Below are 144179 nucleotides of genomic sequence, written 5' to 3' on the forward strand. Positions count from 1 at the left end.
ACCACAACACGTGTCTAGTGACGGCTCTACACACAGCACAAAGCGACACTTCAGTCCTCCCATGCTTTGCTCCTCCCTCCAGAACAGTTCCAGCCAGGTCACATCACTCACGTTCCTTCTCAGCACAAGGAACATGACCGGAGACTGGAGTGCAGGGGTGTCCCTCTTTCAAATTTTGAAATATTGGGAGGTATGTGACAGGCTCATCAGGCATCATTTACAACCATGACATACTGACATTCATTCACAGACAATCATTATGATTGTTTGTGAATGAATGTCAATATGTCATGTATAGTTTGTAGGAGTCATGGCATGACAACACAGTACAGTGTGTGTGTGTATATACAGTATATATATATATATATATTATATATATCATATCCAAAACCAGGTAGCGAGCACTCAAAACAAACACAGCAGCCGGGGTGTAACTTCAAATTTCAATAGTATATAGTTCAAATAGGAAGGCACTCTCCGTTATTATAGTACACTTTTTAAGTAATGCAGTGTAACGTTTTTCGGGGTCTCCCCGTCCTTCCTGATTTGAAATATATATATATATACGATATATATTATAGTAGATAGATAGATAGATAGATAGATAGATAGATAGATAGTAGATATATATATATGCTGTATTAGGCTACAATGTGTGATTTGGTAAAAATTTTGGGATGGTGGTGTGCCGCAGGATTTTTTAATGTAAAAAAAGTGTGCCACGGCAAAAAAAAGGTTGAAAATCACTGATTTAGAAGGAACCAAATATGGGCTTGTTATTCGAGTAGACAGAGCTAGGCACAGTCATTTGTTAGAAAAAGTGCTTGTAACGTCTGCAGTATGCAGTTCCAATACTCCCAAATTGGGAAATGAAAACTTAAATAGACACTGAACCCAAATTTTTTCTGTCATGATTTAGATAGAGCAGCAATTTAAGCAACGTTCTAATTTACACCTATTATCATATTTTTCTTCGTTCTCTTGCTATCTTTATTTGAAAAGAAGGCATCTAAGCTTTTTTTTTTTGGTTCAGCCCTCAGGACAGCACTTTTTTTATTGGGTAGATGAATTTACTCCACCATCAGCAAGGACAACCCAGGTTGTTCACCAAAAATAGGGCTGGCATCTAAACTTACATTCTTGCATTTCAAATAAAGATACTAAGAGAATAAAGAAAATTTGATAATAGGAGTAAATTAGAATAGGGTTGCTTAAAATGTCATGGCTCTATCTCAATCACAAAAGAATAAATTTGGGTTCTGTGTCCCTTTAAAGGGACAGGAAACCCCAAAAATGTAATCATGATTTGGACAGAACATACAATTGTAAACAACTTTCAATTGCATTACTGGCAGCTAGCTGTACACATCTAGTCAGCCAATCACAAGAGACAAGTATATAGCAGGCAACCAATCACCAGCTAGCTCCCACTAGTCTAGGATATGTGCGTATTAATTTACAACAATGGATACCAAGAGAACAAAGCACTTTTGAAAATCAAAGTGATATTAAAAGTTTCTTAAAATGACAGCTCTATTTGATCCTTGCAAGTTTCATTTATATTTTCCTATCCCTTTAAAGTACAGGAAGGATAAATAATACGAGCAAAACAAATAATGAAAGTATTGTCTTACTTACCACAATTAAACTTTTTTATATAACAGTTTCAAGGTGTTTAATGTCCGTTTAAAAGCCCTACTGCGTCCTCAAGCATTAGCCTGAAGAAGATATCTTTATCTATTCTGTAATCTATTAATGACTCCTGCAAATGCCTTAGTATTAGCTCTATGGCAATTGGCAATACATCTTGTGATAAACTTTAAACATGCTCTATTATTGCACATGAGATCATTCAGCTGAATAGTAATACTGTTGCCTAATGAGGAGGGTTAAGCAAGTAGATCTCATGGGGAACATGCCTGGTATTTATTTACCCTGAGGTATAATTTACAGCTAGTATGTGTTTTGTTATTCATAAAGCTCTCATAGGGAACAAAGAGTAAGGTTCTGCTTGAGAAATGACTTATTGGTGTACAGTAATTATGTTGGTAATTTATTGAATGCTATGTATATATTATGTCCATTCTCCAAGATGCAATCACTTGGAGAGAGCTCTATTTTCTATGCACACTTAAAGGGACAGTATACTATAAAATAGTTTTTCCCTTTATGTGTTTCCAATACTTTTTTTGCCAGCTGCAGAATATAAAATGTATGAGATTTGCTTTTTTAAGGCTTATTTGTGTATATGAATTAGCTGATTTGTGTTTTGAAGCCACAACCTAATAAAATGGTTGAGCTTGTAGGTATAATCAAGATCTCATTACTTTATCACATTGTGTCCGTATATACCTGCTTCTTTATCTTATGTCTGTCGGTAAACCAATCACTAATACTTAGAGAGAACAATGGAAAATAACATTTTATTACTTTATCTCTTCTATAACCCACTGGGAGTGTAATTTCTTCTACTGGCTATGTTAACACAACATGGCCTCCAGGCCAAAATCTTTAAGGATGGGCTGTGGATAACCACAGGCTACATAAACTATTTAAAATGCCAATATAAAGGGCAATAGAAATACTTCTAACAATTTAATACACTCCAGCAGGTAAGTGGATAATTGGGAACAAATTGAAGGGGAGACATTGTGTTTGAGTAAACTGTCCCTTTAAGAATTAACAGTTGCATCGGTATTAGCAGAACAAAATGTATTAAGTAGGCTGGCACAATATATCCAAGCTCACATGATTAAATTACATCTTTATTCTGTAAGGTTTGCACTTGTTTATACTGGGGTACTGATTTACGATGACATAATATAGGGGCTCATGTTCAAGTTAAAGGGGCAGTGCAACGGTTTGTATGCCAAAAGCATGCAAGTGAAAAGAAAAAAAAAGAGAGGAGATTTAGGTGCACTTTTAAACAAAGTTTAATTTTAATGGTATAAAAAAATTATAAGTTTACATATGGGATGAATGGAATCAATTTAGACAAAATGAAAAGTGCAAACAGGAATTTGTGTCTTTGAAAAGGGCCTGTTTACAAAGCTAAAAGCATGTCAGCCAGCATTTATTTTTTTCTTAAGTGTAAATTCATGCTATTGCTTCCAGCACATTACCCTGATGCCGACGGAGGATAGTATATAGGCAAGCGTCTGACGGTTGCAAATCATTCAGGTTATAATAATTTGCTACCTACAATGTGCTAATTTAATTAGGCTTATTGTTGCTTCACGGCTGTAGGTTTTCTTCACGGGAATTTATATATATATTTAGTTTTTTTTAAATGTAATTTAAATTATTTTTAAGTTTGTACACCTTAACGGGGACGGTAAATTCAAATTAAACTTTAATGATTCAGATAGAGCATGCAGTTTTAAATAACTTTCTAATCTAATCTTCTTGTTCTCCTGGTATTTGTTCTCTTGCGCTGTGCACAACTTGAGCAACATTGTTTTTACAAAGTATACACTATGGGCCAATTTAATAAAAGTGATATTTGCTCTCCACTGTGTAATACAGCGCACGATAATGTGCACTGGTATTACAAGTTTTCAACACATAGGGCTCCTATGGAGAGTCTCGTTCTGATGCAGATGTCCTGCAGCGATGGCAGGAAATATAAATATATATGCTTATATACATATATATTTATGTGTTAATATGTGTACATACACATATTAGCATATATAATAATTATATAAATATATATATATATATATATAAAAAGCATATACATATATATTTACTAGGAACAACACAGTTTCCATTTACCGTAATAGAAAGGCACTTTTCAGTGCCGTTTTTTTTCTAACATCCCCACTGCCACCAAGTTTAATCCCAAAATACTGCCTAGTGCAGTAATTTTATTAAAGAATAAAGATGCTGTCATCTTTATTTTTTTTAATAAACTACACTAGACAGCATTTTGAGGCCATTTGCAGACATCCCAACCTTGCAAAAACTCATGTTCAGGGGAGGTGGCTTCTCCCGCTACTGCGCCGCCACCCCCCTCCTTCCTCCAGTTATATATCAGGGGGTGACAGGGGTGACTCCTGTCAGGGGCCCGATGGGCCAGGGGGGGCCCCATGAGGCAAGAACTAAAAAAAAAAACATTTTATCAACATACATTTTATCAACCACCAGTGTGTACTACAGCAGAGTGCTATTGAGGCATGGGAATGTTATTACAAGGAGTAAAGTATTAGCATATTTGAGAGGATTTCTGAGTGTGCACTAAACCACTATGCACAGTGTGAGACAGACTTGGCTCTTTGTTTGTACAGTGAGTGCCTGAGTCAGACGGCAGATCACTTTCATTTGCCGAGGAGGTAGGACTTACTTAGCTAATGTTTTTATTTCTTTGTGCAATTTCAGTTTGTAACTTATGTGGGGTAGTAGTTGTATGGTGGGGCCAGGGGGTCCATAAAAACACATTTGTTTTTAGCAGCATTGTATTTATGATTATTTGACAATGCTGTAGAAATCTATATTTAAAACTATGCAGAAATGTTTCCTCCTCAATACACAAATGGTAGGTGCCCTTTTGGCATATATGCATTTAAATATATATATATAATATATATATATATATATAGTATAATAATAATATATATATATATATATATAACATTCCAGTTTACTGCCCCTTTATGCAAGGAGCTTTCCAGATGCAAGGAGGTATTTTATCTAAGATTTTTACATCTGCATAGAATGTTATACTCTCAGGACTAAGATTTTTCTCAGGTGTTTGAAATGAGACAGGTTAACTTAAAACTGTTCAGTTTACACTACAGCTGACATAATTTTTGATAATACATACCTACAAGCCTAAGATCCTGCATTTAACCAGATCTAATGGTACGAGTACCACAGCTTATGGTTCCACCAAAACCATATAGAGTACAGCATTTCAAAATCCATAAGTACAGCTGACAGATGGGAACATTTGTACACCATATTTGAAGTGGTGCTCTTGGTGGGGAAAATGGGGAAAAACAAACAAACATATGTCAACCTTTTAAAAGTACTTTTCTTCATCTAGCATCTACCCAGATAATTAATGTACAATTTTGAATTCACAGAATTATTTTTATTTACAAATTATGATTCTTTTAAAAGTGATCTCTTAATTTCCCTGCAATTTTTTTAATCAAGCATGTCACACCACCCTGTTGATTTAGGGGATGCAAGGTGCATACATGTTTTCCTCCTGTGAGTGTTTCTGTGGGTGTCTGTGTTTATGGTCTTTGTGGCTTTGATTTGTGTCTCTATGAGTGTGTATGTATTTTTTTATGTGGGTCTCTCTGTGAGGGTGGGTGTGTATGTCTTTGTGCATTTTCTGTGGATGTCTGTGAGGGTGTGTGCATATATTTTTGAGCTTTTTCTACGGGTGGTCTCTGTGAGGGTGTGTGTATGTTTGTCTTTGTGTATTTTCTCGGGATGCCTCTGTGAGGGTGGGTGTGTATGTCTGTGTTATTCTGTGGATGTCTCTGTGAGGGTGTGTGTTTTCTGTGGGTGTCTCTGTGAGGGTGTGTGATGTCTGTGTGTTTTCTGTGATGTCTCAGTGAGGGTGTGTGTAGTGTATGGGTCTTTCTGTGTTTTGTGGTTGTTTCTGTGTGTATGTCTTTGGTGTGTGTTTTCTGAGCAGTCTCTGTCTGTGTTTCCTTGGGTGTATTTGCAAGGTTTGAGTTTGTGTGGTGTGTCCATTGTCTGTTCCTTTTTATGATATTTTTGACCTTACTACTGATTATTCACATCTTTCTACAGACTTTGAGACTAATGAGACCTTTCTGGAAGTCACCAATCCACCATTTAACCTTTAAATTATTGTTTAGGCAGTTCAGGGCCCTTCCTTTCAGCCACTGCATGCTGTTGTCATCATTTAGTTGGCATCTTCCTTTACAAAAAGATAATCAGAACTCCATATTTTGTTTTCTAAATCTCCTTTGTTTTACAAAACTGTAGTTTACCTCATTACTTGTCAGGTCAACGTAAACAAGTGCTGAGTGTCTGTTTGGTTGTCTGAGTGTGTTTTTTTGCGTGTCTGCTAGAGTGTCTATATGTGAATCCTTATATGTGAGTGTGTGTGTGTGTTTGTTTCAGTGTATGAGTGTGTCTGTGTATGTAACTACATATACAATATTTCCAAGTTTAAATAGACACTTAAGAATAAAGTGCATATACGTTTTAGTCACTTGGTCAAAAATTGCACATGTCAAGAGGGGGGGGGGGCCTGATCAATGGTTCAGTCAGGGGCCCCAAAATTTCTAGTGGCGGCCCTGTGGACACCTTGAAACCCTAAATAAAATAGAGACTTATCATTAAAGTAGCTTCCCACTAAAGTCACATAAAAAAGTAGCTTTATTGCACAACCACATACAACAAACCTATTTTCCAGTGATCGTACGCTTGTTGAATGCTCAAATATTTTAGAATACGAAGTTTAATTATGTGCAGTAAATAAGGTAGTATTTGTGTTTTATTTTATTAAAATCAGTGGGGGCTTTTTGGTTACTGGTGCATGCTTTGAGGGTTCTATAACGCCCCAGCAAATAAAGACATTCCTTAAAGAAACACTTTTCCGGATTTGGGCCACATTAGATCATAGTACTTGGAGTTTCAAGGAGATTGCGTTCCATTTGCTGGCATCAGGGAGCCACTATTACAATCAGGGAGACGCCCTGAACTTCAGGGAGACTTGGGATGTCTGCATTTGGGGCAGATTTATAAAATTATTATCTGATCTGATTCAGTTTTTTCCAACTTTATTTATACCATTTCATTACTCTCCATGAACAAGCACATTTTTCTAAAGCTAATCTTTTATTTTTCATCTGTTAATGTCCATGAAATAGCTAGATTTATACCTGAACAAACAATAATATCTCATAGAAAGTTATTTTCTATGTATTTGTTATACAAAAAAACTGATATATGATATTTCCACATAAATTAATGTGTATTTGTATTTCTATAAATCATGATATGCCTATCTAATGTTTTTTTGTTCTTTAAAATGATTATTAATGCTAGAATTTGTACATATATTTGTGCACATACTTGTATATTTATATGTATTATGTCAGAAATATTTTGCAAACATATTTTTGTTCTAAACAATGTTTTCTTTCATATCTCTGTGTTTATTTGTACCACTATATGTATATACTGTACATTTATTATTATTCTGAGCATGTATAATTGCAAATATAACATGTACTTCGAAACTTTATTAAATTGTATAATCTTTGTAAATCAAAACAATAATATTGCTCCAAATTTGGTGCACTAGTAGATCTAGGGATACAAAATGAAATAAATACATTACTACTTATGGATTATGTTACATCTTTGTCTCTCATTACAAAGCAAGGGGACAATATTATAGCTCCAAATTTGGTGCAAAATATTGCTCCAAACTTGGTATGAAGTATTGCTCCAAACTTGGTGTGAAGTATTGCTCCAAACTCGGCTGCACTAGTAGATATAGAGATAAAAATGAAATAAATACATAACATAATATAGCTAACTTCCTTTTTTTTTTTTTTTTTTTATAAATCTATATGCACCAAGTTTAAGGCAGGTAATACAAGTCCCACTCTCCACTTTTGGCACCAAATTTGACACAATACAACCCACAAACTAGTGGAAGTTTCCACCACTTTTAAATGGGAAATGCATAATTACATGATTTATGATATCAGCCAATCTAAATTAAATATACATTTTATACTATCACTAACTAATCAAATTGCTTGATACTTGTGTCATTGATCACTGTTAGGGTTTTTTCCCTGTTGTGTTTGCCATGTGCTGCTGGCAGCCATTTTACTCACCTCTCTTCCTGACTATGGTGCATTGTGGGGGATGCTGCTCATTTCCTGCACTTCCTTTTATGGCCAGACTGGTATGCATCATCAGTGTGAGACAGGATGCAGTCTCAGAATTGTGATGTCATCACTTATTATTTAAAGGGCCTCTGTTCAGTATGCTTTGCCTTTGTGTTGTCTCAGACCTGTTTGTGAGAGTTCCTGTGTATTACCTGGCTGCCTGACGTCCTTCCTGGTTCCTGATCCCTGGCTTGTTCCTGACTCTGCTGTTTTCCTTGTTGTTGATTCCGGCTCGTCTGACTATTCGCTTTGGCTCCTGACTTGGCTCGTCTGACTACCAGCTCTGGTTTTGACTCCTGGCTTGTTATTTGACTTGTGGACTTTTTATTATTTTTTGCTATTAATGTGATTATTTTGCACTTCTCGTCTCAGTCCTGATTCCTGGCACCCTGACAATCACCAGAACTTGTAAGTGCCATTTGTTACATTGTTACATTGTGTATTATACTTTGAAAGTATGTATATGTGAAATTAGTATTAAAGTTAAACATTGTTGATGACATTAGGACACACAGTGTAATACTTTAGATGATTTTAAAATTTGAATTATGTTTGATTAAATATAATCTTAAGATGATAGCTCAAATGGATAGTTTACCTAACATTAAACTCTCATGATTCAGATACAGCAGAAATTAAAATCACCTCTTTACTGTTTTCATTGTTTTTCTTCCTTCTCTTGAGATTCATTTTCATTAAGAAATGTCATCTTATATGCCAACACTTTTTGCACCAAATTTGATGCAATACTCCTGTTGTATTTATTTGCAAATGGATATTTTAAGAGCTGGGCCAGTTTTCTCTCTGCACCTGTGTAACCCCCTCCTGATTGCAGTCTAGTTTTAAACACCACCTCTACACAGGTGTTTATAAAATGGGCTGGCGTGGTAATGTAGGTAAACTATCCATTTTAGTTATCAGTTTAAGATTATATTGAATCAAACATAATTCGAATTTTAAAATAATTGTCTAAAGTATTACACTGTGTGTCCTAATGTCGATCATCAGTGTTTAACTTTAATACTAATTTCACATATACATACTTTCAAAGTATAATACACAATGTAACAAATGGCACTTACAAGTTCTGATGAGTGATCAATGACACAAGTATCGAGCAATTTGATTTGTTAGTGATAGTATAAAATGTATATTTAAATCAGATTGGCTGATGTCATAAATCATGTGATTATGCATTTCCCAATCAAAAGTTGTGGAAACTTTCACTAGTTTGTGGGTTGTTTATGAGTATTGGTTCAAATTTGGTGCGAAGTGGAGAGTGGGACTTGTATTACATGCCTTAAACATGGTGCAAAATAGATTTATATATAATATATAAAAAAGGAAGTTAGCTATATTATGTTATGTATTTATTTCATTTTTATCTCTATATCTACTAGTGCACCAAGTTTGGAGCAATACGAATACTTTGCACCAAATTTGGAGCAATACTTTGCACCAAATTTGGAGCAATAATATTGTTTGATTTAGAAATATATACAATTTTAATAAAGTTTCTAATTTACTTTATTATCTAATATGCTTCATTGTCTTGTAGCATCAAACATTACCTTTCTGTGTTTCAGACTCCCATTGATTTCTATGGCATTCGCGGCCTCAAGGGTGGTGGTTTGAAACGATAGGTACGCTGCGTCGGAATTGATGCGAGCGTACCTGTTGAATGTTTGATAAATTGGGGAAGAGGGTCAAATAAAGTCAAATGGGAATTCGAAACATCTGGAATGACGCAAGCATCGATCTGCGTTGGACTGAGATCACTGGAGCGTATTTGACGATCTTCGACGCTTTGTTAACTACAGCGGATCAATCTTGCGTCTAATTTGATGCAGAATTTCACAGCGTACTATCAGTTGAAGCTTTTATAAATCTACCCCATAGACTCACACACTGCAGAGTAAGCTTTTTTACTCTTTTTTAATGGTACCGTTTAATATCTGTATGAAACTTGTATCATTTGTTCTGACCTCTCAATTCTGTTCAGAGCATCCAGCTTTTATTCTAATGTTTTTTTATGTAACATTTTCCCTTCACACTAATGTGATATCTCATTTTCATGTTTTTTAGTAAATTGTTTATAATATAATACCTATATGGTTTGTGCTTTTGTTAACTTTCTTTATACAGATTTGTGAGGAGGTTCTGTATATTTTTTAGGAGTAGCAATCTTTTGAGATTTATAGGATTGATATTTCTCTATTTGTTTTGTAACCATCAGCTTCAAACCCAGACATTCAAATGGAAACCCAAACTGTCCGGGTCATTCCCGGACAGGTGGCAACCCTAGCTGAAATGCACTACTTGGAGCTAGCTGCTGATTAGTGGCAAGGCTGCACTATTAAGCAAGCCTGCAGGAGGGAGGGAGGGTCTACTAGCATGGTCACGACAAGACCCACGCTATTCTAACCATACAATCCCTTAACAACCAGCAATGTACAGGGTAAGTCGTGGTCATTAATGGGTTCATAACTTAATTAAAGGGACATTAATATTTAACAACTAATATAATTGTAAATAATATATCTACATATTATTCAAAGACAAGTTGTTGCTTTGAATACATCATTATGTCTGGCATGTATTTACTTTTTAACATCCCTTTAATGTTTATGAAGCCTGTGTTTTCAGCTGTCTTCACAGCTTTTCTACTATTTTAACCCATTACAGGGCTCCACCATCTTGGATTTTAGGTAATGCTCTATATCAGTGATGGCTAACCTTGGCACACCCTGATGTTTGGAACTACATTTCCCATGATGCTCAACCAGACTGCAGATCTCCTAAGCATCATGGGAAATGTAGTTCCAAAACATCTGTGGTGTCAAGGTTAGCCATCACTGCTCTATATTATTCCAAGAGCTTATTTAAAATATATTTTATGTAACCTTGAAACTGTAAAATAGCTTCAGTGTGTATGTAAAATGAAAGAGTTAAATGTTGTATATATGCAGGTGCCCTGTATGAAGATGAAGTGCTAATCTAATTGTCAAATGTAAAGGTTAAAATAAGATAAAGACTTTTAATAGTGATGCAGGCACAGTAGATGGTGATAGTAACATGCGGCCAGATTACGAGTTTTGCGTTAGAGGCTATTGCGGTGCTAACAAGCAGTTTTCTCTCACCGCTCCACTTACCTACAGCGCTGGTATACTGGTTTTTTACAAACCCGGCGTTAAAGGCAAGAAGTGAGCGTGAGCAAAATTGTGCTCCTTACCGCACTCCAATACCAGCGCTGCTTAAGTCAGCGGTGAGCTGGTCGTACGTGCTCGTGCACGATTTTCCCCATAGGAATCAAACGGAGAGCCGGCTGAGAAAAAGTCTAACAACCTGCAAAAAAGCAGCGTAAAACTCAGTAACGTAGCCAGGGCCGCCATCAGGGGGTGACATGGGGTGACTCCTGTCAGGGGCCCAATGGGCCAGGGGGGGCCCCATGAGGCAAGAACTAAAAAAAAAAAAAAAATTTTAATTTTGGCAGCCAGAGTGCTAATTGAGCATGGGAAATGTTATTACAAGGATTAAAGTATTAGCATTTGAGAGGATTTTTGAGTGTCCACTAAACCACTATGCACAGTGTGAGACAGACTTTGTTTGTACAGTGTGTGCCTGAGTCAGATGGCAGATCACTTTTCATTTCGCAGAGGAGGTAGGACTTAGCAAATGTTTTTTTATTTTCTTTGTGCATTTCGATTTTAACTTCAGTGTGGTAGTAGTTCTATGGTGGGCCAGGGGTTCATAAAAACACATTTTTTAGCAGCAGTGTATTTATGATTATTTGACTATGCTGTAGAAATTCTATATTTCAAACCATCAAGAAATGTTTCCTCCTCAATACACAAATGGTAGGTGCTCTTTTGGCAGATATGCATTATATATATATATAAATATATATATATATATATATATATATATATATATATATATATATATATAACATATTCCAGTTCCACTGCCCCTTTATTGCAAGGACTTTCCAGATGCAAGGAGGCATTTTTATCTAAGATTTTTACATCTGCATAAAATGATATATCTCAGACTAAGATTGCTCAGTGTTTGAAATGAGACAGGTTAACTTAAAACTGTTCAGTATACACTACAGCTGACTTAATTTTGAAATACATACAAACAACCTGCATTACCCAGATCTAATGGTATGAGTACCACAGCTTATAGGTTCCACCAAGACCATATAGCATACAGCATTTTCAAAATCCATAGGTACAGCTGACAGATGGGAACATTTGTACACTATATTTGAAGTGGTGCTCTTGGTTGAGGAAAATGGGGAAACAAACAAACAAACAAACAAACAAACAAACATATGTCAACCTTTTAAAAGTACTTTTCTTCATCTAAGCCATCTACCCAGATCATTAATGTACAATTTTGAATTCACAGTTCACAATTATTTTGTTTGCACATTACAAAAATGATCTTTAAAATTGATCTCTTAATTTCTGCAATTGTTTTTATCATGAATGTCACACATTATTGATCATTGTTGATTTATGGGATGCAAGGTGCATAAATGTTTCCTCCTGTGAGTGTTTCTGTTTCTTCCTTTACAAAAAGATAATCAGAACACCATATTTTGTTTTCTAAATCTCCTTTTTTTTTAAAAAACTGTAGTTTACCCCATTACTTGTCAGGTCAATGTAAACAAGTGCTGAGTGTCTGTTTGGGTGTTTGTGTATGAGTGTGTTTCTTTGCGTGTAGAGTATCTATATGTGAATCCTTATGTGTGAGTGTATGTGTGTGTTTCAGTGTATGAGTGTGTCTGTGTGTGTGTATGTTTACAACATGTACTACCTTTACAACATTTCCAAGTTTAAATAGACACTTAAGAATAAAGTGCATATACGTTTTAGTCACTTGGTCAAAAATTGCTCATGTCCAAAGGAGAGGGGGGCCTGATCAATGGTTATTGTCAAGGGCCCCAAAAATTTCTAGTGGCGGCCCTGAACGCAGCCCAAATGATTCCTATGGGGAAACACATTTTATGTTTACACCTAACACGAACCCTGAGTCTAAACACCCCTAATCTTACACTTATTAACCCCTAATATGCCGCCCCTGACATCGCCGACACCTACATTATATTTATTAACCCCTAATCTGCCGCTCCGGACACCGCCGCCACCTACATTATATGTATTAACCCCTAATCTGCTGCCCCCAACATTGTCGACACCTACATTATATTTATTAACCCCTAATCTCCCTCTCCCAATGTCGCCGCAACCTACCTGCACTTATTAACTAGTAAGTGAAGAGAAAAAAAGGCTTGATGCATATATTGAAGCCAATTAATATGGGTGCAGTATACTCACTCCATAAGATGAATCTTATCACACTCAATACCTGGTTTTACTTACCTGTTTTACTTGTTTTAATGTATGCTCTTAAAAAAGACGTGTATTACGTTGAAACGCGTTGAGCAAATAAAACCTGTTGAAAGATTGTCAAGATCTTGTTTTGCTGTGCTGAGCTGGAATCTCCTTATTTATGGAGTAAGATACTACATTTTTTCAATTATACACTGGATACTTTTGTCATTGGGTCTCTATTCATTTATAGTCCACTTTTGGATAAACCTGAAAATTCAGTATTTGACTCCAGGGAACCTGTGGACTCTTGCCATCTGATGCTACGTTCCCTTTCAGCTGTAAAGATTCATCTTATGGAGTGAGTATACTGCACCCATATTAATTGGCTTCAATATATGCATCAAGCCCTTTTTTCTCTTCACTTACTAGAGAAAATCATTCAATAGACCAGCGCCATCTACTACTACTATCTATCTATACACAGTCACAAGGGAGAGACTGCAAGAAAGGCAGCAGTCTGACCTAAAGGAGAGTATCAGTTCTTAGTTCATTTGTACAGAATATTGTGTGTTTTTTTCCATCTTGCTCCTCTGTATATTGTTTTCCTTTTTCTACACTTATTAATCCCTAATCTGCCGCCCCTAACTTCGCCACCACTATACTAAATGTATTAACCCCTAAACTTAAGTCTAACCCTAACACCCCCTAACTTAAATATAATTTAAATAAATCTAATAAAATTCCTATCATGACTAAATTATTCCCTATTTAAAACTAAGGGGGGTAGTTATCAAGCCGTCAACCGCAAATACGCTGGAATTCCGCAGCGTATTTGTGGCGAGGCTGATTCGCCTTAGTTATCAAAGGCTCGAGACCGGCAAAAGTAGAATTTTGTGACGTAAGCTTCGATCCTCCGGACTCAGTCCGACACAGATCGATTCTTATGTCACTCCAGATGTTCCGCACACAAGTGCGGCACAATCTGACTACTTTTGCTAGTTATCAAAAAACTAGCAGGCACGCTCGGCACTTTTCCGGCCCAGCGTACCTGGTTTTCAAACCGCCACCCCTGGAGGCAACGGATCCCATAGAAATCAATGGGAGTCTGACCATAGCGAAAGTACAAGTTCGCTGCTGCCAGACATCCCATTGATTTCTATGGGAGCTGTCTGCACCTAACACCTAACATGTACCCCGAGTCTAAACACCACTAATCTGTCCCCCCTACACCGCCGCAACTAAATAAAGTTATTACCCCCTAAACCGCCGCTTCCCGGAGCCCACTGCAAGCTACTCTATACATATTAACCCCTAAACCGCCACTCCCGGAGCCCACCGAAACTATAATATATGTATTGACCCCTAAAACCGCCGCTCCCTGAACCCGCCGCAACCTATATTAAATGTATTAACCCCTATCCTGCCCCCCCTACACTGTCGCCACCTATAATAAATTTATTAACCCCTATCCTGCCCCCCACTACGCCGCCCGCCACTGTAATAAAATTATTAACCCCTAAACCTAAGTCTAACCCTAACGACCCCCTAACTTAAATATTAATTAAATACATCTAAATAAATTTAACTCTTATTAACTAAATGAATCCTAATTAAAACTAAATACTTACCTGTAAAATAAACCCTAATATATCTACAATATAAATAATAATTATATTCTAGCTATTTTAGGATTTATTTTTATTTTACAGGCAACTTTCAATTTATTTTAACTGGGTACAATAGCTATTAAATAGTTATTAACTATTTAATAGCTTACCTAGCTAAAATAAACTGAAATTTACCTGTAAAATAAATCCTAACCTAAGTTACAATTACACCTAACACTACACTATACTTTAATAAATTATTCCTATTTAAAACTAAATACTTACCTGTAAAATAAACCCTAATATAGCTACAATATAAATTATAATTATATTGTAGCTATCTTAGGATTTATTTTTATTTTACAGGTAACTTTGTATTTATTTTAGCTAGTTAGAATAGTTATTAAATAGTTATTAACTATTTAATAACTACCTAGCTAAAAGAAATACAAAATTACCTGTAAAATAAATCCTAACCTAAGTTACAATTAAACCTAATACTACACTATCATTAAATTAATTAAATAAACTACCTACAAATAACTACAATTAAATACAATACATAAACTAACTAAAGTACAAAAAAAAAAGCTAAGTTACAAAAAATAAAAAAATAAGTTACAAACATTTTACAAATATTACCAACAATTTTAAGCTACTTACACCTAATCTAAGCCCCCTAATAAAATAAACAAAACCCCCCAAAATAAAAAAAAAGCCTACCCTATTCTAAATTAAATAAAGTTCAAAGCTCTTTTACCTTACCAGCCCTTAAAAGGGCCTTTTGTGGGGGCATGCCCCAAAGTTCAGCTCTTTGCCTGTAAAAGAAAAATACAACCCCCCCAACATTAAAACCCACCACCCACATACCCCTAATCTAACCCAACCCCCCTTAAAATAACCTAACACTAATCCCCTGAAGATCATCCTACCTTGAGTCGTCTTCACTCAGCCGAGCCACCGATGGAACTGAAGAGGACATCCGGACCGGCAGAAGTTATCCTCCAAGGGGCGCTGAAGAAATCTTCCATCCGATGAAGTGATCCTCCAAGCGGCGCTGAAGAAATCTTCCATCCGGGCGAGGTCATCTTCCAAGAGGCGCTGAAGAAGTCTTCTATCCAGACGAGGTCATAGTCGAAGCCGGGTCTTGAATCTACATCCCGCCGACGCGGAACATCCTCCTTTCCCGACGAACTACCGACGAATGAAGGCTCCTTTAAGGGACGTCATCCAAGATGGCGTCCCTTCAATTCCGATTGGCTGATAGGATTCTATCAGCCAATCGGAATTAAGGTAGGAAAAATCTGATTGGCTGATGAAATCAGCCAATCAGATTCAAGTTCAATCCGATTGGCTGATCCAATCAGCCAATCAGATTGAGCTCGCATTCTATTGGCTGTTCCGATCAGCCAATAGAGTGCGAGCTCAATCTGATTGGCTGATTGGATCAGCCAATCAGATTGAACTTGAATCTGATTGGCTGATTTCATCAGCCAATCAGATTTTTCCTACCTTAATTCCGATTGGCTGATAGAATCCTATCAGCCAATCGGAATTGAAGGGATGCCATCTTGGATGACGTCCCTTAAAGGAGCCTTCATTCATCGGTAATTCGTCGGGAAGGAGGATGTTCCGCGTCGGCGGGATGAAGATTCAAGACCCGGCTTCGACGATGACCTCGCCCGGATAGAAGACTTCTTCAGCGCCTCTTGGAAGATGACCTCGCCCGGATGGAAGATTTCTTCAGCGCCGCTTGGAGGATCACTTCATCGGATGGAAGATTTCTTCAGCGCCCCATGGAGGATAACTTCTGCCGGTCCGGATGTCCTCTTCAGTTCCATCGGTGGCTCGGCTGAGTGAAGACGACTCAAGGTAGGATGATCTTCAGGGGATTAGTGTTAGGTTATTTTAAGGGGGGTTTGGGTTAGATTAGGGGTATGTGGGTGGTGGGTTTTAATGTTGGGGGGGTTGTATTTTTCTTTTACAGGCAAAAGAGCTGAACTTTGGGGCATGCCCCCACAAAAGGCCCTTTTAAGGGCTGGTAAGGTAAAAGAGCTTGAACTTTATTTAATTTAGAATAGGGTAGGGCTTTTTTTTTATTTTGGGGGGGTTTGTTATTTTATTAGGGGGCTTAGATTAGGTGTAAGTAGCTTAAAATTGTTGTAATATTTGTAAAATGTTTGTAACTTATTTTATTATTTTTGTAACTTAGCTTTTTTTTATTTTTTGTACTTTAGTTAGTTTATGTAATTGTATTTAATTGTAGTTATTTGTAGGTAGTTTATTTAATTAATTTAATGATAGTATAGTATTAGGTTTAATTGTAACTTAGGTTAGGATTTATTTTACAGGTAATTTTGTATTTCTTTTAGCTAGGTAGTTATTAAATAGTTAATAACTATTTAATAACTATTCTAACTAGCTAAAATAAATACAAAGTTACCTGTAAAATAAAAATAAATCCTAAGATAGCTACAATATAATTATAATTTATATTGTAGCTATATTAGGGTTTATTTTACAGGTAAGTATTTAGTTTTAAATAGGAATAATTTATTAAAGTATAGTGTAGTGTTAGGTGTAATTGTAACTTAGGTTAGGATTTATTTTACAGGTAAATTTCAGTTTATTTTAGCTAGGTAAGCTATTAAATAGTTAATAACTATTTAATAGCTATTGTACCTAGTTAAAATAAATTGAAAGTTGCCTGTAAAATAAATATAAATCCTAAGATAGCTAGAATATAATTATTATTTATATTGTAGCTATATTAGGGTTTATTTTACAGGTAAGTATTTAGTTTTAAATAGGATTCATTTAGTTAATAATAGAAATATTATTTAGATTTATTTAATTAATATTTAAGTTAGGGGGGTGTTAGGGTTAGTGTTAGACTTAGGTTTAGGGGTTAATAATTTTCTTACAGTGGCGGCGGTGTAGGGGGAGCAGGATAGGGGTTAATAAATGTATTATAGGTGGCAACGGTGTAGGGGGGGCAGGATAGGGGTTAATAAATTTAATATAGGTTGCGGCGGGTTCAGGGAGCGGCGGTTTAGGGGTTAAACTATTTATTTATTTGCGGCGAGGTGCGGGATCAGCAGGGTAGGGGTTAATAACTTTATTATAGAGGGCGACGGTATAGGGGGGGCAGGATAGGGGTTACTAGGTATACTGTAGGTGGCAGCGGTGTCCGGGAGCGGCGGTTTAGGGGTTAATACATTTATAAGACTTGCGGCGGGGTCTAGGAGCGGCGGTTTAGGGGTTAATACATTTATAAGACTTGCGGCAGGGTCTAGGAGCAGCGGTTTAGGGGTTAATACATTTATAACACTTGCTGCAGGGTCTAGGAGCGGCGGTTTAGGGGTTAGTAACTTTATTTAGTTGCGGGGGGCTCCGGGGGCGCCGGTATAGGGGTTAGAGCAGTGTAGTTTAGTGTGAGTGCTTAGTGACAGGCTAGCAAGAAAGCTGTCAACAGCCGAAGAGCAGCGAGATAGGATGAGTGATAACTCTCACAGTCCGCTGCTCATCGCCCCGCAGCTTTTTGACAGCTTTTTTTGATAACTTAGGCGTATTTTTTCAGGTCCGCGGCGGCGAAGGTAGGCGAGCTTAGGCGGGCGTATTGGGCCGGCGAAGGCAGGAAAGTTGACACGATGATAACTACCCCCCTAAATACTTACCTATAAAATAATTGTATCTAGCTTAGGGTTTATTTTTATTTTACAGGCAAGTTTGCATTTATTTTAACTAGGTAGAATAGTTACTAAATAGTTATTAACTATTTAATAAATACCTAGCTAAAATAAATACAAAATTACCTGTAAAATGAAACCTAACCTACGTTACAATAACACCTAACACTACACTACAATTAAATAAATTAAATTAAATTAGCTAAAGTACAAAAAACCCCCACTAAATTACAGAAAATAATAAACAAATTACAAGATATTTAAATTAATTACACCTAATCTAATAGCCCTATCAAAATAAAAAAAGTCCCCCCCAAAATAAGAAAAAAAAACCCTAGCCTAAACTAAACTGCCAACAGCCCTTAAAGTTTAGTTTAGGCTAGGGTTTTTTTTATTTTTGGGGGGCTTTTTTTATTTTGATAGGTTTATTTTATAGGTAAGTATTTAGTTTTAAATAGGAATAATTTAGTTAATGATAGGAATTTTATTTAGATTTATTTAAATTATATTAAAGTTAGGGGGTGTTAGGGTTAGGGTTAGACTTAGGTTTAGAGGTTAATAAATTTAGAATAGTGGCAGCGACGTTGGGGGCGGCAGATTAAGGGTTAATAAAAATAATGTAGGTGTCGGCGATGTTGGGGGCAGCAGATTAGGGGTTAATAAGTATAATGTAGGTGGCGGCGATGATCGGAGCAGCATATTAGGGGTTAATAAGTATGATGTAGGTGGCGGTGATGTTAGGGGAGGCAGATTAGGGGTTAATAATATTTAACTAGTGTTTGCGAGGCGGGAGTGCGGAGGTTTAGGGGTTAATATGTTTATTCTAGTGGCAGCGATGTCCGGAGCGGCAGATTAGGGGTTAAAAAATGTATTTTAGTGTTTGCGATGTGGGAGGGCCTCGGTTTAGGGGTTAATAGGTAGTTAATGGGTGTTAGTGTACTTTTTAGCACTTTAGTTATGAGTTTTATGATATGGCGTTGTACCCTATAACTCTTAACTACTGACTTTGGAATGCGTTACGGATTTTGGAGGTAGAGGGTGTATCGCTTACGTTTTGCGGTAAGGCCAAAGAAGTGTGCGGTGCCCTTAAACCTGCAAGACTCGTTATAGCAGCGGTAGGGAAAAAGCAGCGTTAGGACCTGTTAATGCTGCTTTTTCAGCCTAACGCACAACTCGTAATCTAGCCGTATGTTATTGTAGTTTTATTCAGCAGTTACTTGTACCTTTAAGGCAATACAGCCATATAAAACTGTAAACTATATATTTATAGATGATAAATATATATATATATATATATATAGGTAGGTAGGTAGATAGAAAGATAGTAGATAGATAGATATATGATAGATAGATAGATAGATAGATAGATAGACACCACAACAATACGCATCACTAAAATCCTTTGAGGTTGAGGGTTCATGCTATAAGTAATCTGTAGTCTTTTTTTACAATTTACCCTGTCTTTGTGATACCTTATTTTAAATACAGGTGGCCTTCGTTTACAACGGTTCAATTTACACCGTTTCAGAATAACAACCTTTTTTTCCAGTCATGTGACTGCTATTGAAAAGCATTGAGAAGCAGTGCATTTATTAAAATAGCCAGTAGGTGGAGCTGTCCGCTTGTGTTGCAGCAAAGCCAAGTGAGCTGAAATTAATCAGTTTAACCAGACCTGAGCTATCGAGCAGATTTCAAAGGAACAAGATCTTCCTGTCTATAACTCAGTCCAGATTGGAATGCATAGAAAGAACTGTTTGCAGAAAAATGGAAGTGAAGTCTGTGTTGTGTGATTATTTTATTAGGTTTATAATGCAGTTTAGCAAATGTTTTTGTTCATTTAACTTAGTTTAATTATATATTTGTGTTGTGTGATTATATTATTAGGTTAGTAATGCTGTCTAGCATTTAAAGTCTTCATTTCAAAGCTTTAAAAATAATGTATTAGGTGTTACTTATAACAATTTTGAGAGGGGCCTGGAACCTATCTCCCTCACTTCCCATTGACTTACATTATAAACTGGGTTTCAATTTACAACGGTTTCGATTTACAACCATTCCCTCTGGAACTTAACCCCGGCGTAAACTGAGGGCTACCTGTACTAGATTATGTCCACATGGTAAGTTTTATTTGTCCAGTACACTGTCAGAAAAAAGGGTACGGTTGGAGTCCGTTTGTGAACACTTAGGGTACAACTGCTCTGTTTGTACCCTTAATGGGTCATAATTACACCTTAAGGAACTAATATGTACCATTTAGCGGTAAATAAGGTACAAATATGTTTCCATCTTGCAAAGAGTCCATGTCTGTACCATTTAATCCCCCCAAAAAGGTACATATCATTTGTATACCTCAATTATTCATACTCATATAACTGGCAGTCACCCAAAATTAATGCAACATGCATGTTATACAGCAAAATAATTATGTGCAATCGTTGTTGGTAATATGCAAGAAGTGGACAAAGCAAAAAAAATACTTAAAGGGATAGCCTACACCAGAATTGTTATTGTTTAAAAAGATGGATAATCCCTTTATTACCCATTCCCCAGTTTTGCATAACCAACACAGTTATATTAATATATGTTTTACCTCTGTGATTACCTTGTATCTAAGCCTCTGGCGACTGCCCCCTTATCTCAGTGCTTTTGACAGGCATGCAGTTTAGCCAATCAGTGCAGACTCCTAAATAACTACATGGGAGTGAGCATATTGTTATCTATATGACACAAATGAACTAGTACTGTCTAACTATGAAAAACTTTTAAAATGCTCTGAGATAAGAGGCGGTTTTCAACGGTTTAGAAATCAGTTTGAGCCTACCTAGGTTTAGCTTTTGAAAAATACCACCAAGGGAACTAAGCAAATTTAGTGATAAAAGTCAGGTGGAAAGTTGTTTAAATTTTCATGCCCTATCTGAATCATGAAAGTTTAATTTGTACTAGACTGTCCCTTTAATAACCCATATATTCAATGATACTGTGTTGCTGGTTCTAAATAGCAAACAAGCACTTAAAGGGACATGAAACACAATTTTTTTCTTTCATGAATCAGATAGAGATTACAATTTTAAACAACTTTCTAATTTACTTCTATTATCTAATTTGTTTAATTCTCTTGGTATCATTTGTTGAATGAGCAGCAATGTACTAATGGTTTCTAACTGAACTCATGGATGAGCTAATCACAATTGATATATATATATGCAGCCACCAATCAACAGCTAGAACCTAGGTTCTCTGCTGCTCCTGAGCTTTGCTAGATAAAGCTTTCAGCAAAGGTTAACAAGAGAAGGAAGCAAACTAAATAATAGAAGGAAATTGGAAAGTTCTTTAAAATTGTATTCTCTTTCTGAAACCTGAAAGAAAAAATGTGGGTTTCATGTCCCTTTAACATTTTAATGTTTATATTTAGAGCATCAAGATGTTGACTCTTAAACATAAAGCAAATGTATTAACTAAAATTATATAGAAAAAATAAATATTTTAAACTCTATAAAATAAACAAGAGCTGTTTGAGAACCAGTTTAAAAAAATATAAAATAAAATTGTAACCGTTACCCAGTCACATACATGGACATTGTGTAACACGCCATAGCGCCATCTGTTGGAGTTCCTTGACATGTGTAACACAGCTCCATCTATTGGTAGAAGGTTCATCACCAAATATACTCATTTGCATATATTTTGCATAGAGTGACAATTCAATGTATGGTTGTGAGTTTTATCGTTTATCCCTCCCCTGAATCCCCCTTCTTTTCGTTAGAGTTATATTTTATTATTATGTTGTTTTCTATATGTTTTCTATATATTTATGTTTTATGTGGCATGTCACCCTCAATTAAATGGGGTATTTTTAGAGTCTAGTACAGAGTGATATAAACCACAGTGAGTAGCTCTTTTTGGAATTGGTTGTTTAGCCTGGCTCAATCAGGTTGTTCTGCAGCAGCCTTTGGAATTGCTACATGGCTACAGTGTGGCTATTATTGTAATACTACCTAAAAGAGTACACACAATAAATGAATGCATATTTGAATGTTAAATAAAAAATTTAATGGAACAACATTTGTAATATGCTGTGTTGAGTATAAATTTGCCATTATGGAGTACAAAGGGTTTGTCACTGGGGCAGTATCCTTAAAAGGCCAAATTTGCACCATTTTTTAACCCCTTAACGACACATGTCGTACAGGGTATGTCGCACACAACCTTGTCTTTAAAGACCAGCGACGTACCCTGTACGACATCAGGGTTTAAAGCGGCTGAAAGCGATCCTGATCGCTTCCAGCCGCTTTCAAGGTATTGCTGTAATGCCTCGACATTGAGGCATCACTGCAATACCTTTTCTCCAAAACCGATGCAGAGAGAGCCACTCTGTGGCCCTCTCTGCACCGGTAGCGATGGGCCCGATCGTTGGTGGGTGGGAGCAGCTGCAGGGAGGCGGGTGGGCGGCCCATCGCTACCCGGCATCCGGTTCCTGAATGTGCAATGTGCACGCCGGGCGCCGGGAGCGTGCAGGGGCCTGCAGGGAGCGCATATGTGCGCGCGATCGCGTAACAGCCACTGCCACCAATGAATTTATGAATGGGAGAGAGGGAGAGGGAGGGGGGGAAATAATTTTCAAAAGGTTCTGGGAGGGGGAGAGGGAGGAGGGTATTAGGGGGGGGGCAGCTATACTACAGAAAACATTTAATTACATGCAAAAAAGTAAAAGAAAACATTTTTTGGAGGCAAATTGGGTACTGGCAGACAGCTGCCAGTACCCAAGATGGCAGCAAATAGGATGTGGGCAAGTGTTATAGAGCTGTTTGGGGGGGATCAGAGAGGTTAGGGGCTAAGGGGGGGTCCATCACAGCTAAACAGATATTTTTTTTTTTTTTAAATTCATAAAAAAAAAAAAAAGCCTTTTATTTTAGTACTGGCAGAGTTTCTGCCAGTACTTAAGATGGCGGGGACAATTGTGGGGGGGGGGAGGGAAGAGAGATGTTTTGGAGGGATCAGGGGGTGGGATCTCTCAGGTGGGAGGCTGATCTCTACACTAAAGCTAAAATTAACCCTGCAAGCTCCCTACAAGCTATCTAATTAACCCCTGCACTGCTGGGCATAATACACGTGTGATGCGCAGCAGCATTTAGCAGCCTTCTAATTACCAAAAAAGCAACACAAAAGCCATATATGTCTGCTATTTCTGAACAAAGGGGATCCCAGAGAAGCATTTACAACCATTTATGCCATAATTGCACAAGTTGTTTGTAAATAATTTCAGTGAGAAACCTAAAATTGTAAAAAATTTTACATTTTTTTTTATTTGATCGCATTTGGTGGTGACATGGTGGTATGAAATATACCAAGATGGGCCTAGATCAATACTTGGGGTTGTCTACTACACTACACTAGTCTGCTATTTATGAACAAAGGGGATCCCAGAGAAGCGTTTACAAGCATTTATGCCATAATTGCACAAGTTGTTTGCAAATAATTTCAGTGAGAAACCTAAAGTTTGTGAAAAAAATTATGAAAAAGTGAATTTTTTCTTTATTTGATCTCATTTGGCGGTGAAATGGTGGCATGAAATATACCAAAATGGGCCTAGATCATTACTTTGGGATGTCTTCTAAAAAATATATATATACATGTCAAGGGATATTCAGGGATTCCTGAAAAATATCAGTGTCCCAATGTAACTAGCGCTAGTTTTGAAAAAAAGTGGTTTGGAAATAGCAAAGTGCTACTTGTACTTATTGCCCTATAACTTGCGAAAAACGCAAAGAACATGTAAATATTGGGTATTTCTAAACTCAGGACAAAATTTAGAAACTATTTAGCATGGGTGTTTTTTGGTGGTTGTAGATGTGTAACAGATTTTGGGGGTCAAAGTTAGAAAAAGTGTGTTTTTTTTCCATTTTTTCCTCATATTTTATAAAATTTTTTATAGTAAATTATAAGATATGATGAAAATAATGGTATCTTTAGAAAGTCCATTTAATGGCGAGAAAAACGGTATATAATATGTGTGGGTACAGTAAATGAGTAAGAGGAAAATTACAGCTAAACACAAACACAGCAGAAATGTAAAAATAGCCCTGGTCCTTAAGGGAAAGAAATTGAAAAATGGCCGTGTCCTTAAGGGGTTAAGGGTACAATATGGTACCATAGTACTGAGGTCCAATCTAGTCACCAAAGGTACATATTTGCCTTTGAAAGGTACAATCTGCAAGGGTACTAATTTGTACCCATTTTAAAGGGTACAGCAGGTGTACCTTGAGGGTACTGCCCCAGTGACAAGCTGTTGTACCCCTAAAGGTACAATTGTTGCACATTTTTTCTGACAGTGTACATGCATAAAACCTTTCAAGCTTTTTATTTATAGCAGTGATGGACAGCCTCAATAATTGAGAAACCTTAAGGGTATAGAAATGTATTGCTATTAAAACACACAAATAATAACACATGGACCTAAAAAGTACACATTTAATACTGAGGTGGTCACCATGGCCTCTTGCAATGTATTCTCAATGAAGGTTTGAAAGTTGCCATTCAATATACAACTCTGGGGGGGGAAAACTTTGGGAAATAAAAAGTGCATTTTGGTGTGAAGACTGTGAAGGGGATAGTGGGAGAGAGAGACAGGTAGGGAAAGTTAGAAAGTTAAAGATAGACTTAAAGGGACAGTCTACACCAGAATTGTTATTGTTTTAAACAATAGATAATCCCTTGTTTACCCATTCCCTAGTTTTGCATAACCAACACAGTTATATTTATATATTTTTTACCTCTGTGATTATCTTGCATCTAAGCCTCTGTAGACTGCCCCTTTATTTGTTCTTTTGACAGACTTGCAGTTTAGCCAATCAGTGATGGCTCCCAGGTAACTTCACGTGCACGAGCACAGTGTTATCTATATGAGAAACATGAACTAACACCCTCTAGTGGTGAAAAACCTGTTAAAATGCATTCTTAAGAGGCGGCCTTCAAGGTCTAAGAAATTAGCATATGAACCTCCTAAGTTAAGCTTTCAACTAAGAATACCAAGAGAACAAAGAAAAATTGGTGATAAAAGTAAATTGGAAAATTGTTTAAAATTACATGCCCTATCTGAATCATGAAAGTTTTTTTTGGACTAGACTGTCCCTTTAAAAAGCTAGAGAGATAGGGAGGTAGAGAGAGATAGGGAGGGAGAGGAAGCGAAAGGGATGGAGAAATAGATAAAGAAAGGGAGACGGTAAAGAGAGATAGATAGGGAGGGAGTGTAAAAGAGACAGGTAGGAAGAGGTAGAGAGATAGGGAGGTAGAGATAGATATAAGGAGGGAGAGGTAGAGAGAGACAGGGAGTGAGAGGTATAGAGAGAGATAGGAAGGGGGAGGTAAAAAGAGAAAGAAAGGGAGGGAGAGGTAGAGAGATATCTATGGAGGGAAAGATAGCGAGAAATACGGACATAGAAAGAGATATAGGGAAGGAGAGAGAGAGAAATAGGGCAGGAGAGGTAGAGAGATATACTGGAAGGTAGGGAGAGAAAGAGAGATAGGGAGGTAGAGGAAGAGATAGGGACAGAGAGGTAGAGAGAGAGAAATAGTGAGGGAAAGGTAGAGCGAAAGAGATAGATGGGAGAGGCAAAAAGAGAAAGATAGGGGGAAAGGTAGAGAAAGAGAGAGAGATAGGGAGAGGTAGAGAGAGAATGGAATAGATATGGGGAAAGAGAAAGGAAGGAAGAGAAGTCAGAGACAAAGAGACACAATATAGTGAGAGAGGGAAGAAGAAAGGAATGTAGAAGAGAGGGGAAGGATGTAAGAGAGACGAAAAAGGGGAGATATAAGAAAGAGGGGAAAGAGAGATGGGGAGAGAAGAGACAGACAGCTTAGAGTAAGAGAGAGGTAAAGGGAGAGGAAGGAAGTAGAGAGGGAGAGACAGTGAAAGAGGAAGTACTTAGGGATAATTGGTTTCAATATACAGGGAACCTTATGCTCACAAATCTTATGTATTCTCTGTACCTCAGCTGTAAAACATATTGCTTTCCTGACAGTGTGGTGCACACAACAATACAACAGATCCTACTTCTGCCATACTTTGGTTACTAGTGGCACACTCCTTGTGAAATGAGGGAGCTGGAGAACAAACTCGCGTGCCTCAGTTTTCGAGTAGATATGTGCAATTCGTTTCGGATCGATTCGGAAATTTGGAAAATTCGGAGATCCTTATAGGGATAGTAAACCCCAAAATGTTCTTTTAGGATTCAGATAGAACATACAATTTTAAACAACTTTCCAATTTACTTCTATTATCAAATTTGCTTCATTCTCTTGTTATCCTTTGCTGAAGGAACAACATTGCACTACTGGCAGCTAGCTGAACACATCTAGATAGCCAATCACAAGAGACAAATGTGTGCAGGCACCAATTAGCAGCAGCTCCCACTAGTGTATGATATGTGCGTATTCAACATATCACAAGGGATACTAAGAGAACAAAGCACATTTGAAAATAGAAGTGAATTTAAAAGTGTCTATCTGAATCATGCAAGTTTAATTTTGACTTTCCTATTGTCACGCCATGCCGGTCTAGCCATTGCTAGGGGTGCGGTATCTCCTTCCCTGCTCGTTGCCAGGTGTTGTGTCGGATCCGGATGCGTGCAGCGCTGACGTCATCGCCACACGCGCCTCTCTTCCTGATGCCGGTCCAGACGCATGGCGTGAATCCTGCGCCTATGTAAGTGCCATCACAACGATCTATCACTGCCCAAGTATAGGTGTTACCTTGTGTGCTCCTGGGTATAGATAGATTGTTGTTTCATTTAGCCTACTCTTGTATGATCCCTGCCTGTCTGACTACTCTGCCTGCCATAACCCTTAATTACTGGATTGATATACTGTTGCTGAACCCTGCCTGTCTGACTACTCTGCTTATTAATCGCCTATTTGTTGCTGAACCCTGCCTGCCTGACCATTCTATTGGTGTGCCCTTGAACTGCTTTACTGTTGCCAAATCCTTCCTGCCTGACCATTCTAGTGGTGTGCCCTTGGACTGCTTTGCTGTTGCCAAACCCTGCCTGTCTGACCATTCTAGTGGTTTGTCCTTGGACTGCTCTGCTGTTGCCGCTGGGGAATGTCCAGCCTGTGGTGAGTGTCGCCTTCCTCATCTTACTAACTTTCTCTGCTCTGGGATATTCCCTATCATTCAGACTCGATGCCGGGATAACAAGACTACTGGCCGAGTTCAGTCTGTTTGAAGTTTAGGATATACCATTAAAAAGCATTTTGAGTGTGTTTATCTAATCTCCTTTGCTGTGGTCAATTTGCTGGTCTGATCCATATAAAGGATATTGTAGGGTAAGCAATCTAAAGCTTTCAGGGTACACTCCAGCCTGAAAATGTATAATTATGGGATGTTAAAGTGACGGTAAATCCAAGCGTTTAACAAACGCTAGGATTTACCATCACTGAAAATCAAGGGGAGTTTAAGTGATCAGATCTAAAAAAGGGTGCTAAACTCACCCTTTCTGTGCCGCACATTATTGGTAGAGGAAAAAGCGAATTAATAGCTGTGCAATGGCACAGAAAGGGTGAGTTTAGCACCCTTTTTTTTTAGAGCTGATCACTTAAACCACCTTGATTTTTAGTGATGGTAAATCCTAGCGTTTGTTAAACGCTTGGATTTACCATCACTTTAACATCCCATAATTATACATAGGCCGCTATTTACAAAGGTCTGTCAGACCTGATCCGACAGTGCGGATCAGGTCCGACAAACCTCGCTGAATGCGGAGAGCAATACGCTCTCCGTATTCAGCATTGCACCAGCAGCTCTTGTGAGCTGCTGGTGCAACGCCGCCCCCTGCAGATTTGCGGCCAATCGTACTCGATTGGGTTAAATTGCGGAAATGTCTGTCCACCTCCTCAGAGCAGGCGGACAGGTTATGGAGCAGCGGTCTTTAGACCGTTGCTTCATAACTGGTGTTTCTGGCGAGCTTGCAGGACCGCCAGAAACACGGATCCTCAAGCTCCATCCGGAGCTTAATAAATGGGCCCCATAGTCAGTAAAAACAACACTAACAAACAGTCAGCTAGATTACAAGTTATGGCGTTATGGCTGCTCGCTAATTTCGTGTGCGCTCACCTTTTTTTTTTTTTTTTTTTGCAGTTCTACGCTAGCAGTATCTGTTTGCATTCTGTGTACAGTTTGGTTTTATTCCTACAAATCCTCTACCTATTTACTATTTATTTTTTTATTCCGTATTACAGTTTTTTTTTTTTGTTTGTTTTGTTTTTAGAAAATTATAAGTTTATTGAAAGCCAAATTATTACAATACAAGTTGGAAATTATACAACGGCTTCAAGTACATCAAGTACATCAAGTACATCTTACCAATAGGTTATACATTTTTTAAATAACGATAGGAAAGAGAGGGAGGGGGAATTGGGAAGGGTTTTAATATTATAGCAAACAAAAGTATGACTTTAATACAATATGTATGGCAATTTAAGTGTCTCATATGTTATGAAGAGCTTTAGTGGTTGAATAAAGAGTTAGGATAGTTCTACTGCACTATTTTTTTTATTTGAGGATTAAAATAAGGCGTACATACATTGTAAAGGAATAGAACATATCATTAATGGGATACAGATATTACATTGTATGGAATATTTACACATTGTAAATTCCTAAAAGAAATATTCCCAGGTACAATCGATTTAACAAATGCCTAATGATCATTAGACCTCCTGATTGTCACATGAGGCCACATTTGGACCACATCACAATATACACAAAATATAGGGAATCTTACCTAAACAAAAGAGACCACTTTTGGGACTCAAATAACATCCTCATTTTGTATTTTTAAAACACGAACCGCAAGAACAACGTATATAGCTGTAAGGGCAATATTTACAATATCTCAATTGAATTTATAGGCCTCTCTTAGCGTTTACTAGGGTTTCCGTTACCGCCTTGTGTAAGGACATATAAATTAAAGTGGTGTCTGAGGATTGATTGTCAAGGAGTGTCACTTTAAAACCTCAGCTAGTACATCCAGATTACTTAAATTCAGGGATGCCACTACATGGGAGACAGTGAGTGTTATGCTTCTGTTATATAGGGTTGGGTATAAATATCCTATCTACTCAGGATAATTTGGTGTGGTACACGTTATTGAGGGAGCTATAATTAACATGATAGGGTGTTTGTAAATAGTCATTAAAGGTCCTAATAAGAGCTTAACTAAAATAGAAATAACACAGAGCACATGTTCTTTAATTAGGGGTAGCAAAGCAAATATAGTATATAGTTACCATCTAGTTTCCAATTATATGCTATAAAGCTCTAGAGGGAGAATAAAATAATAGTCTCAACATAATTGTGTTGGTCTTTAGCAATCCACAACCCTCCGTATAATATATTAGGCAGGTGTATATTGAAATATAGGGGTGTACCCTTATGAATTAAGAGAACACATATACAGCACATGCAGTATCTCTTTTCTGAAACTTCAGAGGAGATGATTGAGTTATATAACTTGTGGTGGTGATTAATATGAATTTAAGATATTTATGTAGCTTTAATACTCTATGGAATATGAACTAATGACATGGGCTGAATCTGCAAATAGAGTATAGAGTAATTACCTAGCAGGGATGTAGCTTCCAAGTATGCAGTAGTCTATCATTATAATTGTGACATAGGAAGAAACAATCAGCAGCTGTTTGAAAACACAATGCGTAGAGTGATATGTACAGTTTAACGTCTATAGTTCAGCTCGTCATATGCACATCCCTACATGCCACCAAACATTTCACACAACCATACAAACGAACAGAGCTCTCTGAGGAAATAAACAATGCAAGGGCACCACACATGATATAATGAAAAGGGCTTCAGTGTAGAACACAAGATAATAGTGTAACTAGAACCTCATTGTAAACATTATAAATAACGTCTCAGCAATAGTCTCTACTTTAGTTCCGTAAACCAGACCCAGGGGACAGCTACTGAACAGTAAAAGTTTAATACTGAATTGAGGCCGGAAGAATGAAGGGGAAACAAAGCTTATCTGACACCAGACCTGTGTAATGGGTACTAACCAACTCCCGTTTTTAGTTTACAGCTCCATAGGTCTCGCCTCATTGCCAAGGGGCCATCCGCTGCATTCTGCATATAACTGTGCCCACCAGGGCACTGCGTAGGGGGAGATGGAGCAAAAATACCATCGTAGGGAGCGCATTCAATCAAGTAGATGCTCCATTGTTGTCTGGGTGTAAGCTACTCTCACACCCAGAAGCTGTATATCATGGTCAAATTCCAACTCAGTTCAGTCTTTAGTCTCCGCAATGTGTGGAGCATAGAGTGAGGGGTAGGCTCCGTGGGGAGTAGCTGGTATAATGCTGGATACGACACCCTTGTTGGAGTGATGCCTCCATCACCATGGCCGTCTGGTGAGAGTTCTGGCACTGGTACATAAAGTAGTTAGAGGTGTTAGTCGGGGCTGGGTCCTCCGCTCCTCTCTCTGGGATTCCAATAGCAGGTCTCCGTCTCAGGCCAGTAGATTCCTCCTGAACAATTTCTGCCGCCAACATGGGATCATGTAGGGTAAGCCGGGAACTACAGGGCCCCATATCATAGTCCTTGTGGAGCTCCTCAGTAAGGGGGACACTCTGGCAATCTTGCTCCGCTGATTCAGCTATGTTAGAATGAAATTCGGATTTTAGCGTCTTTTCAAATGAAGTTTGGAACCTTTTTAGAAGATTATTTCCTTAATAATACGTTCATCACACACCATGTTGGTGATATCTGAGTAGGCGTTGAGCAGTAAGAGAGAAAAGTCCAATGTTGCTGCGGTGCACAATCTGATATCCTATTAAAGGATATCTCTTAGTTTGGGGGGGGGGGTACAAAAAACCGCGTCAGCCCCAGACCTATGCTTCACTACTATCATAGGAGTATCCACTTGAGATCTTTAGGTTGCGTAGTTGTTGCTGATTACAAAATGGATCCTAGGCCCGTAGAAGCACTTATCGCATAGCTGTCTCAAAGAACATAGGCAAAGATAGTGTCTGATCCTCAGAACTGGGTATCTATCTGTTCCTGGCTGGAAAGACGCTCACAAGTCTGCTAATTGCAGTATATTTACAATTTAAAACAGAGAGAAAGTCCATCAAGCTGCAGGAGCTTCACAAAAACACATCTTCCCGCAATGAGAATAGGCTCCGCCCCCCCGTGCGCTCACCTTTTATAGCGCTGCTATTACAGGTTTTGAAAAACCCAGTTTGTGCAGGCGATATGGTGGCATTGAGCTCCATACCTCACCCAAATACAAGCGCTGTTTTGACGTTCTCATGCACGATTTCCCCATAGACATCAATGGGGAAAGTCGGCTAAATAAATGCCTAACACCTGCAATCGCGGAATGAAAAGCTCCGTAACGCAGCCCCATTGATGTCTATGGGGAAAGAAACAGTTACGTTTAAGCCTAACACCCTAACATAAAAACCACATCTAAACACCCCTAAACTGCTGCCCCCGACATCGCCGCCACCTACATTACAGTTATTAACCCCTAATCTGCCGCCCCCAACATCACCGCCACCTACATTACAGTTATTAACCCCTAATCTGCTGGCCCTAACATCGCCGCCACCTACATTACAGTTATTAACCCCTAATCTGCTGGCCCTAACATCGCTGCCACCTACATTAAGTTATTAACCCTTAATCTGCCGCCTCCAATGTCACCGCCACTATACTAAAGTTATTAACCCCTAAACCTCTGGCCTCCCACGTCACTAACACTACATAAATATATTAACCCCTTAACCTAACCCTAACGTAACCCTAAGCATAACCCTAACCCTAACACCCCCTAACTTAAATACAGGTGGCCCTCGGTTTGCGCCGGTTCAATTTGCGCCGTTTCAGAATAACAACCTTTTTTTCAGTCATGTGACTGCTATTGAAAAGCTTTGGAAAGCAGTGCACTAATTAAAATAGCCAATAGGTGGAGCTGTGCTCTTGTTTTGCAGCAAAGTTATGCAGCTTAACAGACTGAAATTGATCTGTGTACACAGAGCAGACATTAGCTATCAAGCAACAAGATTTAGCAGCTACTTCCCTATTATCTTCCTGTCCAGCTGCTTGAGGTGAGGGTGCCTAACTGCTTATTAATCACTGCAGATTGAAATGCATAGAATAGGTGCAGATCCAATATTATCTAACATGTCAACCATTCAGAGAACTGATTGCAGAAAAATACAAGTAGAAAATGTTTTTTTTCATTAAAGTTAATTTGATGATGAGACAATCTATATTATTAGGTTTATAATGCTGTTTAGCATTTAAAGTCTTCATTTCAAAGATTTAAAAATAATGTATTAGGTGTAACTTATGACAATTTTGAGAGGGACCTGGAACCTAACTCCCTCACTTCCCATTGACTTACATTATAAACTGGGTTTCAATTTACAACGGTTTCGATTTACAACCATTCCTCCTGGAACCTAACCCCGGCGCAAACTGAGGGCTACCTGTATAATTAAAATAAATCTAAATAAAACTTATTATTACCTAAATAATTCCTATTTAAAACTGAATACTTACCTATAAAATAAAACCTAAGATAGCTACAATATAACTAATAGTTATATTGTTGCTATCTTAGGTTTTATTTTTATTTCACAGGTAAGTTTGTATTTATTTTAACTGGGTAGACTAGTTATTAAATAGTTATTAGCTATTTACTAGCTACCTAGTTAAAATAAATACAAACTTACCTGTAAAATAAAACCTAACCTGCCTTACACTAAAAACTAACATTACAATAAAATAAATTAATCAAATACAATTATCTAAATTACAAAAAATAAACACTAAATTACACAAAATAAAAAATGAGATTATCAAAAATAATAACGAATTACTCCTAATCTAATAGCCCTATCAAAATAAAAAAGCCCCCCCCCCCCCAAAATAAAAAAAACCCTAGCCTACACTAAACTGCCAATGGCCTTTAACAGGGCCTTTTGCGGGGCATTGCCCGAAAGAAATCAGCTCTTTTACCTGTAAAAAAAAATACAAACAACCCCCCAACAGTAAAACCCACCACCCACACAAACAACCCCCCCAAATAAAAACCTATCTAAATAAACCTAAGCTAACCATTGCCCTGAGAAAGACATTTGGATGGGCATTGCCCTTAATAGGGCATTTAGCTCTTTTACATTGCCCAAACCCTGAGCTAAAAATAAAACCCACCCAATAAACCCTTAAAAAAACCTAACACTAACCCCCGACGATCCACTTACAGTTTTCCAAGACTGGACATCCATCCTCATCCAGCTGGCAGAAGTCTTCATCCAAGCGGGCAGAAGTCCTTATTGAAGCCGGCAGAAGTCTTCATTCAAGCGGGCAGAAGTCTTCATTCAGAAAGCATCTTCTATCTTCATCCATCTTTAAGACATCCGGCGCGGAGCATCCTCTTCTTACTAATTGCAACAGCCAATAGGATTTTTTCCCCTTGAATTCCTATTGGCTGTTAGAATTCTATTAGCCAATTGGAATGTAAGGGACGCCATCTTGGATGACGTCACTTAAAGGGAAACTTCATTTACCAGCGGTGATTGTAAGAAGAGGATGCTCCGCGATGGATGTCTTGAAGATGGACCCGCTCCGTGCCGGATGGATGAAGATAGACGATGCCGTCTGGATGAAGACTTCTGCCCGCTTGGATGAAGACTTCTGCCCGCTTGGATGAAGACTTCTGCCGGCTTCGATGAGGACTTCTGCCAGCTGGATGAGGATGGATTTCCGGTCTTCAAAAACTGTAAGTGGATCGTCAGGGGTTAGTGTTATGGTTTTTAAAGGCTTTATTGGGTGGGTTTTATTTTTAGCTTAGGGTTTGGGCAATGTAAAAGATCTAAATGCCCTTTTAAAGGCAATGCCCATCCAAATGCCCTTTTCAGGGCAATGGTTAGCTTAGGTTTATTTAGGTTTTTATTTGGTTTGCTTGTGTGGGTGGTGGGTTTTACTGTTGGGGGGTTGTTTGTATTTTTTTTACAGATAAAAGAGCTAATTTCTTTTAAGGGCCATTGGCAGTTTAGTGTAGGCTAGGTTTTTTTTATTTTGGGGGGCTTTTTTATTTTGATAGGGCTATTAGATTAGGAGTAATTCGTTTTTATTTTTGATGATTTCGTTTTTTTATTTTGTGTAATTTAGTGTTTATTTTTTTGTAATTTAGATAATTGTATTTGATTAATTTAATTTAATTTATTTTATTGTAATGTTAGTTTTTAGTGTAAGGCAGGTTAGGTTTTATTTTACAGGTAAGTTTGTATTTATTTAACTAGGTAGCTAGTAAATAGTTAATAACTATTTAATAACTAGTCTACCCAGTTAAAATAAATACAAACTTAACTGTGAAAAATAAATAAAACCTAAGCTAACTACAATGTAACTATTAGTTATATTGTAACTAGCTTAGGTTTTATTTTATAGGTAAGTATTTAGTTTTAAATAGGGTTAGACTTAGGCTTAGGGTTACGTTAGGATTAGGGTTAGGTTTAGGGCTTAATATATTTATGTAGTGATGTGGGAGGCCAGAGGTTTAGGGGTTAATTGTTTAATTTAGTATATTTTGTTGTGGGGTGCTTGCGGTTTAGTGGTTATTAGGTTTATTATAGTGGCGGTGTGGGCGGACGGCAGATTAGGGGTTAATAATATTTAAATAATGTTTGCGATGCAGGAGGGCGGCAGTTTAGGGGTTAATAGGTTTATTATAGTGGCGACGATGTCAGGGAGTAGCGGAATAGGGGTTAATACATTTTTTAAGTGGTGGCGATGTCTGGAGCGGCAGATTAGGGGTTAATAATTTTAGTGTTTGCGATGCAGGAGGTCCTCAGTTTAGGGGTTAATAGGTAGTTTATGGGTGTTAGTGTACTTTGTGACAGTTTAGTTATGAGTTTTATGGTACAGCTTTGTAGCATAAAACTCATAACTACTGACTTTAGATGGCTGTACCGCTCACTTTTTGGCCTCTCAGGCAAACTCGTAATACCGGCGCTATGGAAGTCCCATTGAAAAAGGACTTTTTTAAAAGTGTGGTAATGAGGTTGCGTGACGGACAAAAAGGTGTGCGGTACACCTATTCTGACGAGACTTGTAATAGCGGCGTTATGGAAAAAGCATTGTTATGGGCAAAACTCGTAATCTAAATGAGTATTAGCTAAATGTAGCCTTCTTTGGGCCAGATTACAAGTGGAGTGGTTTTAACTTTCCCACTCACAGGCTAACTCCGATTAAAGTAAGCGTTTTATTTGCGTCGGGTAGTGCTCGTATAACAAGTTGAAAGTAAAAACTTTCAGTGAACAAAATAAAAGAAGTGACTGCACAAAAGTAGCCCTTAAATAAGGGGGCAGTCTGCAGAGGCTTAGATACAAGGTGATTACAGAGGTAAAAAGTCAATAGATGTTGGTTATGCAAAACTGGTGAATGGGTAATTAAAAGGATTATCTATTTTTTTAAATAATTTGTAAATAACAGTGAAGTAGCTCCCAATATTATAACTGAAAGACTCAGTGCAGACCTTTGCAGAACATACATTGTTAACGTGAAAATCTAATATGTAATTATTGTTTTACGTTCCCATGTAAATGTCACAACCAAACACTCATTCTCTATTGCTCTTCATACACAATCCCTTTTTTTTTTTTCCAACAAGCTTTATTGATTTAAAGTAAAAAGACATTACATGCATCTCAAGGGCATTAAGATAACAGAGAGGTTGTTAAATTGACATTACTTTAAATAACAGATGATTCAATGGCCTCTAGTTATCAAGCCGTCAACCGCAAATACGCTGGAATTCCGGAGCATATTTGTGGTGAGGCTGATTCGCCTTAGTTATCAACCCCTACTGCCCGGCAAAAGTAGAATATAGTGACGTAACCTACGATCCGCCGGACTCAGTCCGACACAGATCGATGGTTACGTCACTACAGATGTTCCGAAAGCAAGTTCGGCACAATCTGACTACTTTTGGTAGTTATCAAACTACTACCAGGTATGCTCGCCACTATTCCGGGCCAGCATACCTGGATTTCAATCCGCTGCCCTGGAGGCGGCGGATCCCATAGGAATCAATGGGAGTCTGACCATAGCGAAAGCTCATGTTCGCTGCTGCCCGATATCCCATTGATTCCTATGGGAGATGTCTGCACCTAACATGTACCCCGAGTCTAAACACCCCTAATCTGCCCCCCTACACCGCCGCAACTAAATAAATTTATTACCCCTAAACCGCCGCTCCCGGACCCCGCCGCCACCTACATTATACATATTAACCCCTAATCTGCCGCCCCCTATAACGCCGCCACCTACATAAACTTATTAACCCCTATCCTGCGGATCCCGGACTCCACCGCAACTAAATAAATTGTTTAACCCCTAAACTGCCGCTCCCGGACCCCGCCACCACCTATATTAAAGTTATTAACCCCTATCCTGCCCCCTATACCGCCACCACCTATATTAAAATTATTAACCCCTAAACCTAAGTCTAACACTAACCCTAATCCCCCCTAACTTAAATATTATTTTAATAAATCTAAATAATATTACTCGTATTAACTAAATTAATCCTATTTAAAACTAAATACTTACCTGTAAAATAAACCCTAAGATAGCTACAATATAACTAATAATTATATTGTAGCTATTTTAGGATTTATTTTTATTTTACAGGCAACTTTGTATTTATTTTAACTAGGTACAATAGTTATTAAATAGTTATTAACTATTTAATAACTACCTAGCTAAAATACTTACAAAATTACCTGTAAAATAAATCCTAACCTAAGTTACAATTAAACCTAACACTACACTATCATTAAATTAATTAACTACAATTATCTAAAATTAAATTCAATTAAATAAACTGAACTATAGTACAAAAAAAACAAAACACTAAATTACAGAAAATAAAAAAGAATTACAAGAAGTTTAAACTAATTACACCTAATCTAAGCCCCCTAATAAAATAATAAAGCCCCCCAAAATAAAAAAAATGCCCTACCCTATTCTAAATTACAAAGTAACCAGCTCTTTTACCAGCCCTTAAAATGGCTTTTTGCAGGGCATTGCCCCAAAGTAATCAGCTCTTTTACCTGTAAAAAAAAATACAACCCCCCCAACATTAAAACCCACCACCCACATACCCCTACTCTAACCCACCCAAACCCCCCTTAAAAAAACCTAACACTAACCCCCTGAAGATCTCCCTACCTTGAGTCGTCTTCACCCAGCCAAGCCGAATTCTTCATCCAAGTGGCACAGAAGAGGTCCTCCATCCAGCAGAAGTATTCATCCAGGCGGCGTCTTCAATCTTCATCCATCCGGAGCGGAGCCATCTTCCAAGGAGCCGACGCGGAGCCATCCTCTTCAACCGACGACTGAACGACGAATGAAGGTTCCTTTAAGGGATCCAAGATGGCGTCCCTCGAATTACGATTGGCTGATAGGATTCTATCAGCCAATTGGAATTAAGGTAGGAAAAATCTGATTGGCTGATTCAATCAGCCAATCAGATTGAAGTTCAATTGAGCTTGCATTCTATTGGCTGATCGGAACTTCTTATAATTCTTTTTTTATTTTCTGTAATTTAGTGTTTGTTTGTTTTTTGTACTATAGTTTAGTTTATTTAATTGAATTTAATTTTAGGTAATTGTAGTTAATTTATTTAATTTAAAGATAGTGTAGTGTTAGGTTTAATTGTAACTGTACAAAGTTGCCTGTAAAATAAAAATAAATCCTAAAATAGCTACAATATAATTATTAGTTATATTTTAGCTATCTTAGGGTTTATTTTTAAAGGTAAGTATTTAGTTTTAAATAGGAATAATTTAGTTAATAATAGTAAGTTTTATTTAGATTTATTAAAATAATATTAAAGTTAGGGGGGTGTTAGTGTTAGACTTAGGTTTAGGGGTTAATAAGATTAATATAGGTGGCGGTGGGGTCTGGGAGCGGCGGTTTAGGGGTTAAACATTTAATTTAGTTGCGGCGGGGTCTGGGAGTGGCAGTTTAGGGGTAAATGAGTTTAATGTAGGTTGTGGCTGTGTAGTGGGGGGCAGGATAGGGGTTAATGACTTTAAGCAGGATAGGGGTTAATGACTTTAATATAGGTGGTGGTGGGCTCCGGGTGCGGCGGTTTAGGGGTTAAACAATTTATTTAGTTGCGGTGGGGTCCAGGATCCGCAGGATAGGGGTTAATAACTTGAATATAGGTGGCGGCGGTGTAGTGGGGGGCAGGATAGGGGTTAATAGGTATAATGTAGGTGGCGGCGGGGTCCGGGAGCAGTGGTATAGGGGGTAAAACAGTGTAGTTTAGTGTGGGTGCTTAGTGACAGGCTATCAAGAAAGCTGTGAAGAAGCCGATGAGCAGCGAGATCGATGACTGTTAGTTAACAACAGTCCGCTTCTCATCGCTCCGTACTTGGTGCGCGGCTTCTTGACAGCTCTTTTGATAACTTTGGCGAACGTATTCAGGTCAGCGGCGGCGATGGTAGGCGAGTGTATTGGGCCGGTGAATGCAGGTAAGTAGACGGCTTCATAACTAGAGGCCAATGTCTCTATTAAGAGCTGTAAATTCCATAATGCTTGTGGGTTTTCTTTTTTCCATTTTCCAAAACCGTAAGAACAATAATGAAAAAACAAAATAAAACAACATATCTTCGGTGTGATTCATTTTTACATATTATATCCAAGTTAACAATAGCTTCGGCCTAGGCTGCCAATTAGCAGCTCTTTACAGTAAACTAATACAATAGGTATGTCTCTAAAGGTCTTGAGGTCTAACTGGATATAGTGTGTGATGTATTTTGTGTCTGATGGGCGGCACTATTTGTTGTGAAGGTGTACGATTGCCAGAAAAGCATCATAGCGCAATAGAAGTCGTCTATTTGTTTTTTGATAATGATATTTCTCTAAAAACAAGAGAAAAGTGACATTTTGTCTCCAGCTCTCTATTGTAGGGATTGATTGTTGTTTCCATAATCTTGGAATTAGTTGTTTTGTGCTACTGAGCATAATATACAGGAGTGTTAGTTTGTACTTACATTTAATCTTGGGTGGATTATTAAACAATAGAGTTAGAGGGTTATATGGGATATTGTGCAAGAGAACTATTTGAATTTCTATGTGTACCTTTTGCCAGAAGGGTTGTAATATGGGGCAGTCCCACCAAATGTGATATAACGTACCATTCTGTTTGCAAGCCCTCCAGCACAATGGGTCCGCTTGTTTATAGATTTTTGCTAATCTGCTGGGGTGAAGATACCATCGCCCCAGTATTTTCATGTTGGTCTCTGTTATACTCATTGATGACGGTGATTTGCTCATCTGTTGAAAGATTCTATTCCAGGTCTCCAGTGCTATATCTAAACCTAATTCTGATTCCCATACCTTGGTGTATGTTGGGAGTTCCCTAGAATGATTATGTACTAGAATTTTATATATTGCAGAAAGTGAGTCCTTCAAAGGTTGTGCTGACCAGCATAAAAGCTCAAACGGGTTTAGATTTCTAACTAAGTGTTGTTTATCTTTGTTCTGCATTATAAAATGAGACATTTGAAGGTAGTCGAACCATCTGTGGAAGTTTGGGATATGTTTGTCCACTAATGATGACCTTGACAGGAGTGGCCCTTGATCCATCACTGAATAACATGGTAAACCAGTATTAACCCGATATTGGGTGCCATTCCAATTTTGTTGATGTGAAGGAAATTCCCCGTTATGAGAGGAGATGGAATTGTGGAAATCCCATGTCAAACCCTCATTAGAGAATCCCACGTCGCTAAAGTGTTTTCGATTAGAGTGGAGTTGTATGAATGAGTATCCCTATATTGTGTACGCGTCCAGCACACAGCCCCCAAGCTTTTTGTGTCAGCCAAATCATGCTCTAATTTAACCCACTCTTTGCTGTGTGCATTTTTACACCAATCCACAATTCTAATCAATTGTGCCGCCTGTTTGTAATAGTCAAGGTTTGGGACTCCAAGCCCACCCCTATTTCGATTCCTATAAAGTGTGGTTTTAGCTATTCTGCTCCGTTTACGTGCCCAAATAAATGTATTTGCCATATTTTGCGCTGCGCAGATAAAGTGTGTAGGTATAGTAATGGGCACTGTCTGGAATAAGTAGAGAAAGCGTGGAAGTATACTCATTTTATAAGCTTGTATTCTCCCCAACCAGGAAAGATTTTTATTTTGCCAATTATCCATGTCTATTCGTATGGTGTTTAGGAGTTTTTGGTAATTCAATGTAAAAAGTGAATCCGACGATTTTGCAATTTGTACCCTCAGATATTTTAATGATCTATGTTGTTGGGTGAACTGATATACCTTGGTTATCTTATTAATCATCTCGGTGTCGATTGCAGTACTCAGGAATTCCGATTTAGATGTGTTTATTTTAAAATTTGGCATGACCCGTAAGCTTCTATTTCTGTCATTAATGTAGGGATAGTTATTTCTGGGAGGGTGATTGTAAAGAGGACATCATCGGCATATAGTGATGTTTTGAATTGTGTGTCTCCTACTTGTATTCCATATATCTTTTCACTTAATCTAACTTTGGTAGCTAAGACTTCCATGGCCAATATGAACAATAGGGGGGAGAGAGAGCAGCCCTGCTGCGTTCTATTAAAAATGTTGAAGGGGTCTGATAGGGAATCATTTAATTTGATGCAGGCTTTCGGGTTATGATATAGGGCAAAGATTTTTGCTATAAACTGGTCCCTTAAGCCAAATTGGGATAACGTAATTTTGAGAAACTGCTAGTCCAGCCTATCAAAGGCCTTCTCAGCGTCAATGGCTAGGAAAATCGAGGGGATATTATTAATTTGAGCATATTCTAACAAGTTCAATACGTGCCTCTCTGTAAGGTACAAACCCAACTTGATTTGGGTGTATGAGTTGGGGTAGGTATTTGTTGAGCCTGATAGCTATTATTTTAGCATATAGCTTGATGTCCACATTCAATAATGATATAGGGTGAAAATTAGCAGGGGTATCTGGTTGTTTTCCAGGTTTAGGGATAACTGAGATATGAGCTTCCAACATGGAAGAGGGGAAGGGATGCTGACAGTCAGTCCTGTTAAAGATTATACATAAGTGTGGAAGTAAGATTGGGGCAAATTGCCATTGGGTAATTGCTTAAGGGCCATAAGGATTTCTGTTGCCGTGATAGGAGCTTCTAATTCCTCTATCTGCTCCGTAGTTAACCGGGGGAGAGAAGCTGATGATAGATCATCTGTAATGTCGACATTTAAGTCTTTTAGGTTACTACTCTTCTTTAAATTATAGTTTAGAATAATATTGCACAAATTGGGAAAGGATCTCTGGGGTAGTATTTACTTTTTTGTTTGTGGGTGTCTTTAATTCATGTACAAAGGTTTTTTAACTTTTTAAGTTTAAGGGCGCGTGCTAATAGTTTCCCCGCTCTGTTATTTTCAAAATAGAATTTTTGCTTAGTTTTGAGGGCTAACGTATTTGCTTCTTTAAGTAGCTGCTCTTGGACCATTTTCCTAGCTTTTTCTAGTTCAACTGAGGTTTGTGAGTCTAGTGGGTTTTGCCTGTGTGCATACTCTAATTTGGCTAGTAGGTCTGTCGCCTGTTGGTATTGTAAACGCGTTTTCTTTCTGACGTACGCCTGTCTTTTAATCAATTCACCCCTAATATAACACTTTTGCAAAGTACCAGACCAGACCAGACTGTGTGTGACAATCTGGAGGACAATACGTTGGAGAGACCCTTTTGGTTAGTGAATAAGTAGTTGATCCTGCTATAGGAACGATGTGGAGACGAAAAAAAAGTATAGTCCTTTTGCTTAGGGTGCTTGAAAAACAGAGTCTGATCTCGAAATATTTTCCATAGGTGTTTTGTTGTGCTTTTTGATATGGACGGGTTTGGGTTTGTTGTGTCCATGTTCGGATGAATAGGAATGTTAAAATCCCTCCCTATGTAGAGTGTCCCTTTTGTGTAATCTAAAATTTGGGTGAAACATTTCTTAAAAAAGGGGAGTTGCTTTGTATTTGGTGCATATAAATTGACCAGTTACTGGAGTGCCATATAATCGGCCGAGTACACATAGAAATCTACCTTCTGTATCTGTATATGTTTTAATAGGAATAAAAGGCATGTGTCTACCTATGAGAATACTGACTCCGTTTCCTTTGTGATCAACAGTGCTATGAAAGTGTTGTGTATAGTGATTTCCCAAATATTTTGGCTCTTTAGAGCTTAAAAAATGGGTCTCCTGTAGAAAAAGGATATCCCCCTCCTGTGAAGATCTCTGAGTGCCATAGATCGTTTCTGCGGCGAATTTAATCCCTTGGTGTTCTGACTTTTCAATGTGATAGTTTTAGTATTAGTTGCCATGTTTTGATTTGTGTTTTGCGTTTTGACAGTGATCACAATAATGAGGCCAGATCAAGTCAGGCCGCTTAGTCACCTGAGTTGTATTGTAATATAAGATGTGCCCCTCAAGACCGACATATCATGTATATAATGATGTCATGATCCGGTGTACATGCGCTCAGGACACAGACCCTCGGGGCAGTGGTAGGGATTTGAAGACACCGACCCCTGACCCGGGGAAGAGTATCCTGGACGTGGATAGATGATATTCTGTGATTCATAGTTGCTAGAAGTTATTGTAGAATAAATGGAGAGTGTAACATTTGTATACAATATATTCTGAGTTCACTGTGACTTATAGTTAGTTAATAGAAGTAACTGCAGGATTCAATGAAAGAAAAATATAGCAAAGTGGAATGTTCAGGCTTCAGAGTAATCTGGTAAAAGATTGACACTTAGATGCAAACTAAGGATTGTTGCAGGTTCACAGTACATAATATTATATAAAGCTGTATGTCAGAGTTAAAGCACAGCTGCACAGGTACTTAGACAAGCTGCAAGTTTAGGCATTAATTACTGTTTGTGCATTTAGATGCAAACTTGGTTTGTTGCAGGTTCACAGTACATATTATTATAAAGAGCTGTATGTCAGTAATTAGCAGAGCAGCACAGTTAAGTTTAAGGCATCAATTACTGTTTGAACATATATTGGAGAATCACAGGAAAGCTTTTAATTGAACACATAGATGCAGAGTTCAGAATATGTTAACATATTTTCAGCAGGATATTTCAGCAATGACAACTTGTAGCAGATAAATAGTTATAAAGTTCTGAGTAAGATGCTGTTGTAATTAGAGAGTGATGGTAAGCAAAAGCATAGTTGATTTATAATAAAGTTCAGAGATTGTTAAGTAGCTGTGTCCAGGAAACAGAATGGAGATATTTTTGATACTTGCGGTTTGATGATATTTTGCATAGGTAATAGAAAATGCTGTATCTTGGAATAGTTGCTAAGTTCATGCAGGAAACAGTCACAGACCTCTGTTCAGATCACACTTCAATGTTAATGCCAGGCACATTAGACCTGAGAAGGCTTAAAAAGAGGCTGAGGTAATCAGGTGCATGAATGATTAATCAGGCAGGCAGGCAAGCTGAATGTGAATACTGCCCAAATGCAGCAGTCAGAGAAGGATTTCTTAAAGGGATAGTGACATTAGGCTGAGATATGTTACAAATGATGACCGAATAAACATTAAATAACAAACATATACCATTCTCCCAAAGGGGGAGCATAAGGTATTGATTTTAAACAGTCACTTTGAATCAAGTTCAAATATTTTGGAGATGGTAACCAGCTCTATGTTTGAGCTTATTTTGTTCACTATATTAAACCACTGTAACATATAACATAGCATATAATACCATAATTCAACTTTAGCATTAAAACATTGCCCGTGCCATTGGGTGGGGTAGGGGAAGTAGGAAAGGAGGGAGGGATTTGGGAAAAGATGGGGAAAGGAGAAAAACAAAAAGGGGAAATGAAAGAAGGACCAGAGTGTCTATAAAATTTTTCATGACCGAGTCACGAGTATTATTATCTCACCACTCTTCTCGTCCTAGTGATCCTAGAGAGGGTCATTCTCTTGTAGAGGCTAATAACTGTATATGAAAAAAATGGCCATTAGCAGAGTTGAAGACTATATTAGTTGAGGTAGAAACCTTCTCAGAAGTTCTTCAGGTTTTCTCGGGCGTTTGCTGCCGTTTATGTGATTCTGCTGCAGTTATTGGCCTAGTCTTCTTTGGAGTGGATGAGCTTAGGTTACAGTATTTGGTCTTGTGAGATGTGGGCATGTGTTGCCATTCCTCCCTGTGTTGCTTTGCTCTTTTGTGGACCGGTTGTTCCGCTGCAAGCGCTCTGTCACTGTGCACTGGAGGATCTAGATCCAAGGCTCTGCAGAAATTTCGGGATATCATCAGTGATCTTACAGATTAATTTCCGATTCCTGTGCAGGACATATAGGTGGAAGGGGAATCCCCATCTGTAAAGTATTCTTTTTTGTCTTAGCAGAGTCGTTAGGGAATTTAATTCTCTCCTTCGTTGGAGTGTTCGTGGTGAGAGGTCCGCATAAAACTGTAGGACCATACCTCTGAAGCGTACTGGTTGATTTTTCCTGGAGGCATTTAAAAGTTCCTCTTTTTCCCTGAACTGCTTAAACTTAATAACAATGTCCCTAGGTGGGGCTGTGTCTGGCGGCTTAGGCCATAATGCTCGGTGGGCTCTATCCCACTGAATACTATCCGCTGCTTGAGACCCGGTTAGGTGTTGAAATAAAGCTGGGAGGTAAGTCATTAAGTCCTTAGGTAGAACAGACTCTGGTTTCCCCCTAATTCTTAAATTTTTCCTCCGGCTCCGGTTCTCTAAATCCTCTATTTTATCATGCAGTGTATCCAAAAGAGAAGATTGTTGTTCTGCTTGTTCTTGCAGAGATGTGATGGTTTCGTTGGTTTGACCTGAGGTGTCTTCTAGTGCCTCAACTCTGAACCCTAAGGAGTGTATGTCTTGCTTAAGTTCAGCCATCTCCAGCAGTTTGGGCGCTATCCCCTTATCTTTAACTCTGAGATCTATGTGAACTCAGAGTGGTCTTTGTAAGTTTATGCCAACAGTCACAGCAGAATTATTTGGGTCTTTGTGGAATGAATAGCTGCTATGTGGAGGGCCATTTCTAATGATGGCTATTTTACAACTGTAATAGTGTGACGGCACCTTTGTGTAAACTAACTGCGCCACGTGAGAGCCGTTACAGTCTAATAGGTATCATCGTCCTTTTAGCAAGGAGTTTTCAGCACCTGATGTGGCTTGTTTGCCGCTTTGATATCTGCCTCCTCCTTCAACTGATCGCCTTCCGTTCGGAGCTTAAGTATTTCAGGCTGCGCCTGAGACCTCTGTCTGCCAAAAGATTTTCAGGGAAAGATGGTGGCTCCCGGTTTGTAAATGTGCTCCGAAAAACACAAGTGTGAGGTTATTAGGTGATAAGTCCGATATCTAGTCTGTTAGTCCGGTGTTCCGGTAGCTCTTATACATTGGTTATAGAGGTTGGGCTTTGATGCGTTATGCCATTAGTGGTTGTTCTGTCGAGCTGGTGTTACAGAGCTCTGGGTTTATGCGGCCATTTCCACCGCGTCCGGCTCCACCCTCATACACAATTCATTTTTATTCTGGATCATCACTTAAAGGGACACTCAAGTCAAAATTAAACTTTCATGAATCAGATAGAACATGCAATATTAAACAGTTTTTCAATTTACTTCCATTAACAAAATGTGCACATTCTTTTTATATTTACACTTTTTGAGTCAACAGTTCCTACTGAGTATGTGCAAGAATGAACTGAATATATGTATATGCATTTGTGATTGGCTGATGGCTGTCACATGATACAGGAGGAGTGGAAATAGACATAACTTTGAAATGTGTCAGAAAAAAATCTACTACTCATTTAAAGTTCAGACTAAGGCGCCGATTTAACATGGCCTGAATGGTGCCTAATGCACCTGTTTCAGAAACAGGAGTTAAGAAGCATCCGCTGCCTCTGAGGCTGCGGACATCAATCCGCCCGATCGAATACAATCGAGTTGATTGACACCCCCTGCTAGCGGCCGATTGGCCGCGAATCTGCAAGGGCGGCATTGCACAAGCAGTTCACTAGAACTGCTTGTGCAATGTTAAATGCAGACAGAGTATGCTGTCTGCATTTAGCGATGCAGGGCGGACATGATTCGCTATAGCAAATCATGTCCACCTGGGGTATGATAAAGCTACCCCTATGTGTTATCGCATTGTCTTTTTTTATCATGCATTTGTTGATTATGCAAATCTACTGAATTTACTGGTCCTGTGATATTGCAAATAACAAATAAAGATTAAAAAAAATTTTCCACATAAATGTAGTTAAATCATTTAAATAATTTAGGTTTTAGATGTTTGCATTGCTTTGTTGAAAGAGAAATACAGGGAGTGCAGAATTATTAGGCAAATGAGTATTTTGACCACATCATCCTCTTTATGCATGTTGTCTTACTCCAAGCTGTATAGGCTCGAAAGCCTACTACCAATTAAGCATATTAGGTGATGTGCATCTCTGTAATGAGAAGGGGTGTGGCCTAATGACATCAACACCCTATATAAGGTGTGCATAATTATTAGGCAACTTCCTTTCCTTTGGCAAAATGGGTCAAAAGAAGGACTTGACAGGCCCAGAAAAGTCAAAAATAGTGAGATATCTTGCAGAGGGATGCAGCACTCTTAAAATTGCAAAGCTTCTGAAGCGTGATCATCAAACAAACACGCGTTTCATTCAAAATAGTCAACAGGGTCGCAAGAAGTGTGTGGAAAAACCAAGGCGCAAAATAACTGCCCATGAACTGAGAAAAGTCAAGCGTGCAGCTGCCAAGATGCCACTTGCCACCAGTTTGGCCATATTTCAGAGCTGCAACATCACTGGAGTGCCCAAAAGCACAAGGTGTGCAATACTCAGAGACATGGCCAAGGTAAGAAAGGCTGAAAGACGACCACCACTGAACAAGACATACAAGCTGAAACGTCAAGACTGGGCCAAGAAATATCTCAAGACTGATTTTTCTAAGGTTTTATGGACTGATGAAATGAGAGTGAGTCTTGATGGGCCAGATGGATGGGCCCGTGGCTGGATTGGAAAGGGCAGAGAGCTCCAGTCCGACTCAGACGCCAGCAAGGTGGAGGTGGAGTACTGGTTTGGGCTGGTATCATCAAAGATGAGCTTGTGGGGCCTTTTCGGGTTGAGGATGGAGTCAAGCTCAACTCCCAGTCCTACTGCCAGTTTCTGGAAGACACCTTCTTCAAGCAGTGATACAGGAAGAAGTCTGCATCCTTCAAGAAAAACATGATTTTCATGCAGGACAATGCTCCATCACACGCGTCCAAGTACTCCACAGCGTGGCTGGCAAGAAAGGGTATAAAAGAAGAAAATCTAATGACATGGCCTCCTTGTTCACCTGATCTGAACCCCATTGAGAACCTGTGGTCCATCATCAAATGTGAGATTTACAAGGAGGGAAAACAGTACACCTCTCTGAACAGTGTCTGGGAGGCTGTGGTTGCTGCTGCACGCAATGTTGATGGTGAACAGATCAAAACACTGACAGAATCCATGGATGGCAGGCTTTTGAGTGTCCTTGCAAAGAAAGGTGGCTATATTGGTCACTAATTTGTTTTTGTTTTGTTTTTGAATGTCAGAAATGTATATTTGTGAATGTTGAGATGTTATATTGGTTTCACTGGTAAAAATAAATAATTGAAATGGGTATATATTTGTTTTTTGTTAAGTTGCCTAATAATTATGCACAGTAATAGTCACCTGCACACACAGATATCCCCCTAAAATAGCTATAACTAAAAACAAACTAAAAACTACTTCCAAAACTATTCAGCTTTGATATTAATGAGTTTTTTGGGTTCATTGAGAACATGGTTGTTGTTCAATAATAAAATTAATCCTCAAAAATACAACTTGCCTAATAATTCTGCACTCCCTGTAAAAGTGAAAAGAAAATACTGTAATGAGTTAGAGCATTTTATTATTGCAAAGTTACCTATGGGGGTGATCACGATCTTGCACTTTTGTGATCACGATCTTGCACTTGTTTTAACAAATAACGATTTCTGAATGTCTGGTGTTTTCTGTGTGTATTTTCCCAGTAATCACAATCCTAAAATGCTTTTGCCATTAATACCCCTCAAACTAGAAATTGTTACCTCCTGAAGACAAAAAAAATCACTATCTGCCTTTTCGATTTCCTGAGTTAAAAACACCAAAAATATTTTGTAGACAAACAAAATGGTGATCTTGTTGGTTTAGCAAATAGATCACAGATTGAAGGGTCTGTATGTTGATCAATCTCTTTTAATAGTGTGTAGTGATGCTAATAGGTGAAGCGGGTGAAATAACTTTGATAATGAAAAACATCCCAATCAGCCATTTTCATTGTTTATCATTAGCACTTTTTTAAAATTTTCTTTTTGGTGAAAAAATGTCCCTATACTTAATATGTGCCAGTCCTGTTTTTCTAATGACAATTCAATTCTTGATACTTCATTTTTCACGCCGCGCCACTCTAGCTGTTGCTAGGGGCGCGGCGTCTCCTTCCCTGCTTGTTGCCAGGGGCTGTGTCGGGTCCAGATGAGTGCAGCGCTGACGTCATCCTCTCTCTCAGATGCCGGTCTGGATTCTTCTGGCGTGAATCCTGCGCCTATGTAAGTCGCTCAATAATGATCTATCACTGCCCAAGTATAGGTGTTACTTTGTGTGCTCCTGGGTGTGATAGATTGTTACTACTGTATTGCCTTTATGTGTTTGAATCCTGCCTGTCTGACTACTCCGCCTGTTATACCCCTAAATTGCTGGAATGATATACTGCTGCTGAACTCTGCATGTCTGAATACTCTGCCTGTTTAACCCCTAAATTGCTGGATTGATATACTGCTACTAAACCCTGTCTGTCTGACTGCTCTGCCTGTTTAAGCCCTGTTGTTCTGGATTGCCTCTTTGTTGCCGAACCCTGCCTGCATGACCATTCTAGTGGTGTGCCCTTGGACTGCTTTACAGTTGCCAAAACCCTACCTGCCTGCCCATTCTAGTGGTTTGCCCTTAGACTGCTTTACTGTTGCCAAATCCTGCCTGTCTGACCATTCTAGTGATTTGCCTTGGACTGCTCTGCCATTGCCGCTGGGGACTGTCCTGTCTGTGGTGAGTGCCGCCCTCCTCATCTTACTAACTTTCTCTGCTCTGGGATATTCCCTATCATTCCGGCTCGACGCTGGGATAACAAGACTACTGGCCGAGTTCGGTCTGATAGAGGAGTATCCCACGAGCATTACATTATACTTGGGCCATGGAGCCAGATGAGGTGGCACAAGCTGTTTATCTTCAGGGACAGATATTGGGAACCCATACCACACAATTGCAGAATATGGATTCCAAGCTAGAGGCTTTTACCGCTCAACTCTCCTTACTAGTTACAGCGAGGAATACAGCTCCTGTTGTTTCACTGCCAGTCCCTACTCCTAGTACTGCAACTTCTTCCTCTGCTTCTTGAAGTATACTCCGGATACCTTTGCCTGACAAGTATGAAGGTACTACTGATTGCAGGGTTTTTTCTTAACCAATGCAGGCTGCACTTCCACAATGATCCTCACCCCTTTCAGTCTCACCACTCAAGGGTCACTTTTATAATTTCCTTATTGAAAGGCTAGGCCCTAGCCTGGGTCTCTCCCCTTTTGGAACAGAATGCTCCACTCCTGCATGATGCTGATGATTTAATTTCTGCATTATCTTCTGTCTTTGGGACTTCTGGCCGTACCTCTGCAGAATTTTTTCTCCTGGACCTTTGCCAGGGCAATAGAACTGTGGCACAATTTGCCATCGAGTTTCACACCTTGGCACTTGAAACCACTTGGGATGGCAGCGCTCTCAAGGCAGCCTTTAGGAGGGGTCTGCATGAACGCATCAAAGATGAACTCACTTATCGTGATATTCCTTCTTCTTTGGATGACTTTATAATGCTTTGTATCAGTCTGGACTCTTGCTCTCAGGAGAGACAAGCTGAGAGAGACAGAACAAGGAGGGTCATTCCCTCCCGTCCTCCTATTTGTCTGGTTTCAGCAGTATCTTCTACCACCTCAGCAGCTCCAGTTACCTCAGTGGAGGAACCCATGGATCTTTCCTCCTTCAAACCTTCAGAGTCTGAAAGACAGAGAAGAAGGAGATTGAGAATATGCTTTTATTGTGGGTCCAACACCCACCAAGTAAAGGACTGTGACATTCGGCTGGGAAAAGACAATGCTTAGGGGATAACACAGGGGTACCTCTAAGCATGATCTCTACTAAATCCCCTCACTCCTCTAGGATCCTGATACTCTTACCTTCCTTCCGAATACTGTCCACACTCAAGCCTTCATTGACTCAGGAGCAGCTGGAAACTTCCTGGATCACTGTTTCATGATTCAAGCTGGTTTGCCTCTTTTGCAGAAAAGACACTGTCTCAAAATAACTACTCTGGATGGCACCCCCATTGGTTCAGGGTTGATTCATTTTGAGTCAGCACCCCTAATCCTGACTGTGGGAGTCCTTTATACTGAACAGAAGCAGTTTGAGGTCATTCATTCCCCAGCACAGCCTGTCATCCTTGGTCTTCCTTGGCTTCGGGTACACAATCCACAGTTCCACTGGGCTGAGGGACAACTGGCCTCCTGGGTTACCTCTTGTTTCCACTCCTGCCTTGCTAAAGTCACTCCACTGCTCCACATCCCCATAGCCAGTATACAGACTCCTCCAAACCATCCTTCAGTATATGCAGACTTTGCAGATGTATTTGAGAAAAAAGCATCCAACGTGCTGCCACCCCACCGTCCTTATGACTGCAAGATCAACCTCTTTCCCGGAGCCCCACTTCCTAAAGGGAGGACTTATCCACTCTCCAAAGCTGAAACCAAATCCATGGAGGAGTACATCCAAGAGAACCTAACTAAAGGTTTCATTCACCCTTCCTCCTCTCCTGCTGGGGCAGGCTTCCTTTACGTCAGTAAGAAGGATGGTGGGCTCAGACCCTACATGAACTACAGGGCCATGAACAACATAACTATCAAGAATCACTATCCCATTCCATTGATCACCGAACTGTATGACTCGCTCCAGGATGCTCGCTTTTTCACCAAGTTGAACTTACGTGGGGCATACAATCTGATTCGTATCTTTCCTAGCCACGAATGAAAGACCGCCTTCAACACAAGATCCAGGCATTATGAATACCTTGTAATACCCTTTGGGCTGTGTAACACCCCTGCAGTCTTTCAGGCATTTGTCAATTATGTCTTCCATGACCTCTTCAACCGAAGTATCATTGCCTATCTGGATGACATCCTTGTTTTCTCTTCCACTTTAGAGGAGCATCACAAGCACGTGAGACAAGTTCTTCTACATCTCAGAGACAATTCTTTGGTAGCCAAGCTATAAAAGTGTGAGTTTGATCAAGTTCAGATCTAAGTCTTTGGTTATGTCATCTCGAAAGAAGGTTTTGCCATGAATCCTGCTAAACTCACCACAATTCTAGAATGGGCTCAACCTACTTCTTTAAAGGAATTACAGAGATTCTTGGGGTTCTCCAATTATTAGCGCAAGTTTATAAAGAACTTTTCACAAACAGTCGCTCCTCTCACTGAACTGACAAAACAGATCAAAGACTGTAAACATTGGCCTCCTGAAGCCATAAATGCCTTCTCTTCTCTGAAAAAGGATTTCTGTTCTGCTCCTGTGCTCCGCCATCCTGATCCTGACCTACAGTTCAGTTTAGAGGTTGATGCCTCTGAGATAGGGGCTGGAGCAGTTTTAACCCAAAGGGATCCTTTGACCTCCAAATCACACCCTCTAGGCTTTTTCTCTAAACGCTTTACTCCTGCTGAGAGGAATTACAACATGGGTAATCGAGAACTCTTAGCCATTAAGATGGCTTTGACTGAATGGTGTCATTGGTTAGAGGGCACCACCAATCCCATTCAGATTCTCACTGTCCATAAGAATCTGGCTTACCTAGAGACTGCTCATCGACCCAATCCTCAACAGGCCAGATGGGCCTTGTTCTTTTCCCATTTTAACTTTGTGGTCTCTTATCTTCCTGGGACCAAGAACAAGAAGGCAGGCACCCTTTCTCATCAGTTCCCTCACTAAAGTGACTCCTCTGAAGCTCCTATTGAACACATCATATATCCCTCCTGTGTGGTTACTCAACTAAATACCACCCTTCTGCAAAGATTGCAATGTGCCCAGTCTAGTAAACCTCCTGGAGCCCTCGTGGCCTCCGATATCCTCTTTGTACCTCTGAACCTACGCACCCCTGTGCTATCCAGGGCTAATGATTGTAAACTCTCAGGACATCCTGGTTTGACTAGGACTTTTAAGCGTCTTTCCCAACATGTATGGTGGCCTACTATGAAGTCTGACGCTCAAGATTATGTGAAAGCCTGCACAACTTGTGCTGCCAACAAAATTCCCCGATCCTTGCCTCCTGGCTTGCTCCAACCATTATCCATTCCCAAACAACCATGGACACACATAATAATGGACTTCACTGTGGACCTTCCTCCTTCTGACCACCATACAGTTATCTGGGTTTTGGTGGATCACTTTTCCAGACTGGCTCATTTTGTACCCCTAACCAAACTGCCTTCTGTCCAAGAATTATCGTCTCTTTTTCTCTTGCATGTGGTACGACTTCATGGCATTCCTGTGAATATTTTTTCCGACAGAGGTCCACAGTTCATCTCTACCTTTTGGAGAGTCTTTTGTAAGTTGATTGGAACCACTGTTTCCTTGTCTTCTGGCTACCATCCTCAGACCAATGGACTAACTGAGAGTAAACCAGGATCTTGAAGCCTATCTTAGAGCCTATCTTTGTCAACGCTCACCATACCAACTAGTCTGAGTTGTTACCCCTAGCTGAGCTGGCAAGAAACACTCATTGGCACTCTTCTCTTAGATGTTCTCCATTTCAAGCCGCAGCACGGTATCAACCTCGTGTCTTCCCTCTTTCTGCTCAGTCCACTGGGGTTCCTGCTGCAGACCAACATGTCATTGGACTTACCACTCACTGGCAATGTATTCGCTCACAGCTACGTTGAGCTGTTTCTAGATATAAAAACTTTGCTGATCGTCATAGAGCTTCTGTACGTGCTATCCCAGTGGGTGAACGTGTTTGGGTCTCTACTCAACATATTCGTCTACGTCAACCCTGTCACAAATTGGGGCCTAGGTTTATCGGCCCTTACAAGGTCCTGAAAAGATTGTCTCCTGTTGCCCACAAAGTGGCCTTACCCAAGACCCTGCTCATACACTCAGTCTTCCACATCTCACTACTCAAGTCTTAAATCAAGAATAGATATACCCGGCTCCAAGCTCCTCCTCCTCCACTCCTACTCCGTGGTGACCCTGAATATGAGGTAGCTAAGATCCTGGACTCCAGATACAGGCGCAGACATTTGCAGTATCTGATACACTGGATGGGTTACTCTGTGGCAGATCGTTCCTGGGCTCCTGCCGGTGATGTGCATGTTCCTTCTTTGGTCTCCAGGTTCCATGCTGCTCATCCTTTGAGGCCGGCTCTGGTTCCCGGAGGGAACCCTTGAGAAGGGGCCTATGTCACGCGGCACCACTCTAGCCGTTGCTAAGGGCATGGCATCTCCTTACCTGCTCATTGCCAGGGGCTGTGTCGGGTCTGGATGCGTGCGGCGCTGACGTCATCACCGCACACTCCACTCTCTCAGATGCCGGTCCGGATTCCTCTGGCGTGAATCCTGCACCTATGTAAGTCGCGCAATAATGATCTATCACTGCCCAAGTATAGGTGTTACTTTGTGTGCTCCTGGGTGTGATAGATCGTTACTACTGTATTGCCTTTATGTGTTTTAACCCTGCCTGTCTGACTACTCTGCCTGTTATACCCTTAAATTGCTGGATTGATATACTGCTGCTGAACCCTGCCTGTCTGACTACTCTGCCTGTTTAACCCTTGTTGTTCTGGATTGCCTCTTTGTTGTCCTGCCTGTGGTGAGTGCCACTCTCCTCATCTTACTAACTTTCTCTGCTCTGGGATATTCCCTATCATTCCGGCTCGACGCCGGGATAACAAGACTGCTGGCCGAGTTCGGTCTGATATCCCACGAGCATTACATAATTACACATTTCCAAGGCCATTTTTCACTAAATGTTTCAGCTAAAAGGACTTGATAAACACCAGAGAAAACTTTTTCATCTGATTACCCAGTACCCCAAAAAAGCTTTCAAATGTAACACTGGTCTTGTACATGGACAAAAAACACTAAACTTACTACTGCCATAATGGATGACTTTAGGAAGCATTGCCACTAAACAGATACAAACCCCACCTACTCAATTACAGTTACAAAAAATAGTAATAAGCATTTTTATACAAATAAAAGAGAAATCAATAACCCAACAAACACACATGCTCATTATACCAATAATGCACCAGTTACTTTAGAAAGACATATTCTCATCTCTCTATGGTTTTGAAGAACACCACATTTATTGCACATCACCCATTAGCATCAATATTCATTGTAAAAAGTATTAATCAACATACAGACCCTTCAATCTTTGATGTAATCGCTAAACCCGCAAAATTACTATTCAGCTTGTCTTTACTGGTGTGCATGTGGTGTTTGGATTATGAAATTGGAAGATTAAAGGGACATTCCACATCAGAATTTTTATTGTTTAAAAAATTGTTTAAAAATCCTTTTATTACCCATTCCCCAGTTTTGCATAACCAACACTGTTATATTAATATACTTTTTACCTCTGTGATTATCTTGTATCTAAGCCTCTGCAGACTGCCCCCTTATTTCAGTTCTTTTGACAGACTTGCATTCTAGCCAATCAATACTGACTCCTAGGTAACTCCACAGGCATGAGCACAATATTATCAATATGGCAAACATGAAATTATGCACTCTAGTTGTGAAAAGCCAATAGAATGCAAGCTCAATCCTATTGGCTGATTGCATCAGCCAATAGGATTTTTCTATCTTAATTCCGATTGGCTGATAGAATTCTATCAGCCAATCGGAATTGAAGGGACGCCATCTTGGATGACGTCACTTAAAGGAACCTTCATTCTTCAGTTGGACGTTGTTTGAAGAGGATGCTCCGCGTCGGATGTCTTGAAGATGGAGCTGCTCTGTGCCGGATGGATGAAGATAGAAGATGCCGCCTGGATGAAGACTTCTGCCCGTCTGGAGGACCTCTTCTTCCCGGCTTGGATGAAGACTTCTGCCCATCTGGAGGACCACTTCGCCCGGCTTCGTTGAGGACTTTGGCCCGGTTGGGTGAAGACTTCTCAAGGTAGGGTGATCTTCAAGGGGTTAGTGTTAGGTTTTATTAAGGGGGTATTGGGTGGGTTTTAGAGTAGGGTTGGGTGTGTGGGTGGTGGGTTTTAATGTTGGGGGGTATTGTACTTTTTTACAGGTAAAAGAGCTGATTACTTTGGGGTAATGCCCCGCAAAAGGCCCTTTTAAGGACTATTTGTAATTTAGTATAGGGTAGAGCTTTTTTTTTATTTTTGGGGGCTTTTTTATTTTATTAGGGGGATTAGATTAGGTGTAATTAGTTTAAAAAATTGTAATTATTTTATTATTTTATGTAATTTAGTGTTATTTTTTCCGTACTTTAGATAATTTTATTTAATTGTAATTAATTGTATTTAGTTTAGGTAATTAATTTAATTATAGTGTAGTGTTAGGTGTAATTGTAACTTAGTTTAGGTTTTATTTTACAGGTAAATTTTACTTTATTTTAGCTAGGTAGTTATTAAATAGTTAATAACTATTTAATAACTATTCTACCTAGTTAAAATAAATACAAACTTGCCTTTAAAATAAAAATAAATCCTAAAATAGCTACAATGTAACTATTAGTTATATTGTAGCTATCTTAGGGTTTATTTTATAGGTAAGTATTTAGTTTTAAATAGGATTCATTTAGTTAATTGTAGTAATTTTATTTAGATTTATTTAAATTATATTTAAGCTAGGGGGGTGTTAGGGTTAGAGTAAAATTTAGGGGTTAATACATTTAATATAGTTGCGGTGCCGTTAGGGACGGCAGATTAGGGGTTAATAATATTTAAATTAGTGTTTGCGATCCGGGAGTAAAGCGGTTTATGGCTTAATATATTTTTATAGTGGTGGCAATGTCCGGTTCGGCAGATTAGGGGTTAAAAATTTTATTTTAGTGTTTGCGATGTGGGGGGGCCTCGGTTTAGGGGTTAATAGGTCGTTTATGGGTGATAGTGCCGTATTTTCGAGTCTGGCCAAAAACGTGAGCGGTGAGCCTGTTATTTCAAGACTCGTAATACCAGCGGGCGTTAAAAAGCAGCGTTGGGACCTCTCAATGCTGCTTTTTAAGGCTAACGCAAGACTCGTAATCTAGGTGATTGTTTCCCCACTATAAAATTGCAGATAAATACTAACAGTTTCACTGTGCCTGGGTTAATAAATTAAAAGGCCTGTCCTTCACAATGAGAATGAAGACACCTGTAATATGAGTTGTGATTTGCTTATGGCAAAGTCAGAGGAAGATGCTGTGTCATGAGATCAAATCAGAAATGCTGGTAACTCTATATGAAACATGGATACATTGGTTTAGTTTATTACATGGAGTAATAATTAATACATATAAACAAAAAAAACAAAATAAAACCAGTAAAATCTGTTTAATATTTTTCTTTTTTTGAACAATTGTATTCTGCTTAGCAGCCATGCTCATTAGGTGACAATTCCACAACTATATTGATGGATATGGACGTGCCTCCGCATGGCTGCCTGTTCCCTAGTTCTTTGATCATTATAATTTTTTCCTTATAAAAGCTTTACAAGTTACAGAGGGAAGTTGTTGCTAAAAAGGGAAGTGGTTAAAAACATAATATAAGATGCAAAGCAGTGAATGATAAATGACAATTGTGAGATGTGCTTTATGTAAATTAGAGCAGGGAACACAAAATATGTTATAATAAATAATGATGGAAATTATTTGTTTGGTAAAAGGATATATTTCTATAGAGATGCATATATATACTGTTTTATTCTACCTGGGGTTTATGCAAAACAAAATGGGAACATTCAGAGAAAGGTTAAAGGGAAATGGAAACCAAAACTAGACTTTTATTAATCAGAGACAGTACAGAAAAAAACAACCAAAAAAAAATAATTTAAATTATATATATATATATATATATAAATATATATAAATATATATATAAATATATATATATATATATATATATATATATATATATTGCCTTCAGAACTGTCTTAATTTTTTGTGGCATAGATTCAACAAGGTGTTGGAAACATTCCTCAGACATTTAGGTCCATATTGACATGATAGCATCACGCAGTTGTTGCAGATTTGTCGGCATCACATCCATGATGCCAATCTCCCGTTCCACCACATCCCAAAGGTGCTCTATTGGATTGAGATCTGGTGACTGTGAAGGTCATTGGAGTACAGTGAATTAATTGTCATGTTCAAGAAACCAGTTTGAGAGGATTTAAGCTTTGTGACATGGTGCATTATCCTGCGGAAAGTAGCCATCAGAAGATGGGTACATTTTAGTCATAACGGGATGGACATGGTCAGCAACACTATTCAGGTAAGCTGTGGCATTTAAACGAAGCTCAATTGCTACTAAGGGGCTCAAAGTGCGCCAAGAAGATATCCCCCACACCATTACACCATCACCACCAGCCTGAACCATTGATACAAGGCAGGATGAATCCATGCTTTCATGTTGTTTACATCAAATTCTGACCCTGCCATCTGAATGTCGCAGATGAAATCGAGACTCATCAGACCAGGCAATGTTTTTCCAATCTTCTATTGTCCTATTTTGGTGAGCCTGTGTGAATTGTAGCCTCAGTTTCCTGTTCTTAGCTGACAGGAGTGGTACCTGGTGTGGTTTTCTGCTGCTGTTGCCCATCTTCTTCAAGGTTCGACTCGTTGTGCGTTCAGAGATGGTATTCTGCATAACTTTTTGTAACGAGTGGTTATTTGAGTTACTGTTGCTTTTCTAGCATATCTAACCAGTCTGTCCATTCTCCTCTGACATCAACAAGGTATTTTTGTCCACACAACTACTACTCACTGGATATTTTCTCTTTTACAGACCATTCTCTGTAAACCCTAGACATGGCTTCACATGAAAATCCCAGTGAAAACGTTGTTGGTGCCAACCCATCTGGCACCAACAACGTTCAAAGTCATGGTTACTATTTGCACACATTGGCTGTTGCAATCATAATCAATGATTGTCAATATTTACACCACATAGCCACTCACATTTGCTCATGAGTTTTCTCATAATTGTTTTTGGCTGTCAGAATTATTTTCTACCATTGTAAGTATGTAACCCCACAGTGATTCCCAGTCCCTCCCCCTCGCCTTTGATTGGCCGCCTACACGGTGACGTGTCTGGGGGGGTGGATACTATTGCTGTGAGTACAACATAATATTATGGAAGTACAGTATATCACTTACCTTTTAGTTTGTTTAGATACATCTGTATATTGTTTTATTATCTTTTAGTTATGGAGCATGATGGGTAATTGTAGATGGGGGTAATGTAGCAATGTATAGCCATCCGTACATGATTGTATGGTTGTACTGGATACACCTTCCCGGTGATATTTTGTTTTGTTGTCAGATCGTATGTTGTTTGAAAACCTTTTTTATTTATAATCTTGTAAGTCAATGTGTGGGTAATGTATTTGTAACAAATGTGGCAATCATTTATTTATGTTTGAATTGATATAAGTTAAAAAAAAAAGGGTTGTTTTTCTTTTTTTGTTTTGTTTTGATCTCCACACACTGTGGTTTCTATGGTTACAGACTGGGTAACAGGTGAATTACATTAGCAGATAGCCTATCAATGTAAAGCTTTGGGTTTTTAAAGTGTAGTTTGTTTGACAATGTTTTATCCTGAGGAAACAGTCTCTTGTAGGACTAAGAAACGCGTCACTATTTTCATTACTGGTTCATTGCTGTGCTGGGTCATGTTCTTTTGTACCTTCCTTACATAGGAAATTGCGAGTTCAACGTCAGTTGATACCTGCACCTGCCACTGTCATTTTGCTGGACAACTGAGAGGCTCCAACCTGCATCTATAGCACCTGAGAGGTGCGCTTACATTGTGAGTTGAACTACCCCTTATAATTTACATTTTATTATCATAGCTGTGCTAGGCCATTTGGCGCCTTTTTGTAGATCACATTCAAAGTCCCTTAAATCCCCTTTCTTCCCCATTCTGATGCTCGGTTTGAACTTCAGCAAGTTGTCTTCACCACATCTAGATGCTTAAATACATTAGCAATTTGTGTTACCAAGCAATTGAACAGGTGTACCTAATAAAGTGGCGGGTGAGTGTATATATATATATATATATATATATATATATAGTATATACTGTATATATATATATATATATATATATATATATACCACACACAGAGAAAGTCTGGAACTTTCTTGCAAATACACAGCTAAGATTAAAATAAAAAATGGAAGAGTTACAGCTAGATTGCAAGTTGTGCGTTCGTGTTTTAACGCTGAGAAAATGGTAATTTCAGTGTTAAAACAGCACCACAGCCATTACAAGTTTTGTCGGTATAGCTGTACCGCAAGTCTTTTAGCCTGTAACGCAACGTCAGTCCCGCACATGTAAAAATTACGTTTTTTCATGGGACTTTGGCAGTGAGGTTAAAAAGCTTATACCAACACAATCCGTTTCGCAATCTAAAAGCAGTAGTTATGAGTTTTATGCTACAAAACTATTACATAAAACTCATAACTAAAGTGTTACAAAGTGCACTAAACACCAATAAATTACCTATTAACCCTTAAACCGAGGCCCTCCCGCATCGCAAACACTAAATTAAAATCATTAACCCCTAATCTGCCATTCCCGATATTGTCGCCACTAATAAAATGTATTAACCCCTATTCCTCCACTCCCCGACATTGTCACCACTATAATAAAGTTAACCCCTGAACCGGCGCCCTCCCGCATCGCAATCACTACTTAAATATTATTAAACCCTAATCTGCCGTCCGCTCACATTGCCCCCACTATAGTAAAGTCATTAAGCCCTACACCGCTGCCACTATAATAAACCTATTAACCCCTAAACCGCAAGCCCCCCACAACGAAATATATTAAATTAAACTATTAACCCCTAACCTGAAAGCCCCCATAATCACAATAAACTAACTTAATCTAGCAACCCCTAAATCTAAGGCACCCCTAACTTTATATTAAAATTAAAATTTCCCTATCTTAAATTAAATTAAAACTTACCTGTCGAATTAAATTTTTTTTTTTAAACTAACAATTAAACTAATATAAACTATTTAACTAATATTAAACTAACTACCAATTAAATAAAACTAAAATACACATTAAAAAATTCCTAACACTACACTAAAAATTACAAACTATCTAATCACAAAAAGTAAAAAATACTAAATTACAAAAAATAACAAACACTAAATTACAAAAAATAACAAACAAAATTATCAAAAATAAAAAAGAATTACACCTAATCTAATAGCCCTATAAAAATAAAAAAGCCCACCCAAAATAAAAAAAGCCTCCAATAAACTACTAATATCTCTTAAAAGGGCCTTTTGTAGGGCATTGCCCTAAGTTAAAGACCCCCCAACAGTAAAACCCACCACCCAACCAACCCCCCAAAATAAAAAACCTAACTCTAACAAATCAGCCAACAGAATTTCAGTAGCTCTCATCCTATTGGCTGATTTGAACAGCCAATAGAATTTCAGTAGCTCTCATCCTATTGGCTAATTTGAATTTACAAGATCAAATCAGCCAATAGGAATGCAAGGGACGTCATCTTAAATTGCGTACCTTGCATTTAAGATTCAGTATACGGCGGTGACCGTATGAAGAGGATTCTCTGCGCCGGATGTCTTCAGGATGGACCCACTCCGCGACTCAGGGATGAAGATAGAAGATGCCGCCTGGATGAAGATAGAAGAGGCCTCCTGGATAAGGACTTCTCGCCGCCTGGATGAGGACTTCGCCACCTGGATGAAGATAGAAGAGGCCGCCTGGATAAGGACTTTGCCGTCTGGATGAAGATCATTCCAACTGGACTTCAAAAACTGTAAGTGAATCTTCGGGGGTTAGTGATAGTTTTTTTTGGGTGTTTTTTTTTTTAGTTTAGGGTTTGGGCTTTTCTTAAAAGAGCTAAATGCCCTTTTCAGGGCAATGCAAATAGCTGAATGCCCTTTTAAGGGCAATGCCCATACAAATGCCCTTTTCAGGGCAATGGGTAGCTTAGGTTTTTTAAGATAGGTTTTTATTTTGTGGGTTGGGGGGGGGGGGGTTTGTAATGTTAGTGGGTCTTTGTATTTTTTTCAGGTAAAAGAGCTGTTTAACTTAGGGCAATGCCCTACAAAAAGACCCTTTTAAGGGCTATTGGTAGTATATTCTAGATTAGTTTTTTTATTTTGTGGTGTTTTGTTTTTTTAAATGGGTATTAGAATAGGAATAATTTTTATTATTTTTGATAATTTGTTATTTTGTGTAATGTATTTTTTTCGTGTTGGGGTGGGTTTTTATTTTTAGATTAAGGCTTGGGCATTTCATAAAAGAGCTGAATGCCCTTTTAAGGGCAGGAAAAAGAGCTAGATGCCCATAGAAATGTCCTTTTCAGGGCAATGGGTAGATTACGTTTAACTTTATTTTTATTTTGTGGGTTTGGGGTGGGGATTTGTATACTGTTAGGGGGTGTTTGTTTTGTAGCAAAAGAGCTGTTAACTTTAGGGCAATGCCCTACAAAAAGGCCCTTTTAAGAGACCTCAAAAGGCCCTGGGCTGTTTTTTTTTTTTTTTTTTTTTTTTTTTTTAGAGGGTATTAGAATAGGAATCATTTTTATTGTTTTAGATAATTTTCATTTGTTTTTTTTTGTAATAGTATTTTTTTAGTAGTGTTTTAGTGTAAGGCAGCTTAGGTTTTATTTCACAGGTAAGTTAATATTTATTTTAACTAGGTAGTTAGTAAATAGTTAATAACTATTTACTAACTAGTCTACCTAGTTAAAATAAATACAAACTTACCTGTGAAATAAAAATAAAACCTAAGCTAGCTACAATATAAATATTAGTTATATTGTAGCTAGCTTAGGTTTTTTTCACAGGTAAGTATGTATTTAGTTTTAAATAGGAATTATTTAGTTAATAATTGTAAGATTAATTTATCTCTATTTTAATTATGTTAAAGTTAGGGGGTGTTAAGTTTAGGGTTAGGTTTAGGGGTTAATATAGTTTAATTTAGGTTGTTGCGATGTGGGGGGCTGGCGGTTTAGGGGTTAATAGGTTTATTTAGTGGAAGTGATGTGGGAGGCCCGAAGTTTAGGGGTTAATAACTTTATTTAGTGGTGGCGATGTTGGGGTGCGGCAGATTAGGGGTTAATAGATTTATTATAGTGTGGGCGATGTTGGGGTACAGGGGAATAGGGGTAATAACTTTAGTATAGTGGCAGCGATATTGGGAGCGGCAGATTAGGGGTTAATAGTTTTATTTATGTGGCGGCGATATCGGGGGCAGCAGATTAGGGGTTGTCGGAGAAAAGAAAACAGCGCAACCTACGATTCAAGTGAATAACTTTAATAACAGATCCTACACAAACATAAAAACATACTCACAAGAGGTATGTATAAAACAAGCACTTCAGTAAATCCAATACGTTAAAATCCAAACCCGTAGTGCTATCGTGATCAGGGGTAGTCAGCTCGAACAACCAGCATTAAGTCTCAATCCGATGCGGCCGATAGTTCAAACAACCCGCTCACCTTCTATGTTTACACTACGGGTACACTGTTTGGCCAAAAAGAGTCCACCCTACGCGTTTCATCCGGTATCGTCCAGACTTTGTCAAGGGATAATCTATGTTGATTAGGGGTTAATAACATTATGTAGATGTCGGTGGGGGCAGATTAGGGATGTTTAGACTCGGGTTTATGTTAGGGTGTTAGGTTTAAACTTTATTTTTTTTTCCCCATAGACATTGTCAGGTTAGGAAATGTCCAGAAGAAGACCCAAATGCTAGGGCGAACTTAAACAACACCCTTGCACCTTGAGTTTAATCCAGGACGTGACCCCACGACAACCTCCAAAAAACAAAGTACTCACGATATGAAGCAGGGTTAGCCTGTGCCAAAGTAATTCATGATATCAGCCAAATAGACTTCTGAATAAGGAACTGGTTTCAGGAAATGTCTTCCACAGTATCAGGAGAGCAGGGATAGTCCACTTATACTCAGACCGAAGAAGGGTAAAACAGGAAACAGTTAATAATGCAGGAGTAGGTCATTTGTTATCAGGCAGTCTGAAGGTTAACACTGTGTAGACAGTCTTTGCAGAGTATGCAACAGGTAATCAGGCAGTTTGAGGGTTAACACTGAGTAGACAGTCTTTGCAGAGTATGCAACAGGTAATCAGGCAGTTTGAGAGTTAACACTGTGTAGACAGTCTTTGCAGAGTATGCAACAGGTAATCAGGCAGTTTGAGGGTAAACACTGTGTAGTCAGAACTTGCAGAATTAACAACAGGTAATCAGGTAGTTTGAAGGTTAACACTGTGTTGTCAGAACTTGCAGAGATAGCAACAGGTAAGCTGGTAGTTTGAAGGTTAACACAGATTAATCAGTACTTGTTGAGATTGGCAACAAGATATCAAGCAGTTTGAAGGTTTACACTGAATAATTGTATTTGCAGAGTTTGGAAACAGGTAAACATGCAGATTGAAGGTTTCACAGAAATAACAGTATTTGAATAGTTTGGCAGTACACAGAGTAGTCTGAATATGCAGGGTTTGCAGCAGGTAAACAGGAAGTTTGAAAGTTTCACAAAACAAACAGTACTTGCATTATTTGGAGACAGGTAATCAGGAGGTTGAAGGTTAATTCAGCATAGTAAATCTTTGAAGAGATTGGCAACAGAAAAGCAGCAGTTAGAGAGATTCCTCAGCGAAATCCTATCAGAAGCCAAAAAGTTAACAAACTGGCACTGGAGAAACAGGAAGCCAAGAATAAAAAGCCTGATTGTGACATCATCAGGAAGGGGTGGCTCAGACACCTGTCAATCAAGCACACAGAGAGGACTGCAGAGCTTCCCAGCAGCTGAGCGTGACAGTGCCCCCTCCTCAAGGACCCCTCCGGGGGGACCCGACCGGGCCTGGCAGGGTATTTCTTGTGAAAAGACTTGACAAGAGCTGGAGCATGAACATGAGAGGCCGGTTCCCAAGATCGTTCAGAGATAGGATAACCCTTCCAATGGACCAGGTAGTACAGCCGATTGCCCCGTAGCTTGGAATTGAGAATCTGGCTGACTTCAAACTCAGAAGTTCCCTCTACGGAAAGTGGAGGAGGTTGTTTACTCTTGATAGAGTACCGATTGTAGATGACTGGCTTGAGTAGGGAGACATGAAACACTGGATGGATCTTGAGAGTCTTGGGTAAGGCCAGGCGGTATGCAGAAGAACAAACTCTGGAAACAATTCGAAAAGGTCCAATGTACTTAGGACCCAACTTGGTACAAGGTTGTTTTAGACGTATGAATCTGGTGGATAAAAATACTCTGTCTCCAGTACGAAGTAAAGGAGCCTTGCACCTTCTGCGATCAGCATATTTCTTATGTCTTAAGGAAGAAGAGAGTAGATTTTGACGAATGAGTTGCCAGTGATTACTGAGATTTTTCACTATACGATCTGCTCCAGGGACTTCAGTAGAACTGGTAATCATAGGAAAGGTTCTAGGTTCAAATCCATAAGCTGCCTTAAAGGGAGAGGTCTGTAATGAGGTGTTATAACGTGAGTTGTGAGCTAATTCCGCAAAAAGGCAATAACTGAGACCAGTTGGAGTGGTGATGGTCTACATAATGTCTTAGAAAATATTCCAAGGCTTGATTTAATACCATGAACCTTTTTATACATTTCAAAACCATCACAATTCGCGCCAACCACTTTATTAGCGGTTCTGCTGCCCTCTTGTGGTAAAAAAATCATCATTACACCTTTATTATTAAAATAACACACAATGTACTTAAAAACATGCTGTCTACTGACATAGCAGCAATAATAAACATCCTACATTTGCCTACATTAAACTTTATTCTTTTTATAAAAAAAAATGTTTTCAATATATTTATTTAGATATTCCAATTTTAACAAACTTTCAATTTTAATTTTCAATTTTTAATTTTTAAAGGAATACTGCCCAATCATATTCTCTGTTCATGCCTTTTGGCACTAAACTTTCTAATTCCCTAATCCAGAACATTTCTTTTTGCTTTAACAACTTTTCTCTATTGCTACCATTTCTTTGGGGGCCTACACTACCAATAATCTGCCATCTGAGTTGACTGATTTGGTGTCCACATTTTAAAAAATGGTGTGATACCGGTGCTTCTGTGTTGTTGTTTCTAATGTTTGACCTATGTTGTGACATCCTATCACGGGCCATGCGTATAGATTCACCTATGTAAATAAGCGAGCATGGTCATTTTATTAAGTAGACTATATGTGTAGATTCACATGTGTAATAATCTCTTATAGAATACTTTTTACCCTTTCTTGGATGTACAAAACTATTCCCTTTTATCATGGAACTGCAACTCATGCATCCCAAACATGGGAAGCATCCCAAATTTTTGTTATTTAAGAAAGTCTGTCTGTCTTTCTTTTTGGATCCCACATCAGTTTTTACCAAATGGTCCCCTAAATTTTTCACTCTTTTATAAGCCATTAGGGGTGCTTCTTTAAATTCATTAATTTCTTTATTGCAATCTTTTAGAATATGCCAATGTTTCCTTACTATATTGCTAATCTTATTGCTTAATGGATTGTACTGTGTCACTAGCACTAGTCTATTTTGTTTTCCCTCTTTAGATGTTTTCCTATTTTCCTGTATTGCTTGAATTTGGTTGTTAATGAGTGGTTCAGGGTACTCCCTTTCTTTAAATTTATTTTTCATCTCCTCTAGTCTAAGTTTTTTCACACTTTCCTTACTCACTATTCTGTCAACTCTTAGCAATTGGCTTTTGGGAAGGGATTCTATTAGACTCTTTGGGTGGAAACTATCATATCTTAACAGTGTATTACGGTCTGTACTTTTTTTATGTATATCAAAACTTAACTTATTTCCTTCTTTAATGACTCGTGTGTCAAGAAAAGTAACAGACTCCTCACTGTATTCTACTGAAAATTCCAGACCTCTTACTGCTGAGTTAATGTTCTTGGTACATTGTAACAGGGACTCAATGCTACCCCACCATATGCCAAACACATCATCTATGTAGCGCCACCATGTGGCTCCATACTCAATAAACTTATCGTTCTCATAGATGATCTTTTCTTCTATTTCACTCATGAATAAGTTGGCATATAATGGGGCAACATTGGTCCCCATAGCAGTTCCTTTAATTTGAATGTACCAACTATCCTCAAAGAGAAAATGGTTCCAATAGAGGATTAACCTTAATAGATTTTCAACAAAGTCTACCTGTTTTCTAGAATATTGTTTATTTGCAGAAAGAATTTTTCTAATTATACCCAGCCCTGTCTCATGTTTTATGGCCGTGTATAGACTTTTTACGTCCATAGTAAAGAGGATAAATTTGTCTGATTCTAACACTACATTACCCACTTTATCTAAAAAGTCTTTTGTGTCTTTTATGTATGATGGTATCTGTGTTACTTCATTTTGTAAGATGTTATCTAAGAATGTAGATATATTAGTAAATGCTGATTCCACACTTGACACAATGGGCCTCCCTGGAGGTTTCGTGATGTGTTTGTGAACTTTTGGGACTGTATAGAAAATCGGATTTTTAGGGTCTTTATTAAACAAAACTTCTTTTAATTTTTTATCAATAAGTCCCTCATTGTGTGCTTTCTCAAGTATATTAGATATTTCTTTTTGTATCTTAGATACAGGGTTAAATCCTATTTTCCTATATGTCTCACTGTCTCCCAATTGTTCATATATTTCTTTAATGTAGTAATCCCTACCAAGGATGACTGTGGCTCCGCCCTTATCGGCTTTCTTTATTATGATCTTATCTGATTTGTCTTTTAGTGTTTTAATAGCCTCATACTCTTTTTTGTTAAGATTGTATGTTACATTATGTTTCCTTATGTTGTTTTTTCTCAATACATTGATATCATTATTAACCAAATCCATAAAGGTATTCAAACTATGGTTCATTATTGCAGGGTTAAATGTACTTTCATTTCTCAAATTAAATTGTTTTAGTACCCAGCCCTGTCATTTTGTCCCTATACTGACACTAACTTTTTTGAGTTAAAAAAGGACTTACAAAAATTCTACAGGAACTTAAAACTGAAACTTTGGTTTAATCAAAAAGAAGGCATTGATATGCAATCTGGTAATGGAAGTCACATTAAGGACATGGGCTGGGTACTAAAACAATTTAATTTGAGAAATAAAAGTACAAAATACTTTTTAGATAAAGTGGGTAATGTAGTGTTAGAATCAGACAAATTTATCCTCTTTACTATGGACGTAAAAAGTCTATACACGGCCATAAAACATGAGAAAGGGCTGGGTATAATTAGAAAAATTCTTTCTGTAAATAAACAATATTCTAGAAAACAGGTAGACTTTGTTGAAAATCTATTAAGGTTAATCCTCTATTGGAACCATTTTCTCTTTGAGGATAGTTGGTACATTCAAATTAAAGGAACTGCTATGGGGACCAATGTTGCCCCATCATATGCCAACTTATTCATGAGTGAAATAGAAGAAAAGATCATCTATGAGAACGATAAGTTTATTGAGTATGGAGCCACATGGTGGCGCTACATAGATGATGTGTTTGGCATATGGTGGGGTAGCATTGAGTCCCTGTTACAATTTACCAAGAACATTAACTCAGCAGTAAGAGGTCTGGTATTTTCAGTAGAATACAGTGAGGAGTCTGTTACTTTTCTTGACACACAAGTCATTAAAGAAGGAAATAAGTTAAATTTTGATATACATAAAAAAAGTACAGACCGTAATACACTGTTAAGATATGATAGTTTCCACCCAAAGAGTCTAATAGAATCCCTTCCCAAAAGCCAATTGCTAAGAGTTGACAGAATAGTGAGTAAGGAAAGTGTGAAAAAACTTAGACTAGAGGAGATGAAAAATAAATTTAAAGAAAGGGGGTACCCTGAACCACTCATTAACAACTAAATTCAAGCAATACAGGAAAATAGGAAAACATCTAAAGAGGGAAAACAAAATAGACTAGTGCTAGTGACACAGTACAATCCATTAAGCAATAAGATTAGCAATATAGTAAGGAAACATTGGCATATTCTAAAAGATTGCAATAAAGAAATTAATGAATTTAAAGAAGCACCCCTAATGGCTTATAAAAGAGTGAAAAATTTAGGGGACCATTTGGTAAAAACTGATGTGGGATCCAAAAAGAAAGACAGACAGACTTTCTTAAATAAGAAAAATTTGGCCCATGTTTGGGATGCATGAGTTGCAGTTCCATGATAAAAGGGAATAGTTTTGTACATCCAAGAAAGGGTAAAAAGTATTCTATAAGAGATTATTACACATGTGAATCTACACATATAGTCTACTTAATAAAATGTCCATGCTCACTTATTTACATATGTGAATCTATACGCATGGCCCGTGATAGGATGTCACAACATAGGTCAAACATTAGAAACAACAACACAGAAGCACCGGTATCACACCATTTTTTAAAATGTGGACACCAAATCAGTCAACTCAGATGGCAGATTATTGATAGTGTAGGCCCCCAAAGAAATGGTAGCAATAGAAAAAAGTTGTTAAAGCAAAAAGAAATGTTCTGGATTAGGGAATTAGAAAGTTTAGTGCCAAAAGGCATGAACAGAGAATATGATTGGGCAGTTTTCCTTTAAAAATTAAAAATTGAAAATTAAAATTGAAAGTTTGTTAAAATTGGAATATCTAAATAAATATATTGAAATTTTTTTTTTTGATAAAAAGAATAAAGTTTAATGTAGGCAAATGTAGGATGTTTATTATTGCTGCTATGTCAGTAGACAGCATGTTTTTAAGTACATTGTGTGTTATTTTAATAATAAAGGTGTAATGATGATTTTTTACCACAAGAGGGCAGCAGAACCGCTAATAAAGTGGTTGGCGCGAATTGTGATGGTTTTGAAATATATAAAAAGGTTCATGGTATTAAGCACATATGTAAAGCATGAGTAAGGGTTGTTACCCGAAACGTCGCTTGTCATTGTGAATGTCTGTGTAATAAAGACACTTGAGACAAACTAAGAAGCGCTGTGGACATTCGTTGTTTGTTGTGGATTCCAAGGGATTATTGCAGAGTCCCTGTCTTACGTGCGCAAACCTAAGAGGTTGCTGTCTCACTACATACATTTTGAAGGCTTGATTTACACGCTCAGTCTGTCCGTTGGATTGAGGATGGTGCGCAGTAGAAAGTGATATGTTGATTCCGAAGTGTTTACAAAAAGACCTCCAAAATTTGGAAACAAATTGGACTCCACGATCTGAGACTATGTCAGTGGGAAAACCATGTAAATGAGATATATGTAGAACAAAGAGTTCAGAAAGTCTTTGAGCTGAAGGCAAGCCTGGAAGAGGTATGAAGTGAGCAGACTTGGAGAACCGATCCACCACTACCCAAATGGTCGTATTTCCAGCAGAAACAGGAAGATCTGTAACAAAGTCCATGGATAAGTGAGACCAAGGGTAATGATGAATAGGAAGAGGGTGTAATAGACCAAACGGTCGATGAGAAGATTGTTTGTTCAAAGCACAAGAACTACAAGCACCAATATAATCCTTAACATCCCTCCTCATAGTGGACCACCAAACATGCTGCTTCAGTTTTCACAATGTATTGGTTATTCCCGGATGACCTGCTGAAATGTTGTCATGAGCCCAACATAGAAGCTTAAGACGTAATCCTTTGGGGCAATACAGGATACCAGAAGGTAGTTTGCAAGAAGATGGTACCCGGACTTGAGCAGCATGTAAAGCCTGTACTGGAAAAGAGGATACTTGAGCCAAAACTTTGACTGGACGTAGTATAGGTTCTGAATCCAACGGAGAAGGTTCAGAAGATTGGAACTGCCTAGATAAAGCATCTGCCTTGGAATTTTTAGAACCAGGAACATAGGAAAGTACAAAATTAAACCTGGAGAAGAACAAGGCCCACCGAGCCTGACGAGGATTGAGACGTGTAGCTGTTTGGAGGTATACAAGATTCTTGTGATCTGTCAGAATGAAAAAAGGTTGACTGGTACCCTCTAACCAATGCCTCCATTCATCCAAAGCTAATTTTATAGCCAAAAGCTCCTTATTGCCCACATCATAATTTAACTCGGCAGGATTGAATTTTTTCGAAAAGAACGCCACAGGATGTATCTTGCTGGTAGTCGGATCACGTTGGGAGAGAACAGCTCCAGCTGCTATAGAGGAAGCGTCAACCTCCAAAATAAACTGGAAATCAGGAATTGGATGACTGAGAAGAGGTGCAGAAGAAAATGCTGATTTTAGCGTTTCAAAAGCCTGTACTGCCGAAGAGGACCAGTTCTTACAATTTTGCCCTTTCTTAGTAAGAGAAGTGAGTGGAGACGTGATGTCAGCAAAGTTCTTTATAAACTTTCTATAGTAATTGGCAAAGCCAAAAAACCTCTGCAGGGATTTGAGAGTAGTTGGTATGGGCCAGTCCTTGATAGCCGACAGTTTAGCAGGATCCATCTCAAAACCTGATTCAGAAATGATATACCCCAAAAAGGGGATGGAACTCTGATGAAAAGAGCATTTCTCCAATTTAGCGAACAGGGAATTGTCTCGTAACCTCTGAAGAACCAGTCTTACATGATGTACATGTTCCTGTAATGTTTTCGAATAGATTAGAATGTCATCGAGGTAAATGATAACAAATTGATTTAGATAATCTCTGAAGATTTTGTTGACAAAGTGCTGAAATACTGCTGGTGCATTGCACAATCCAAATGGCATTACTAGATACTCGTAGTGACCAAATCTAGTGTTAAATGCCGTCTTCCATTCGTCTCCTTTACGGATTCTGACCAGATTGTAGGCCCCACTGAGATCTAACTTGGAAAAAATAGAAGCACCTTGAAGACGATCGAATAACTCAGAAATGAGCGGCAGAGGATAGCTGTTTTTGACAGTAATCTGATTCAAGGCTCGATAATCAAAACAGGGACGAAGACCTCCATCTTTTTTCCCAATGAAGAAAAAACCTGCACCCACAGGTGAAGAGGAAGGACGAATGAATCCTCTGGCTAAGTTGTCCTTTATGTATTCCTCAAGAGAGACATTTTCTTGACGAGAGAGGGGATAGGTCCTTCCCTTAGGTAGAGGAGCCCCTGAATACAATTCGATAGGACAGTCAAATATCCTGTGTGGAGGTAACGTCTCAGCCTCTTTTTTAGAAAACACATCACAAAAGGCATGATAGTAATTGGGCAATGATTCAGGAACTTCCACCATAGCTACGACAGGACAGGATGGTTTAGAGGGATTTTGCAGGCAATGTTTGAAACAGGTAGTTCCCCAGGAAATAAGTTCTCCTTTAGACCATGAGAAAACTGGATCATGAAGCTGCAACCAAGGTAACCCCAGAATCAATGGTATGTGGGGAGAAGAAATGACATCAAAACGAATAATTTCAGAATGAAGTATGCCCACAGTCAAAAGAAGAGGAATGGTAGAATGTTGTATGATACCAGTACCTAGAGGCTGTCCACTGACAGTAGTTACCTTAATTAACTGTTTCTTGGCTTGAAGAGGAATCCTGAGAGAGTCAGCAAAGTTTGAATCAATGAATACTCCAGCAGCTCCAGAATCGATGAGAGCTTGAGCTCGAAACTTGGTGTTTCCAAAAGAGATAGTTACAGGAACAAAAAGTTTAGAATTGAGGGAAGACATGGGATTCTGGCTTAACTCTGTCCCTCTATCAAAAGTTAAGCCTTGGCTTTTACTGGCCGGATAGGACAGTCCTTCAGTAAATGTCCTTTGGTACCACAATACAGACATAACCCAAGAGCACGCCTTCTATGGCGTTCAGCTTCTGACAATTTAATAGCTCCTATTTCCATGGGTTCCACAGACTCAGGAGATTGGGAATTATTATTAGAAAGACTTGAGGTTCGAATAGGAGGACGAAAAGAACATTTAACAAAGGATCTCCGATTCCTATCGCTCTCCTGAAGACGTTCAGAATGCCGGGCATCAAGAGTAATACATAAATTGATAAGACCCTCCAATGAATCAGGGAGTTCCCGAAATACAAGTTCATCCTTAAGGCGTTTGCAAAGTCCTTTGCGAAAGGCTCCATGGTTCCAATCAGTTTCTGCGGCTAAAGTCCTGAATTCAATAGCATATTGAGCTACCGAAAGGGATCCCTGTCTGAGATCCAACAATCCTGCCTCAGCAGCTGCAGACCGCCCAGGCTTGTCAAAAACAGAAGAAAAAATGGACACAAATAATTCCACATCCTGTAGTAACTGATCATTCTTCTCTAAAAGAGGGGACACCCAGGCTAGAGCCTTACCCTTAAAGAGAGAAATAATAAAGGTGATTTTGGAAGTAGAATTGGAAAAAACTTGAGGATTGTTTCTGAAGTGTAAACGACACTGATTAAGGAATCCACGGCATTCTTCAGGATTACCGTCATATTTATCTGGAAGTGGGATTCGTGGTATATTCTGTCCAACAGTTTGAGGTGGATTAAAGACAGCATTGGTGCTAGTAGCAGTGGCAGCAGGAGTCACCGTCGCTTGAGAAGGAGCGGAGAGGTTATGTAGCAGAGCAGTAATCTGGTCAAGCTTGGAATCCAAAGATTGCAAATGAGCAGAATGATTTCCTAGAAGTTGCCCTTGTAGAGCCACAGCCCTGGATAACTCGTCAGGGTCCATATTATGGCCAGTTTGTACTGCAGGTTAGGAAATGTCCAGAAGAAGACCCAAATGCTAGGGCGAACTTAAACAACACCCTTGCACTCTGAGTTTAATCCAGGACGTGACCCCACGACAACCTCCAAAAAACAAAGTACTCACGATATGGAGCAGGGTTAGCCTGTTCCAAAGTAATTCATGATATCAGCCAGATAGACTTCTGAATAAGGAACTGGTTTCAGGAAATGTCTTCCACAGTATCAGGAGAGCAGGGATAGTCCACTTATACTCAGACAGAAGAAGGGTAAAACAGGAAACAGTTAATAATGCAGGAATAGGTCATTTGTTATCAGGCAGTCTGAAGGTTAACACTGTGTAGACAGTCTTTGCAGAGTATGCAACAGGTAATCAGGCAGTTTGAGGGTTAACACTGAGTAGAGAGTCTTTGCAGAGTATGCAACAGGTAATCAGGCAGTTTGAGAGTTAACACTGTGTAGACAGTCTTTGCAGAGTATGCAACAGGTAATCAGGCAGTTTGAGGGTAAACATTGTGTAGTCAGAACTTGCAGAATTAACAACATGTAATCAGGTAGTTTGAAGGTTAACACTGTGTTGTCAGAACTTTCAGAGATAGCAACAGGTAAGCTGGTAGTTTGAAGGTTAACACAGATTAATCAGTACTTGTTGAGATTGGCAACAGGATATCAAGCAGTTTGAAGGTTTACACTGAATAATTGTATTTGCAGAGTTTGGAAACAGGTAAACATGCAGATTGAAGGTTTCACAGAAATAACAGTATTTGAATAGTTTGGCAGTACACAGAGTAGTCTGAATATACAGGGTTTGCAGCAGGTAAACAGGAAGATTGAAAGTTTCACAAAACAAACAGTACTTGCATTGTTTGGAGACAGGTAATCAGGAGGTTGAAGGTTAATCCAGCATAGTAAATCCTTGAAGAGATTGGCAACAGAAAAGCAGCAGTTAGAAATCCTATCAGAAGCCAAAAAGTTAACAAACAAACTGGCACTGGAGAAACAGGAAGCCAAGAATAAAAAGCCTGGTTGTGACATCATCAGGAAGGGATGGCTCAGACACCTGTCAATCAAGCACACAGAGAGGACTGCAGAGCTTCCCAGCAGCTGAGCGTGACAGACATCAATAGGGCTGCGCTACAGAGCTTTTCATTCCACGATCGCAGGTGTTAGGCTTTTTTCTGACCTGCTCTCCCCATTGATGTCTATGGGGAAAGCATGCATGAGCATGTCAAAATAGCGCTTGTTTTTTGTGCGGTATGGAGCTTAAAAGCACCATATCGCACGCACAAGCCGGCTGTTTGAAAACTTGTAATGGCTGCGCTATAGGGGGTTAAATAACACAACTTTAGCGCGCATAACTTGTAATCTACCCGTTAGTTAGCTATCCACAGCTAAACAATGCATACTTTCAATAACACACTGGAAACCACACAAGGGTGCACAAGCCTTATGTAATCTCCCTAAATATATGTGCCTATATATATGTTTATGTTTAAATCATATCATACTGAAATATTTATTTCTAACCTAGTTTATGTTACAATCATGAAACACAAAATATTTCTTTTATAATTCAGACAAAGCATACAATTTTAAAACATTTCCAATTTACTATTGATATCAAATTTGATTTGTTCTCTTGATATTCTTTGTTGAAGAGATACCTAGATGGGTAGAGAACAATGCTGCCACTTAACACTCTTGCAAATGTATAACAAAGTTAAAATAATATGCAAAGCTGTTGCCATATAGTGCTTCAGACGTGTGCATGCTCCTAAGTCTATCTACCTGCTTTTCAACAAAAGATACCAAAAGGACAAAGTAAATATAATAGAAATAAATTGGAAGCTTGTTTTAAAATTGTACACTCTAACCCAGATTACAAGTAGAGCACTACTGATAGCACAGAGCAAGCTGCAATTCATATTGTGAACCTTCAACAAGAATAGCTCACAATCCCATATATCGTCCAAATCACTGATTTAACAATTTTGTTAATAAAATAATCTAAGATCTAATATCTATCTATCTAATATATATCTAACATCTGTCTATTTTTCTATCTATCTATCTATCTATCTATCTATCTATCTAATATCTGTCTGTCTGTTTATCTAATATCTATCTATCTATCTATCTATTGATCTATCGGTCTATCTTTCTGTCTATCTGTCTATCTATCCATCCATTTAATATCTATATGTCTATCTATCTATCTATCTATCTATATATCTATCTATCTATCTATCCATCCATTTAATATCTATCTGTCTGTCTATCTAGCCATCCATTTAATATCTATCTATCTATCTATCTATCTATCTATCTATATACATATACAAACATATATTGTTCGGGTAAGCACTTGAGTAAAAGCCAGACCTGAGTTTTGTAGCGTACCCCATAGAAGTCTATTAGGTGAGGGATCTTAGTTCATTCAAGCAATAACATTCCAACAAGTAATATGGAGGTAAAAATGAAAGCTCTATAGATTGGGCTCTAGTGATGTTAGCCCAGCACAGCTCTACCATTTTATATCCCACTTGCAATCTAGGCCTCTATCTGAATTATAAAACAAACATTGTGGGGTTTCATGACTATAAGCAATGGTTCAGGAAATCTAAATTCAAAAGAACTTAGTCCCTTATAAAATACTTTTTTTAAAGGGACAGTTAACACCAAAATTGTTATTGTTTAAAAACATAGATAATGCCTTTGTTATAACTCCATAGCCTTTACTAACCATTCCCCAACTTTGTTATATTATTATACTTTATAACATTTAAACCTCTAAATTTCTGCCTGTTTCTAAGCCTCTGCAGACAGCCTCTTATCACATGCTTTTTTTATTAGCTTTTCACAACAAGAGACGGCTAGTTCATGTGTGCCATGTAGATAACATTGTGCTTTTTCCCGTGGAGTTGTGCAGGACTCAGCACTAATTGGCTAAAATGCAAGTCAATAGATAATAAATAAATAGCCATGTGATCAGGGGGCTGTCTGCAGAGGCTTAAATACAAGGTAATCACATAAGTAAAAAGTATATTAATATAACTGTGTTGGATGTGCTGCTAGAGTAAGAATACAGATCTACACTGCACTAATAAAGCTGAAACATGTTTTATTTAATAGTGCTTAGAGTATCTCGTTTGCAGTAGTATACTGGGCTGTATCTTATTGTAATAAATCTGCATCTGATTCACAGAGATAAAACAGGAATAAACCAGTTTTAGAGAAGAGTAGCTGTGTAGAACGGAGAGGTGTAGGTCAAATAAAACAGCACATAAAAGGCCCTTAAAGAGATATTAAACCCAATTTGTTTTAATGATTCAGACAGAGCATGCAATTTTAAGCAACTTTCTACTTTACTCCTACTATCAGTTTTTATTCATTCTCTTGCTATCTATATTTAAAAAGTAGGAATTTAAAGCTTAGGAGCCAGCCCATGTTAGGTTCAGCACCATGGATAGCGCTTGGTATTGGTGGATACAGTTAGCAAACCAATAAGTAAGCATAACCCAGGTTCTCAACCAAAAATAGTCCAGCTCTTAAAGGGACACTGAACCCCAAAAAATGTGATTCAGATAGAGCATGCAATTTTAAGCAACTTTCTAATTTACTCCTATTATCAATTTTTCTTTGTTCTCTTGCTATCTTTATTTGAAAAAGAAGGCATCTAAGCTTTTTGTTTGGTTCAGAACTCTGGAAAGCACTTTTTTATTGGTGGATGAATTTATCCACCAATCAGCAAGAACAACCCAGGTTGTTCACCAAAAATGGGCCGGCATCTAAACTTACATTCTTGCTTTTCAAATAAAGATACCAAGAGAATGAATAAAATTTGATAATAGGAGTAAATTAGAAAGTTGCTTAAAATTTCATGCTCTATCTGAATCACGAAAGAAAAAATTTGGGTTCAGTGTCCCTTTAAGCTTTACATTCCTGCTTTTTAAATAAAGATAGCAAGAGAACGAAGAAAAATTGACAATAGAGGAATATTAGAAAGTTGCTTAAAATTGCATGTTCTATTTGAATCATTAAAGAAAAAAATTGTGTTTAGTGTCCCTTTAAGTTGGACACCTTTGTAGTGTAACATAGTGCTCTCATGATGCCATTTAATATGAAAATTAGCAGCCACTATTTATTTTGGTACTAAGGTTATTAGGCGTCCACACAGTAGTGCCCCCCCCCCCCCCCCCTCCATTATTCTTCTTGGTAAAGATAATTGTGTTTATTCTACATTAATATGGAGCATTGTGTCATATTTTCCATGTGTAGCTTCACTTCAGCATTGAACATACAATGTACGCCTTATTGATGCAAATATCATAACCATAGCTTCATTCCTTTATCCTGATGTAATTACATGAAACAAGCAGGCAACTGAGCCACGAACCGCAGGCACCACCTTGTGGTGTTATATGATATTAGGACTATGTATGATGTGCACAGGGCACCTTGTGGTGTTATATAATGCTGGGACTATGTATGTTGTGCACAGGGCACCTTGTGGTGTTATATAATGCTGGGACTATGTATGTTGTGCACAGGGCACCTTGTGGTGTTATATAATGCTGGGACAATGTATGTTGTGCACAGTGCACCTTGTGGTGTTATATAATGCTGGGACTATGTATGTTGTGCACAGTGCACCTTGTGGTGTTATATAATGCTAGGACTATGTATGATGTGCACAGGGCACCTTGTGGTGTTTTATAATGCTAGGACTATGTATGATGTGCACAGGGCACCTTGTGGTGTTTTATAATGCTAGGACTATGTATGATGTGCACAGGGCACCTTGTGGTGTTATATAATGCTGGGACTATGTATGTTGTGCACAGGGCACCTTGTGATGTTATATGATGCTGGGACTATGTATGTTGTGCACAGGGCACCTTGTGGTGTTATATAATGCTGGGACTATGTATGTTGTGCACAGGGCACCTTGTGGTGTTATATAATGCTGGGACTATGTATGTTGTGCACAGGGCACCTTGTGGTGTTTTATAATGCTAGGACTATGTATGATGTGCACAGGGCACCTTGTGGTGTTATATAATGCTGGGACTATGTATGTTGTGCACAGGGCACCTTGTGATGTTATATGATGCTGGGACTATGTATGTTGTGCACAGGGCACCTTGTGGTGTTATATAATGCTGGGACTATGTATGTTGTGCACAGTGCACCTTGTGATGTTATATAATGCTGGGACTATGTATGTTGTGCACAGTGCACCTTGTGGTGTTATATAATGCTGGGACTATGTATGTTGTGCACAGTGCACCTTGTGGTGTTATATAATGCTGGGACTATGTATGTTGTGCACAGGGCACCTTGTGGTGTTATATAATGCTGGGACTATGTATGTTGTGCACAGTGCACCTTGTGGTGTTTTATAATGCTGGGACTATGTATGTTGTGCACAGGGCACCTTGTGGTGTTTTATAATGCTGGGACTATGTATGATGTGCACAGTGCACCTTGTGATGTTATATAATGCTGGGACTATGTATGATGTGCACAGGGCACCTTGTGGTGTTATATAATGCTGGGACTATGTATGATGTGCACAGGGCACCTTGTGGTGTTATATAATGCTGGGACTATGTATGTTGTGCACAGTGCACCTTGTGATGTTATATAATGTTGGGACTATGTATGTTGTGCACAGTGCACCTTGTGGTGTTTTATAATGCTGGGACTATGTATGTTGTGCACAGGGCACCTTGTGGTGTTTTATAATGCTGGGACTATGTATGTTGTGCACAGTGCACCTTGTGATGTTATATAATGCTGGGACTATGTATGTTGTGCACAGTGCACCTTGTGGTGTTATATAATGCTGGGGCTATGTATGTTGTGCACAGTGCACCTTGTGGTGTTATATAATGCTAGGACTATGTATGTTGTGCACAGGGCACCTTGTGGTGTTATATAATGCTGGGACTATGTATGATGTGCACAGGGCACCTTGTGGTGTTATATAATGCTGGGACTATGTATGATGTGCACAGTGCACCTTGTGGTGTTATATAATGCTGGGACTATGTATGTTGTGCACAGTGCACCTTGTGGTGTTTTATAATGCTGGGACTATGTATGTTGTGCACAGGGCACCTTGTGGTGTTTTATAATGCTGGGACTATGTATGTTGTGCACAGTGCACCTTGTGGTGTTATATAATGCTAGGACTATGTATGTTGTGCACAGGGCACCTTGTGGTGTTATATAATGCTGGGACTATGTATGTTGTGCACAGTGCACCTTGTGATGTTATATAATGCTGGGACTATGTATGTTGTGCACAGTGCACCTTGTGATGTTATATAATGCTGGGACTATGTATGTTGTGCACAGTGCACCTTGTGGTGTTATATAATGCTGGGACTATGTATGTTGTGCACAGTGCACCTTGTGATGTTATATAATGCTGGGACTATGTATGTTGTGCACAGTGCACCTTGTGGTGTTTTATAATGCTGGGACTATGTATGTTGTGCACAGGGCACCTTGTGGTGTTTTATAATGCTGGGACTATGTATGTTGTGCACAGTGCACCTTGTGGTGTTATATAATGCTGGGACTATGTATGATGTGCACAGTGCACCTTGTGGTGTTATATAATGCTGGGGCTATGTATGTTGAGCACAGTGCACCTTGTGGTGTTATATAATGCTGGGGCTATGTATGTTGTGCACAGTGCACCTTGTGGTGTTTTATAATGCTGGGACTATGTATGTTGTGCACAGGGCACCTTGTGGTGTTTTATAATGCTGGGACTATGTATGTTGTGCACAGGGCACCTTGTGGTGTTATATAATGCTGGGGCTATGTATGTTGTGCACAGTGCACCTTGTGGTGTTATATAATGCTGGGGCTATGTATGTTGTGCACAGTGCACCTTGTGGTGTTATATAATGCTGGGACTATGTATGTTGTGCACAGTGCACCTTGTGGTGTTATATAATGCTGGGGCTATGTATGATGTGCACAGTGCACCTTGTGGTGTTATATAATGCTGGGGCTATGTATGTTGTGCACAGTGCACCTTGTGGTGTTATATAATGCTGGGACTATGTATGATGTGCACAGTGCACCTTGTGATGTTATATAATGCTGGGACTATGTATGATGTGCACAGTGCACCTTGTAATGTTATATAATGCTTGGACTATGTATTTGTGCACAGTGCACCTTGTGGTGTTATATAATGCTAGGACTATGTATGTTGTGCACAGTGCACCTTGTGATGTTATATAATGCTGGGACTATCTATGTATGTTGTGCACAGTGCACCTTGTGGTGTTATATAATGCTGGGACTATGTATGTTGTGCATAGTGCACCTTGTGGTGTTATATAATGCTGGGACTATGTATGATGTGCACACTGCACCTTGTGGTGTTATATAATGCTGGGACTATGTATGTTGTGCACAGTGAACCTTGTGGTGTTATATAATGCTGGGACTATGTATGTTGTGCACACAGTGCACCTTGTGGTGTTATATAATGCTGGGACTATGTATGTTGTGCACAGTGCACCTTGTGGTGTTATATAATGCTGGGACTATGTATGTTGTGCACACAGTGCACCTTGTGGTGTTATATAATGCTGGGACTATGTATGTTGTGCACAGTGCACCTTGTGGTGTTATATAATGCTGGGACTATGTATGTTGTGCACACAGTGCACCTTGTGGTGTTATATAATGCTGGGACTATGTATGATGTGCACAGTGCACCTTGTGGTGTTATATAATGCTGGGACTATGTATGTTGTGCACAGTGCACCTTGTGGTGTTATATAATGCTGAGACTATGTATGTTGTGCACAGTGCACCTTGTGGAATGTGGTGTTATATAATGCTGGGACTATGTATGTTGTGCACAGTGCACCTTGTGGTTTTATATAATGCTAGGACTATGTATGTTGTGCACAGTGCACCTTGTGGTGTTATATAATGCTGGGGCTATGTATATGTGCACAGGGCACCTTGTGGTGTTATATAATTCTAGGACTATGTATGTTGTGCACAGTGCACCTTGTGATGTTATATAATGCTGGGACTATGTATTTGTGCACAGTGCACCTTGTGGTGTTATATAATGCTGGGACTATGTATGATGTGCACAGTGCACCTTGTGGTGTTAAATAATGCTGGGACTATGTATGTTGTGCATAGTGTACCTTGTGATGTTATATAATGCTGGGACTATGTATGTTGTGCACAGTGCACCTTGTAATGTTATATGATATTAGGACTATGCATGATGTGCACAGGGCACCTTGTGATATTATATGATATAAGTACTATGTTTAATTTGCACATGCACCTTGTGATGTTATATGATATTAGGACTATGTGTTATGTGCACAGGGCACCTTGTGATGTTATATGATATTAGGACTATGTATGACGTGCACATGCATCTTGTGATGTTATATGATATTAGGGCTATGCATGATGTGCACAGGGCACCTTGTGATGTTACATGATATTAGGACTATGTATGATGTGCACAGGGCACCTTGTGATGTTATATGATATTAGGACTGTGGCCTCTAGTTATCAAGCGTATTTGTGGCGAGGCTGATTCGCCTAAGTTATCAAGCCCTTTACACCGGCAAAAGTAGAATTTTGTGACGTAAGCTTCGATCTGCCGGACTCAGTCCGACACAGATCGATTCGTACGTCACTCCAGATGTTCCGCACACAAGTTCGGCACAATCTGACTACTTTTGCTAGTTATCAAAAAACTAGCAGGTACGCTCGGCACTTTTCCGGCCCAGCGTACCTGGTTTTCAACCCACCGCCCTGGAGGCGGCGGATCCCATAGGAATCAATGGGAGTCTGACCATAGCGAAAGCTCATGTTCGCTGCTGCCTAACATCCCATTGATTCCTATGGGAAGTGTCTACACCTAACACCCTAACATGTACCCCAAGTCTAAACACCCCTAATCTGCCCCCCCTACACCGCCGCAACTAAATAAAGTTATTACCCCCTAAACCGCCGCTCCCGGACACCACCACAACTATAATAAATGTATTAACCCCTAAACCGCCGCTCCCGGACTCCGCCGCCACCTATATTATACATATTAACCCCTAATCTGTCCCCCCTATACCACTGCTGCAACTAAATAAAGTTATTAACCCCTAAACCGCCGCTCCCGGACACCACCACAACTATAATAAATGTATTAACCCCTAAACCGCCGCTCCCGGACTCCGCCGCCACCTATATTAAACGTATTAACCCCTAATCTGCCCCCTTACACCGTCGCCACCTATAATACATTTAATAACCCCTATCCTGCCCCCCCCTACACCGCCGCAACCTATAATAAATGTATTAACCCCTATCCTGCCCCCCCTACACCGGCGCAACTATAATAAAATTATTATCCCCTAAACCTAAGTCTAACCCTAACACCACCCTAACTTAAATATTAATTAAATACATCTAAATAAATTTAACTCTTATTAAATTAATTATTCCTATTTAAAACTAAATACTTACCTTTAAAATAAACCCTATTATAGCTACAATATAAATAATAATTTTATTGTAGCTGTCTTAGGATTTATTTTTATTTTACAGGCAAATTTCAATTTATTTTAACTAGGTAAAATAGCTATTAAATAGTTATTAACTATTTAATAGCTACCTAGTTAAAATAAAGAGAAATTAACCTGTAAAATAAAAACTAACCTAAGTTACAATTACACCTAACACTACACTATACTTAAATAAATTATTCCTATTTAAAACTAAATACTTACCTGTAAAATAAACCCTAAGATAGCTACAATGTAATTAATAATATTTAATTTACAGGTAACTTTGTATTTATTTTAGCTAGTTAGAATAGTTATTAAATAGTTATTAACTATTTCATAACTACCTAGCTAAAAGAAATACAAAATTACCTGTAAAATAAATCCTAACCTAAGTTACAATTAAACCTAATACTACACTATCATTAAATTAATTAAATAAATTACCTACAAATAACTACAATTAAATACAACTAAATAAACTAACTAAAGTACAAAAAATAAAAAAAGCTAAGTTACAAAAAATAAAAAAATAAGTTACAAAAAATAAAAAAATAAGTTACAAACATTTGAAAAATATTACAACAATTTTAAGCTACTTACACCTAATCTGAGCCCCCTAATAAAATAACAAAGCCCTCCAAAATAAAAAAATGCCCTACCCTATTCTACATTAAAAAGTTACCAGCTCTATTACCTTACCAGCCCTTAAAAGGGCCTTTTGCGGGGCATGCCCCAAAGAAAACAGCTCTTTTGCCTGTAAAATAAAAATACAACCCCCCCAACATTAAAACCCACCACCCACATACCCCTAATCTAACCCAAACCCCCCTTAAATAAACCTAAGACTACCCCCCTGAAGATCATCCTACCTTTAGCCGTCTTCAGCCAGCCGACCACCGATGGAACCGAAGAGGAGATCCGGAGCGGCAGAAGTCATCATCCAAGGGGCACTGAAGAAGTCTTCCATCCGATTGAAGTCATCATCCAGGTGGCGTCTTCAATCTTCATCCATCCGGAGCGAAGCCATCTTCAGACGAGCCTACGCGGAGCTATCTTCTTCCACCGACGACTGAATGACGAATGACGGTTCCTTTAAGTGACGTCATCCAAGATGGCGTCCCTCGAATTCCGATTGGCTGATAGGTTTCTATCAGCCAATCGGAATTAAGGTAGGAAAAATCTGATTGGTTGATCCAATCAGCCAATCAGATTGAAGTTCAATCCGATTGGCTGATCCAATCAGCCAATCAGATTGAGCTCTAATTCTATTGGCTGTTCCGATCAGGATGGAAGACTTCTTCAGTGCCCCTTGGATGATGACTTCTGCCACTCCGGATCTCCTCTTCGGTTCCATCGGTGGTCGGCTGGCTGAAGACGGCTAAAGGTAGGATGATCTTCAGGGGGGTAGTCTTAGGTTTATTTAAGGGGGGTTTGGGTTAGATTAGCGGTATGTGGGTGGTGGGTTTTAATGTTGGGGGGGTTGTATTTTTATTTTACAGGCAAAAGAGCTGTTTTCTTTGGGGCATGCCCCGCAAAAGGCCCTTTTAAGGGCTGGTAAGGTAATAGAGCTGGTAACTTTTTCACGTAGAATAGGGTAGGGCATTTTTTTATTTTGGTGGGCTTTGTTATTTTATTAGGGGCTTAGATTAGGTGTAAGCATCTTAAAATTGTTGTAATATTTTTAAAATGTTTGTAACTTATTTTTTTTATTTTTTGTAACTTAGATTTTTTTATTTTTTGTACTTTAGTTAGTTTATTTAATTGTATTTAATTGTAGTTATTTGTAGGTAATTTATTTAATTAATTTAATGATAGTGTAGTGTTAGGTTTAATTGTAACTTAGGTTAGGATTTATTTTACAGGTAATTTTGTATTTCTTTTAGTTAGGTAGTTATGAAATAGTTAATAACTATTTAATAACTATTCTAACTAGCTAAAATAAATACAAAGTTACCTGTAAAATAAATATAAATCCTAAAATAGCTACAATGTAATTATTAATTACATTGTAGCTATCTTAGGGTTTATTTTACAGGTAAGTATTTAATTTTAAATAGGAATAATTTATTTAAGTATAGTGTAGGTGTAATTGTAACTTAGGTTAGTTTTTATTTTACAGGTTAATTTCCCTTTATTTTAACTAGGTAGCTATTAAATAGTTAATAACTATTTAATAGCTATTGTACCTAGTTAAAATAAATTGAAATTTGCCTGTAAAATAAAAATAAATCCTAAAATAGGTACAATAAAATTATTATTTATATTGTAGATATTTTAGGGTTTATTTTAAAGGTAAGTATTTAGTTTTAAATAGGAATAATTAATTTAATAAGAGTTACATTTATTTAGATGTATTTAATGAATATTTAAGTTAGGGGGGTGTTAGGGTTAGGGTTACACTTAGGTTTAGGGGTTAATAATTTGATTATAGTTGCGGCGGTGTAGGGGGGGCAGGATAGCGGTGAATAAATGTATTATAGGTGGCGACGGTGTAGGGGGGGCAGATTAGGGGTTAATACGTTTAATATAGGTGATGGCAGGGTCTGGGAGCGGCGGTTTAGGGGTTAAACAATTCATTTAGTTGCGGCGGGGGCCGGGATCGGCAGGATAGGGGTTAATAAATGTATTATAGGTGGCAGCGGTATAGGGGGGCAGGATAGGGGTTACTAGGTATAATGTAGGCAGCGGTTTAGGGGTTAATACATTTATTATAGTTGCGGCGGTGTCTAGGAGCGGCGGTTTAGGGGTTACTAACTTTATTTAGTTGCGGGGGGCTCCGGGGGCGCCGGTATAGGGGGTAGAACAGTGTAGTTAGTGTGGGTGCTTAGTGACAGCTTGTCAATAAAGCTGTCAAAAAGCCGAAGAGCAGCGAGATCGGATGAGTGATAACTATCACAGTCCGCTGCTCATCGCCCCGTACTTGGTGCGCGGCTTTTTGACAGATTTATTGATAACTTTGACGAGATTTTTTAGGTCCGCGGTGGCGATGGTAGGCGAGCTTAGGCGGGCGTATTGGGCCGGCGAAGGCAGGTAAAGTAGACACGTTGATAACTAGAGGCCTATGTGCAGAAGGCACCTTGTGATGTTATATGATTATTAGGACTATGCATGTTGTGCACAGGGCACCTTGTGATGTTATATGATATTAGGACTATGCATGATGTGCACAGGGCACCTTGTGGTGTTATATGATATTAGGACTATGCATGGTGTGCACAGGGCACCTTGTGATGTTATATGATATTAGGACTATGCATGTTGTGCACAGGGCACCTTGTGGTGTTATATGATATTAGGACTATGTATGATGTGCACAGGGCACCTTGTGATGTTATATGATATTAGTACTATATATAATGTGCACAGGGCACCTTGTGGTGTTATATGATATTAGGACTTTGCATGTCGTGCACAGGGCACCTTGTGGTGTTATATGATATTAGGACTATGTATAATGTGCACAGGGCACCTTGTGATGTTATATGATATTAGGACTATGTATGATGTGCACATGCACCTTGTGATGTTATATGATATTAGGACTATGTATGATGTGCACATGGCACCTTGTGATGTTATATGATATTAGGACTATGTATGGTGTGTACAGGGCACCTTGTGATGTTATATGATATTTGGACTATGTATGATGTGCACAGGGCACCTTGTGATGTTATATGATATTAGGACTATGTGTGATGTGCACAGGGCACCTTGTGATGTTATATGATATTAGGACTATGTATGATGTGCACAGGGCACCTTGTGATGTTATATGATATTAGGACTATGTATGATGTGCACAGGGCACCTTGTGGTGTTATATGATATTAGGACTATGTATGATGTGCACAGGGCACCTTGTGGTGTTATATGATATTAGGACTATGTATGATGTGCACATGGCACCTTGTGATGTTATATGATATTAGGACTATGTATGATGTGCACAGGGCACCTTGTGATGTTATATGATATTAGGACTATGTATGATGGGCACATGGCACCTTGTGGTGTTATATGATATTAGGACTATGTATGATGTGCACAGGGCACCTTGTGGTGTTATATGAAATTAAGACTATGTATGATGTGCACAGGGCACCTTGTGGTGTTATATGATATTAGGACTATGTATGATGTGCACAGGGCACCTTGTGATGTTATATGATGCTGGGACTATGTATGATGTGCACAGGGCACCTTGTGATGTTATATGATATTAGGACTATGTGTTATGTGCACAGGGCACCTTGTGATGTTATATGATAATAGGACTATGTATGATGTGCACATGGCACTTTGTGGTGTTATATGATACTAGGACTATGCATGATGTGCACAGGGCACCTTGTGATGTTATATGATATTAGGACTATGCATGATGTGCACAGGGCACCTTGTGATGTTATATGATATTAGGACTATATATGATGTGCACATGGCACCTTGTGATGTTATATGATATTAGGACTATGTGTGATGTGCACAGGGCACCTTGTGGTGTTATATGATATTAGGACTATGTATGATGTGCACAGGGCACCTTGTGATGTTATATGATGCTGGGACTATGTATGATGTGCACAGGGCACCTTGTGATGTTATATGATATTAGGACTATGTGTTATGTGCACAGGGCACCTTGTGATGTTATATGATATTAGGACTATGTGTGATGTGCACAGGGCACCTTGTGGTGTTATATGATATTAGGACTATGTATGATGTGCACAGGGCACCTTGTGATGTTATATGATATTAGGACTATGCATGATGTGCACAGGGCACCTTGTGGTGTTATATGATATTAGGACTATGTATGATGTGCACAGGGCACCTTGTGATGTTATATGATATTAGGACTATGCATGATGTGCACAGGGCACCTTGTGATGTTATATGATATTAGGACTATATATGATGTGCACAGGGCACCTTGTGATGTTATATGATATTAGGACTATATATGATGTGCACAGGGCACCTTGTGATGTTATATGATATTAGGACTATGTATGATGTGCACATGGCACCTTGTGGTGTTATATGATATTAGGACTATGTATGATGTGCACATGGCACCTTGTGATGTTATATGATATTAGGACTATGTATGATGTGCACAGGGCACCTTGTGATGTTATATGATATTAGGACTATGCATGATGTGCACAGGGCACCTTGTGGTGTTATATGATATTAGGACTATGTATGATGTGCACATGGCACCTTGTGGTGTTATATGATATTAGGACTATGTATGATGTGCACAGGGCACCTTGTGATGTTATATGATATTAGGACTATGTATGATGTGCACAGCGCACATTGTGATGTTATATGATATTAGGACTATGTATGATGTGCACATGCACCTTGTGATGTTATATGATATTAGGACTATGTATGATGTGTACAGGGCACCTTGTGATGTTATATGATATTAGGACTATGTATGATGTGCACATGGCACCTTGTGGTGTTATATGAAATTAAGACTATGTATGATGTGCACAGGGCACCTTGTGATGTTATATGATATTAGGACTATGTATGATGTGCACAGGGCACCTTGTGATGTTATATGATATTAGGACTATGCATGATGTGCACAGGGCACCTTGTGATGTTATATGATATTAGGACTATGTGTGATGTGCACAGGGCACCTTGTGATGTTATATGATATTAGGACTATGTATGATGTGCACAGGGCACCTTGTGATGTTATATGATATTAGTACTATGTATGATGTGCACAGGGCACCTTATGGTGTTATATGATATTAGGACTATGTATGATGTGCACAGGGCACCTTGTGGTGTTATATGATATTAGGACTATACATGATGTGCACAGGGCACCTAGTGGTGTTATATGATATTAGTACTATGCATGATGTGCACATGGCACCTTGTGATGTTATATGATATTAGGACTATGCATGATGTGCACATGGCCCCTTGTGATATTACATGATATTAGGACTATATATGATGTGCACATGGCACCTTGTGATGTCACATGATATTAGGACTATATATGATGTGCACATGGCACCTTGTGATGTTATATGATATTAGGACTATGCATGATGTGCACAGGGCACCTTGTGATGTTACATGATATTAGGACTATATATGATGTGCACATGGCACCTTGTGATGTTATATGATATTAGGACTATGTATGATGTGCACAGGGCACCTTGTGATGTTATATGATATTAGAACTATACATGATGTGCACAGGGCACTTTGTGATGTTATATGATATTAGGACTATGTATGATGTGTATAGGGCACCTTGTGATGTTATATGAAATTTGGACTATGTATGATGTGCACAGGGCACGTTGTGATGTTATATATTAGGACTATGTATAATGTGCACAGGGCACCTTGTGATGTTATATGATATTAAGACTATGTATGATGTGTATAGGGTACCTTGTGATGTTATATGAAATTAGGACTATGTATGATGTGCACAGGGCACGTTGTGATGTTATATATTAGGACTATGTATGATGTGTACAGGCCACCTTGTGATGTTATTATTATTCTTTATTTTCAAAGCACTGACAGATTCTGCAGCGCTGCCCATGGGTACAAGGATAACAGTACAGTGGAGAAACAAGACGATAAGACACAAAATTTTACAGACAAATACAGGGGGAATTGAGGGACCTATTCCCGTGGGAATTTACAATCTGTGGGCAGATCTGAGGGCACCTTGTGGTATTATATGATATTAGGACTATGTATGATGTGCACAGGGCACCTTGTGGTGTTATATGATATTAGGACTCTGTATGATGTGCACAGGGCACATTGTGGTGTTATATGATATTAGGACTATGTATGATGTGCACAGGGCACCTTGTGATGTTATATGATATTAGGACTATGTATGATGTGCACATGGCACATTGTGATGTTATATGATATTAGGACTATGTATGATGTGCACAGGGCACCTTGTGGTGTTATATGATATTAGGACTATGTATGATGTGCACAGGGCACCTTGTGGTGTTATATGATATTAGGACTATACATGATGTGCACAGGGCACATTGTAATGTTATATGATATTAGGACGATGTATGACATGCACATGCACCTTGTGATGTTATATGATATTAGGACTATGTATGACATGCACATGCACCTTGTGATGTCATATGATATTAGGACTATGTATGATGTGCACATGGCACCTTGTGATGTTATATGATATTAGGACTATGCATGATGTGCACATGGCCCCTTGTGATATTACATGATATTAGGACTATGTATGATGTGCACAGGGCACCTTGTGATGTTATATGATATTAGGACTATGTATGATGTGCGCATGGCACCTTGTGATGTTATATGATATTAGGACTATGCATGATGTGCACAGGGCACCTTGTGATGTTATATGATATTAGGACTATGCATGATGTGCGCATGGCACCTTGTGATGTTATATGATATTAGGACTATGCATGATGTGCACAGGGCACCTTGTGATGTTATATGATATTAGGACTATGTATGATGTGCACATGCACCTTGTGATGTTATATGATATTAGGACTATGTGTTATGTGCACAGGGCACCTTGTGATGTTATATGATATTAGGACTATGTATGATGTGGACAGGGTAACTTGTGATGTTATATGACATTAGGACTATGCATGATATGCACAGGGCACCTTGTGATGTTATATGATATTAGGACTATGTATGATGTGCACAGGGTAACTTGTGATGTTATATGATATTAGGACTATGTATGATGTGCACAGGGCACCTTGTGATGTTATATGATATTAGGACTATGTATGATGTGCACAGGGTAACTTGTGATGTTATATGATATTAGGACTATGTATGATGTGCACAGGGCACCTATGCCCTTAAAGAGATACTAAACCCAATTTGTTTTAATGATTCAGACAGAGCATGCAATTTAAGCAACTTTCTACTTTACTCCTACTATCAGTTTTTATTCATTCTCTTGCTATCTATATTTAAAAAGTAGGAATTTAAAGCTTAGGAGCCGGACCATTTTAGGTTCAGCACCATGTGATGTTATATGATATTAGGACTATGTATGATGTGCACAGGGCACATTGTGGTGTTATATGATATTAGGACTATGTATGATGTGCACAGGGCACCTTGTGATGTTATATGATATTAGGACTATGTATGATGTGCACAGGGCACCTTGTGGTGTTATATGATATTAGGACTATGTATGATGTGCACAGGGCACCTTGTGATGTTATATGATATTAGGACTATGTATGATGTGCACAGGGCACCTTGTGATGTTATATGATATTAGGACTATGTATGATGTGCACAGGGCACCTTGTGGTGTTATATGATATTAGGACTATGTATGATGTGCACAGGGCACCTTGTGGTGTTATATGATATTAGGACTATGTATGATGTGCACAGGGCACATTGTGGTGTTATATGATATTAGGACTATGCATGATGTGCACAGGGCACCTTGTGATGTTGCATGATATTAGGACTATGTATGATGTGCACAGGGCACCTTGTGGTGTTATATGATATTAGGACTATGTATGATGTGCACAGGGCACATTGTGGTGTTATATGATATTAGGACTATGTATGATGTGCACAGGGCACCTTGTGATGTTATATGATATTAGGACTATGTATGATGTGCACATGGCACATTGTGATGTTATATGATATTAGGACTATGTATGATGTGCACAGGGCACCTTGTGGTGTTATATGATATTAGGACTATGTATGATGTGCACAGGGCACCTTGTGGTGTTATATGATATTAGGACTATACATGATGTGCACAGGGCACATTGTAATGTTATATGATATTAGGACGATGTATGACATGCACATGCACCTTGTGATGTTATATGATATTAGGACTATGTATGACATGCACATGCACCTTGTGATGTCATATGATATTAGGACTATGTATGATGTGCACATGGCACCTTGTGATGTTATATGATATTAGGACTATGCATGATGTGCACATGGCCCCTTGTGATATTACATGATATTAGGACTATGTATGATGTGCACAGGGCACCTTGTGATGTTATATGATATTAGGACTATGTATGATGTGCGCATGGCACCTTGTGATGTTATATGATATTAGGACTATGCATGATGTGCACAGGGCACCTTGTGATGTTATATGATATTAGGACTATGCATGATGTGCGCATGGCACCTTGTGATGTTATATGATATTAGGACTATGCATGATGTGCACAGGGCACCTTGTGATGTTATATGATATTAGGACTATGTATGATGTGCACATGCACCTTGTGATGTTATATGATATTAGGACTATGTGTTATGTGCACAGGGCACCTTGTGATGTTATATGATATTAGGACTATGTATGATGTGCACAGGGTAACTTGTGATGTTATATGATATTAGGACTATGCATGATGTGCACAGGGCACCTTGTGATGTTATATGATATTAGGACTATGTATGATGTGCACAGGGTAACTTGTGATGTTATATGATATTAGGACTATGTATGGTGTGCACAGGGCACCTTGTGATGTTATATGATATTAGGACTATGTATGATGTGCACAGGGTAACTTGTGATGTTATATGATATTAGGACTATGTATGATGTGCACAGGGTAACTTGTGGTGTTATATGATATTAGGACTATGTATGATGTGCACATGGCACCTTGTGATGTTATATGATATTAGGACTATGTATGATGTGCACAGGGTAACTTGTGATGTTATATGATATTAGGACTATGTATGATGTGCACAGGGCACCTATGCCCTTAAAGAGATACTAAACCCAATTTGTTTTAATGATTCAGACAGAGCATGCAATTTAAGCAACTTTCTACTTTACTCCTACTATCAGTTTTTATTCATTCTCTTGCTATCTATATTTAAAAAGTAGGAATTTAAAGCTTAGGAGCCGGACCATTTTAGGTTCAGCACCATGTGATGTTATATGATATTAGGACTATGTATGATGTGCACAGGGCACATTGTGGTGTTATATGATATTAGGACTATGTATGATGTGCACAGGGCACCTTGTGATGTTATATGATATTAGGACTATGTATGATGTGCACAGGGCACCTTGTGGTGTTATATGATATTAGGACTATGTATGATGTGCACAGGGCACCTTGTGATGTTATATGATATTAGGACTATGTATGATGTGCACAGGGCACCTTGTGATGTTATATTATATTAGGACTATGTATGATGTGCACAGGGCACCTTGTGGTGTTATATGATATTAGGACTATGTATGATGTGCACAGGGCACCTTGTGGTGTTATATGATATTAGGACTATGTATGATGTGCACAGGGCACATTGTGGTGTTATATGATATTAGGACTATGCATGATGTGCACAGGGCACCTTGTGATGTTGCATGATATTAGGACTATGTATGATGTGCACAGGGCACCTTGTGATGTTATATGATATTAGGACTATGTATGATGTGCACATGCACATTGTGATGTTATATGATATTAGGACTATGTATGATGTGCACAGGGCACCTTGTGGTGTTATATGATATTAGGACTATGTATGATGTGCACATGGCACTTTGTGGTGTTATATGATACTAGGACTATGCATGATGTGCACAGGGCACCTTGTGGTGTTATATGATATTAGGACTATGTATGATGTGCACAGGGCACCTTGTGGTGTTATATGATAATAGGACTATGTATGATGTGCACATGGCACTTTGTGGTGTTATATGATACTAGGACTATGCATGATGTGCACAGGGCACCTTGTGGTGTTATATGATATTAGGACTATGTATGATGTGCACATGAATCTTGTGATGTTATATGATATTAGGACTATGTATGATGTGCACAGGGCACCTTGTGATGTCATATGATATTAGGACTATGTATGATGTGCACATGGCACCTTGTGATGTTATATGATATTAGGACTATGCATGATGTGCACAGGGCACCTTGTGATGTTATATGATATTAGGACTATGTGTGATGTGCACAGGGCACCTTGTGATGTTATATGATATTAGGACTATGTATGATGTGCACATGGCACCTTGTGGTGTTATATGATATTAGGACTATGTATGATGTGCACATGGCACCTTGTGATGTTATATGATATTAGGACTGTGTATGATGTGCACAGGGCACCTTGTGATGTTATATGATATTAGGACTATGTATGATGTGCACAGGGCACATTGTGATGTTATATGATATTTGGACTATGTATGATGTGCACAGGGCACCTTGTGGTGTTATATGATATTAGGACTATGCATGATGTGCACAGGGCACCTTGTGATGTTATATGATATTAGGACTATGTATGATGTGCACATGCACATTGTGATGTTATATGATATTAGGACTATGTATGATGTGCACAGGGCACCTTGTGGTGTTATATGATATTAGGACTATGTATGATGTGCACATGGCACTTTGTGGTGTTATATGATACTAGGACTATGCATGATGTGCACAGGGCACCTTGTGGTGTTATATGATATTAGGACTATGTATGATGTGCACAGGGCACCTTGTGGTGTTATATGATAATAGGACTATGTATGATGTGCACATGGCACTTTGTGGTGTTATATGATACTAGGACTATGCATGATGTGCACATGGCACTTTGTGGTGTTATATGATATTAGGACTATGTATGATGTGCACAGGGCACTTTGTGGTGTTATATGATATTAGGACTATGTATGATGTGCACATGAATCTTGTGATGTTATATGATATTAGGACTATGTATGATGTGCACAGGGCACCTTGTGATGTCATATGATATTAGGACTATGTATGATGTGCACATGGCACCTTGTGATGTTATATGATATTAGGACTATGCATGATGTGCACAGGGCACCTTGTGATGTTATATGATATTAGGACTATGTGTGATGTGCACAGGGCACCTTGTGATGTTATATGATATTAGGACTATGTATGATGTGCACATGGCACCTTGTGGTGTTATATGATATTAGGACTATGTATGATGTGTACATGGCACCTTGTGATGTTATATGATATTAGGACTGTGTATGATGTGCACAGGGCACCTTGTGATGTTATATGATATTAGGACTATGTATGATGTGCACAGGGCACATTGTGATGTTATATGATATTTGGACTATGTATGATGTGCACAGCGCACATTGTGATGTTATATGATATTAGGACTATGTATGATGTGCACATGCACCTTGTGATGTTATATGATATTAGGACTATGTATGATGTGCACATGCACCTTGTGATGTTATATGATATTAGGACTATGTGTGATGTGCACAGGGCACCTTGTGGTGTTATATGATATTAGGACTATGTATGATGTGCACAGGGCAACTTGTGGTGTTATATGATATTAGGACTATGTATGATGTGCACAGGGCACCTTGTGATGTTATATGATATTAGGACTATGCATGATGTGCACAGGGCACATTGTGATGTTATATGATATTAGGACTATGCATGATGTGCACAGGGCACCTTGTGATGTTATATGATATTAGGACTATGTATGATGTGCACAGGGCACTGTGATGATAGCAGGATGTGATGTCACTAGCTGGTGGGCGGGGCTTAGGTCCGGTGTCTGTGTCGCAGTTAGTTTAGTACAATCAACCTGTCTGGATGTGTATTGCTATACTCTGTAATAAAATAGAGTTGTACCATCATTGCTGTGTCCTGCATATGTCCTGCATCTCATGACATGGTGTCAGAAGTTCTGGACTACGCTTCTGTTTCTGATGATGACGATGTCAAAGTTTACCCCACCTGAGCCTTTTGACTTTTCTCAGCCTGCAGCTTGGCCCACATGGCGTCAGCGGTTTCAGCGCTTCAGGATTGCATCCAAACTGAACAAGGAGAGTGGTGAAGTACAAGTTAATTCTCTTTTATACTCTATGGGGAAAGATGTAGAGCCAGTGTTCAATGCTTTTACTTTCCAAGAAGGGGAAGAAGTTAACTTTGATATAGTTATGGATAAACTCAGTGCCCACTTTGTGCCCAAAAGAAATGTGATTCATGAGAGAGCTTGTTTTCACAAACGTAATCAGCGTGTGGGAGAATCTGTGGAGTCATTTTTGCGCAGCCTGTATGAATTAGCTGAATTCTGTGAGTTTGGTGTTGCTAAAGAAGAGCAAATCAGAGACAGAATAGTTATTGGAATTGCAGATGCTGAAGTCTCCCTGAAGCTGCAGTTAGAGCCTGATTTAACATTAGACGGGGCTATTAGGATGGCCCGCCAGAGTGAACTGGTGAAACAGCAAAGTGCTGATCTGAGGTCTGAGAGTATTGTGGATGAAGTACAACAGTCTAGGAAAATTGCTAGTGAAAGGCACAGTGTGAGCGGTAGATCTAAAGTACTGGAAAGGCCTAGAAGTGGATGGGCGCAACATGGCCGATGCACACGGTGCTACCGGGCTCATGATCAGAGTGCTATATGCCCGGCCAGAGATAAAAGATGCAGAAAATGTAACAGAATAGGCCATTTTGAAGTGGTGTGTAAAACTGAATACATTAAGGAGATGCAGGTGGACAGTGACCAGGAGGGTCAGGAAGTGTCTTTTGTGGGGTCTGTTGTGGAACGGACAAGCTCAGAGGAAGATTGGAAAGTTACCTTTACTGTAATGGGAGCCAATGTTGATTTTAAGATTGACACAGGAGCAGATATCACTGTAATGTCTTTTGCTGAATTTATGAGACTGCCTCGACAGCCCCAGCTGGCGAAGGTTACTACAAATGTTCATAGTCCTGGTGGCCGCATTGATTGTGTGGGGAAATTTCTTGCCAGCTGTGAGTACAAACAAAGGAAGTTCACCATGTGGGTGCATGTGATCCGAGGTCAGTGTGTTAACAGTTTATTGAGCAGAAAAGCAGCCTGTGACTTGGGCCTCGTGGCCAGAGTGAATGAGATCTCTGAAGATATGTTTGGCGAGTTGGGCCTACTGAGCTGCAAACCTGTCCGTATAGCACTTAAAAGTGACGCAGTCCCGTACAGTATTTCTACTCCTCGTAGAATTCCGTTCCCGCTCATGCCTCAAGTGGAGAAAGAGCTCATGCGCATGAAGTCTATGGGGGTTATTGAAGAGGTTGTTGAGGCAACTGATTGGTGTGCCCCCATTGTTCCAGTTGCAAAGAAAAACGGAAAGGTGCGCATCTGTGTGGACCTGAAAAGGTTGAATGAGGCAGTGAAGAGGGAGAGATTTGTGCTGCCGACACTGGAAGATATAGCCCCGAAGTTGGCTGGGGCGAAGTTCTTTTCCACATTAGACGCTTCTAGCGGCTTTTGGCAGATCCCCCTGGATCCAAAGTGCCGCAAACTGACTACCTTTATCACTCCGGTAGGTCGGTTCTGTTTCTGCAGACTTCCCTTTGGGATATCCTCCGCTCCTGAGATCTTTCAGAGGGAAATGAGTTCTCTCCTGAGTGGCCACGTGGGCACAGCAGTCGTCATGGACGACATTCTAGTGTATGGGTCTACAGTGGAGGAGCATGATCAGCGTTTGAGTTGTGTGCTGCAGGCTATCAAAGAGTCTGGGCTGAAGCTGAATAAAGAAAAATGTCATTTTAGGAAAACTGAATTATGCTACTTTGGGCATATCATCAACGGGGATGGCATCAAGCCGGACCCCGAGAAAATTCGGGCTATCGAACAGATGAAAAGCCCTTCTGATGTACATGAGCTGAGACAGATATTGGGCCTAGTAAATTACGTGGGCAAGTTTCTTCCAGATTTATCTACAGTTTTGCACCCTATCACAGAGTTGCTTAAGAAAGATGTTGCCTGGGTCTGGGGACCCTCACAAGAAAAAGCGTTCCTGCATGCTAAGTCCCTGCTGGGGTCTGCCCCAGTGCTGGGGTTCTACGACCCTTCAAAAAAGACTGTGGTTAGTGCTGATGCAAGCAGTTATGGGTTGGGGGCTGCACTCCTGCAGCTGAATGACAACAAACTACAGCCCATCGCCTACTGTTCCCGCACACTGACGGCTGCGGAGTCAAAATACGCTCAAATTGAGAAAGAGTGCCTGGCTGCAGTTTGGGCCTGTGAGCGCTTTCAGCGTTATCTAGTGGGTTTGGAGAAATTTAGTCTGGAAACTGACCACAAACCGCTAGTCCCTCTTATCAATTCTTATGACATCGACAAAACACCCTTGAGATGCCAGAGACTTTTAATGAGACTGCTCAGGTTCAATGTTCAGGCAGTGCATGTGCCGGGGAAGCAGCTGGTTGTGGCAGATACACTGTCCAGGCTCCCGCTGGCTGCTGCTGAAGAATCCTCTACAGAATCGGATGTAAAAGTGTATGTTGATTCAGTTCAGGCCTCTAAGTCCATTTCTTCAAGGAAACTGGAAGAGATAAAGAAAGAGACATATTTGGACACAGATCTGCAAGAAGTTATAAGGTACATAAGAGATGGCTGGCCCGAGAGCCGGGCAGCCTGGATGTCTTTAAATGCTTACCAGCCAGAGAGGTCGCAGCTCACGGAGCTGGAGGGGTTGGTGCTGTTCCAAGACCGTATTGTAATTCCTGTCAGCATGAGGAAGGAGATGTTAAACAGGATTCATGATGGCCACTTAGGCATTACAAAGTGCAGAGAAAGAGCAGCTACAGCTGTGTGGTGGCCTGGGATCAGCTCCGACATTGCAAATCACGTGTCTAAATGTGCCTTTTGCCGGGAACGCCGGCCTACTCAGAGAAGGGAGCCCTTAATGTCTACTCCGCTGCCTGCGGGGCCGTGGCAGAAAATAGCTGCTGATTTGTGCGAACTGCACGGGAAAAAGTTTCTTGTTGTTATCGACTACTATTCCAGGTATTTGGAAATAGCACCCCTGAATGATATCACAAGTCAGGCCGTTATCATTCGCCTGAAGAGCTTGTTCGCCCGCTGGGGCATTCCAATGGAGCTGGTGAGTGATAATGGCATGCAGTTCGCTTCTACAGAGTTCAGTGCCTTCAGCAGGGAATATGATTTTGTACATTCCACGTCAAGTCCACATTATCCGCAGGCCAACGGAATGGCTGAAAGGGCAGTTCAAACAACAAAATTCATCCTAAAGCAATCTGAACCGTACCTAGCCCTCTTGTCATACAGGGCGACGCCCATTCAAGCCACCGGGTTTAGCCCGGCACAGCTGATGCTAGGACGCCAGATTCGCACCACTTTACCCTCAGTGGGTGTCTTCAAGCCGCCTGGCCCTGTTCCTCGGGACGAAGTCCTTAGGAGGGATGAAGAGGCCAAAAAGGGTTATCGTTTCTTCTACGACAGGAGACATTCTGTCAGGCCTTTACAGGAACTGAAAGCGGGCCAAAGTGTCAGAATTAAACTGGATGATGAGAAGAAATGGAAGACGCCTGCTACGGTAGTGGGCCGCTCTCCAGAACCAAGGTCTTACACAGTCCTTACAGAGGGAGGGACGGTTACACGCCGTAACCGAAGACATCTTCAGCCTGTACCTGAGAGTCTGGAACCGGATACCTCAGTACCACCGCCGGTGGGATCTCCTGTTCTAAGAGAGGTGCCTTCCCCTCAGCAAGATCATAGCGGGGATATATCTTTGCCTCCAGCAGACTCTTGTTCACCATCTTCTGTATCAGAGGACAATTCATGCAAAGTTACATCAAGCGGAAGAGTGGTGAGGCTTCCGGCCCGATACAGGGACTGACTTTAGCTAGAACAGTGACCGGAAGTATGGGCAGAATAATCCCATGGTCACTGTGGACTAGGGTAGTCTACCCCGATGTCCAAGTCAGGATGTAATTTGTTTGTTCATGTTTTCTAATCTATCTGTTTTTTTTATAATGTTCTAAAACAAAATGTTGTGTATACCCTGTTGGTGTACCTTGTTGTTTAATATATGTGAATGTATGCTTTGCCTTTGAAAAAGGGGAAGATGTGATGATAGCAGGATGTGATGTCACTAGCTGGTGGGCGGGGCTTAGGTCCGGTGTCTGTGTCGCAGTTAGTTTAGTACAATCAACCTGTCTGGATGTGTATTGCTATACTCTGTAATAAAATAGAGTTGTACCATCATTGCTGTGTCCTGCATATGTCCTGCATCTCATGACAGGCACCTTGTGATGTTATATGATATTAGGACTATGTGTGATGTGCACAGGGCACCTTGTGATGTTATATGATATTAGGACTATGTATGATGTGCACATGGCACCTTGTGGTGTTATATGATATTAGGACTATGTATGATGTGCACATGGCACTTTGTGGTGTTATATGATACTAGGACTATGCATGATGTGCACAGGGCACCTTGTGGTGTTATATGATATTAGGACTATGTATGATGTGCACATGCATCTTGTGATGTTATATGATATTAGGACTATGTATGATGTGCACAGGGCACCTTGTGATGTCATATGATATTAGGACTATGTATGATGTGCACATGGCACCTTGTGATGTTATATGATATTAGGACTATGCATGATGTGCACAGGGCACCTTGTGATGTTATATGATATTAGGACTATGTGTGATGTGCACAGGGCACCTTGTGATGTTATATGATATTAGGACTATGTATGATGTGCACATGGCACCTTGTGGTGTTATATGATATTAGGACTATGTATGATGTGCACATGGCACCTTGTGATGTTATATGATATTAGGACTGTGTATGATGTGCACAGGGCACCTTGTGATGTTATATGATATTAGGACTATGTATGATGTGCACAGGGCACATTGTGATGTTATATGATATTTGGACTATGTATGATGTGCACAGCGCACCTTGTGATGTTATATGATATTAGGACTATGTATGATGTGCACATGCACCTTGTGATGTTATATGATATTAGGACTATGTGTGATGTGCACAGGGCACCTTGTGGTGTTATATGATATTAGGACTATGTATGATGTGCACAGGGCACCTTGTGGTGTTATATGATATTAGGACTATGTATGATGTGCACAGGGCAACTTGTGGTGTTATATGATATTAGGACTATGTATGATGTGCACAGGGCACCTTGTGATGTTATATGATATTAGGACTATGCATGATGTGCACAGGGCACATTGTGATGTTATATGATATTAGGACTATGCATGATGTGCACAGGGCACATTGTGGTGTTATATGATATTAGGACTATGTATGATGTGCACAGTGCACCTTGTGGTGTTATATAATGCTGGGACTATGTATGATGTGCACAGGGCACCTTGTGGTGTTATATGATATTAGGACTATGTATGATGTGCACATGGCACCTTGTGATGTTATATGATATTAGGACTATGCATGATGTGCACAGGGCACCTTGTGGTGTTATATGATAATAGGACTATGTATGATGTGCACATGGCACTTTGTGGTGTTATATGATACTAGGACTATGCATGATGTGCACAGGGCACCTGGTGGTGTTATATGATATTAGGACTATGTATGATGTGCACATGCATCTTGTGATGTTATATGATATTAGGACTATGTATGATGTGCACAGGGCACCTTGTGATGTCATATGATATTAGGACTATGTATGATGTGCACATGGCACCTTGTGATGTTAGATGATATTAGGACTATGCATGATGTGCACAGGGCACCTTGTGATGTTATATGATATTAGGACTATGTGTGATGTGCACAGGGCACCTTGTGATGTTATATGATATTAGGACTATGTATGATGTGCACATGGCACCTTGTGGTGTTATATGATATTAGGACTATGTATGATGTGCACATGGCACCTTGTGATGTTATATGATATTAGGACTGTGTATGATGTGCACAGGGCACCTTGTGATGTTATATGATATTAGGACTATGTATGATGTGCACAGGGCACATTGTGATGTTATATGATATTAGGACTATGTATGATGTGCACATGCACCTTGTGATGTTATATGATATTAGGACTATGTATGATGTGCACATGCACCTTGTGATGTTATATGATATTAGGACTATGTGTGATGTGCACAGGGCACATTATATGATATTAGGACTATGCATGATGTGCACAGGGCACATTGTGGTGTTATATGATATTAGGACTATGCATGATGTGCACAGGGCACCTTGTGGTGTTATATGATATTATGACTATGTATGATGTGCACAGGGCACCTTGTGGTGTTATATGATAATAGGACTATGTATGATGTGCACATGGCACTTTGTGGTGTTATATGATACTAGGACTATGTATGATGTGCACAGGGCACCTTGTGGTGTTATATGATATTAGGACTATGTATGATGTGCACAGGGCACCTTGTGGTGTTATATGATATTAGGACTATGTATGATGTGCACAGGGCACCTTGTGGTGTTATATGATATTAGGACTATGTATGATGTGCACAGGGTAACTTGTGATGTTATATGATATTAGGACTATGTATGATGGGCACATGCACCTTGTGATGTTATATGATATTAGGACTATGCATGATGTGCACAGGGCACCTTGTGGTGTTATTTGTTTTTAGAACTATGTGTGACCTGAACAGGGCACCTTGTGGTGTTATATGATAGTGGAACTATGTATGATGTGCACAGGGCACCTTGTGGTGTTATATGATATTGGAACTATGTATGATGTGCACAGGGCACCTTGTGGTGTTATATGATATTAGGACTATGAATGATGTGCACAGAGTACCTTGTGATGTGATATGATATTAGGACTATATATGATGTGCACATTGCACCTTGTAATGTTATATGAACTGGGACTATGTATGATGTGCACAGGGCACCTTGTGGTGTTATATGATATTAAGACTATGAGACCTATTTATCAAGCTGTCAACCGCAAATACACTGGAATTCCGCAGCGTAATTGTGGCGAGCTTGATTCGACCTATTTATCAAAGCCTATAGGCCGGAAAAATTTGAATTCTGTGATGTAACATATGATCCGCCGGTCTCAATCCGACACAGATCTATGCTTACGTCATTACTGATGTTTCGAATACAAATTCGGCACTATCTGACACCTTTTGCAAGTTAACAAATTTCTAACAGGTACGCTCGCCACTGTTCAGGCCCAGCGTACCTGGTTTTCAATCCACCACACTGGAGGCTGCAGATGCCATAGGAATCAATGGGAGTCTGAAAGCAGCTAAAGCTTATGTTCGATGCTGCCAGATATTCCATTGATTTCTATGGATGAAAACAAATTACGTTTACACCTAACACCCCTAATGTGCCGCCCCGACATCACCGCCACCTACATAAAGTTATTAACCCCTATCCTGCCGCTCACCGAACCCGCCGCAACGGTAATACAATTATTAACCCCTAAACCCCTGGTCTTCCACATCACCACCATTAACGAAACCTATTAATCCCTAAACCGCCAGCCCCCCACATCACCATAAACTAAATTAATCTATTAACCCCTAAACCTAACAACCCACTAACTTTACATTAAAATTACCTCATCCCTATCTTATAATAAATTAAAACTTACCTTTACATTTAAAATAAACTATATTAAACTATTAATTAACCTACCCTAACTGTTATACTAAAATTACATTAAACTATTAATTAACCTATCCTATTATACTAAAATTACATTAAACTACCAATTAAATTAACTATATTACATATTTAAAAACCTAACCCTACTCAAATTATTTAAATCTACAATTAAAAAATGCAAAACTCGTAATCTGGCCGCATGTTACTACACACCATGATATTGTTTTTTTTTCTTCTGTGTCTGCATCACTATTAAAAGTCTTTATCTTATTTTAACCCTTTACATTTGACAATTAGATTAACACCTCATCTTCATACAGGGCACTGCCATCCTAGATTCTGCATTCAGAGATGAACTGGAAGCTTCATTAGTATTGTGCACTTCAGGCTAGTATGCATGATACAGAGCAGGAACTTTACATTTTTGCAGTAGCCCTCCAAATAAAAAAAAACCCTAGCCTACAATAAATAACCAATGGCCCTTAAAAGGGCCTTTTGCGGGGCATTGCCCCAAAGAAATCAGCTCTTTTACCTGAAAAAAAATACAAATACCCCCAACAGTAAAACCCACTACCCACACAACCAACCCCCCAAATAAAAACCCTATCAAAAAACCTAAGCTCCCCATAGCACTGAAAAGGGCATTTGTATGGGCATTGCCCTTAAATGGGCATTTAGCTCTTTTACTACTCAAAGTCCTACTCTAAAAATAAAACCCACCCAATAAACCCTTAAAAAAACCTAACACTAACCCCCGACTATCCACTTACAGTTTTCGAAGACCGGACATCCATCCTCATCCAAGCGGGCCGAAGTCCTCATCGAAGCCGGCAGAAATCTTCATCCAGACGGCATCTTCTATCTTCATCCATACGGCGTGGAGCAGATCCATCTTCAAGACATCCAGCGCGGAGCATCCTCCTTCTTCCGATGGTCAACGTAGAATGAAGTTTCCCTTTAAGGTACGTCAGCCAAGATGTATAATATATAATTATATCAGCCAATAGGAATTAAAGGGGGGAAATCCTATTGGCTGTTGCAATCAGCCAATAGGATTGAGCTTTCATCCTATTGACTGATCCAATCAGCCAATAGGATTGAGCTCGCAAAAGCCAAAAGGATTTTTTCACCTTTATTCCTATTGGCTGATAGAATTCTATCAGCCAATAGGAATGTAAGGGACGCCATCTTGGATGATGTACCTTAAAGGGAAACTTCATTTTACATAAATAAAAAGAGAGAAGCGCTCAACCTGGAAACGAACAATAGCATAATAGCTTGTTCTATGGCTAATTACCACCCAAGAAGCAACCTCTTTTTGCTCAACATGTGCCTTTCATAGAGAAGAACTTTCCTGAAACATATCAGTCTGATTCTGACTTCACAGTACAGTCCAGCCCCGAAATACCAGGCAATCCTTCTCTGAACGAGAGAAACAGCAAAACCCCAGACGTACGTTTTGACCTATTGTGGGCCTCGTCAGTGAGGTGCAGCCATATCCTTCTAGGCACACTGAGCAACGGGTCCACGTCTCGATTCCCGCATCACACTAAGGGAGACTTCCCAAAATTTCATAATTTGCATAAATAAAAAGAGAGAAGTGCTCAACCTGGAAACGAACAATAGCATAATAGCTTGTTCTATGGCTAATTACCACCCAAGAAGCAGCCTCTTTTTGCTCAACATGTGCTTTTCACAGAGAAGAACTTTTCTGAAGCATATCAGTCTGATCCTAACTTCACAGTACAGTCCAGCCCCGAAATACCAGGCAATCCTTCTCTGAACGAGAGAAACAGCAAAACCCCAGGCATACGTTTCGGCCTATTGTGGGCATCGTCAGTGAAGTTCAGCCATATCCCTCTAGGCACACTGAGCAACGGGTCCATGTCTGGATTCCAGCATCACACTTAGGGAGACTTCCCAACATGTCAAAATTTGCATAAATAAAAAGAGAGAAGGGCCTCTAGTTATCAAAACGTCAACTGCAAATACGCCGGAATTCCGCAGCGTATTTGTTGGAGAGGCTGATTCGCTGTAGTTATCAAGTCCTACAGCCTGGAAAAAGTAGAATATAGTGACGTAACATATGATCCGCCGGACTCAGTCCGACACAGATCGATGAATACGTCACTACAGATATTCCGAACGCAAGTTCGGCACAATCTGACTACTTTTGCTAGTTATCAAAGAACTAGCAGGTACACTCGCCACTATTCCGGGCCAGCGTACCTGGTTTTCAATCCGCCGCCCTGGAGGAGGCGGATCCCATAGGAATCAATGGGAGTCTGACAGCAGCGAAAGCTCATGTTCGCTGCTGCCCGATATCCCATTGATTCCTATGGGAAATGTATACACCTAACACCCTAACATGTACCCCGAGTCTAAACACCCCTAATCTCTCCCCCCTACACCGCCGCCGCCTACTTTATACTTATTAACCCCTAAACCGTCGCCTCTACACCGCCGCCACCTACATTATACTTATTAACCCCTAAACCGCCGCTCCCGGACCTCGCATTCTATTGGCTGATCCAATCCCCCAATCAGATTGAACTTCAATCCGATTGGCTGATTACATCGGCCAATCGGATTTTTCCTACCTTAATTCCGATTGGCTGATAGAATCCTATCAGCCAATCGGAATTCGAGGGACGCCATCTTGGATAACATCATTTAAAGGAACCTTCATTCATTGTTCTGATATCGGAAGAAGAGGATGGCTCCGTGTCGGCTGGATTCAAGATGGCTCTGCCCCGCTCCGGTTGATTGAAGATAAAAGATGCCGCTTGGATGAAGACATCTGCCGCTTGGAGGACCTCTTCTGCCCGGATTCGATGAAGACTTCTGGACAGATCGGATGACCGCTTGTGCCCGGCTGGGTGAAGACGGCTCAAGGTAGGGTGATCTTCAAGGGGGTAGTGTTAGGTTTTTTTAAGGCGGGTTTGGGTGGGTTTTAGAGTAGGGGTGTGTGGGTGGTGGATTTTAATGTTGGGGGGGTTGTATTTCTTATTTTTTACAGGTAAAAGAGCTGATTACTTTGGGGCAATGCCCCGCAAAAGGCCCTTTTAAGGGCTGGTAAAAGACCTAATTACTTTGGGGGCAATGCCCCACAAAAGGCCCTTTTAAGGGCTATTTGTAATTTAGTTTAGGGTAGGGAATTTTATTATTTTGGGGGGCTTTTTTATTTTATTAGGGGGTTTAGATTAGGTGTAATTAGTTTAAAATTCTTGTAATTTTTTTTATTTTCTGTAATTTAGATTTTTATTTTTTTGTACTTTAGTTATTTTTAGTTAATTTTTTTTAATGTTAGGTAATTGTAGTTAATTAATTTAATTTATTTAATGATAGTGTAGTGTTAGGTGTAATTGTAACTTAGGTTAGGATTTATTTTACAGGTAATTTTATAGTTATTTTAACTAGGTAGCTATTAAATAGTTAATAACTATTTAATAGCTATTGTACCTAGTTAAAATAAATACAAAGTTGCCTGTAAAATAAAAATAAACCCTAAAATAGCTACAATGTAATTATTAATTATATTGTAGCTATCTAACGGCTAGATTTGGAGTTTTGTCGGTAACGACCCGAAAAACTAACGCCGGCTTTTTTCTGGCCGCACCATAAAAATAACTCTGGTATTGAGAGTCCACATAAAGGCTGCGTTAGGCTCCAAAAAAGGAGCGTAGAGCATTTTTAACGCAGCTTCAACTCTCAATACCAGAGTTGCTTACGCAAGCGGCCAGCCTCAAAAACGTGCTCGTGAACGATTCCCCCATAGGAAACAATGGGGCTGTTTGAGCTGAAAAAAAACCTAACACCTGCAAAAAAGCCGCGTTCAGCTCTTAACGCAGCCCCATTGTTTGCTATGGGGAAACACTTCCTACGTCTGCACCTAACACTCTAACATGTACCCCGAGTCTAAAAACCCCTAACCTTACACTTATTAACCCCTAATCTGCCGCCCCCGCTATCGCTGACACCTGCATTTTATTTTTAACCCCTAATCTGCCGCTCCGTAAACCGCCGCTACTTACATTATCCCTATGTACCCCTAATCTGCTGCCCATAACACTGCCGACCCCTATATTATATTTATTAACCCCTAATCTGCCCCCCTCAACGTCGCCTCCACCTGCCTACACTTATTAACCCCTAATCTGCCGAGCGGACCGCACCGCTATTATAATAAAGTTATTAACCCCTAATCCGCCTCACTAACCCTATAATAAATAGTATTAACCCCTAATCTGCCCTCCCTAACATCGCCGACACCTAACTTCAATTATTAACCCCTAATCTGCCGACCGGAGCTCACCGCTATTCTAATAAATGGATTAACCCCTAAAGCTAAGTCTAACCCTAACACTAACACCCCCCTAAATTAAATATAATTTTAATCTAACGAAATTAATTAACTCTTATTAAATAAATTATTCCTATTTAAAGCTAAATACTTACCTGTAAAATAAACCCTAATATAGCTACAATATAAATTATAATTACATTGTAGCTATTTTAGGATTAATATTTATTTTACAGGCAACTTTGTAATTATTTTAACCAGGTACAATAGCTATTAAATAGTTAAGAACTATTTAATAGCTAAAATAGTTAAAATAATTACAAAATTACCTGTAAAATAAATACTAACCTAAGTTACAATTAAACCTAACACTACACTATCAATAAATTAATTAAATAAACTACCTACAATTACCTACAATTAACCTAACACTACACTATCAATAAATTAATTAAATACAATTCCTACAAATAAATACAATTAAATAAACTAGCTAAAGTACAAAAAATAAAAAAGAACTAAGTTACAAAAAATAAAAAATATTTACAAACATAAGAAAAATATTACAACAATTTTAAACTAATTACACCTACTCTAAGCCCTCTAATAAAACAACAAAGCCCCCCAAAATAAAAAATGCCCTACCCTATTCTAAATTACTAAAGTTAAAAGATCTTTTACCTTACCAGCCCTGAACAGGGCCCTTTGCGGGGCATGCCCCAAGAAGTTCAGCTCTTTTGCCTGTAAAAAAAAACATACAATACCCCCCCCCAACATTACAACCCACCACCCACATACCCCTAATCTAACCCAAACCCCCCTTAAATAAACCTAACACTAAGCCCCTGAAGATCATCCTACCTTGTCTTCACCTCACCAGGTATCACCGATCCGTCCTGGCTCCAAAATCTTCATCCAACCCAAGCGGGGGTTGGCGATCCATCATCCGGTGGCTGAAGAGGTCCAGAAGAGGCTCCAAAGTCTTCATCCTATCCGGGAAGAAGAGGCGATCCGGACCGACAACCATCTTGATCCAAGCGGCATCTTCTATCTTCATCCGATGACGACCGGCTCCATCCTGAAGACCTCCACCGCGGACCCATCTTCTTCCGGCGACGTCCAACTGAAGAATGACGGTTCCTTTAAGGGACGTCATCCAAGATGGCGTCCCTCGAATTCCGATTGGCTGATAGGATTCTATCAGCCAATCGGAATTAAGGTAGGAATATTCTGATTGGCTGATGGAATCAGCCAATCAGAATCAAGTTCAATCCGATTGGCTGATCCAATCAGCCAATCAGATTGAGCTCGCATTCTATTGGCGGCGGCGATGTTAGGCGAGCTTAGGCGAGCGTATTTGGCCGGCGAATGCCGGTACATACGGAGCTTCATAACTAGAGGCCAAGAGCTCAACCTGGAAAAGAATAATAGCATAATAGCTTGTTCTATGGCTAATAACCACCCAAGAAGCTTCCTCTTTTTGCTCAACATGTGCCTTTCACAGAGAAGAACTTTCCTGAAGCATATCAGTCTGATCCTGACTTCACAGTACAGTCCATCCCCGAAATACCAGGCAATCCTTCTCTGAACGAGAGAAACAGCAAAACCCCAGATGTACGTTTCGGCCTATTGTGGGCCTCGTCAGTGAAGTGCAGCCATATCCCTCTAGGCACACTGAGCAACGGGTCCACGTCTGGATTCCCGCATCACACTTAGGGAGACTTCCCAAAATGTCATAATTTGCATAAATAAAAAGAGAGAAGCGCTCAACCTGGAAACGAACAATAGCATAATAGCTTGTTCTATGGCTAGTTACCACCCAAGAAGCAGCCTCTTTTTGCTCAACATGGGCCTTTCACAGAGAAGAACTTTCCTGAAGCATATCAGTCTGATCCTGACTTCACAGTACAGTCCAGCCCCGAAGTACCATGCAATCCTTCTCTGAAAAAGAGAAGCAGCACAACCCAAGACGTACATTTCGGCCTATGATGTGCACAGGGCACCTTGTAATGTTATATGATATTGGAACTATGTATAATGTGCACAGGGTAACTTGTGATGTTATATGATATTAGGACTATATATGATGTGCACATGGCACCTTGTGGTGTTATATGATATTAGGACTATGTATGATGTGTACAGGGCACCTTGTGGTGTTATATGATATTAGGACTATGTATGATGTGCACAGGGCACCTTGTGAAGTTATATTATATTAGGAATATGTATGATGTGCACATGCATCTTGTGGTGTTATATGATATTAGGACTATGTATGATGTGCACAGGGCACCTTGTGATGTTATATGATATTAGGACTATGTATGATGTGCACATGGCACCTTGTGGTGTTATATGATATTAGGACTATGTATGATGTGCACATGGCACCTTGTGGTGTTATATGATATTAGGACTATGTATGATGTGCACAGGTCACCTTGTGGTGTTATATGATATTAGGACTATGTATGATGTGCACAGGGCACCTTGTGATGTTATATGATATTTGGACTATGTATGATGTGCACAGGGCACCTTGTGGTGTTGTATGATATTAGGACTATGTGTGATGTGCACAGGGTAACTTGTGATGTTATATGATATTAGGACTATGTGTGATGTGCACAGGGTAACTTGTGATGTTATATGATATTAGGACTATGTATGATGTGCACAGGGCACCTTGTGGTGTTATATGATATTAGGACTATGTATGATGTGCACATGCACCTTGTGATGTTATATGATATTAGGACTATGTATGATGTGCACAGGGCACCTTGTGGTGTTATATGATATTAGGACTATGTATGATGTGCACATGGCACGTTGTGGTGTTATATGATATTAGGACTATGTATGATGTGCACAGGGCACCTTGTGGTGTTATATGATATTAGGACTATGTATGATGTGCACAGGGCACCTTGTGGTGTTATATGATATTAGGACTATGTATGATGTGCACAGGGCACCTTGTGATGTTATATGATATTAGGACTATGTATGATGTGCACATGGCACCTTGTGATGTTATATGATATTAGGACTATGTATGATGGGCACAGGGCACCTTGTGGTGTTATATGATATTAGGACTATGTGTGATGTGCACAGGGTAACTTGTGATGTTATATGATATTAGGACTATGTATGATGTGCACAGGGCACCTTGTGGTGTTATATGATATTAGGACTATGTATGATGTGCACAGGGCACCTTGTGATGTTATATGATATTAGGACTTTGAATGATGTGTACAGGGCACCTTGTGATGTTATATGATATTAGGACTTTGAATGATGTGCACAGGGCACCTTGTGATGTTATATGATTTTAGAACTATGTATGATGGGCACAGGGCACCTTGTGATGTTATATGAAATTTGGACTATGTATGATGTGCACAGGGCACCTTGTAAAACAAAAAGAAGAGAGAGCGCAACCACGACTCAAGGTAAAAGTATTTAATTCCACTTTGCGCTTATGAATATACTGCACTTACAGGATTAAAAAGTTAACAAGTGTCTCTTAAGATCTCATACAGTCCTCGATTCTCCGGTCTCACTCAGCTGTAGCTGTATCTTTGTTCGTTTCCGTTTCTGGCTTGAGGGCTTGGTATTTGTTCCTTTACCCAATGCAGGAGTAAATTCAACCTTTCCTTTCCAGATACTGTTATCCAACTGGATCTGCTAGCGTCTACACGTTTCGTCCGTCTTCTGCAGACTTTTTCAAGACTTCTGGTCAGTGTATCTTTTTCGTGGGGATCCTCCGTTTAAAAAACTGTTTGCTCCTCCTACCTCTCTGTCCCAATCCAATCCGTTACAGGGCAATTAGCACACCCTCTTTCACCATATGTTACATGGGTTTATGTAAAAAGAGAGAAGGAATATGAAGGAATATGACAGGGAAACCATCAGCTCAGCAAGAGAAAAGAATGCTATATGTAACCAACAAGAACTTTTATTTTCTAAAGAACAGGGCTTAGATAATCACAATAAAGGAGACAACAAAGTGAGGTTTATTACAACATTTAATGAAGGGTCAGGATTCATTAAAAAAGTATTACATAAACATTGGGGCATCCTAAAGTCAGACCCATTTCTAAAAGATAGTTTGGAGAATAAACCAAATGTGGTATTCAAAAAGAATAGGAATCTAAAAAATCTTCTAGCTCCATCGAAACTTATAGATCCAGAAGGAATGACAGACATTAGAACAGGCACTTTAGATAGATGGGTTGCAGGGAAACCGGGAACATATAAATGTGGGAAAAAGAATTGCTGCATGTGTCCAATCATTTGGAACAAAGATTCAATTGCAAATTGGAATAACACTAAAACGGTACCAATCAAATCCAGAGGCACATGTCAGTCTACATATGCAGTATATAGTTTGACATGCAAATGTGGGAGTATTTACATAGGAAGAACAAAGAGAAAAGTGAAACGGAGATGTTACGAACACATTAACAATATTGAGTTAGGTCTTAAAACGCACAGTGTGTCAGAACACTTTAGAATTTACCACAACAAAGATCCCAGTAACTTACGAATAAGCATCCTAGAAATAGTACCAGCAGGTTCAAATCCCCATCAGAGACTTATCTCTTTAAGAAAAAAAGAGACCAAATGGAAACAACAATTGGAAAGCCTGACTCCTAAAGGGTTAAATATAGATATTGACCTGCAGGCGTTTATGCTCTAAGTAAACAGGCAGAATAGTTATCCAGGGGTATTAGTCACACATGGATTATCAATATAGGTTAACATATTCATTGTTGTTTCAAGTATTAAGTACAAGTTGAAAGTATGGAAAATATGAATTTATAGTAATCTATTTTAAATGGTACCATTAAAATATGAATACATAGAGTCTTGTGATTATGTGTTAATGGGTGTTGTAAAATAATTGTTTGAAATATGTATATGCAATTTTTATAATATGAATATGTAATATCATGTGTTTTGTATTATGTTTTGTATCATTTTAGGTGTTATTCGAATAATACCGGTAGAATATTTATTAAAGTTTGAATTTTTAAGAATTAATATTAAAGAATGTATATGAATTTTAATGTGAGAAATTGTGGCAATACAGATTGGAGTATTTTGAATATATCAGAGAACTGAGAATTATACATGAGAACACTAGGTGGTGAATATACGAAATAATTGAGCGTTATACTTTGTTTCCTTCCTTCTCTCTTTTTACATAAACCCATGTAACATATGGTGAAAGAGGGTGTGCTAATTGCCCCGTAACGGATTGGATTGGAACAGAGAGGTAGGAGGAGCAAACAGTTTTTTAAACGGAGGATCCCCACGAAAAAGATACACTGACCAGAAGTCTTGAAAAAGTCTGCAGAAGACGGACGAAACGCGTAGACGCTAGCAGATCCAGTTGGATAACAGTATCTGGAAAGGAAAGGTTGAATTTACTCCTGCATTGGGTAAAGGAACAAATACCAAGCCCTCAAGCCGGAAACGGAAACGAACAAAGATACAGCTACAGCTGAGTGAGACCGGAGAATCGGGGACTGTATGAGATCTTAAGAGACGCTTGTTAACTTTTTAATCCTGTAAGTGCAGTATAATCATAAGCGCAAAGTGGAATTAAATACTTTTACCTTGAGTCGTGGTTGCGCTCTCTCTTCTTTTTGTTTTATAGTTCTATCGATTCTGAAACACTCCGCAAAGTTCAGTGAACTGTGAAGCTGCACCACACTCAAAAGGAAGTTGGGGAGATCCTGATATAAAGTTAAAGACACAAGGAGTGCATATTCAACTTCTACCATACTCAAAGAGACATTAAGGTGAGATTATATCAGTATATATACAAGAGATGATGATTATTATTTTTATGGAATTGATTTTATATATATAATACTTTAAGTAAGGAAATATGAATTTTTTTTTAATTCTCAAGGCTACAAATATATGAACTAGTGACAGTAGATACCAAATTTAATTATATACAACGAATATATGGGTAAATATTATTAAAGAAAAGCAAATCACAGATTTTTTAATATTAAAAGACAATAAAGAGAATAAATATCATTTTATATTTGTGAAAAAAATTGTACTTCTTTGGTGTGCTTTTAAGCCTATTATTGAATCAGTAAGTTAGCGCAAGTTTTTTAGAGTAAAGGGCACCTTGTGGTGTTATATGAAATGTGGACTATGTATGTGGGGCACAGGGCACCTTGTGGTGTTATATGATATTGGGACTATGTAAGATGTGCACAGGCAGAGGCGTAACTAGAAACCACAGGGCCCAGGTGCAAAAATCTAAGAAGGGCCCCCCTTACCCCGCCATCCCCCCAAAAAATGTGAATTTGATACATATCTTTTTTTTTAAAATCAGATTACGTCTGCAAAAGGAGGTACCCTGTGCCCACAGTCTGTGAGATGGTCTGACTCCCTATTACTAGTAAAACTGTTTAACCCCCCCCCCCCCCCAGTACTGTATATAGTGAGTTAGTGACACAGTCTGTAATCTGCCGGTGAGATGGCTGGCCTGACCCTACCCGCTCCAGTACTTTGTAAAGTGACCACAGTAGTCAGTGACATGGTCCAGCCCCCCATATTGTATATAGTGGTACTGTATAGACTGACACTGTTTACCCCCGTCCCACCATGCTGTAGTAACAAGGTCTTTAATTTGCTGGTTCCACAAACATACACATTCATGAATAAATACACACACAGTCACATACATACACACACACACATACACACCAATGGGTAAAACAGAAACACTAACCCCTGTAGTAAGAGACACTAGTAAACATCATGTCACACTCACATGATATCAGTGCCGGCAGTGGCAGGTGAATGTTTTTTATTGGGGGAATTTTTTTTTTTTTAAGCTGGGGCCCCACCCTCAGGGGCCCAGTCACAGCTGTGACCTCTGAACCCCCTGTAGTTTTGTCCCTGTGCACAGGGCACCTTGTGATGTTATTTGAAATTAGGATTATGTGTGACGTGCACAGGGCATTTTGTGATGTTATATGATATTAGGACTATGTGTGAGGTGCACAGGGCACCCTGTGGTATTATATGATATTAGGACTATGTATGATGTGCACAGGGCACCTTGTGGTGTTATATGATATTAGGACTATGTATGATGTGCACATGCACCATGTGATGTTATATGATATTAGGACTATGTATGATGTGTACAGGGCACCTTGTGGTGTTATATGATATTAGGACTATGTATGATGTGTACATGGCACCTTGTGGTGTTATATGATATTAGGACTATGTATGATGTGCACATGGCACCTTGTGGTGTTATATGATATTAGGACTATGTATGATGTGCACATGCACCATGTGATGTTATATGATATTAGGACTATGTATGATGTGTACAGGGCACCTTGTGGTGTTATATGATATTAGGACTATGTATGATGTGTACAGGGCACCTTGTGGTGTTATATGATACTAGGACTATGTGTGAGCTGCACAGGGCACCTTGTGGTGTTATATGATATTAGGACTGTGAATGATGTGCACAGGGCACCTTGTGATGTTATATGATATTAGGACTATGCATGATGTGCACAGGGCACGGTCAGTATATGGCCGGGTTATAATACAATATGTTTAATAATTATCCTTTAAACTAAACCCCAATAAAATGCATATACAAAACCATAAAATTAATATAAAATTTCTAAGTTCTTTTTATTAGTTAATATTTATAAACACATTGAAATATATTATTATATTTATTATTATTATTTTTATATCTTCAAAAATATCAATATTAATCTTGAAATATGAAAATAAATATTTCAATTTGTTTTTTAAAAAAATTATATTTTCAAAAATATTAATATTAATCCCGAAATATGAAAATCAATATTTAAATTTTTTAAAAAAAATTATATTTTCAAAAATATTAATATTAATCTTGAAATATGAAAATCAATATTTAAAAAAAAAATATCAATAATAATTTCTATTTACTACAAATATATCATATCAATATGATAAATAATAATAATATCTAAAGGAAAGTGCCTCCAAATAATTAATATGTCAGTATATGGCTGGGTTATAACACAATATGTTTAATAATTATCCTTTGAACTAAACCCCAATAAAATGCATATACAAAACCATAAAATTAATATAAAATTTCTAAGTTCTTTTTATTAGTTAATATTTATAAACACATTGAAATATATTTCCAGAAAGCCAGATGTGAATCAATATTATACATGTTTGAATTATTAAAATATGCTATGCAAAGATCATAAAAGTTGCCTTATTCACAATTGAATTGTATTAAAATACCATAATGAAACCAATATATAGGTCACTAACATTCAGCAGTACAATCAGCTATATAACCACAATTTATGTTATATAATTTATTCCTCTAAGTCTGCTACCTACAGCAACCATGGGTGTTTGTTTAAATATTTAGCATACAAAAGGCAAGCTTAAAACTATTCAGGACTATGAATATGAGTCTAAAATATAAATATGCTCTTTAAATCTATCAGTTGTAATTTAACTGCAGCGACTATGCATACAGGGAGTGCAGTATTATTAGGCAAATGAGTATTTTGTCCACATCATCCTCTTTATGCATGTTGTCTTACTCCAAGCTGTATAGGCTCGAAAGCCTACTACCAATTAAGCATATTAGGTGATGTGCATCTCTGTATATCAGGTGTGCATAATTATTAGGCAACTTCCTTTCCTTTGGCAAAATGGGTCAAAAGAAGGACTTGACAGGCTCAGAAAAGTCAAAAATAGTGAGATATCTTGCAGAGGGATGCAGCACTCTTAAAATTGCAAAGCTTCTGAAGCGTGATCATCGAACAATCAAGGGTTTCATTCAAAATAGTCAACAGGGTCGCAAGAAGCGTGTGGAAAAACCAAGGCGCCAAATAACTGCCCATGAACTGAGAAAAGTCAAGCGTGCAGCTGCCAAGATGCCACTTGCCACCAGTTTGGCCATATTTCAGAGCTGCAACATCACTGGAGTGCCCAAAAGCACAAGGTGTGCAATACTCAGAGACATGGCCAAGGTAAGAAAGGCTGAAAGACGACCACCACTGAACAAGACACACAAGCTGAAACGTCAAGACTGGGCCAAGAAATATCTCAAGACTGATTTTTCTAAGGTTTTATGGACTGATGAAATGAGAGTGAGTCTTGATGGGCCAGATGGATGGGCCCGTGGCTGGATTGGTAAAGGGCAGAGAGCTCCAGTCCGACTCAGACGCCAGCAAGGTGGAGGTGGAGTACTGGTTTGGGCTGGTATCATCAAAGATGAGCTTGTGGGGCCTTTTCGGGTTGAGGATGGATCACACGCGTCCAAGTACTCCACAGCGTGGCTGGCAAGAAAGGGTATAAAAGAAGAAAATCTAATGACATGGCCTCCTTGTTCACCTGATCTGAACCCCATTGAGAACCTGTGGTCCATCATCAAAAGTGAGATTTGCAAGGAGGGAAAACAGTACACCACTCTGAACAGTGTCTGGGAGGCTGTGGTTGCTGCTGCACGCAATGTTGATGGTGAACAGATCAAAACACTGACAGAATCCATGGATGGCAGGCTTTTGAGTGTCCTTGCAAAGAAAGGTGGCTATATTGGTCACTGATTTGTTTTTGAATGTCAGAAATGTATATTTGTGAATGTTGAGATGTTATATTGGTTTCACTGGTAAAAATAAATAATTGAAATGGGTATATATTTGTTTTTTGTTAAGTTGCCTAATAATTATGCACAGTAATAGTCACCTGCACACACAGATATCCCCCTAAAATAGCTATAACTAAAAACAAACTAAAAACTGCTTCCAAAACTATTCAGCTTTGATATTAATGAGTTTTTTGGGTTCATTGAGAACATGGTTGTTGTTCAATAATAAAATTAATCCTCAAAAATACAACTTGCCTAATAATTATGCACTCCCTGTATATTTTGTTTTAAATATTACATATATTCATCAACCTCTTATACTTTACCAGATATAAACAAATTGATATTCAACTTCCAATATTTCTCAACAGGTCCAATTTCACCTCAGAATACAAAGGGAGTATTTTGTATGTGGAAAAGAAAAAATAGCTATTTTGCTTATAATAACTGCAGCAGGTATCCGTCCAGGGTCTCAGCCAAAAGTTTTCCAGCCAAAGTTAGCAAAAGTTAGCCCTTTTCTCTCTCTATGCTTGGGGTTAAATCATGTGATATAACCCCACCCCTTTTTGTTATGTACCATCATTGGTGAATTGGTTTGGGAGACCCTTCGGATCTTGTCCCTTCTCATTGGTTCATTTTGGAATGTATGGTTGCTAGGGAAATGCATCTTTAACAGTCAAATCTTTTGGCTGTAATTCTCGCATCAAAGAGGGTAGGTGAATAGATAGATTCAGGGTTCTATTGTATATTGACTACAAATGTGGAAACAAGTAATATATATATATATATATATATATATATATTTATATATATATATCTATATCTCTCTTCAGGATATATTTTTTCACACACACAATTCGTCCAAATTCATAAATCAATTAATTTATTGCAATCCTCCAAAGAGAGCGATGTAAGGTTCAAAAGAAGTAAAATTTTTTTTATTTTTTTTATTTAATATTTTTATTGAGGTTTAGTGAAAGGGATATATATATCATAATAACACATTATTTTGTCACATGAGATATGGTTTCCATATTACAGAGGTAATAAAATAAGCATTCAAGAGGCGTTAAGCCAACAATTTACACAATTTTCAAACATTAGACAGATAAGATATTAATCTTTCAGGAACCTTCTACAAGATACAATATATTACTTTTGGGCCAACAAAAGTAGTGGGATAAAATAAGGTGATAGAAGGAACTTGTAACCAGGAGACCACTTTTGGGTCTTAATGATAAACCTCCATTTTCAGAATTAATAGCAGCATTGTTCCTGAGGACCTGTGGATCCATATAACATGAAACATTAGGGATATGAACTTGGAATGCTGAAGGATCCACAGGGTTACTCATAAATTGTTTAAATTTAAGCGTGTAGCTACTTACTTGTAGTGGATAGGATAGTTAGAGTATAGCCATAAATATAGTACTATAGAAGATGTAAAATGATAGTCACTTCCTGTAGTGATAGATAGAATCTGTAGGGGAGTGTTTAAATATAACAATTGCTTCCTGTAGCAGAAGATGGAGCCTGAAATAGTATATCCAAGCTAGTACCGTGATTGGGGCTACCAGATGCAGTGTAAGGAGCAACTATATAGATGGAAAACAGCAATGGTCAGACCTGCTGATCCAGGTGGTCTTACAGACTCTCCACTTAAAAATTATGATGGAATTAAGGCTTAGGAAATGAAAAAAGCAGTAGTTAGATTGCGGTATACACAAGACAAACCGCATATTGAGCCCCTCGCAAATAGAGGGTACATTAATGTGGTTGGGGGGGGGGGGTGTTTTAAATACATGGAGTAGCCCATATTTCTAATGGTCCAATTGTTGGCTCCAAACAAGTTATTTTTCTGTGGAGCTGTTTTTTACACATAGAGATAGAATTTCCTAAATGGGTATTTAAGATCTTTTAGGTTTAATTAATTATATAGGAGACGTTTAGAAAAGTCTATAAATTTGGATTGTGAGAAAAGGCGAAATTGTTCTAGTGTTTGAATAATACGGTGCAATGTATATGGATACTGGTGTGGTGGGGACAAGAGAGCCACAAAGGTGGCTCCCCTATGTTAGGAAGTATATTCCACTATGGGGGGGGGGGGGAGTGGTAAACTGAACATAAGGAATGAAAAGCTAAATATAGGTAAGGGTCCAGCCTGCTCTAGAAGAGAGGGCTTCCTGGGGAGACTAAGGTCATAACATAGAATAGGTTTTAGTTAGCAGTGCTGTTGCATCTCTCTTGTATATATATGCAAATAAAGTACCGTTGACAGTGTAGAAGTATGCCATGGTTACACAATTTTTTACAGATAGATAAACAATGTCCCATCAATAACTTTAACACAAGGTGAGCAATTAAAACAATAATCATGTACACATAAACGGCTTCTATAGAGGGTAGATATTAATCAGTAGCATGGTTACAGCGCTCCCAAACTACAGTTACACATAAGCGTTGCAGAATTCACATAGGTTTGCTATGGTTTTACAATAATTGTAGATAGGATACTAGGGGAAAATCTAAATGTTGAGCTTATAGCGATAGTTTATGGCTTTACTTATGTATATTGGTATGTAGTGTGGTGTAAGACTGTATCTGGGACTCTGCTATGGGGCTATAAATTTGTTAAGGAAAGGCATCTCGCCGCCTCGGCCGCTGGTAGCGGGACGCCATGCTCACAGATCTCACCCCAGTTCCTTGTATTTTCAATCAATATAAAAGCCCACAGGCATGAGGGAGTATGTAATAAGGCATATGGATTCTATGTTCCAGAAGGTTTAGACAATAAGAGGTTTGCGAATACTCAAAAATATAATAGGGCGCACAAGCATTGCTGTAAACCTGTAAGACACACTTGTTGGTATATATTAAACAGAGCTTGGTGTGTCGTCTGAATGTTGTGTATACAAAGATATCTAAACAGACTATACAGGAGAATATGACCATAGTGTGTGAACTTGGCTGTGCCCATGACTAAGACAGAGGTGAATTGCTTATGCGTTGATAGAAAAAATAAAAAAGAGCAGTTCCACAAAAAAAAAGAGTAACCAAAACAAGCATCAAGCACGCATACCAATTATCTATGAGAAAACAAGTGGCAAAACAACATAAAAAAGAACAAACATAACAAATAAGTCACCAGAGTCTCTCAACTTGTAGACTATAACTGAAGGCAGGCTGGATAGATAGCTAAGGAGAATAGGGTTCGGAATTCATTGTTATAGTAGCGATAAGTCTCTCTAGCCGATGCCTCTAAGAATCGCCAATTCTCTATCTGACAGCATACACTGCATGTATGTGAAGACTGTGTTCTGCTTAGCTAGTGGTACTTCTGCTCTTAGTAATGGCCGCCAGACCGGGACTGAAGGAAAGTTCTGAGGAGCCCCACTCTGCTGCGATATATCGCCTCCCAAGGCGCTCGGCTCTGGATTGTCATCTCTACGTAGTCCGTATGTTCCATAGGAGTTCCAGAAGGGTGGCTGAAGGGTTAGGATGGTGCGCAGAATTCCTACTTTTGTTCGCCCACCTTTGCACTGCGGTACATCAGTCAGTGGTGTTTTACCAAGTCCGGAGTCAAGCTTGTTTGCTCTCAAGCCATATCGCTCAGTAGTGGTTTCTAGGGCTGCACCGTTGTTCTGCCCAGCTTGTTCTTGCGTGAGGCGGAGTGGAGGGAACTGCTCCAAGGCTGGCATCAAAAAAGGCTGGTGGGGGACAGTTGTATCTGGTACCAGGTGCTCCGTGTAAGTGGTTAGGGCAGCAGGAAAAATAGAGTGAGCAGCGGAAGGCTTGAAAGCTTTGTCTACTGCGTCTAGGAGAGCTGCGTTGTGGTGACTGAGCAGTTCCTTAATCTGGGTGAGAAGGAGCGTGGCCATGTTTCCACACGCTCAGCGCACTAGCGGGATTTAAAAGGCTGAGGCTTTATGACTATTCAGCAGAGTATAGTTTCCCCACAGGCAGTAGGCAGATAGAATTCCTTAAAAGTAGCTGAGAGAGTTTTAAAAAGTGAGTAAGATAGGCTTTAAAGCCAGTGAAATCATTGCTATTATCAGGAGCTCTTGAAAAGTGCGTCTTGCTTCGTTGATAGCTGGCTCCGCCCCCCCCCCAAAAGAAGTAATTTAATTCAACATATTGTCAGGGTTTTTTCCCTGTTGTGTTTGCCATGTGTTGCTGGCAGCCATTTTACTCACCTCTCTTCCTGACTATGGTGCATTGTGGGGGATGCTGCTCAATTCCTGCACTTCCTTTTATGGCCAGACTGGTGTGCATAATCCATGTGAGACAGGATGCAGTCTCAGAATTGTGATGTCATCACTTATTATTTAAAGGGCCTCTGTTCAGTATGCTTTGCCTTTGCGTTGTCTCAGACCTGTTTGTGAGAGTTCCTGTGTATTACCTGGCTGTCTGACGTCCCTCCTGGTTCCTGATCCCTGGCTTGTTCCTGACTCTGCTGTTTTCCTTGTTCCTGATTCCGGCTCGTCTGACTATTCGCTTTGGCTCCTGACTCGGCTCGTCTGACTTCCAGCTCTGGTTTTGATTCCTGGCTTGTTTTTTGACTTGTGGACTTTTTATTATTTTTTTCTATTAATAAAGGTGTGATTATTTTTGCCTGGGAGGTCTTCCATTTATATGGGTTACCCAAGGAGATAGTGTCGGACCGGGGTAGCCAGTTTGACTCAAATGGGGATCCAGCTTTCCTTCTCCTCGGCATATCACCCTCAATCCAATGAGGCTGCAGAACGGTCTAATCAAGCTCTGGAACATTTCCTCCATTGCTATGTCTCAGATCACCACAATAATTGGTCTGAACTGTTACCTTGGGCAGAGTTTGCTTGTAATAGTGCTTCCTTCAAGATATCCCCGTTCATGGCGAATTATGGGTTTCAACCATCCTTGTTGCCTGATTCATTCATGTCTCAGGGTATTCCGGCTTTGGAGGAGCATCTCTGGCAACTCTGTTCCACGTGGGTGTAGATTCAGGATTGCCTTCATCGTTCTATGCAGTGCCAAAAGTTCCAGGCTGATCATAGTCGTCTGCCTGCACCTTCCTACCAGGTTAGTGAGAGAGTTTGGCTGTCCTCCCGCAACTTGAACCTTCGTGTGCCTTCCAATAAATTGGCTCCTCGTTATGTTGGTCCTTTTCGAATACTCCAACGGGTTAATCCTGTGGCCTACGCTCTTGACCTTCCTCCTGCTATGCGCATCTCCAATGTTTTTCATGTCTCCCTCTTGAAACCATTGGTTTGTAATCGGTTTACCACTGTGTTGCCTCATCCCCGTCCTATCTTTGTTGACAACCATGAGGAGTATGAGGTCAGCAGCATTATTGACTCTCGTATGTCCAGGGGTCGTGTACAGTATTTGGTTCACTGGAGGGGCTACGGTCCGGAGGAGCGTTCTTGGGTTCCCTTCTCTGATGTTCATGCTCCCGCCCTCCTCCGTGCCTTCCATGCCGTTTCCCCAATAAGCCTTTTGTCCTCCCGCGGGGGAGGGTTCGTTGAGGGGAGGGTACTGTCAGGGTTTTTTCCCTGTTGTGTTTGCCATGTGCTGCTGGCAGCCATTTTACTCACCTCTCTTCCTGACTATGGTGCATTGTTGGGGATGCTGTTCAATTCCTGCACTTCCTTTTATGGCCAGACTGGTGTGCATCATCCATGTGAGACAGGATGCAGTCTCAGAATTGTGATGTCATCACTTATTATTTAAAGGGCCTCTGTTCAGTATGCTTTGCCTTTGCGTTGTCTCAGACCTGTTTGTGAGAGTTCCTGTGTATTACCTGGCTGCCTGATGTCCTTCCTGGTTCCTGATCCCTGGCTTGTTCCTGACTCTGCTGTTTTCCTTGTTCCTGATTCCGGCTCGTCTGACTATTCGCTTTGGCTCCTGACTCCGCTCATCTGACTTCCAGCTCTGGTTTTGATTCCTGGCTTGTTATTTGACTTGTGGACTTTTTATTATTTTTTGCTATTAATAAAGGTATGATTATTTTTGCACTTCTCGTCTCAGTCTGATTCCTGGCACCCTGACACATTGATATTTACTTAATAATCAAAAAGTTCATAAAATAACAGTAAAACATAAATGCATCGATATATTAAAACATTTAAAAATATACTTAAAAAGAAAGTGTCACATATACACGCTATGCCCTAAAAAAATAACAACTTTGTTTCAAAGGTAGAGGCACATCCGCTCCTTTTAGAAGAAACAGTTCCGTAGGAATAATCTTTAACACAATAGATAATAGCCCAAAAGGTGACAAAAGGACCCTCCAAGTTCTTTTCCACAGGGTAGGTAGATAGTGGAACCTCCGGATTTCTTTCAGGAGATGAATGGATAGTGAGAGCCATAAGCCATCTAAGTAGAGAGACAAAATCGGCTGCTTAGGTAGATGTCAAAAGCTGTTTACAACAAAGCTTTGTTGTAAACAGCTTTTGATATCTACCTAAGCAGCCGATTTTGTCTCTTTACTTAGACGGCTTACGGCTCTCACTATCCATTCATCTCCTGAAAGAATTATTTTCTGTAATTTAGTGTTTGGTTTTTTTGTACTTTGGATAATTTTATATAATTTAGTTAATTTATTTAATTATAGTGTAGTGTTAGGTGTTATTGTAACTTAGGTTAGGTTTTACTTTACAGGTACTTTTGTATTTATTTTAGCTAGGTAGTTATTAAATAGTTAATAACTATTTAATAACTATTCTACCTAGTTAAAATAAATACAAACTTGCCTGTAAAATAAAAATAAACCCTAAGCTAGATACAATGTAACTATTTGTTATATTGTAGCTATCTTAGGGTTTATTTTATAGGTAAGTATTTAGTTTTAGATAGGAATAATTTAGTTAATGAGAGTTATTTTATTTAGATTTCTTTTAATTATATTTAAGTTAGAGGGGGTTAGGGTTAGACTTAAATTTAGGGGTTAATAACTTTAATATAGTGGCGGCGACATTGGAGGCGGCAGATTAGGGGTTAATAAATGTAGGTAGGTGTCGGCGATGTTAGGGACGGTAGATTAGGGGTTAATAATATTTAACTAATGTTTGCGATGCAGGAGTGCGGCAGTTTAGGGGTTAATATATTTATTATAGTGGCGGCGATGTCCGGTTCGGCAGATTAGGGGTTAAAAACGTAATTTTAGTGTTTGCAATGTGGGAGGGCCTCAGTTTAGGGGTTAATAGGTAATTTATGGGTGTTAGTGTACTTTTTAGCACTTTAGTTAAGAGTTTTATGCTACAGCGTTGTAGTGTAAAACTCTTAACTACTGACTTTAAAATGCGGTACCAGGCTTGACTTGACAGGAGAGGGTCTACCGCTCACTTTTTGGAAGACTCATAATACCGGCGCTATGCAAGTCCCATTGAAAAAAGAGGATACGCAATTGACGTAAGTGGATTTGCGGTATTTCGGAGTCTGGCAAAAAAAGTGAGCGGTAAACCTGTACCTGCAGGACTCGTAATACCAGCGGGCATTAAAAAGCAGCGTTGGGACCATCCAACGCTGCTTTTTAAGCCTAACGCACAACTCGTTTTATAGTTATATCACATCAAAGTGATTTCTATACATTCATCTTATTATATTTTAATAGATGTATTTAAAGTTTCATAAACATTTAGTGCATAACCATATGACATGACTTAGGTCATCCCATGCAGGCAATCCTGTATTTATCATCTTTTAGCTCCATCTGGAAAATAGAAAAACAATATGTTATATATATTTCAATGGGATTATTACAATTGTTATTTAATGTATTACAAATCTGAATTGTATTTCCCATGTCCATATATATATATATATATATATATATATATATATATATATATATATGTATATTTAATACAGTCTGAGGTATATATATTTAATATGTTGTCTAAATATATGTATATATATATACATATATACATACTGTATATCTATCTATCTATCTATCTATCTATCTATCTATCTATCTATATATATATATATATATATATATATATATATATACACTAGAGTATCTTACACTTACATGAAGATTAGGTATAATTCCTATATTTGAGGTCTAATTTATTATGGGCTGTTTATCTGAGCCAACAGTCTTTTCAACTGAGAGTTCCTGTGTATTACCTGGCTGCCTGATGTCCTTCCTGGTTCCTGATCCCTGGCTTGTTCCTGACTCTGCTGTTTTCCTTGTTCCTGATTCCGGCTCGTCTGACTATTCGCTTTGGCTCCTGACTCCGCTCATCTGACTTCCAGCTCTGGTTTTGATTCCTGGCTTGTTATTTGACTTGTGGACTTTTTATTATTTTTTGCTATTAATAAAGGTATGATTATTTTTGCACTTCTCGTCTCAGTCTGATTCCTGGCACCCTGACACATTGATATTTACTTAATAATCAAAAAGTTCATAAAATAACAGTAAAACATAAATGCATCGATATATTAAAACATTTAAAAATATACTTAAAAAGAAAGTGTCACATATACACGCTATGCCCTAAAAAAATAACAACTTTGTTTCAAAGGTAGAGGCACATCCGCTCCTTTTAGAAGAAACAGTTCCGTAGGAATAATCTTTAACACAATAGATAATAGCCCAAAAGGTGACAAAAGGACCCTCCAAGTTCTTTTCCACAGGGTAGGTAGATAGTGGAACCTCCGGATTTCTTTCAGGAGATGAATGGATAGTGAGAGCCATAAGCCATCTAAGTAGAGAGACAAAATCGGCTGCTTAGGTAGATGTCAAAAGCTGTTTACAACAAAGCTTTGTTGTAAACAGCTTTTGATATCTACCTAAGCAGCCGATTTTGTCTCTTTACTTAGACGGCTTACGGCTCTCACTATCCATTCATCTCCTGAAAGAATTATTTTCTGTAATTTAGTGTTTGGTTTTTTTGTACTTTGGATAATTTTATATAATTTAGTTAATTTATTTAATTATAGTGTAGTGTTAGGTGTTATTGTAACTTAGGTTAGGTTTTACTTTACAGGTACTTTTGTATTTATTTTAGCTAGGTAGTTATTAAATAGTTAATAACTATTTAATAACTATTCTACCTAGTTAAAATAAATACAAACTTGCCTGTAAAATAAAAATAAACCCTAAGCTAGATACAATGTAACTATTTGTTATATTGTAGCTATCTTAGGGTTTATTTTATAGGTAAGTATTTAGTTTTAGATAGGAATAATTTAGTTAATGAGAGTTATTTTATTTAGATTTCTTTTAATTATATTTAAGTTAGAGGGGGTTAGGGTTAGACTTAAATTTAGGGGTTAATAACTTTAATATAGTGGCGGCGACATTGGAGGCGGCAGATTAGGGGTTAATAAATGTAGGTAGGTGTCGGCGATGTTAGGGACGGTAGATTAGGGGTTAATAATATTTAACTAATGTTTGCGATGCAGGAGTGCGGCAGTTTAGGGGTTAATATATTTATTATAGTGGCGGCGATGTCCGGTTCGGCAGATTAGGGGTTAAAAACGTAATTTTAGTGTTTGCAATGTGGGAGGGCCTCAGTTTAGGGGTTAATAGGTAATTTATGGGTGTTAGTGTACTTTTTAGCACTTTAGTTAAGAGTTTTATGCTACAGCGTTGTAGTGTAAAACTCTTAACTACTGACTTTAAAATGCGGTACCAGGCTTGACTTGACAGGAGAGGGTCTACCGCTCACTTTTTGGAAGACTCATAATACCGGCGCTATGCAAGTCCCATTGAAAAAAGAGGATACGCAATTGACGTAAGTGGATTTGCGGTATTTCGGAGTCTGGCAAAAAAAGTGAGCGGTAAACCTGTACCTGCAGGACTCGTAATACCAGCGGGCATTAAAAAGCAGCGTTGGGACCATCCAACGCTGCTTTTTAAGCCTAACGCACAACTCGTTTTATAGTTATATCACATCAAAGTGATTTCTATACATTCATCTTATTATATTTTAATAGATGTATTTAAAGTTTCATAAACATTTAGTGCATAACCATATGACATGACTTAGGTCATCCCATGCAGGCAATCCTGTATTTATCATCTTTTAGCTCCATCTGGAAAATAGAAAAACAATATGTTATATATATTTCAATGGGATTATTACAATTGTTATTTAATGTATTACAAATCTGAATTGTATTTCCCATGTCCATATATATATATATATATATATATATATATATATATATATATATATATATATATGTATATTTAATACAGTCTGAGGTATATATATTTAATATGTTGTCTAAATATATGTATATATATATACATATATACATACTGTATATATATCTATCTATATATATATATATATATATATATATATATATATATATATATATATATATATACACTAGAGTATCTTACACTTACATGAAGATTAGGTATAATTCCTATATTTGAGGTCTAATTTATTATGGGCTGTTTATCTGAGCCAACAGTCTTTTCAACTGAGAATGTGAATTAGGTCTCATCAGGGACAATTTAACACCACAGGTACCAATTTAGCACCTATGTGTTACAGATTATTTCCTTTGAGAATCTTCAAAAGGGCTGTTTGTGATTATACAATTGCATTATTTAGCATATTGAGTGTTTAGGAAAGGTTCCGGATGGATCCTGATGTAATTTAACAATGTTTCCCATGTCTTAATTAAGAACTTGCAATACACAGTGTAGATGACCATCTCTCTGATCACCAAATGTTTTAGAGCTAGGAGGGGGGTTTGCTTACACAGTGACCTTTATGATTCATCCTGTGTAATCAAAAGAAGTGGGGCTAAATTACACACAGTGCCATTTGGAGTTTTTAGAAATGAAATGAATTACTTGATGTACACAGCCACATCACTATTAAATAATAATAAGTATATCTGTGTGCATCATCTAATAATATTTCAAATACCTTGACATAAAACCCCCTTCCAATTCAAATAGATGTAAGACACATGTATTTGAATTGGCTTAAAGTCAGTGGTATTTGGTGAGTATGTTGATAGTATGCATTATAGACAGTCTTCTATGAAGAGAGTCTGTTATTTTGAGCCCTTGTGCCCATTGGCTAGGCATCTTTAAACTACAACATTTCTTTAGTGCATTTGGGGATATGGCATTTCATTCTCCCTCTATGACTTGTAGTTTGGACCTAGGATGGCACGCTCGCAACTGATTAATATGGACCCATTTATCTATGAAACTATCATTTTTGGGGATCCGTATTTTATAGGCCACTGGAGATAGTTTGTCAGTAATGACAAAAGGACCTTTCCATGATGGAATAAATTTCTTCTCCCTAACTTGATCTCTTCCAAAGTTATAAAGATAAACTTTATCATTTATTTTATATTCCTTTTTGGACGTTTTGAGATCATAATAGGTTTTAGTGGCAGTTGCGGCTTTCTCTAAGTTCCTGAGCAAATGCAAAGGCATATTGTAGGTGCTTTCTCAGGTTCTCCACATATTGTTGCGTATTGGCAGCGTTTATCAAATTCTGGTCTGATGTACGGTACAGTAGATGCTGAGGTAGAACCATTCTTCTACCAGTCATCAGTTCACAAGGTGACATCTTGGTAGCACTACTTGGAGTTGCTCTTAATGCCATTAGGACTAGAGGTAGTTTTACATCCCAGTCTTTACCCGTTTCACTCAAAAACCTTTTGAGGATTTTCACAATGGACTGGTTGTAACGCTTTACACCACCACTTGAGCCAGCTCTATAAGCAATATGGAGCTTTATTTTGACCCCTAGTATTTTCCACATTTTGGTCATCACTTCACTAGTGAAGTGGGTTCCCCGATCTGATTCGATTCTTTGGGGCAAACCAAATCTGGAAAACACGTGGTTGATGAGCAAAGCTGCGCATGTTTTAGCACTATTGTTAGGTGCACTGATGCACTCTACCCATTTAGTGAACAAGCATGTCACTGTTAACATGTATTTGTTACCTCTTGATGACCTAGTTACTGGACCAATAAAATCAATTTGTATATCTGACCATGGCATTACCATCCCCCTTTTCTGCAATGGCGCTCTATGCGTTGGCACAGTGGGTTGGAACTGTGGACAGATTAGACAACCTTGACAATAGGTTTGAACATCTTTCAACATGTGTGGCCAAAAGGCATAATCACACAATATTTCATACGTGAGTTTGGCACCACGATGACCAGATGTGGGAGCATCATGGGCATGTTGAAGCATTAGACCTCTGAAATTGGTGGGTACCACCCATTGTTGGATGCTAGTTTTGGAGGTTCTAATTAACAAACCATCCTGTAACTTGAATTGTGATCTGGATTTCATTAAGATTCTAAGATCTTCTTTGCCAATACAAAAATCTTTTGAGATGGGGTTGCTTTCAGGATCTTCTATGGGGGGTAGTTATCAAGCCGTCAACCTCAAATACGCTGGAATTCCGCAGCGTATTTGTGGCGAGGCTGATTCGCCTTAGTTATCAAAGGCTCGAGACCGGCAAAAGTAGAATTTTGTGACGTAAGCATCGATCCGCCGGACTCAGTCCGACACAGATAGATTCTTACGTCACTCCAGATGTTCCGCACACAAGTGCGGCACATTCTCACTACTTTTGCTAGCTATCATAAAACTAGCAGGTACGCTCGGCACTTTTACGGCCCAGCGTACCTGGTTTTCAATCCGCCACCCCTGGAGGCGGCGGATCCCATAGGAATCAATGGGAGTCTGACCATTGCGAAAGTACAAGTTCACTGCTGACAGACATCCCATTGATTTCTATGGGAGCTGTCTGCACTTAACACCCTAACATGTACCCCGAGTCTAAACACCACTAATCTGTCCCCCCTACACCGCCGCAACTAAATAAAGTTATTACCCCCTAAACCGCCGCTCCCGGAGCCCACCGCAAGCTACTCTATACATATTAACCCCTAAACCGCCGCTCCCGGAGCCCACCGCAACTATAATAAATGTATTAACCCCTAAACCGCCGCTCCCTGAACCCGCCGCAACCTATATTAAACCTATTAACCCCTATCCTGCCCCCCCTACACCGTCGCCACCTATAATAAATTTATTAACCCCTAATCTGCCCCCCCTACACCGTCGCCACCTATAATAAATTTATTAACCCCTATCCTGCCCCCCACTACGCCGCCGCCACTGTAATAAAATGATTAACCCCTAAACCTAAGTCTAACCCTAACCCTAACGCCCCCCTAACTTAAATATTAATTAAATAAATCTAAATAAATTAACTCTTATTAACTAAATGAATCCTATTTAAAACTAAATACTTACCTTTAAAATAAACCCTAATATAGCTACAATATAAATAATAATTATATTCTAGCTATCTTAGGATTTATATTTATTTTACAGGTAACTTTCAATTTATTTTAACCATGTACAATAACTATTAAATAGTTATTAACTATTTAATAGCTTACCTAGCTAAAATAAAGAGAAATGTACCTGTGAAATAAATCCTAACCTAAGTTACAATTACACCTAACACTACACTATACTTTAATAAATTATTCCTATTTAAAAATAAATACTTACCTGTAAAATAAACCCTAAGATAGCTACAATGTAATTAATAATTATATTATAGCTATCTTAGGATTTATATTTATTTTACAGGTAACTTTGTATTTATTTTAGCTAGTTAGAATAGTTATTAAATAGTTATTAACTATTTAATAACTACCTAGCTAAAAGAAATACAAAATTACCTGTAAAATAAATCCTAACCTAAGTTACAATTAAACCTAATACTACACTATCATTAAATTAACTAAATAAACTACCTACAAATAACTACAATTAAATACAATTACATAAACTGACTAAAGTACAAAAAATAAAAAAAAGCTAAGTTACAAAAAATAAAAAATTAAGTTACAAACATGTTAAAAATATTACAACAATTTTAAGCTACTTACACCTAATCTAAGCCCCCTAATAAAATAACAAACCCCCCCAAAATAAAAAAAATCCCTACCCTATTCTAAATTAAATAAATTTCAAAGCTCTTTTACCTTACCAGCCCTTAAAAGGGCCATTTGTGGGGGCATGCCCCAAAAAGTTCAGCTCTTTTGCCTGTAAAAGAAAAATACAACCCCCCCCAACATTAAAACCCACCACCCACATACCCCTAATCTAACCCAAACCCCCCTTACAAAAACCTAACACTAATCCCCTGAAGATCATCCTACCTTGAGTCGTCTTCACTCAGCCGAGCCACCGATGGAACTGAAGAGGACATCCGGAGCGGAAGAAGTTAATCCTCCAAGCGGCGCTGAAGAAATCTTCCATCCGATGAAGTCATCATCCAGGCGGCGCTGAAGAGGTCTTCTATCCGGGCGAAGTCATCTTCCAAGCCGGGTCTTGAATCTTCCTTCCGCCGACGCGGAACCACCTTCTTCACCGACGGACTACGACGAATAACGGCTCCTTTAAGGGACGTCATCCAAGATGGCGTCCCATCAATTCCGATTGGCTGATAGGATTCTATCAGCCAATCGGAATTAAGGTAGGAAAAATCTGATTGGCTGATGGAATCAGCGAATCAGATTGAGCTCGCATTCTATTGGCTGTTCCGATCAGCCAATAGAATGCGAGCTCAATCTGATTGGCTGATTGGATCAGCCAATCGGATTGAACTTGAATCTGATTGGCTGATTCCATCAGCCAATCAGATTTTCCTACCTTAATTCCGATTGGCTGATAGAATCCTATCAGCCAATCGGAATTGAGGGGACGCCATCTTGGATGACGTCCCTTAAAGGAGCCGTCATTCGTCGTAGTCCGTCGGTGAAGAAGGTGGTTCCACGTCGGCGGAAGGAAGATTCAAGACCCGGCTTGGAAGATGACTTCGCCCGGATAGAAGACCTCTTCAGCGCCGCCTGGATGATGACTTCATCGGATGGAAGATTTCTTCAGCGCCGCTTGGAGGATTAACTTCTTCCGCTCCGGATGTCCTCTTCAGTTCCATCGGTGGCTCGGCTGAGTGAAGACGACTCAAGGTAGGATGATCTTCAGGGGATTAGTGTTAGGTTTTTGTAAGGGGGGTTTGGGTTAGATTAGGGGTATGTGGGTGGTGGGTTTTAATGTTGGGGGGGGGTTGTATTTTTCTTTTACAGGCAAAAGAGCTGAACTTTTTGGGGCATGCCCCCACAAATGGCCCTTTTAAGGGCTGGTAAGGTAAAAGAGCTTTGAAATTTATTTAATTTAGAATAGGGTAGGGATTTTTTTTATTTTGGGGGGTTTGTTATTTTATTAGGGGGCTTAGATTAGGTGTAAGTAGCTTAAAATTGTTGTAATATTTTTAACATGTTTGTAACTTAATTTTTTATTTTTTGTAACTTAGCTTTTTTTATTTTTTGTACTTTAGTTAGTTTATGTAATTGTATTTAATTGTAATTATTTGTAGGTAGTTTATTTAATTAATTTATTGATAGTGTAGTATTAGGTTTAATTGTAACTTAGGTTAGGATTTATTTTACAGGTAATTTTGTATTTCTTTTAGCTAGGTAGTTATTAAATAGTTAATAACTATTTAATAACTATTCTAACTAGCTAAAATAAATACAAAGTTACCTGTAAAATAAATATAAATCCTAAGATAGCTATAATATAATTATTGTTATTCAACAAATTTATAAAGGAGCTCACATCATGTTGGCCTCCTGGTTTATTTTACAGGTAAGTATTTATTTTTAAATAGGAATAACTTATTAAAGTATAGTGTAGTGTTAGGTGTAATTGTAACTTAGGTTAGGATTTATTTCACAGGTACATTTCTCTTTATTTTAGCTAGGTAAGCTATTAAATAGTTAATAACTATTTAATAGTTATTGTACATGGTTAAAATAAATTGAAAGTTACCTGTAAAATAAATATAAATCCTAAGATAGCTAGAATATAATTATTATTTATATTGTAGCTATATTAAGGTTTATTTTAAAGGTAAGTATTTAGTTTTAAATAGGATTCATTTAGTTAATAAGAGTTAATTTATTTAGATTTATTTAATTAATATTTAGTTAGGGGGGCGTTAGGGTTAGGGTTAGACTTAGGTTTAGGGGTTAATCATTTTATTACAGTGGCGGCGGCGTAGTGGGGGGCAGGATAGGGGTTAATAATTTTATAATAGAGGGCGACGGTATAGGGGGGGCAGGATAGGGGTTACTAGGTATAATGTAGGTGGCAGCGGTGTCCGGGAGCGGCGGTTTAGGGGTTAATACATTTATAAGACTTGCGGCAGGGTCTAGGAGCGGCGGTTTAGGGGTTAATACATTTATAAGAGTTGCGGCGGGGTCTAGGAGCGGCGATTTAGGGGTTAGTAACTTTATTTAGTTGCGGGGGGCTCCGGGGGCGCCGGTATAGGCGGTAGAACAGTGTAGTTTAGTGTGAGTGCTTAGTGACAGGCTAGCAATAAAGCTGGGAAAAAGCCGAAGGGCAGCGAGATAGGATGAGTGATAACTCTCACAGTCCGCTGCTCATCGCCCCGTGGCTTTTTGACAGCTTTATTTGATAACTTAGGCGAACGTATTCAAGGTCCGCGGCGGCGAAGGTAGGCGAGCTTAGGCGGACGTATTGGGCCGGCGAAGCCAGAAAAGTAGACGCACATAATTTGAGTCAGTAATGATTACAAATTCATGAATACCATGTTCAATAGCCATTTCAATGGTTTTTAGAAATGCAGTGAGTTCTGCAACTTGACTGGATCTTGGTCCAATGTTGAAACCTATAGATAAATTTGGGAATCCATTTGCCCCAGTTATACCAATGCCAGCGACTATTCTGCGCTCATTATCAATAGTGGCATGGTAAGAACAACCATCAACATATACCCAAGGTAATGTTTGACACTGGTCCTCATTATATATATTTTTATTTTTTTTTGAGTTTCAAAAGAGCTTTATTTAACTTATCATGCTTACAAATAAGAATATGCACACAATGAGAAAAGGAAACAAAACAGAAACAAGATTAGCAATTCAAGGACTCATAACGTCCTCTAAGTGATCTGTAAACACACTTTTTGAAATGTATAGTGAGTAGTTCAAAAGAATTCCGCATATACAGAGGTTAATTTAAAACAGATAATGGGGTTTTGTAACGCGGATGGGGGAGAACCAGGGAGTTCCCGCCCAGGAGAGAAAGGAGGGGGGGATAGAAGAATGGAAATAAGAAGGGTAGAGGAGAAGCAGAGGGTTTGAGGAGTATATCGTCAATCTAGAGTGGGTACGTCGTCAGGGAGGCAATTAAATCTGGTCAGGTCTATCTCTAGCTCAGGCTCCCTGTTCCGTCCAGAAGGGCTAAGAGGGAGAGAGAACATTAGGTCTCCAAGTTGTGTCATAAGTGTCTTTCCAGTCGGCCCATATAAGCTCAAATAGGTCAGAGTTGCCTAGATTATAAAATATGCTTTTTTCCATGGTGTATAGGTAGGCCATATAGGAGCAGACTCTCGCCCAGCTGGGAGGGGATTCCGACTTCCAGTCAGAGGCTATCAGGTGTTTGATGGACATAAAGAGGTAAATACTTATGCCAGCGTGATTTTTGGGGATGGAATGAGTACCTATGTGTAGGAGGGCTACTGCGGGAGAACTATGTAGGGAGATTCCTAATTTGGGAAGGACTCTGAAACATTTAAGCCATAGGGGGCGTATTTTGGGACATTCCCACCAAATGTGTAGAGAGTCCCCTCTCTGGCCACAACCTCTCCAACAGTACGGGGATGCGCTAGGAAATATTTTAGCTAACCTGGTGGGCACATAGTACCAGTGAGCCACCAACTTATAATAAGTTTCAAAAAGGGTGATGCAATGTATAGTTTTTTTGGTTCGTTCAAGCGCTTGTTCCCAGTCAATTGCTGTAAAAGATCTGTCCAGCAGAGATCCCCACTTTACCAGGTGGGGAGCCAGGTCTGAATTTAGTTCAGAGTTCAACAGAGTGTAATGCCTGGAGAGGGGTTTGTGAAGCCTCTCTCCCTGTTTCCAGGTGGTCTCCCACAAGGTTAGAGGCCGATTTGACTGAGGCTTAAAGCCCCAGGAGGTCAAGAAGTTTTTAACTCTGAAATATTCAAATTTCAGAATATGGGGCAAGGCTCCGTCTGCTCCCAGCTGTGAATCAGGTTTGAATCCACATTCCGATGGCGGAAGCCAGAGATCCGAAACCATCAGTATTCCTAATTGGGACCATTTAGATGGATGGGCATCCTGTAGTCCTACTAATAGGCCGGGCAAGGAGGCTATGGGAGAGGGGTGGGGAGCGACCTGTGTAGAGTGGCGGATTTTATCCCAGAATTGCAGGCATTCCCGAATAATAGGATTTACTAGGGACAAGTCCCTGCGACAATGTGCAGGCGTCCAAATCAGGTCACGTAGAGTTAGGTTAAAGGGCAAGGAGGCCTGCTCAATAGACTTCCATTTAGAGGAAGACTGTGAAACTCCCCATTGAGAGACATGGGTGAGCATGGCTCCCTCATAATATTTTACTATCGAGGGAGAGCCCAAACCTCCTTGTGACCGAGGCAATTGTAAGACTCTCTGCGCCACCCTTGGGGGTTTACCCTGCCATATGTGTTTAGTAACCTCACTCTGAAACTGTAGTAAAATATGCCTGGGAACTTTGATTGGCAGACAACGGAATAAGTATGTGAGTCGAGGTAGGAAGGACATCTTTAGGGCAGCGATTCGTCCAAGCCAAGAGACTTGGGAGAGGTTCCACTTCTCATTGAGGGAACGAAGGTCTGACAGCAAGGGGAGGTAGTTGTCCCTGATAACCCGGGGGAAGTCGTTGGACAGTCTAACTCCCAGATGGGTCACTGAAGATTCCGACCATTTATACAGGTATTTAATCTTTAAGGGGGCTATATACGAGTTCTGGAAGCCTTGGGTGTAAATCTCAGTTTTAGAGATATTTAGTTTATAATGAGAGTGAGCACCGAATTCCCTGACTAACAGTAAAAGTCTAGGAAGGGTGGTCGCGAGGTCTGACGAGAACAGGGTAATGTCGTCAGCAAATAAGGCTATGTTGTGTTTGGTGCCACATAGGGTGATGCCACTCATATGCGGGTCAAGTCTGATTTTTTCTGCTAACGGCTCGATGGCCAATGCAAAAAGCAGGGGTGATAAGGGACAACCCTGTCTGGTCCCGTTGGAGATTTGAAAAGGGGGAGTTTGGAAACCAAGACCCTTTACCGTAGCGGAGGGAGTAGAATATAAAGCTTTGATTGCGCCCAACAGGGAACTTGGGAATTTAAGGGTGTCAAGTACTTCCCACAGGAATCGCCATCTCACCCGATCAAAGGCCTTTTCTGCATCTAATTATATAATTGCCATGGGTTTGTTCATACTGGAGGACAGAGCCATAATATTCAAGAGTCGTCTAGTATTATCCGGGCCCTCCCTTTTATGGATAAATCCCACCTGGTCTGGGTTGATTAGACAGGGGAGAAGGTTGGCGATACGTTTGGCTAGGATTTTAGAGAAAAATTTAATGTCAGTATTGATTAGTGAGATTGGCCTGTAACTGGCGCAAAGAGAGGGATCTTTACCAGGCTTTAGTATAGTTACAATAGTGGCTACAAGGAATTCACTCTTGAATTTACCCTCTTCTCTAGCCAAATTAAAGAGTCTAAGAAGTAGGGGGGAGATTTCTTGGTTATAAGTTTTATAGAAGTGTACTGGGAAGCCATCTGGTCCAGGTGATTTGAATGATTTAGAATTTTTAATAACTTGTTGAACTTCTCTAAGAGAGAATGGCAAATTTAGAGTATCACTTTGATCGGGTGAGAGGGACGGAAGGTTTAGAGATTTTAGATACTCACGGATGGAATCTTCCGGGGTTACGGGGGGGTTCTCGGATTTTTCTATATTGTATAGTTTGGAGTAAAACTCAGCAAAAGATTCCCCTATGCGCGAGGGAATTTTAAGGAGAGAGCCTTCCCTAACAATGCCATGTATACGTGAGATACTAGTTCTATTCCTGAGTTTCCTGGCTAAAAGGGTGTCCGCCCTGTTGCCCTTATAGAAGTATAGTTGTTTGAGTTTGGTTAGGTTTTCCTGTGTTCTCCGAAGTTCTAGTTGGGAAATGTGGTTTTTAATATCGGTTATTTGGGTTGTTAGGGGGGTAGTAGGTTTTACTCTATTTTGGCCTTCAAGTTCTCTGAGCTTAATGTGAGGCTGAGCCAGCGAGAGACCCGCTTGCCTTCTAATTTTAGCTTGTTCAGATATCATGAAGCCTCTTATGGTTGCTTTAGCAGCTCCCCATAGGGTATCGTCAGCTACCTGTGCCCGGTCGTTAGCTTTAAGGAAATGCCCAATTTCCGCGCGTAGTTTCTCTCTAAAAGGAATATCCTGCAGTAAGTTGTGGGGCATGCGCCAGGAGGGTCTAGAGCGGGTGGTATTGGAAGAGATGAGGTCGGTGATAATGCAGTCGTGGTCTGACCAATGGCAGATATGGATGGCCGCGTTAGTAACTAGGTCTAGAGAATCTGCTGTGGAGAATATGTAGTCGAGACGCGAATATTGTCGGTGTGAGTGTGAATAGTGCGTGTAGTCTCGGTCTTGAGTGTGAATAGACCTCCAGATATCAAATAACCCTGAACCCGTCATGAGGGTACGGAAGTTCGCTGCAAGTCGTTCATTAGGGGAAAGGGCCCCAGCCTTGCCAGAGAATGTTCTGTCCAGTCTGGGCTCCCAGGTCATATTGAAATCGCCCGAGATAATAACCCTACCTTGTTGGTGTTGGGAGATGACATGAAGTATGTGTTTGAGGCACTTAGGTTGATGAGTGTTGGGTAGGTAAACTGATGCAAGTGTGTAGAGCACATGGTTGATGTTACAAATTAGAATGATATATCTGGCCCGTGGGTCTCTAACGGTCAAGATTGGCTCAATGGCTAGTCTCCTATGAAGGAGAATTGCAGTACCCCTGGCTTTTTTTGTGAAGGGAGCATACTCAATATGTGTATAATCCCTAGAGGAAAGTCTAATCGGTTCGTCCTTGAGCCAATGTGTCTCCTGTAGGAACACCACATCAGGGTTGTGGTGTTTCAGTGAGCGCAATAAAAGACTTCTCTTAAAGGGAGTGTTAAGTCCTCTTACATTTTGGGTAAGAAACCTCAGAGGAGAGCCTGTCATAAATAGTAATGATTAAGAATTGGAGGAAGGGAGTCAGAGGTTCTGGGTCTGGGGGACAGAAAGGGGGAGAGAGAGAGGGAGGGTAAGTAAGTAGAGAAGAAAGGCACTAGGGAGTGCCTCTGGTGTGGTGGAAGTAGTCCACCTCAGGTGAGCCCTAGAGTGGGCTTCAGTTGGGGGATTGAGAAAACAACTCCGGAGCTAGCACATCGGAGCAGAAACGTCAGCCCCGCTCTAAGAGTAAGTTTATCAAAGTATAAAGTGCTTAAACCTAAACAAATACAAAACAACAAGTAGCATAATTTATCATAACTTATTATATATAACTTATTCCATAAGTAAACATTTTAACGGATCAATAGGTCTCACTGCGGCCCCATCTTAGCCAAGATGTAGGCCAGGTAGAGAGTGCCATCAGGAGAGACCCTAGGGTCAACTAACTTCTGAACCAGGACACATGATTTCCGCAGAGGCCTACTCAGTGAGCTCAGAGTGTCCCAGAGAAGCCTGTGAGTGTTGTGTCTTAGGCCTTTTTATTCTCTGTTCTTTTGTCGACCATTCAGGGGCTGAGGCTCTCAAGGCAGTTTGAGATTGAGCCCGGGTATTGAGAGGGTCCACAAGAAGACCCCATGAGGCCAGTAGAGTCGTACCCTGAGAGGGTGTAGTGATGGTTTTGGTTTGGTTATCCTTGGTGACTATGAGCCTTGTTGGGAACCCCCATCAATATCGGTAATTAGCTTTGCGCAAAGCAGTGGTCACTGACTGGAAGTGTCGACGTTGCTGGAGAGTATGTGCAGAAAGGTCAGGCAAGATTTGTATCCCCTCAAACCTACCACTTAGATTTGGCTTACGGTAAGCAGCTTGAAGGAGGCGATCTTTATATAAGTAGCTATGGAAGCACACCACAATGTCTCTCGGCTTGTCGGAACTCACTGATCTGGGGCGTAATGCTCTGTGTGCCCTCTCCATTGTGCTAGATAGGCCTTCAGGGGTGCCTATAAGCTCTTTAAAGAGGTCTTGAAGGTAGCCTTGAATATCCGCTGGAGTCACTGTTTCCGGGACCCCTCTGAATCTGATATTACTTCGTCTCGATCTGTCTTCCATGTCAGCTAATTTAGATTCTAATTGCGAGATCTGCTCTGCAAGATTTTCAGCGTAAGCCAGAATGTTGGATTGGTCCACAGCCTGATCATCTTGCTTGCGCTCCAGAGCATCAACTCTGTCACCAATTTCCGAAATTTCTTTCTTGAGCTCTGCAGAGCTGCGCTGAATTTCTTGGGTGATGGACTTGGTCTGGATGGCTAGTAGTTTCTTAAGCGATGATTCTGTGATATAATGTTGGGAAGAAGATGCTGAATGTTGACTAGATTGGGACTCTTCATCTTGGGAGTCCTGTTCACTCATCTCACCTCCTGGTTGGGTTGGGGGTTCCTTGGTTATGTGGGTGAAGTGATCAAAGACTGTTTTCCTAGGTTTGGGGTTGGACTTTGAATGCTTCTTTATCATGTGAGGCATCTTATATGTAAGTAATCAGATATCCAGCGGATAAAATAGGAAGTCCCTGGGGGCTCAAGATAGCGTCCTGCTGTTTTGGAAGGAATTTAAAGGTTATACATATTAAAGTGAAGCACTAAGTTTACATGACACCTGTCTCGTAGTTAGAGCGGGGCTGAGTCACACTTAGAGAAGAAGAGTTACATTAGCACATAGATTTGTTACAGCTACCCAAGTCCCCCACCTCAGGGAGTAGGGGATACGACCCAAAGGAAGGGAAAAAGGAAGTTGGAGGTGACCCACCTGGACTAGCCGGGTGGGAGCGGGGAGGTGAGGGGTCAAATAGCAGCAGCCAAAAATCAGATTATATGTCACAAGTAGTTATATCAAATCCGACTGTGTCAGAGCGCCAGCTAAAAGACGGGCCCTCATACACAGGCGGGCTCGTGGGCCTAGGTTACCTGACACACAGTGGCCCCTACTGCTCAGTGCACGGGAGAGAGGCTAAAATTGCTTTCTCATGTAATGGATAGTTCAAGTTAGTGCAATGAGCAGGTAGGAGAGACCGGGGCCTGAGAAATATGGGGACACAAGGCTTGTGGATAAAAATACAGCGGTTATGCAGGGCTAATGCAAACAAGTAAGACAATAAACAAGGCCCCGGGGGGGTTGAGGCCAATAACTAATTAGGGGCTGCAGGGAAGCCTGTGGGAGGAAAGAGTTGTTATTAAATGACACTACACCATAGGCATCCCGCCTAAGGACAATTGCACTGACGCAGAAGCCTTTCACATTTATTCTTTCGTTAAGAGTCCAGTTTATAGCTCCACAGTCTCAAAAAAAAATGAAGTGTAAGTGAAGTGACAATGGCAGAGTCGTCCAGGATAGCTGACAGAGTTAGAAATGGTGTAAGATATTAATTAGGAATGAAATCAGTTATCTTCCTCCCAAGATATGTAATGCGAGAGGATAGGGGTCTCTGGCGTGGTAAAAGTTAACCCTTCTATATTGCTCTGTAGTTTGCCAGGTAGGGGGTACAGCCGTTAGGGAAGCAGAGACAAGATGGGATATGCAGTAGTAAGTGTCTCTGGGGTATATATCCTTGGGTAGGGAGCAGGGTATGTGTAGCTATCCCAGCAATGTGGGGGTCTTCCCCTATATGTCCCAGTATTGGACAGAAGGCCAGCCGGGGGTTCCTGAATGATGGATCTTATTGTGTGTGGCCCCCAGAGGGCCTTGAGAGATGGGGCAGGTTATAGCTCGCTTGAAGTGTCAAGGGGGCACAGGCTATCCTCAGGAGCAGAGTTCAAAGCACCCTTAACACTTTGGCACAAATAAATGCTAGTAGGCTTTAAGGAGGGACCAGCAAAAGTATTGGGGGAAAACTGGTAGTTGTGCACAAATTATACAGAAGAGTCAGGGGTAGATAGTAAAAGTGTCAGATAAACTGACAAAGTCTTACCCGGTCTGCGGGGGGGAGATGTTGGAGCCGAGCTGATGTAAGGTGTGGGACTCCGCTGTAGATGAATCTTCCTTGAGCTGTCACTGCTCTCAGGCGTGTGGGGAGATGTAAGGCCCAGAGGCCCAAAATGGCGGGTATTCGCGCCTTTTATCTTAGGTTGTGTAGCGGTGAGGCCTGATCGCCTTTTCCCCCAAATTTCTGGATGCCAGCCGGTTCGACTGGTTTCCCAGTTCCGGCCTCGGTGTGATGAGGGGTGAGTGGTCCGCTTCTGACGTTTACCCCGCCGGGGGGAACGGGAGCCTCTGGAAGCACCCGAGCAGGCCGCCCGGGCCTCTTAGATGGAAGCAGGTGCCGACAATGTTGCGCTCCGGAGCGGATCCCCGACCCTCCGGAGCGATGCAGGTCAGAGGTGGTTAAGAGCAGGTGGAAGCAACCAGCTTGGGGTGGCAGGTAGTCCGGAAAGGAACCCCGGGTTCGCGCGAAAACTGCACTGGCGCACTTACAAACTGTTGGGCTTCTCCTTGCGACCAGGTTATGTCGCCACTTATAAAGCAGTTTAGGTCAGGTCACCGATCTATGGCTGTCGCTAGTGCTCGTAAAATAGTCCAGAAGTCGCAGCCAAATTCACAGATGAGGGTATAAGTATGTAGCACCTGGATCGCCCCCAGTCTCAGCTGTCACGGTATTGGGTGCTAAAAGATATTATCCCGGTCCTCCGGAGCGGAGCCCCGACCCTCCGGAGTGCGGTTGAGCCACAAAGTTAGCCCTCAGGTGAATAGGGAGTGTGCCCAGGTCCACCTCTCCTCTCGGTAATAATAAAATGCGCACTCACCCGATCCGCTCACCAGCTAGCTAAAGGTGCACGAAAAAACTTTAGTTTGATCTCACTGAGGTCTTAGAATGTCCAGATTAGGAAATAACTATTGCCAAAGTCGTAAATATGGGTTTTTCCTTGAGATTTAAGCACTTTTAAGCAAAAATATGCCGGAGCTCCCAAGCAACACGAAAAAACAATTGTTCCTCCAGGAAATCATCTTCTGATAATTCTTCCCCAGGATCCTTAGCAGTACAGTCGTGGAGCTCAGCAAGCCCCTGTGCGACTGGATTCTTTTTATTCTGCTTGTAGCGAATTTCTAAGGGCCAGCCTTGTAACGAAAGAGTCCACGCTGTTATGCGGCTATTAGACAAATTCCCATCTCTTATTCTCTCACTTTTCAAATATAGCAAAGGCTGGTGGGCCGTTTCTACAATAATTTTCTCGCCCTGTATATAGCTGCGGAAATTTTGTAGAGCCCATACAGTAGATAAGAGGGCTTTTTCGCAATCGCTAAATTTTATTTCTACTGGGGATAGAGTTTTGCTCGCATAAGCAATGATTTTGCGTAAATTATCATGCTTTTGGTATAAAACAGCACTCATGCTTATATCTTTGTAACCTGTTTCTAAGAAGAAAGGTTTACCACCTTCAGGGTACGCTAAGCAAGGTGCTTGAGTGAGTTTCCTCTTCAGCTCTCTGATGGCTGTCTCTTGAGTCTCACTCCAGTGCCATTTCACATCCTTCTTTATAAGAAGTAGTAGTGGTTTAGCTAATTCTGCATAATTATCAATAAATTTGCGAGAATAATTTGTCATACCCAGGAATGATCTCAATTCCTTTAAGTTAGTTGGGTTTTTAGAATTTACTATAGCTTCCACCTTTTTCTTCTGAGGATTTAGCCCTTCAGAAGTAACTTCATGTCCCAAGAAGTTTACACAAGTGCGGCACCATTGAGCTTTTTGTACGGATAATTTGACACCTGCCCTTTTAAGTTGGCTGAGGACGTGTTTAAGTTCTGCGATGTTTTTTTCATAGTCTGTGCTTTTGATTAAAACATCATCAACATAAGATAAGGTCCCCCTTTCCAGTGCTGCATGAATACAGCAAATTCATGTCCAGAATTTATGTATCCAAAAGGAAGTCTCTGAAATGCATACTAGACCTTTTGGAATGAGAATGCCAGCTTATACTGGTCCTCCTCATGTACCTTTATGGTCCAATATCCCTGCGTGCAATCAATGGCAGTGAATATTTTGGATCCCTGCATCTCTGCTAGGTACTGGTCAATATATGGCACAGGCCAGCCAGACATGTACACTCGTTTGTTTAGCTGCCTTAAGTCAGCATACAAACGCCATTGGGCTTAAGAACACCTAGAATAGGATTATTATAAGAGCTGTGCCCCTGTCTGATGATACCTCTTTCTTCCAAATTTCTTATGATTTCTGCAAGGGAATCATAGGCTAAAGGAAGTCTGTATTGTTTAACATAGACGGGTGGTGCATTGGGATCTGTTTGTATTCTTGCAATGTGCAAGTCTGTTGTCCCACAGTCATAAGAATCCCTAGCAAACATAT

This window comes from Bombina bombina, chromosome 2 (assembly GCF_027579735.1).
Source record: "Bombina bombina isolate aBomBom1 chromosome 2, aBomBom1.pri, whole genome shotgun sequence".
Classification (NCBI taxonomy): Eukaryota; Metazoa; Chordata; class Amphibia; order Anura; family Bombinatoridae; genus Bombina; species Bombina bombina.